This window comes from Falco rusticolus, chromosome 13 (genome assembly GCF_015220075.1).
Source record: "Falco rusticolus isolate bFalRus1 chromosome 13, bFalRus1.pri, whole genome shotgun sequence".
Lineage (NCBI taxonomy): Eukaryota > Metazoa > Chordata > Aves > Falconiformes > Falconidae > Falco > Falco rusticolus.
In genome coordinates this window covers 16,051,318-16,193,203 of record NC_051199.1, presented here as the reverse complement: position 1 = coordinate 16,193,203, position 141,886 = coordinate 16,051,318, and the positions used below count along the sequence as shown (strand labels likewise).

The 141,886-nt window shown below is 48.2% G+C and overlaps 5 protein-coding genes and 1 long non-coding RNA gene across 12 annotated transcripts; 2 read left to right on the top strand and 4 right to left on the bottom strand.

Moving 5' to 3' along the window:
- The first annotated feature begins 11,037 nt into the window (after positions 1–11,037).
- On the top strand, positions 11,038–13,109 carry HES1 (hes family bHLH transcription factor 1). Its single transcript, XM_037407598.1, has 4 exons — positions 11,038–11,255; positions 11,335–11,430; positions 11,513–11,600; positions 12,354–13,109. The coding sequence occupies exons 1-4, from the start codon at positions 11,148–11,150 to the stop codon at positions 12,836–12,838; spliced, it is 777 nt and encodes a 258-aa protein (XP_037263495.1). The 5' UTR covers positions 11,038–11,147; the 3' UTR covers positions 12,839–13,109.
- Positions 13,110–38,455: 25,346 nt separating this feature from the next.
- On the bottom strand, positions 38,456–52,646 carry LOC119156873. Its single transcript, XM_037407278.1, has 5 exons — positions 52,550–52,646; positions 49,957–51,602; positions 48,527–48,577; positions 47,630–47,725; positions 38,456–46,080 (listed from the first exon to the last, which is right to left on the bottom strand). Exons 1-5 carry the CDS (start codon positions 52,559–52,561, stop codon positions 43,242–43,244), a joined length of 4,644 nt encoding a protein of 1,547 aa, XP_037263175.1. The 5' UTR covers positions 52,562–52,646; the 3' UTR covers positions 38,456–43,241.
- Positions 52,647–53,719: 1,073 nt separating this feature from the next.
- On the bottom strand, positions 53,720–58,809 carry LOC119157066 (leucine-rich repeat-containing protein 15-like). Its single transcript, XM_037407599.1, has 2 exons — positions 58,677–58,809; positions 53,720–57,039 (listed from the first exon to the last, which is right to left on the bottom strand). The coding sequence occupies exon 2, from the start codon at positions 57,032–57,034 to the stop codon at positions 55,301–55,303; it is 1,734 nt and encodes a 577-aa protein (XP_037263496.1). The 5' UTR covers positions 57,035–57,039; positions 58,677–58,809; the 3' UTR covers positions 53,720–55,300.
- Positions 58,810–66,081: 7,272 nt separating this feature from the next.
- Positions 66,082–73,416, bottom strand: LOC119156535 (platelet glycoprotein V-like). Of its 2 annotated transcripts, none has more exons than XM_037406353.1 (2): positions 70,492–73,416; positions 66,082–69,561 (listed from the first exon to the last, which is right to left on the bottom strand). In XM_037406353.1, exon 2 carries the CDS (start codon positions 69,533–69,535, stop codon positions 67,643–67,645), a length of 1,893 nt encoding a protein of 630 aa, XP_037262250.1. In that variant the 5' UTR covers positions 69,536–69,561; positions 70,492–73,416; the 3' UTR covers positions 66,082–67,642. The 2 variants fall into 2 exon arrangements, with proteins under 2 accessions (XP_037262250.1, XP_037262249.1); XM_037406352.1 differs by having other exon boundaries at positions 70,507–73,416.
- Positions 73,417–73,517: 101 nt separating this feature from the next.
- ATP13A3 (ATPase 13A3) lies at positions 73,518–134,783 on the bottom strand. 5 transcript variants are annotated; one of them, XR_005107180.1, is made up of 35 exons: positions 134,624–134,783; positions 133,297–133,350; positions 112,612–112,705; positions 110,442–110,615; positions 109,486–109,656; positions 109,095–109,165; positions 105,344–105,424; positions 103,633–103,702; positions 102,640–102,774; positions 101,799–101,871; positions 100,937–101,068; positions 99,726–99,905; positions 96,621–96,778; positions 95,775–95,963; positions 94,792–94,853; positions 94,095–94,245; positions 93,525–93,641; positions 92,483–92,500; positions 92,242–92,395; positions 92,035–92,155; positions 90,704–90,828; positions 89,596–89,774; positions 89,011–89,133; positions 88,848–88,927; positions 88,130–88,172; positions 87,919–88,028; positions 86,972–87,068; positions 86,035–86,107; positions 85,049–85,226; positions 84,211–84,398; positions 83,673–83,761; positions 83,419–83,499; positions 79,471–79,560; positions 75,477–77,947; positions 73,518–74,325 (listed from the first exon to the last, which is right to left on the bottom strand). XR_005107180.1 is itself a non-coding variant. In XM_037406348.1 (34 exons), exons 2-34 carry the CDS (start codon positions 133,332–133,334, stop codon positions 77,750–77,752), a joined length of 3,843 nt encoding a protein of 1,280 aa, XP_037262245.1. In that variant the 5' UTR covers positions 133,335–133,350; positions 134,624–134,783; the 3' UTR covers positions 73,518–77,749. The 5 variants fall into 5 exon arrangements, 4 of the variants coding, with proteins under 4 accessions (XP_037262245.1, XP_037262246.1, XP_037262247.1 ...); XM_037406348.1 differs by having other exon boundaries at positions 73,518–77,947; XM_037406349.1 differs by lacking the exon at positions 134,624–134,783 and adding an exon at positions 126,490–126,557 and having other exon boundaries at positions 73,518–77,947.
- Positions 134,784–135,067: 284 nt separating this feature from the next.
- Positions 135,068–137,356, top strand: LOC119156759. 2 transcript variants are annotated; one of them, XR_005107275.1, is made up of 2 exons: positions 135,068–135,636; positions 135,766–137,356. It is a non-coding gene; the product is annotated as an uncharacterized LOC119156759 (long non-coding RNA). The 2 variants fall into 2 exon arrangements; XR_005107274.1 differs by having other exon boundaries at positions 135,763–137,356.
- The last annotated feature ends 4,530 nt before the right edge of the window (positions 137,357–141,886 follow it).

Here is a 141,886-nt window from a genome sequence, read left to right as displayed (position 1 = left end):
CCACCAGGGAAAGGCTGTCGTGCACCAAGGGTGCTGAGCCAGTCCTCTGCTGTGACCCCAGGACAGATCTGCTCCCCTTGTCCTCCAGAGGCCCTTTGCTTTACGATCTGTGAACAGCAGGAAGAAATGAAATAGCAGTGGAGAATTCCCTTCAGCAAAGCTTTGATGGTGAAAAATGTGCTGTTGGGTTGTCTGTTCCACAGAATTCAGGGGAAAAAAAATGAGGAAAAGGAGAAGGAAGGAAAGAGAGAAACCATCTGCTTTTTTCAGAGGTTCTTCACCCACACACTCCATCGCCGCTGCTCAGAAAGGCCTTTTCTCCTCTCCCCTCCACTCCTGTGCAACCAGATAGTCCCCAAACTGCCCCTGGGTTAATTGAAACCAGAAGCCGCTGTCACTTCCAAGTGTTATGAGCACAGGGACCACGAGGAGCTCAGGTGTTTTGGAAAGGATGATGTCAGTAGGATCTGGGATGAAAGGCTCGCTGACAGCTTGTGAGGCGATGCCGCCAGGAACGGCCACAGGTCGGGGCTCAGCCCCTCCGTGGGTACCGCCAGCTCTGCTCCACCGGCCCCGCAATGCCACGTGTAGCCAGGGCCACCCCACAACAGCTGTGGCAAAGCTGGACACGAGCTCAGGGACTTTACCCTGTCTGCTCCCCGTGCTCACCCCCATAGTGTTATTCGTAGGGCAAAAATAGTTAGGATTTTGTAAAGAAAAAAAGCCCAGAGTGAAAAAAGGCTGTGGAGCCCTTCCTGGCAGGGGACAGCCGGTGACAGTGTGTGCCCAGCCTTCCTTCACAGTGCAAGTGGCTAATCTTGTCTCAATAAAACCAGCATCGTGTCAGGGTAATCAGTGGACGTCAACACTTCAATGGCACTGGCAAAGCACCAGTGAGGTCCGGGGGTTATCCTGGCTGCCAGCATCGTATTCCCACGGGAAAGGTAGGTTGCAAGCTCCTTCCTTCAGGTACACATCTGACAGCTGTCAGGTGCCGTGGGGCACACGTAGCACTGCCAGTGCCTCTGCTGCAGCTCCGTCGGGGTTATTCATGGGCTCTCTGCTGCCTGCAGCCATCCCTCCATCCCTCCCAGGCATCCCGCCTGCCTGTGCCAGGAGGGGTTGGGATGGACACCTTGCTGGCCAGCAGGCAGCGTAAATCTCAGCTTCCCAGACAGGGCAGCTCTGTAAACCACAGCAGCTTCAGTGTCGGGTTTATACGCTTACATTTACAACAGGCAAATTAACAGATTATGCTGTGTACACAGATTGTGTAAACTGCTGTCGGGTGCTGCCCCGTGCCCCTTGGCGGGTGCCCGAGCCTCTCTGCAGAGACCAGGGGGAGACAGGGGGGACCTGCTGGCAGCACAGCCCACGGCAAGCCCAGCACACTCCCGTGTACCCATCCCCTTGGCCCCAAGGGCAAGCCCAGAGGAGAGTGGGGCAGGGAGGGCCACATTGATTTAAGACGTGAGAAGGTCAAAAGTTTTCTCTAGCAGAGTTGCTATCATGACACTGAACACTTCATCCCCTTTTTTATCTGCCCCAGTATTTATTGTCCATGAGCAAATACTTGTGTTTTTATAAATTCCTTTAGAGTGAATCACCCTTCTCCTGTTCAAACCAGCAACGACCACATCAAACAGTATCACTCCATCTAGAATTAATCATTAATTTGAAGTATTTTACAATATTTTGCCAGCATTATTTCTTCCTCTCCCCAATTAATAAAGGTTAAGCCTCGGTGCTGGCACTTTTGCAGGACACTCAGTGCACAGTGGTGTTGCTGGGAGCTCGCTGGCCCCAACCCCCCCCGGGGAAGAACAGGGACAGAGGTGTGGGTCCAGACCCAGCTTTCAGGCAGGTGGGAGCAGCCTCGCTGCTGCCTGTGCGTGGTGTGGAGCCGGCAGCTGGGTTGCCACGCTGCCCAGTGCAGCCCCAGGACCCTCCATCCTGCAGCTGGGGAGCTAATGCACACAGGGGCTGGCGTCAGGAGCCTTGGAGAAGTGCAGAAATGGCCTGGTCTGGTCTAGAGGATCATAAAAGGAGATGGAGCCTTCCTCTGCCTGCTCCCGCTGCAGACTCCGCAAGCACAGTTTCAAAGCAGGCCAAAATCTGATCTCAGATGCATGCATGTGGCTTCTATTCACTTGAGACAGAATTCAGCCTTTAAATGCCACATTTCGTACTTTGGTTTTGTTTTATGTCTCAGGCATGTGTTTTCTTAGGACACTGCATTTCATTTAAAAATTATTTTTGACAAGGCCTTATGGTTCATGAATTCTTGCACGCCAGGTCCTGCACCACTCATCCCAGATCTGCTGGCCTCTTCAGAGGCACCAAATTGGGGTGGGTTTGCTTCCCACTCACAAACAAGCCATGAAATGACCTTGGTTTTTTCAGTGTCTTTGTGTCAGGGCATTTTCCTGACACTTTTCTGCCATTCAGATGGTTTGAAATCTAGCTTGCTTGGATGCTTTGCTATTTAGAGAGCGTGGCTGGTTGCTTAAGTCATGTGGCATTGCTTCTTGCTTTCAAACAGATGGGTAAAATGTATAAACACAGAACAGCACATGATGAAGACAGAATATAGCCTGCTGTCCACAAATAACACACAGGAGAAGGAAAGATCAGGCATGGTAAGCTGGCCATGCCAACACCACCCAGGCAGGCTGAATGAGCTGGGGCATTTCACGAGTAGATTTGGCTATTAATCTGGTACTTATGGGAGTTAAGTAGGGGCAAGCCTGGGACGTTTCAGCACAGTTTCCACATTGCAACACTCTGCGAGGTCCCTTCCAGCTCCCCTTGCTGAAACAAGCTGTTCTCCAGGTGCCTACCGCAGACATGCTCCAAATCCACAGGTGCCTTTGGCTCCAAGGAGAAAGCAGGGACAAGCTCCTGGGTGTGCAGCACAAGCAGCCTCTTCTAGCTCTTTCTTTGTCCTCTCCTGCCTGTGGCGTCCAAGGTGCTTATGTCACAGGGAACAGGGACGCCACCACCGCGTGCTGCACTCCTGGTTGCAGCTTGTGCTGCTCGAGAGCACAATGAAGACAGTGCCAGGCGTTCCTTTCTTGCCTCTCTCCAGCAGCGGGATTGCAAAGGCTGGCTCCCCTGTTGTAAAGCCAGTGGCAAGGGCTGCTGCTTGCCTTGGAGGAAATCACCCGCCAGACTCTCCCCAGATTTACATCAGAAGCAGCCCAATTTATTGCGAGGCAGCAGCAGAGAGAGCAGGACAAAACACTCCGTAACAACAGGCTGGGCCACTGTAACATCCCTGCGGTGAGTGTGTGGGCCCACTCTGGCTGCTGGCATTTCTCCACCAGGTTTATCACTCTATCAGCCCTATGAATACACCTTTTTTATGGCATGAGCCTTTCAGTGGACTTTCTGAAAGACAATGATGGGCCTTTGAAGATTTGGCTGATCCTGTTTCCTGCGTGCTCCTGAGCCTTGTATACATTTAAATTTAACTTGTTAACTTTATAAGGATACTTCAGACTTGTATTGTACTGAAATTGGCTGGGATCTCAGTATCTCCCTTATTCCCACGTACTTTTTTCTTAGAAATGCTTTGTAGTCACGTTATTGCTGTTGGGAGGTTTGGTTTTAACAGCCTCCAATAAAGATATGAGCCTGCGAAAGGGCACCAGTAGCCCAAGATCATTCAATAGCAGCAACCGAAGTGCAGGTGCCTGCTGTTTGCAGGGCTTCTTGCTTGGGGCAGCAGCAGCCAGCCCCAGCTGCAGCAGCAGGCAGCAGGCAGGGCTCATCATGCACCAGCAAGTGAGATCTGCCCACCATGGATACAAAGTCCTGCAGCCTCCTGCGGCACGAGCAGCAGCCACCGGACATGGACGGACAGCAGTGGGCTGCAGAAACCCCCTTTGCTGGGTTCATTCCTGCTGTTCTGTTTGTGTCCTCGCACAGGGCTGAGGCCTCACCAGCGCTCAGGCAGCAGCACTAACACCTTTACATCACCAGAAGAACTCCCCGCTCACCTCCTCAGGTCCTGCCTGTTTTTCACAGCCCCGCAGTCATCCTGCTGTCAGCTAATCCTGGCGTGAAGCCTTCCAGCCCACCACAGACACCTGGATTTTTGTGTCTATAGTCTTTCTTTGCATTTTGTAGCATTACAAAATTGCACCCGCACAAACCCAGGTTTGCTACTCAGCTCTCTGTGCCGCTCCTGGAGGATTCCTGCCTTCCCCTGTACTCCCAGGTAGCCTGAACGCATTTCTAAAGCAGCTGATGAAAACACTGCCCTTCATTGCAGGGAAGGAAGGACAAGGCCCTTGAAATCTCATTTCAGGACATTTCATCACTTGGATTACACGTGAAAATAAATGTCATTTCATAGGACATTCCAGATTACTTATCAAATAATGATCTGCCTCTTAATGCCTAGACTACTGGAATCTGTGCAAATTAAATGTTGTACTTGCAAATGTATTTATTCATTATGCTTAGCAATTAACTCATGATTTAAGTAACTGAGCTGTAAATTATCCCCTTGTTTATAAAATAACAACATCCTCTTAGGGATAATATTTTCTATTACAGCAATTAGTAACACATCAGTTCTTGACTAGCATGTAAAAGATCCTCACCTCTTCTCCTCTTGTATTAGCTCATATGGGAAAAATTATTCTCCAGCCCGATCTCCAGCACCAGAGCATGCACACAGCTCTGGACTAGCACACGTACGGCCATGCGTAACCAAAGCAAATGGAGAATGCACAGGAGTTTTCCCAAAATTCCATGCCTTGCTAACACATGTCAGTGGCCAAGGGGCTAATGGAGGGGCTTGGCTTCAAATCAGGAAGAAAAGGAAGGAAAAGAAGGCAGAAAACCACTCCATCCCAGCACACACCCTGCTCTGCTGTCAAAATGTGTTAATTGAGGATTTCAAATCACCATGTCTCTGACCGCCCTGGGCAGAAATACAAACAAAAAGCCACTGTCCCTGCATCCCCCTGGCATCTGGCCCCAGATCACCTCACCTGCCACTGCGGCTTCCCTCTGGCGTAATTCAGGTGGCTCAGCAGGCAGGAGGCAGGGCAGGATCCGGCTCCCTGGAGAGGCGGCGGGGGTGATGCCGAGGGTGCGCTGCCACACCGCTCAGCGCCGTGCCCTGCTGTCCTACCCACAGGTATGAAGACATGTGTCTTCATGAGGCCACTAATGGTAATAACATATGCACATGCTGATACTCTTGATATAGCTAAAGGACTAATTTTAGCTTTGCTATCACCTTGAATAATGAATATTGATTTTTTTAGGAATGCAACATTCAAATTACATATACATTAAAATATTAGTGAGATAGGCTAATTCTCTCCATAACACTGCCAAGCTAAAACAAAACTGAAGACACTGGGGAGATCAGGCGCCAAGTGTAAATGATTCATCGTACCCTGGATCTATCAAAGTCCATCTACTTACCACTTCAAGAAAGACGCTGGCTGTGCAAAGGCTCTGTTCTGCAGTAGCAAAGCACTGCACCCTGAAGTATCCTGTGTTTTCTTGAATAAATGGATATGAGAATATGGAAGGGCTGGCAAGCTGTGACTGATCCCATCTGCCAAGGGGAAATGCCTGGTGCCCCAATGGCTCTGGGACACCACCCTGCCCTCAGCTGAGCTTCCTAGCACCAGACAGGGCAGCCTGTCACAACAACTCCAGAAGGTCCTAAATGTTTTTCTGCTGCATTACTGTGGTTGCCAGGGTTTTGAGGCTAATGTGCAGTTTACACCCACTCTCCCTGCTGCCAATTCATGGCATCAGGAGTAAGAGATGATGATCGGCTGATGAATTTAGCAGAAAGCTCTGGAGCAGCTATCAGTCCAGGCTGCTTTCTTGGACTGATTAATGCCGAGGAGAAGGAATTGTGTTGGAAATTATGATTGATCACTCTGCAGAGGAGCACAGATGCTGCGGTCAGGGGCCAGCCCCATGGGATTTATGAGCCTGCAGTCAGCGAAGGTTGAGTCCCCGGGGAGCTGCATGCCATGGCTCCCACCTGCCCTTAGCTGCGGGTGCCAGCGAGGCCGGGGGACGAGGGCAGAGAGAGCACAGACAAGGGCTCATGTTCCAGGACTTTGAGGGCATGCTGACGCACCCGGGCACAGTTTCCCTGCACAGAGGACAGCTGGCGAGGCTCCCACCCCGCCACACTCCCGCCTGCGTCTTCCCAACCCCCAGCCACGCCGATCCAGCTGTGCACAGCTGGGCTGCAAACCACACTGCTGGTCTGATCTGACTTAAAAGTCATGTTCTGGAAAAGCCTGCAGGGCTTCCTACAGTCACGGCATGCCGGGGTTCACATACGGCTCAGCACATGAGCGCTGCAGCAATGCAGCTGGGGTCTGGACTCTGTGGATGTGGAGCTACCTTCACCTGGAGGCTCTCGAGAGGGTGCCTTCTGCTTGGTGTTTGGGACAGGGACATTTTCGAGGCCAATGAGCCCTGCATTCCTCCTCTGGCCCCACCACTGCCAAACTCATGGTACTTTCATATAAGTACCCAGGCGCCATGGCTTGCATGATCTCCCTGTGCCCTGTAAGCACGCAAGCACCATGGCTCCAGCAGACACCAGCCTCAGGCAGCAACACAAGTGGCATCCTAATAAATAAATAACTCGGCTCTCACTGCCAACACCTCCTACCACACAGGGAGAGGATGACAGCAGAGAGACGCTCCTTCTTCTCACTGTAGTGCAGCAGTGACTGCGCATTTATTTGTGATTCTCAGAGGGGTGCAGCCTCAGCTATATGTCCTCTGCCTGGAGCTGCCGTATCTTGCCAAAGATCCTGGCTGTTGTGCTGGAGTGGGACTGCCCTGCCATGGCCAGCAGACTGCAAATTCATGGTCCACTGAACTCTGGTCATGTCGCACGGAAAGAGCATCTCTAAGAGAAGGGCATAAGGCAGCTCCCAGCCTCTGGCTGGCAACGACAACAGCAGATACAGATCCAAGCCCTGCAAACAATTTGAGGACATTCCTAGTGCTTGTTCCCAGCTGCAGCGCCTGCCAGCCCCTACCCCTCACTGCCAGAGGAGGACCAGGCTGGAGCCAGAGCTCTGCAAGGGTGCAAACGGGAAAGCTGGGGCTGCACCACTTTGTGCCCGTTAGCACATGCAGCCGCTCCAGCCCAGTCGGCAATCTCTGAAATAACGCCATGGGTATCAGGGCAGGAAGGGAATTCCCATCCACATGGGTGGCATTTCACAGCTGCCAAAATGCCCTCCTCGCCAGCTCCCCGGCGGCGTTTCCTTGGTTCAGCAGGATAGGAGCCTGCCAAGAGGAATCAGCTTAGCAAGAGATCCAGGTACCCTGGCTTTTGTCCCAGAGCCCTCCTCAGTGCAGAGCTGTGCTCCAGTCTGGGATGGGATGGGATGGGGAGATGAAAATGGTTCTTCTGTGCCTGTCCTTAGTGATGCCTGAGCTTCTTGGAGTGGTACTTTGCTACTTCAGCAAAGCCTCAGTCACTCCATTCCACAGCTTCCTGCAGCATTCCCGGGGATGCTGGCGTGGTTGTGTGGGCAATAGAAGGGCATCAGTTCCTGGAGCCCACAGATGTCCCCCCAACACAGAGGGTGTCACCAGAGAATGGCCAGAGCTCCCCCCACACCCAGCCTGACTCACACAGCAAGGAGTAAAACGAACAAACACTTTGGCCTCCCCTCTGCAGTGTCAGCCAGGGAACAGCTGAAAAAGCCACCACACAAGCCCGCCGAGGCTTGTCAGCCAGCACTGGGATCCTGGGTATCAGCAGGCCCTTGGGAAACGGGTCTCCAGTGGAGAGGGGAGGGCAGGATCTGCCATAAAACAGGGCTGCCAATCTATCCAGTGAGCTGCTCCTGCCACTGGGAGGGCCAGGCAGTGGCACTGCTGCACAAAAGCTGCCCTCTTTATCACGAGGACCTACTGTGTAGGGGAGCAACGTCCATGAAAGCTTTGCTTCATCTAGGGAGATTTGTCAGGAAGTTGGTTTGAAAGTCACCTTGTCCCAGAGATCTGGCAACCAGTTACAGAGGGGAAACCTGTGCCCGAAACCTGTGCCCAACGCTTCTGAGATCACACCTCCCAGGGGAGCCGGTTGGGTATGGATTGCACAACAGCTTCTGGGATAGGAACCACAAGCGGAGGCATGTGTGGCGGGGCTGCCCAGAGGAGACATCTGTGCCAGGGACATGTCCCTGAGACGCAGCACTTGTTTTCCAGCCTTCAGGGTGGTGACAGCTTTGAGCTGTGGCCAAGCTAGGTTTTCAGTCCATGACCCAGAAGAAAGGCTTGGTCTGCCATTCCTGGGCTCCCGCTTGTACCCCAGCTCTTACAAGCAACTTGGTTTCTATTTTCTGTATTACCTAGAATCTTGCAAGCTTTGAGTATTAAGGCTCTGGGATTTCTAGAAGCGTATTTCGCTCATCTTGGCTGCTTTCTGAACAGGAGAGCAGGCACAGCCAGCCCTGCCACCTCTTCACCTCCTGCGTGCCACACTAGCAGCATCATCCTATTTTATTCTGCCTTCTCACCCCTGGGTATGTGCCCAGGACTAGTCTAAATTTTCTTGCCAACACATTTTTCCTCCAAGATGTTCTGCCAGTCAGTAATGCCCTAATGCGCTGTATGAAGGTTCTTCCCAAATCTGTTTTGGACAATTCCCAATTTGTAACCCAAGATGACTGCCCGAGCAAAGAAAAAAACACTGTCAAAGGACTGTGGGACAAGGGACACTCCAGTCCCTGGGGCAGCCCCTTATCTCAGTACTTCATCTGCCCCTTGACACCTCTTTCACAAGCAAAGGCAGGGTTGGGGAAGCCTGCAGGATCTGTTCCAGGTCCCCCTCAGTGGTTGCAAACCCCTTCACCACCTCCTTCCAGCCTAAACTTGGCCTCTGCCACTTCATTTCCAGAGACATCCTTCCATGCAAATCCTTCCCTTCCTCTCCTGATCCCTGGGGAATTCACACGTACACACACTTCTGCCTGGGGATCGCAACCCTTGCATGTGTGAGGCATTTCACAGCAGCAGGAAGGCAGCGGCAGCGATGTGGAGCAGGGACACCAGTGTCACTGCCTCCCCGCTGCCCCGTGCCCACAGATCCCAGAAGCTTCCACAGAGGCAGATGCTGTTGCAGAGGCCCAGAGCCCCACAGCCTGGCTCCTCGCACACCCCCACCACAGAACCCTTGCTGCGGGCTCCGAGGCGGGCAGGGGCCCGGCTGCGGTGGGGTGGGAGCCCAGGCCCTCAGAGACACCGACCTGTTGCCGGCAATTAGGGGCGGTTAGCAGCAACCCGGCTGCCATAAACACGGGCATAATTGCAGCCTGTTCTCATTCCCGGCCGGGCTGTCCAGCTCCGCATTTCCTGAGCCCTTTGCAAATCCCCGCAGGAGGGAGAACAGCAGCTCAGTTATTGTGAGAACTTTCCTTCCCCCCGCCATCCCCCCCCCCCCCCCGCAAACATCTGCACTAGAAAAACTATTGATCCACTGGAGAACTTTTTATGTTCTTCAGAAATGTCCTGTGGTTTTCATGCTGGTCAGTTGTCTTGGATTTCCCCGTAAAGGTGACTGTGAAAAGGCTTTTCGGTAGTAACTTCCCAGCGCTGTCCTGATCTTTTCCTCGCTCGAGTTTGTCCGAATGTATAGCTAATTGAAGCTGACGTCAAATATTGCTCATCTGAAGTTAAATCTTACACGCTGAAGGGCTGCTCTTTGTTTTTCAATCAAAAGGCTTGTGGCTCCATCAAGGAGCTGAAAGAAAGACTGGATTTGTACTTTTCTGCAGTTTTAAACATGACACTCTCCCTTTTATTTATTTTCCTGTTTTTTAAAAAAAAAAAATCTGAAGGCTCAGCAGGCAAGCCTCTGCAGAGACGAGGGCTTTGCACCGGTGAGATTGGCAAACATCTCTCTTCTTTCTTGAACTTTATTTTTCTCACGGTCTCTGAAAAGGCGAGATCGGGTGATACATGTGGGATTGGCCCCGTACAGGTGCAGATCAGGTACTGGAGGAGGTGGAAAAACATCACTGTGTATACTCAAAAAAAAAAAAAAAAAAAAAAAAAGAAAGAAAGAAAAGAAAAGAGAGATCGAGAGAAAGGAAAAGCGAGCGAGCACATTTTTGAATAGGCCAGGTCTAGTTCTTGGCAGGATGACTCAGGCTTAGCTGGCAGACTATGGGAATAGGAGTGTGAGAAAGTCAGTCAAGCGGAGGGGAAAAAAAGATTCAAGTCCCCAGGCAAAATGCTGTTGGTTTGGTGGGGTTTTTTTCTTTTTTAAAGGAACCCCCAAACCGCCCGGGCCAGCGGGCGGTGGCAAAGGCGCGGGGGCCCGGCACCGCCCGGCGGTTTTGCACTTGCCCTACGGGGCGAGCGCAGCACCACCGCACCCGCCAGCCGGGCCCGCAGCAGCGGCCCCGCCGCCCCGCCGGTGCCGGCCTCGGTGACACCTGCGTGCGGGCAGGGGCAGGGCGCCGGGCCCGGGCTGCCGCGGCCGGGCGGAGAGCCCCGGGGGAGGCCGCGGCGGGCCCTGCAACACGGTAGCTCGGCGTCGGCCGGCGCAGCTGGGCCCAGGCAGCCGCGCGTCCGGCCGTCACCCCGGAGGGCCGCGGCCCCCCACGGCGCAGCCCGCCCCGGGGCCGGCAGCCGGCGCCCCCCGGGGGGAGCGGGCGGGGCCGCGCCTGCCACGGGCGCCAATTAACCCGGTAATTAGCGCGGCTCTCCCCGAGGGCCGGCCTCCCCCCCCGCGCTCCCCGCCCCGCCGCGGGCGGCGCCCAAGGGGTTAACCGCGGCCGCCCGCCCGCCCGCCCCGCGCCATTGGCCGCCGGCCGCCGCGCGGCTCCCAGCCAATGGGCGGGCGCCGTCCACGAGCGGGGCCGCGTGCGGGCGGCGCCCATTGGCTGGGCGCGAGTGTGGGAACGGCGGCGGGGGACGTTTCACACGAGCCGCGCGCGTGCGGCGCGCGCTATAAGTAGGGGCGGCCAAGGGCGCGCGGCACCCGCGCCCCGCCGCCGCCCGCCGGCCCGGAGCGCGCGCCCGCCCGCCCGCCCGCCCCGCCGTCCCCGGCCCCCCCTCCCCCCCCGCCGCTGCTGCCGCGCCTCCTCCTCCGCGGCGGCGGGCGCTGCCGGCGCGGGCGCAGGATGCCGGCCGACCTGATGGAGAAGAGCAGCGCCTCGCCGGTGGCCGCCACCCCCGCCAGCGTCAACGCGACGCCCGACAAGCCGAAGACGGCGGCGGAGCACCGGAAGGTAAGGGCGGCCGGGACGGGTGGCGCCGGGCAGTGCGGTGCGGAGCGGCGCCGGACGCTGACCGCCGCCTCTCTTGCAGTCCTCCAAGCCCATCATGGAGAAGCGGCGGCGGGCGCGCATCAACGAGAGCCTGGGGCAGCTGAAGACTCTCATCCTGGACGCGCTGAAGAAGGATGTAAGCGCGGGGGGGGCCGGGGCGGGGGGTGCGGGGGGGGCCGGCGCCGCCGGGCCGGTCTGAGCCCCGCCTGTGCCCGCAGAGCTCGCGGCATTCCAAGCTGGAGAAGGCCGACATCCTGGAGATGACCGTCAAGCACCTGCGGAGTCTCCAGCGAGCCCAGATGACCGGTGAGTCCCGGGGGCTGCCCGGGCGGGGGGGGGGGCGGGGACTGGAGCGGCTCTGCCTGTGCCCCGGGGCTTTGTGTGCCATGCCTGTCCTCGGTAGGGTGGGCAGGGGGGGCACCTGTCTCCCCAGTAGTGGGGGTGATGGCAGGCACAGTGTGCCGTACCTGTACCCTGGGTACAGGGGGGCACAGTGCTCCCCACTGCATCCCGGGTACTGGGGGGTCCTTGGGGGCACAGTGCTCCCCACCTGCATCCCTGGGACTGGGGGGCGGTGAGGGGCGATGTGCTCTGGGCTTGCATCTCTAGTACAGAGGGGCTGTGGGGGGCACTGTGCTGTCTGTCCTGATGCATCCCTGGGACTGGAAGGCGCTGGGGGGTGCAGTCCCAGCTTGCGTTGCTTCTATCAGCAGAACTGTGTTCCCCACCTGGGTCTGTTCTGGGGAAGTGGGAGGCACAAAAGCCACAGGGGGGACTCTGCTCCCAACCTGGGTCCTGGGTACTTGAGGATACAGGAGGACGCTTGGGGGTTGTCTGTTTCCTGCCTGGGTCCCTGATGCTGGTGGATTTGGTAACGGGGGGGCATGCTCTCCATCCGGATCCACGGCACCTGAGAGGGCAAGACATGCTGCCAGAGGGGCTGCACTCCCTGCCTGGATTCCTGGCACAGAGGGGCTGCAGGATATGGTTGCTGGTGGGCTGCACATCCCCACTCCCTGCGCAGCCTGCTGACCACTGTGCGCCTCTTTCCCCCCACAGCTGCACTGAGCACAGACCCCACGGTGCTGGGCAAGTACCGCGCCGGCTTCAGTGAGTGCATGAACGAGGTGACTCGGTTCCTCTCCACCTGCGAGGGTGTCAACACTGAGGTGCGCACCCGGCTCCTGGGCCACCTAGCCAGCTGCATGACCCAGATCAACGCCATGAACTACCCTGCACCACCCCCGCCACCCCCGCTGCCACCAGCCGCAGCCTTTGGGCCACCCCTGGTGCCACCGGGCAGCGGTGCGGGGCCGCTCCCAGGCATGCCCTGCAAGCCAGGCGCTGACACAGCCAAGGTGTATGGTGGCTTCCAGCTGCTGCCAGCCTCTGATGGGCAATTCGCCTTCCTCATCCCCAGCACCGCCTTTGCTCCGGGCGGTGCTGTGCTGCCCCTGTATGGCGGCCCACCCACGGCTGCCACTGCCGCCTCACCGCCTGGCCCGCCACCCAGCACAGCCGACTCGGTCTGGAGACCCTGGTGAGGGTGGTGGGCACTGGACTGGACTGAGCGCTGCACCCCGTGCTGCTGGCACGGCTGTACATAGGTTATATGTTCATATTGGATTGTGCCTTTGTACCATAGCACTCCCTTGACAGTGTTTCGTGTTTTACACGAGATCTTTTTTTCTCCCTTCCCTCCCCTTCCTTATGTGACACCAAAGATCGGGGCTTCTTTTTTTTTTTTTTTTGAATGCTCTTAAAATAAAAGTGTCTCTTCCATTTTGGAAGGCCTTTGGAGATAAGTTGGAGTGCTGGCATGTGTGCATAGGAGGCAGCCAAGCTCTTGGCTTGCTCTTGAGCTGCTCCAGGGCTGCCTTGTCCTGCTCTCCAGGCTGGAGCTGTCGCTCAGACCCTCTGTCCCCTCTGTCGTCTTCTGAAGTCACCTGGCCCCTCTTCCTTCCCCCAGGGCAGATGTAATTACTGCTTCCTTGGGGGCAGCTCAACTGATCAGACTTGTTAAAAAGAGCTTGTGTTTGCAGAGCTGGTGAATGTGCTGAGGGAGGCACCTCTGCTCTGTTTCTGGCTCCTCGGGCTGACCAAGTGGAGTAGCCCCGGTAAAGTGAGACAGATTTGGCTCCTAGTCTAGGCTGCCTGGGTGAGCCTCCTGCCCTGGACCAGGAGGGGCCGGCTCCCAGGCTGTGGTGTAAATCGCGAATGACTTCAGTCAGTTGATTTAGAGCGGTGCCTGCCAGCTTCTCCTGTTACAAAAACCAGCGGCTCTCCGCAGGACAAGCCTGACACGAGTGCTCCTGTCTCCTGGCTGACAGGCTGCAGCAGGCGCTGAGCACCACCTCCACCTGGACTTAAAAGCACAGAGTTGTTCCTGGCCCTGAGCACCAGCCAGGCTGTGCTTGATGATTAATGCTCTGCATGTGTTTTTGATAGAGCTGGGCATTTCCTCTGCTGTTCTATGGAAAACATGTGTCTGGGGGAGTGATGTGGGGCTGTGTGGACTCTCTCTCTCTCTCTCTCTCTCTAACCATGAGTGGCAACTGACCGCTTTGATGGGGGATGCCCCATTTCCAGGCAAGATACAAGCCCTAGATAGAGGTGAGCAGCAGTCTCAGGTTACAACGTGCATTGCCCTTCTTAACAAGTCCTAACTCAGAGCGGACAGCTTTAAAACATGCCAGGATCCACTGGGGATTCCTTCCAAATCCTGCTGCAAAAGCTTGTTGGATTTTGTCTGGCTCAGCCAGGTGCTTGGCTGTATCCAGGTGCTGGGGAGAGTGCGAGACTAGGCAGATCAAACCTGCTGGTGTTTGAATCCCTCCCCTTCTCCTTGTATGCAAACACAGCCTCTTGATCTGAAAATGGTTGAGATAATTTTTTTTTTTTTGGAGGGGGGGTAGCGGGGGATTTATCTCTGCAGGGTGTACTGATGAGGTTGGGGCCAGGGGCAGCTCTCTTTTCAAAGGGACTGCAGCAGAGGCTGATCTCCCCAAGTGATGCAGAAGAGCTTCCCCATCTCTGTCTCGCAGCACTTTGCTGGCCTGCCTGTGTTGCCGCCCTCACAGCATCTCACAGCCAGGTTTTGTGTGCCGGGCTTGGGAATACTGGATCTGCTTCCCTAGGCAGGTGTGTAGCTGTATGGGCTGAGCCTGCCTTCCCTTCTACCAGCTGTAGTCACCTCTCTGCACTGGAGGTACGGAGGGTGGGACAGAGCCCACCCTGTGTTCAGAGAAGCACTTGCAAGACCTGTCTGTCTGGGAACCCCGTCAGGCCAGCTCCTGCTGCTGGATGGCCTGTGTGGACCTGATGCAGACAAGTAATGCATCACCTGTAAGAGCTGAGGCTGTTCCAGCTTAGCAGTCTTCTGCTGAAGCATTTGGTTTGGAAAGTGCATGGGGGGGGTGGGGGTGCGCAGGGAAGATTTTGCTGTAGCCTAATGGAGAACACATAGCAGAACCATGAGTGAAAGACAAGATGAACCTATTTGCTAATGGAGTTTAAATAGCCTAGTATAAAGCAGATCTGCCATGCCTGGACTGGCTTCTCTGAAGCTTTCTGTGTTTACTCTATCCCACAGCCTGTTGACATGAGAGATCTGCTCGAGTTTGTGAGCTTTGAGGGGATCAGAGCAATTCCCAGGAGCTGTGCTCTTGATGCCAATTCACTGAGCCTGTGACAAATTGGGATGACAAATGCAGGCTGTGGGTCGGTGGATCATTATGTGCAGGGGTTGCCCTTCAGGTGCAGCAAGTGCCTCCAAAGTGGTACTGTGGGATGGGCAGGCGCGGGTAAGGGAGGGGAGGGATGAGGAGTGCCAAGGAAGGGACAGGACTGAGCTACTGGATGGTGGCCTCTTTGGCCGTGAACCTGCACGGGGCTGTGCAGGACAGGCAGGAAAAGGGACTGGACTCAGCGCTGCCGGATGGGATGCAGCTCCTGTTGGCTTCCCTGGACACCCTGGTGAGCCCTGCCTGCCAGCAGAGAGGACCTCGTGCAGGGCTGGAGCCAGATCACTCTTGGGCTTTTAAGCAGCTTGCCACAGTCCGGCGCGTGCATTTGCAGCCCGGAGGACGCTGAGCCGGAGGGAGCAGCGCTCCATCCCTGCCTGCAGCGCACCTGCACGGGGTCTGCGGGCAGGGGGCTGTGCCTGCCTCCCCTAGTGCTTTGCCATGCCCCCACCCACCATGGGACTTGCATCCCCGGCTGCCCCTCGCATCCCTACTGCTCCCTTCCATCGGCCGCTGCTGCCATCCCGGGAAACCTGTCATTAAAGTCAATTAACTTTTCCCACACTCCTCGCAAGCAGCGCAAAAACCCCTCCTCGCTTCCTCCTTGGCTCTTAAGTGCTACCATATGGCACGGGCCCCCGCGCCCCCCCGCCCCACGCCCGCCCTGCCTTTGATTCCAGCCAGACAGCCGGAGCTTTATGATTTAAGCCGGGAGAGCCCTCGTACCAAGCCCTGGGCCGCTCTGCGGCCAAGGTGGTTTTTTTAGCAGGCAAGGCTGTTTTCTGGCAGGAAATGAATAGCTCCCAGATGAGCTCAGGAACCTGAGAGGTCGTGAGAAAGGAGCGAACCCCCGGCGCGGTGGCAGGCTGCCAGGCGGCGCGGGGAGCGCGGGAGGGAGCGCGCTGCCGCCGGCACACGAGCCTGCTCCGGCTCCCGCTGGCAGGCGGTGGGGCCGAACGCCGGCCGCCCGCTGCCGCACGCCGCCCGCATGCCTCGGACCAGGCCCGGCCCTGCGGCCCCCCAGCCGGCTGTCCCAAACCTCGTCCTCACTCGTGCCAAGGGCCCGCGGCCGACGGCCGACCTTGGGCTGGGATCCAGGCATCCGGCCTGCAGGGAGCGTGGGGACGGGTAAAAAGCAGCCTGGCAGGCAGGCTGGGATTTGGGGGGAGCGAGGCAGGTGGGCTGGGGGTGCCGGGGCAAGAGCCCCCCGGGACCAGCACTGCAAACCTCCCTGGGGGCTGCGTGCCACCGGTGTGTGAGCAGGTTAGGGATGGGCTGCCTGGTGCGGGGACCGGGATGCTCCAGCCCCGTGGCTGCTGGCCAGGGCGCGCAGCCCAACGGTGGGACTAGATCCTGCCCAGGCTTGCACCGGCGCCTGGAGGGCAGCGCCCACCTTTCCTCTGCCGCTGCCCCCGCGGCCGGGCAGGGCAGGGGACCTGTGATTTACAGGGGTGACATGTGTTTTGCTTAAACAAAAGCCCGGTTTGTTTTGCGGAGCACAGGCTTCCTGGGGGGAGTCAGCCCGGACAAATAACTCCACTCCCGTTCATTAAACATCCGTGGCCAGGCCATCAGCTGGTGCTGGGGACAAATTTCTCCCCTTCCCAGCCTCTGCAGCAGGAGCGATTTCCAATATCCCCTGCCCGGCACAGCCATGCTAGAGCCGTGCCTCAGGGCTACCAGCTCCCTGTGACGGTGCCTTGCAAGTGTCCGAGGGCACGGATTTGACCCTCGCAGGCTGTAGTCTGCTCTTCTTGTGCACAGCTGTGGCTCAGCACCGGGCCAGCACCCATGGTGAGTGCTGGGAGCAGGCTGGGGCACACATCCTTTGTGCCAGCACCGCGGTGAGGGCGGCATGGGGGCTGCACGGCACTGGAGGGGTGCAGGGCTGGAGGGGGGCTGCCCCCAGGGTGTTTGCCGAGGGGGTGCAGGGGCAGAGGTGCTGTTGCTGAAGGACAGCTGTGGAGGTAGGGCTACCTGCAATCTGTAATGATTAGGAAGCTGTTTCCAGCCTGGGTTTATTGCCAATAAAGCCAGCTCAGCACAACTGCTGGGGCATTAACTCTTATCTACCCGGCACGATAAGAGCCCTGGGCTTTGCCTTCCGGCCTGAGGAGAGCAAACACCCGCAGCAGGGCATGGCACAGCCTGCGCTGTGCCCTGTGGCCCTGGGGACACAGCCGGCATCCTGCACGGGGGGCACATGCGCCCTGACACGTGCTGCCAAACCCCTGGCCCCAGCTCCCCTCGCCCACTGCCTGCCACACAGGGGGAAGCAGCAGGAGCCCGGCTGCAGGGGTGAAGGCTCTGTACCCAAACTCCTGAGGGGTTCAGCTGTACAAAAGCAGCGTCCGGCTTAATTAAAAGCAGACCTGCTGTAATGAGCCTGCCAGCACACCAGCGTGGCTCAGGCAGCTCTGCTAGAGCAGAGGCTGGGGCTCAGCCTCACCACAGGATGGGGACGTGTGGCTGCCCAGGGCTGGGAGCCAGGGCTGGGTCGCCCTGTGACTCCCCACAAAGCCACGACTCCCTTCGTGTCCTCCCAGCCCCCTGGGGAAACAGCCTGCCTCCAGTCCAGCCTGCTGCTGCTCAGCACCTTGCCAAAAGTCATCCCTAAAATGGATCCTCTGGATGTGGGTGCACGGAGGTGCCTCACAAGAGTCTTTCCAAGGGCGCCTTGCCTTTTGTCGGCTGCCGAGGGGGTCAGGGGGGCTGTCAGCAATGACTGGAGGCTGCCACGGCTCTTCCCACTGCAGAAGATGGGCTGCAGCTCTGTTCTCTGGAAAGCATTATGAGTTCTTGAAACCATAAAACAATCTGGCTGGTGTCTCTCCCTCTGACGTTGGAAATCTGGACAGTGTTTGTACCAAGAGAGGGAGCAGGATGTAGAGACACATGCTGAACCTCGCAGTTACGTATCTTGCCTGGCTCTTGCTTCCACAGCCCTGCTGCTGCCCAGGCACAGATAAACCCCCTTCTCTTTTGGCAGCACTGACACACATAAGGCCTCTGCCAGACAGGGGAGACAGTTCCGGGCCTGAGCCCACCATGGCCAGCAGCATCTCCACTGAGGCTAACAACTAGTATAAAGCAGGACTAACACAAGCTAATCCTGTCAGGCTCAGGAAACATTCGTCTTTGTTCTCAACTCCAGCATCAGGCTGAGCCCCATCCCTGCCTCCATCAGCAACAGGCTCAGCTCTGGACCTGGAAGACAACCTGCCTTTGTCCCAGCGGTGTAGTGATCCGGTTTATGGCAGGGGAGAGCAAATGGCCTGTTGCATTCACAGGTTCGACTACAACATGTAAATGCAGAGCAATAGCGGAGCCCTTCCTGGCTACAGAGGAGAGACCAGGACATCCATCAGGGCTGTGTTGTAATGGTACTGGAAGGGGACGGGGGAGCTTTGGGATGTCGATGCATCAGGACAAACCCTTCCATTAGGCAGTGTTCCCAACCAAACCAGTCCCACATATGGGGAATGGACAGGTAAACTGGAGCCCTCATGGCCAGCTATGCATCTAGGGGGGCTCTGGCTGGTCAGCAGCCACACCAGGTCTCACGGTGAGGATGCTGGTGGGCCCGATGGATGCTTCCTTTCTCCTTGCAGCCAAGCCTCGCTTCTCACCGTGGGGTCAGTGCTGGTTTGTCCTGCAGCATAGAGCTCTGCACTTCCCTTCCCACGGGGCGGCTTGCTTTCACCCATCCTTTGGCTTGCATTGTGCTCTGAAACAGAGGGGCTGGCAGCTGGACAGCCCGGGCTGGTGTTTCTGAGCGGGCTCCAAGCAGCTGTTTGTGCTCACAGCCGATGCTGGCGCTCGCTGCCTTCCCTGCTGGTCTCAGCTGCATGTGGGCAGGCTGCAGGCAGAGGCTGTGGGCAGCCCACTGCCTGTGGTGCTGTCTGTTTGGGTCAGCTCTTCACCAAGGTCTGAGAGCAGACCTGGTTCTGGTCACCGGGTGAGCGGGGTCATGTCTCCCCAAAGGGACAAGGGACTGGGCCACTGTGGCCACCCGCTGCTGGACAAACAGACGAGAGCAGTGGATGGGAGCAGGCAAACAGGCAAAGGGGAGAGGGGCATGGCTGTGAGCTGCATTGTGCTTGCTCAGCTAGCATCATGGTGAGTGTGAGAGTTGCAAGGCATCCCTTGGAGAGCTCCTCTTGAGCCAAGGCAGCCCACGGCAGCCACCATGCCCCCCTCCTGCCCTTGCCCTCTGTGGCAGACCTTGCACCGGGCGAGCGCTCCCTTATCACCCGGTGTTTGCCTGTCTGGAGGAGCATGCTGCAGACGGGTCTGGTTAACCATCACCCATGGGAAACAGCACAGGAAAAAGTCTGACTTGATGGGCTGTCCATGGCCCCCATCCTTCACGGGGGAGGCTCAGACCCCAGCTGGCCCCATGCACTTGCTGGTGGCTGCAGGCTGCTGCAGCAATGGCTCCGGTGTCAGCCGCATTTCACGGTCCAGAGCTGTCCCTGACGTTAAGGCCCACTGAGACCCCCCCTCCCAAAGTAAACAGGAGCCAGTTTATTGCTCACTGGAGTCGTTTCCTGGGGAGGTCAGGAGGCCTCTCCTTGGGGCTTGTGACAGCCTGCTAAGCTCCGCTGAGCCAAGGTGTTACGAGATCACTGTGTGCTGGGAAGAACAGCATTTAGCACTGGAGATGCCTGCAGCCTGCTCTAAACCTTGGGACAAAGTCCTGTTTGTCTTCCCTTGCTCTTCAGGGTGCTGTGCTCTGGGCTCCCTTGCCCACTTGTTTATGGCACTGATGCAGAAAATTGTGATGGGTGTAATTGCCAGTGGTTTGCTGATTGAGTGCCTGCTTGGTTTGCCAGGCCAGAGACAAAAGCCCTAAATCCCCTTCCAAGGTTTGAAACCGTGTCATCCCAATGGGAAAGAAGGGGAAGGGATTTAATTATGCATTTGCTTAAAGAGTGCCTGGATGTAAAAGAAGACTGGTGCACCCCAGGGCAGGAGCAGCGCCAGCATCCCTGGGCACTGCCCCCTAACCCTGGCTTGCTGACCCCGCATGCCTCCCTGTGCTGGGGAGGCAGCTGGGCACCCCCACACCCCCTCTGGGCTTCGTGTGTGGGAGGCCAGCCCCTGCACAGGCTGCCTCCTGGCACCGAGCCCTCTGCAGCTCGGGCAAATTGGCAGAAAGCTTTCCCTGGGGGGCGAGGCACCATGGACTCAGGCTATGTGTGCCTAAGTCAGCCCTGCATCCTGAGGGACCACTCCTGGCAGGCTCCCTGCTTCCAGCTGGATGCTGCTGGGAGGGTCCAAGGCTTTTGAGGGGGAAACACCACCCACGTGTGTGAGACCCCGGCAGGAGCTCAGCTGCAGCGGGACTGAGCAGAACGATGCAAGATGTCTGGAGACGGCCAGCTACAGGCAGGAGCATGTGGGAGAGGAGCTGCCCACCACAGGGCTCTGCCTGTGTGCGGGAGGGAACACACAGATGCTTCGCCCTTCACAGCCTCAGGATGCCTGGAAAGAGCAGCACAGATTTTCCATCCACACCCAAGCTGGGTTCCCCCTCCAGGGCTGCTCCATCACCCCCAAAAAGATGGCAGGGGAGAGCAGTGCAGCCCCTGGGAGGTGGCTGGGGAGCTGTGCTTGTGCTGCTGGGTGCTCAGGGTGGGTCAAGCATTGGTCTCGGGCCTGAGGAGGGTCACTTTGGCAGAGGGAGCTTTGCACAGGACCCTGGGGAGGAGGGAATGAGGATTTGGCTGGGCAGAGCCCCTGAGGGCAGCTTGGGGAGAAGGGCAGCTGAGGCTGGTGCGAACACAGCACAGTGACGGGCACAAGGACACCCTGTTGTGTTGTGCCGCTGCAGCCTTGCACCAGGCAAGCTGGGGAGTACCAGCAGCTTGGCTATAGCCCTGCCAAGCCCACAGGGAACGATGCTGCGCGCAGCCACACTGGAGCACATCCGCACAGAAACAGTAAAACTTCAGATGCCGGGCGTTGTTTCAACCCTGGAGCCTCCTTAATAGTGAGCTGCCCTCCAGAGACCTCCCCTCCAGCCGCAGAATGGAAGTAGCAGCCTCAGCACTTTGGCAGGAGCAGCAAGCTTTCTGCCTCCCGGCCCCACTGAATAGCAGCAGAATTCATTATAGCCCTGTTTCACTTCTCCCTCCAATTATCCCCTGGGACAATGGGCCGGGGCTGGGCGGAAGGTCCCTTTCAGGAGGTGCCGGTGGCAGGACATGCTGCTGGGGCTCGGCCGAGAGCCCCTTTGCCGGAGAGCAGTGACCTGAGTCCAGCAAATGCCACTTCTCGTCTAGGGTGGTGAGCGTGCACAGGGTGGCAGGGCCAGCCCAGCACCAGGGACCGGGGGATGCTCCCTGCAGGGCAGGAGGCACTTGTTAATGAGAGCTAGCCCCAACCTGCAAAACACCTGCAATATGGGGTATTTTGGTCAAAAGTAAGATATCAATGATTAATTAAGTACCAGAGTGTCGTTTTATCTTTACAAACACAGTGGTGATTTGGACCATCTGGCACTTCTCTCTGCGCAGTAGCTTTGGAGCCAGCAAAGACCACAGGCGCTACTTGCATCGTGGTTCTGACTCAAGGGACTGGGCTCCTGCAGATGACACTTGGCATCCAGGACCCAGATCACCACTCTCCAGCCAGTCATGTGTAGGCCATCAGCTTCTAAGGTGGAGAAAATGCCAGCAACTGGTGCCAGAGCCCCTTGGGTTCTCTGAGACCCTGGAGCCAGGCTTGGGGTCAGAAGATGGAAATGACACCCAGGTAAGGGCTGGTCTTCACCAGTCCCTCTCTGGCTGCTTGGAGAGTCCTCTCTCCTCTAGAGATGCTCTGCCCCAGCCACACTCACTGCTGCACAGCTCCCCAGAGTGTTGCAGCTGCCCTGTGGCACAGAACGCGCCTGACCCAGCCCGAGGGAGAACTGAGAGTGGTTGGTGCTTGGAGCAAACTCTGATGTGGTGAAGGGTGGAAGGGGCAGCGCCCCAAACCTGCAGGCTTCATGGGGCGGTAGGGCCGGTTTGTAGCCATGCAGGCAGGGAGAGCCTGGAGGTTTGTGCAGCTACCCCATCCCTTCCACCACTGGCTTTGCAAGATGTACGAGCTGCTTTGGAGGAGCTGGCACAGGGGAGTGATTTTGCACCAGCAGGTCCAACCCTGTCACGCTCGAGGCCATGCGCCTTGCCAAAGCAGGCTGTGCCTCGAGCTGGAGAGCCTGCAGAGAAACCCCAGGAGAGAATGAGAAGGGCTGAGGACGTTTCCGATGGAGGCAAACAGGACACTCAGCCTACTTAGTTTATCAGGAAGAAGATCAAGAGGCAGCTTGATTACAGTCACAAGGACCTTGGTGGTAAGTACCTTGGCAGAAATAACAAGCCAGGTACTTAAGAGCTCTTTAATCTAGGGAAAAAGCAAAACAAGGGCCAATTGCTCCACATTTCTAGCAGTCCGGGTGATTAACTCCAGAAGGAGAGGCAGGAACCCCGGCTGCCTTCCCTAGCGTGCTGCAGGGCTGGCTGGGGGCTCACAATCCAGCATCACCTGAAGCAGCATATTTTACCTTAACATAAGGTACAAGAAACTTCTGGGGGCGGCAGAGGGGCTGGGGCAGCACGGAGTGACCCATTAAACACTTTGGCTGCACAGGGCACACCTCTTCTTGGCAGGCGAGGTGGGCACCACTGGTCCTTGGGACAAGGCAGGGTACAGGTGGCATTGTCCAGGAGCAGTGGGTGGTGTGGCACGGAGTGGGTGGCTCTGGCCAGAGAATCTGCAAAGTGGCATTTATGTTGAGATCACAGTTGACAGTTCTTTGTGCTGGAGGGATGTCCAGCTGCTGGGGTTTGAGCTCCTGAGCACAGGGACAACTGATACCCTCTCTGCAAGCTCCAAACCTGACCAAAAGCTCCTGAGGCCACAGGGGAGATGGATCACCTAGCAGCACCCAGGGCTGATCCCAGTAACGTGCCCCTGGCATCTCCTGCAGGACACAGTCAACAGGTATCGGGCAGCTGTGTCTCCCTCGTGACAAAAGCATGGTGAAGCAGGAGAAGGAACCTCATACCACTTACCTCATGGAGCCATTCGTGCTTCTGTTTAAATCCTATTTCCCCCCCTCCTTGTTTTTATAGTTTTCTGGTTAAAAACCAACAGCCTGGCCAGGGCCCTTTTGCAAAGCATCGGGAAGAGCCCTGGTCCGGGGTGGGTGGCGTGGGGCTCTGCATGCAGCCCTGATGCCCGGCGTGCCGCCAGTGGGGCTAACAAAAGGCCAGCAGCAGGGCCAGCCCATGCTGGGAGCGCAGCAATGCCACCGCTGAATAGCTCTTCCCGCACAGAGGAAGGCATGAAGAGGCATAATCAAATAAGGGTATCAGCATGGTGCTCCGTGAACGGCGGTCCCAGCGTGAGCCAGCGGCAGGGCCGGGCGGAGGTGACAGGTATCTTTATCCCGCCACGCAGGAGAGCTCCAACGTCCCGCTGGCAGGAATTTGTCTGCAAATTTTCCCCCATTGAAAGGAGCAAGGGGGCTGGCGAGGCGCAGGCTGAGATGATCACTTGATTAAGGCTGGGGCAGGCGAGGTGGAGAGACAGGGCAGCTCCCAGGGAGCCGTGCTCCCAGCCCTTAACCTCTCCTCGGGAGACCGCAAATTATATCTGTTAATGTATCAGCCCCCTGGTATCCTACAAATAAGTCATCTGGCTAAGTGCGTGTCAGACGTTCACAGGAGGAATTGTTACCTTTTCACCACTTAATCATTTTCATCATCATCATCACTATCATCTTTTAATTTATCTTACAATAAACTTTAACCCGATGAGTCCCGGGGAAGGCAGGTAAAGGGGCTTACAAGCCCAGCTGGGCTGTAAACTCGAGCAGTAGGCACCGGCTGCAAAAAGGGGTTGAAGAGCCGAGGAAAACAGTCTTCCCTGCTACGCTGTGGAAACGGGAAACCCTCTGCCATGGGAACAGGAGTATTCCCAGCCCTGCTTCCCATCCTGCTCTCCTGCCAGCTCGGGACGAATGGGTGCACAGAGCTGGGGTCCCACTCTGCTGGGGACCGGGAGCAGCCGGATGTAGGATGCTCCCGCGGTGTACCGGGGCTGGGGAGCGGGGGCACGTCACGCACTCCCCCTGGGTGCCAGAAGTGATTTACACAGTGCACCCGAGAGCAGAGTCAATTAAGGTCACATTTCTGTGTTGCTAAACAACAGGCGGCTCTGGGTTCAGGGCCGCTGCAAAGAAAACAAAAGCCACCCCTTGAAACGGGGGCTTTGAGAGGGTTCAAAGGAGCACGAAACAAAAGGCGAGCTTTGTGGGCTGCCCTCGCCCGCGCCTTCCCGGGCCCTTCCGCCACCAGAGACACCGTTAATGTGGCAAGGGGGAGTTTTTAATTGTCCGGCACAAACAATGCTGGCATATTTAGGCCGGCCTCATTACAGAGCCATCCGAAATGCTTGAGAAGCATTCCCACCGCTTAGCATAAATAGCAGAAACGCTCTTTCACGAGCAGAGCAGGTCCCATCTGCTCCCAGCCCATCCTCACCTTGACTTGCAATGGCAAGCCCATGGGGTCAGTCCCTCCGCCCCGCTGCTCCCAAAGCCCAGCGCGGGAACCTGCCTCCCTGCTCTTGGCTCGCCCCACCACAGGATGCTCCCTGCACCCCACGGGAGCGGAGGACAGGAGCCCTGGGGATTTGCAGCAAGGGGTGCTCAACAGAACTGGCCTGCATGGAAGCCCTGACTGGGATTTGCTCTGCCCACCCGGCTGCGGTGGCTCAGCCGTGGTTGCCGGGGGTCTGGAGGGGCATCATGCACAGCTCCGGAATGGATGAGGCAGTTTGCACGTGGCTGATGTCCTTCATGGGGAATGCAACAGAGAAGGGCTTGGAGACCTTCCACAGCTGAGCTAAGTCTCGATTATTCCCAATAACACTAACACTAACATTTCCCAGAGAGACCCAAACCCGACTGGGAAGCAGGCTCTGGGCTCTTCATGGCTGTGGCTGTTGTGGGTTTACACCCCGCTGCACTTATCAGAGCTCCCTGCCAGCTTCCCCGCTGGTGCGTGGGTGCCCTTGACCCCAGCAGAGTGTCACACCAGCTCCTTGCAGTGAGCCATGCTGGCAGGCCACCTCCAGGCCGGACACAGGAGCACATGGCTGGGAGGGGGCTGCCATGGCAGGGACACAGTCTGCCGGGGCAGGGGAATGGTGTGGCTACAGCACTGCTGGGTTGGCAGCCGCCGCCAAGCCCAGCCGTGCGCCTGGCATTTCCCAGGCAAGCGGTGCTGACAGGTTGCAGCCTGGCAGCCAAGGCGAGGGCAGAGCTGTGCCAAGCCGGGCGGCGAGGCTGCCGGCACCATGGGGCGGGAGATCCAGCACTGGGGCACAGGGACAAGCCCTCCCCAGTCCCCCTGCCAAGGGGACCCTGCAGGGGCTGAGCTCCCCTCCCTGCACCAGGGTGGCTGGGAGTAGTAAAGTCACTGTGGCCACCCACCCTGCATGTCCCACGTGTTCGGGGAGCACAGGGACCCCTTTCCAGCCCAGGCAGTTTCCATGCACCCCCACCCTGCCTGGCTCCCCACTTTCCCCCAGGACTTGCAGCTCCTGCTCCTGGACCGAGCCGCCCCAGCAGCCATGGGCAGCCTGGTGCAGGGCAGCCAGGGTGGTGAGCCTGTTTTCACCGCGTGGGTCCTGGCAAAGAGCCTCGTCAGCCCACAGGGATCAAAGCAAGCGGCGTTTCCCGACCGATACCTGATCCTGGAGCTGGAAGGGAGCCGGGAGGCTGCCGAGTGCCTCCTGCACCGCTCCCACCGCCACGCAGTGCTGAGCGTGCCGAGGGCCCCGCGCTGCCGGGCTGTGTTTTATGGCACTGTGGTTTCTGCCAGCTCCCTCTTCCCCAGCTTTGCCTCCCCTTTCTTGGAGGCAACCGGCTCCCCACGCCCCTCAGTTTATTAAAAATCCCGGGTACCTTGGAAGAGACAACACAATAGTGTACTTGTTACAGCTGCCTCTTATTAATGGACTGCCCCTTTTGATTTTAGAGTGGAACTTTTGGCAGAAAACCAGCAACCAAAAGGGAAAATGGCTGTAAAACTCGGTAAAAAGGGGGGGGGGGGGGGGGGGGGAAACAACATCCCCCAGCTTTGATCGGAAAGGCTTGAAGATGAATCATGGTGATGCCCAGGCAGATATGCTAGAGGTGAAGTTCAGCTGCAAAGAGGGGACCTGGGGGGAGGCACGGAGGAGGCTGGCCCAGGCAGCGATGGGGCTGGGGTGGAAGGGAGCCACAGCAGCCAGAGGTTCAAAGGCCTCTGCACCGAGGAGCAGAATTGGAGGATTATTCACTTTCTATATTTTCACTCCTGCAGCACACATGGGAATCTAATTGGCCAGGATGAGAAATACAGCCAGACAGCTTACAAGTGGGCTCAAGAAGACAGAAAAATATTTGCAGCTGCAAGCCATTAAAGGCAAACCCAGCCTCGCTCTTACACTTTAATTACCCTGCTGTACTCTCTCCTCCATGTACCAGAGCTTTCAAAAACCTTTCTGATCTTAAAAGGCCAAGCACAACGCCTGGCTGCACTGGGGCTGCAGCGCGGCATGGTGAGGGCTGCACAGCTCCCAGGGCATCCAGCCGTCGGCTCTCCCCTCGCCGCCCCAACACAGACATCGACACAGCTCCTGCAAGGCTGACAGCAGCTCTGAGCTCCCACGAAGGGGTTAGCTTGGCTTTTTATGGAGGGAGGGGGCCCAGGCTTGCGGGGTCAGGGCTTCCTGTGCAGCCCATGCTCTGCAGGATCTGGCCAGACTTATTCCAGCACCTCCCTGCAGTGGTGGCGTGTGGCAATGGGGTGATGCTTGCAGGTGTGTCCTCCCACAGCTTCCTCAGCTGCCATCGCTGCTTCTGCGTTTCAGCTCAGCCACTTATTCCCCAGGATCCACACGCACTCGCTGGGGAGATTTTTGCCTTCTCAGTGTCTGGACCCAGCCCAATGGCTGGAGGCAAAGGGTGATGGAGGGACCCCATCTCCCCTTCTCCACCACGGCAGCCACATGTCCAGGTCACTTTTCCCCATGCTAGAGGCACTGCAGGCTGCCTGGGGGATCACGCTGCCAACAGCCACAGTACAGCCACCCTGGGGTGCTGGTGGCACAGCACTGCCCACCATGGGGGCTCTGGATTCAGTGAGGGGTGGCAGGGCAGCGACCAGCCCACCCGGCTGCCACCGTGCTGCTCCCAGCTCCTTGACTGCTCATTTCCTTTTCCGCTCCTGCAGTAACACCAAAGATGTTATTGCAGGTGCTGGCCCTGGCCCCGCTCACTCCCCCGCATGGTTCACCCTGCTCCTCCTGAAACCTGAGAAGAACTGAACTTGGTTTATGCCATTTTATTTTGATGCTCTGAAGGTTAACCTTGTGCCAGGCATTTTTAATCCGGCTATAAACACAGGAGAGGAGAGGCTTTGCAACTTTGCATAATAGGGCAATTTGTTATAGATTATGTTGATGTTTTGATGCAATCTCCTTCCAGACGCATGAGCTGAGAGGGAGAAGGTGTTTTGAGTCTGGACTCCTTTTAAATTGAGCTTAAAGCTGCTTGGCGGCACCGAAGGGGCATTGCAGGATGTAGGCAAAGACCCCAAAAGGTGGGGGAAGACCCTCAGGTAGGAGCTTTGAAATGAATATATGGTGTTTGCCCTAGTTTAAGATGTAAAACCCAGGTGTGTGCATGGGACAAAGGGAAGAACTAACTGCCTGGAAGTGCTGGTGCTGGGACTGTGTGCCAGGGTGTAGGCAGGGAGCCCTTTGGTCCTGAGTCCCACAGTGCTGGTCCTGGGGGGCTGAGAGAGCTGCCTTGCTTCTGGGGGAGATGCTTCTGGGGAAGAAGCAAAGTCCAGCAAGGAACTGCAGGGGCAGGTGGGCTCAGGAGCCTGGCACTGCCTGGGGACCTCTCTGCTGGAGCCAGCAAGTGAGGGGGTGATGCAGTGTCACCAGCACTGCCCGGGCAGTGGTCACAGCACAGCAGAGCCCTGCAGGCAGGATGGTACAGAGGCAGCGATGGAGCGCTGCCAGCAGCCCCCGCAGGCCTTCGCACACAGCATGCGGCGAGCAGGGACTCCCGCCTGCCCCACACCCTGCCAAACTGGCAGGAGCTGGCAGGGAGGGTGCTGTGCGCCGGAGCCCACCTGCACCCGAGGGTGGGGAGGAGGCAGCCGCGGACCCAGCCGACAGCTGGGGAGGGCGAAGCGAAGGCTAAACAAGGCTGCTGGCCGCTGCTGGCTGCCAGCCCAGTGCCGCCCCTGCGAATCACCCAGTGGCAAATGTAAATCAAACCCCCATATGGGAAGATGATGCCTGGGGCTGGGCGAAGTGCCAAAGCAGTGAAGTTAGCCCCTCCACGGGGCACGGGCCAGCGGCAACCTTTCTGGGCATCATGTCCCCAGCAGGAATTTGCCGTGAGCCGGTCTCACCCCTTACAGGGCTGGAGGTTCCCTGTACCCTCCAGGAGAGGACTGGCCGGGGGACACATCTTGGGGGTCGGGGAGCCAGGCAGCTGCCGCGTGCCTGGGCCAGTGTCGGGGCTGCTCCCGGCTCTGCCCCGCTCGGCTGCTCCTGGCCCCTGCCGAGCCCCTGGGGGGCAGCGCGGGGGGAGTGGGGGCTCCAGATTGGAACCACATGGAAGCACATTTGCAATGAATTAGGCCGGGAGCCAGCAGCTCTTGCTTGGCCGGGTGTGCAGCCAATCTTTGGGGATTGTCAGCTCCTCCCAGGTTTCCACAGCGGATGTTCCCCGGCCAGAGTGCAGCTGGGCTCTGCGAGAAGCTGTGGCCAAGGCAGCCCAGAAGGAGATGAGCACACGCGTGGGCAGGGACCCCCGCCCGCCCGCGCAGCCCTGCCAGGTTGAGCAGGGCCCCCATGCGCTCCCCGCCTTGGATGGGGGTGCTTTTAGGGGTGAGGATGCCCCAGGGGAGAGGAGGTGGTGCACAGGAGGGGTTATTAAGCCACTTCCCAGCCTGGCAGCCCTAGGGCAAGAGGGCAGCTGCAGTGGGCATCATGTCTCCCTGCCTGACCCCGCTCACCAGCCTCTCAAGCTGCACCCAAAATGTGGCAACTGGGGAGCCCTGGCTCAGACACTGGTGTGAAATCGCATCTTGGGGGTACCTGAGAATAAGGCTAACCTGAGAAGTGGGGAAGAAAAGCTCTGCCTGGCAGCCCTTGCAGGGGGCGGGAGGGTTAAATCAGTGGTACAGAAAGGCTTTGAGTGTGCATGTCAAAGAATGACACTAACAACTCATGTGACAACCTGCCAGGAAAACTTTTCAGATCATAATTCGCATAGCGTTTGTATCATGTTCCCTTCCTGTTTAAAAAGGCAATATGGAAACCGTGCAAGGGGTTATTTGCTGGTCAGGCTGGTTTGCTGGTTACGCTCCCTCTCATGCACGTCCCTTTAGGAAGTGATGCCACCATGACAGACATAATTTCTAAAAATAACACCATGGCATTTGTCTCCAGTGCCATTTGTTCTAATAATTCATTCCCAATTAAAGAATAATGGCTAATGATTAGCGGTGGGTGCATACTAAGCCCCTGGCAAAGTCAGAAATTTGGCTTCCTCCCCACAAAACACCTGAGCATCTTCCTCAGTGGTATGTCCCTACTGATGGCAGAGGACAGAGAGGGGACGCTGCCTTCCTCTGCCCAGCCCAGCCATTTCAGCCCTCACAAATCCATCAGCAGTATTTCACTGATCCTGCCCCATCTCTAAAGGACAAATCGCAGGGGCACCCAGAGGCCCTGCGCAGCCGCAGGGTCACGCAGGGGTGCTTGTCTAGATGTGTCGGGGGCCCCAGAGGCACTGCAGCTCCCCGATAAGGCCATGTCTGCTGTAAAACAGCCTCTTGTTTTGCGAGTAAGGATATTTATGAAATGATAGGCTGCAGTGTTAATCCCTGGTTGGCAAGTGAGTGTGCCAGCAGCACGGCAGCTGGGCACAGCCTGTGAGAGCCTTTTGCCACAGTCCGGGCAGGGAGGCGCTTGGGGACGTCCTGGAGAGCAGCCCGTCTGCTGGTGGGTTTCACCTCCAGCATTTTGCACGGCCCCTGCTCCCTGACGTCCACTCTGCCCGTGCCCAGCTCCTGGCACAGAGGGGCTGGGGCAGGAGCTGCCCGTGCGTGGGCATCCCCAGCTGCGGGAACTGACCTGCCAGCCCCCTGCATGCTAACGGCCCTGCAGCAGCGGCGGCCCAAAAACAACTCCCCATTGGATTTTTTATCACCCGCATAGTGCTGGCGAAGGAAGGGAGGCCACCGCCAGGGAACAGCTGGGCTCCATTGCTCATGGTCTGGCAATTAATGTCAGCGCTGAAGACAGAAGGGACGTCAGATATTAAATAAACACAACCGCACTCTGCAGACCAAAACAGTCCCCCTGGGGAAAGGCACACATGCACCCGCACCCGCGCCCCCCCCAGCATGGCCCCAGCCAGGGCGCAGGACACAGATGGCTCGCCGCACACACGTGTGAGCACAGCCACACACGCTCGCAGGCTCCCACACAGCTTGGGTTTCACGTCAGCTAAGGCAGAGCAGGGAAAAAAAAATAGACCTCCTTTTCCTTTTTTGTTTTCCAGCAGGCTGAATGCATCTGCAAGTGCAGAAACCGCCAAAAACTCTACACTGTGAAACAGGTTGATGCAGGGAAGGTGGTTGGAGCCCTCCAGGGTCTGGGCTGGCCAGAACCCCCACAGCCAAAGCTGCTGCTTGGGGTCTCAGCCCAGGGCTGGACACATGCCCCTGTCCAGGAGCAGCCACATGCGGGTCCCTGCGGGTGTGCACGCTCCACACACGGGGCTGTGCCCTGCCCCTGCCGTCACACCCAGCCCTTCTGCTGCCCCCACAGCCCCTCACACTGCGGGGCTGACGGCAGATTAGCACAAGCCCTGCCCTATGGGTTTCTGTGCACCCTGCCAGTCAAACAGTGCGGATGGACAGTCCCATCCTCCCTTCTACCAGGCCAGTTAAAGGCTGTGTTTCCCCCACGTCCACCTGGAGGACACTGAAAGCCTTTTCTCCTGCCCTTTCCCTGCCTGTGCTCAGAGGCAGAGCAAGTGTGAGAGCCACCAGGTCCCTGAGAGCAGGGAGGCTGCCCGGCCGCTGCACGATGGCAGACGCATGCCTCAGTGCAGCTCCCACAGGTGCCAGCCCTTGGGCTGAGCTTGCTGGCGCACTGTTTAGCTCACAGCTATTCCACATGGGCTGCCTTGTGCCAGGCAGACGATGCACAGTCGGACCACTGGCTCAGCCCCAGCTCCCAGCGCATGCTGACCAGGTCACGGCAGGGCTCAGCATTGCCCCTGGGTGTAGGGAGTGGCACTGGCCTGGGCTCGGCCTCATGCTGCCGCATGGATGCTGCTCTGGTGTGCACGTAAGAGCCACACCACAGCACCACAGCATGGCACAGACTGGCGTTTGCTGTGCAGGTGTGCGAGATGCTCCTGACCTCTGCCTGCTGCTGCTGCTGCATCACTGGAGCAAAGTTCCCTGCATCCTGGCATCTTCCATCAACCAGGAGGTGTTTCAGCCAGGTATGTGCACCCTGCACAAGTGTGGGTGCAAAAGCAAAACACAGCAGGCTGGTAGGTGCCCAGGCTCAGCCCGGGTGGTCATCCATCCCTTCTGGCCTTAAACTTGTGAGTCCTGTAAAGGGCAGGGAGGAAAGGCACAGGCAGCGAAACATGCCCCATTCACAGAGGAGAGTGCTGCACCAGCCGAGGGCAGCGCACAGGGTTTTCTGCTCCTGTGTGCGGCAGGGACTCATTAGCTCAGAGCTGGCTGTGCCTACTCTATTCTCTGGAAGCTTTTGTTCCCTTACAGAAATGTAGTCTCTCTCTCCCTCACCCTTAGCCCCTTTTAATATTAAGGTCAATAGGTTGACGATTAAGCAGGAAAAGGGCATGAAGAATCAACCAAATTAAATCTTGTGTGCAAACAGGTGGGTGTGAAATTTCAGTCAATGGCTGGTGTTATCAGGGACCCCTGGGATCCCAATTTCCCAGGGGAAGACTGGGCAGCCCCAGGGGGATTTGGGTACAAAAACTCCAGACATGGGAGAATAGAAAAAAGTCTTCTCAAAAACCAATATTGACAAGGTCCCTGTGTTTGCACCCTGGCTTTCCCCAGCAGCACAAAGGGAGATGATTATCCCGGGTCCGGTGGGGAGGGGATGACGGGAGCTCAAAGGTGAGCCGCCCCCTCCCCAGGTCCCCTGGCCCCAGCCCCTCTGCTTAATCCCCCTTGCGCCCAAGCTTTGAAGTCGCCAGAGGTCGAATATGGGATGTAAATCACGTTAGCTGCAGTGTGTGATCACAACGCCGCTGCGACACAATGCTGTGCTTCCCCCAGCGCCCGGGCATCCCACCGAGCCGCAGCCAGCACCGGGCTATAAACAGCCCCAAGCTGTGGAGGAAAGCGGGGACCGAGGGTGGGCTGCAGCGGGGGTCACTCGTCACAGGTGGGAGGTCCACAGAGCCAGGAGTGGGAGCCATGGTGGGCACCAGCACCCGGCAGCCGCGGGGCTGCCGATAGCAGGAGACTCATCCCTGGGATTAATTAGCAAAGGCTGTGGCCACAGAGCAATGTAGAACATGAGCATTTGCCGGGGCGTTGGTTACCGGGGCTGTCCCGCAGCGTTGCACATCTTGTAAGCATTAGCATCACGTAAGAGGAGCCTGCACAGAAGGACGCAGGGTTTATTGGGTTGTAAACTGCGTTGTTCCCATTACAGTAATGACATTGCTGGTGAAGAAATGTGCCTTTCGCACACGAGGCTTGGGAACCAGGTGTGCCGGAAGGAAACAGGGGTTTGGAGGCTCTGTTGTCACCAATGGGATGGGATAACAGAAAGAGAAACAAAGCAGACAGGGGAGAAAGCAGGAGGAGGCACCAAGGAGATGCTACTGCTACCCACGGGGCTGCTGTGTCCTTCAGCCCTTTGCATTTATCTGCCCCAGTTCCAGCTCCACCAATGCTCAGCCCCCCGGCTCCCTGACATGGGGCTGCACACCCTGCCCACCACCTGGAAAGTTCAGAGCCGGGGTGTGAGGGTTGACAGGGAGACAGCAAGTATGTGCCGGCTCCTCGGCTATGTTCTGATGCCCTTCACTCTGCCTTGCTCCAGCACTTGCCATGCCTCCCGCAGCACCTGGCAAGACGTGACACACGGAGTTCACTGCCCAGCACAGAACAAGGGCACTGCTGCCCAAGCGAGCACCCCCGAGCACCAAGACCATCCCTGCCCTGCTGAAAAATCTCCTGTGCTTAATTTTCCCTTAGCCAAGGAAGCAGCCTTCAAAAGAAGTGATGGTGGATCCAAATAATTAACCCATTTCCTTTTTTCCCACTACCTAAAATACATCCATTCTTTGCAGGCAGCAAGTTGACTGTTTTAAGGGTTTTTTTCACCATTTCACACCCAAACCAACACTGGTTGTCCAAGATCAGCACCAGAACTTATCAGTCATCACTGTCTGGCTGCACAGATCTGGATGAACTGTGTTACAGGCCTGTCCCCACCAGCCTGGCTCCAGATGCCCCGGTTTCTCCTTGGAGCTGCCACCCGCCTCAGTGGCCCTGGCGGACCTTCCCAAGCAGGTGCCTGGTGGGAAACACAGGACCTGTCATCCTCCCCACTTGGTGACAAGTGACAGAGAGAAGCTGAGTGATGCTGGGGATCTGAACCACATGGCATCAGTGCCTTCACACATACCTGCTAACAGGAGCCAGGCACGGGTACCAGCCCAGCTCACCCCCCCGGGCTCCCCTTCACCCCTTGGCAGCTGGAGGAGCTGCTCCATCCCTGCCCACTGCTGCAGCACTCGAGCAAGGACCCTGGCAGTTAGAAAATATCCAATTTCAAAGCTTTTTTTTTTCCTTTCTTCTTAATTGGGAGACCAGATGATTATTTTTTTTTAAAACAAAATATGTTGTTACTGTGGAAAATATCTGCTCTCCACAGAAAATGCCTTGCGTTCGCTGTACACATTGTGAGCCATACCAGAAAACATCTGATGTGTTTCCAAAACCACTGGGGCATTTCTTTTCCTATTAGAATGGAAATTTTCTTCAGGAAATAAGTTTTACCTAGTTCACACTGACATTTGCCACAGCAGAGAGCAAGAAGCCCTGTGCCCATGCCACCCCTCCATCTCCCAAAGGTGGCATCATACGGTCACTCTGGCATGACCAGGCACCCAAACCTGCAGCACAGACACCTGGCTTTGACCCAAGCTTGGACACAAGTCATGTGGGTTTCCAATCACCAGCCACCAGCACCCATCCAGGCTGGTCCAAGGGGCAACCGTGGCCTTACTAGGGCAAAACTATATCTGTTTGAGAAACACAGAGGAAAATACATTATTTTAGTCCTATCAGCATCTCCCTGGTGCAGCGTGGGAGCTGAGAGGAGCACAGTGTGCCCACCAGGCTCCCCTGGTCATGCTGGCCTGAGGGCAGTTACGGAGATGCCCTTTTCTGCCCCACCGTGAGAGCCGTCCAACCCTGCAGCACTGCTCTTTGTCTCAGGTCAGAAGGAAGGTCTGACATTTACTGTGAAATAGCAATGTTTGAGTATTAGATCTGGAAAAGTGTCCTGATTTTATCACCATTATCTTCTGCCCATATTGCTGGTATTTCACAATGTGAAGTACCAACAATGCCCAAGACAAACATCTAATTTATTTAGCATTAGCCAGTACAGTTGTACACCATCAACACTAACTGAAAATTTAGAAAACCAAACACTGCCATTTCAATTTAGCATTTTCCCATGATTATTCTATAGGAAGGAAAATAAAAATAAAGAACAAAAATTAAATTAAAAAACCTAAAAAGCCTGAAAAATTTCACTTGTGTCTACAAAATTCATCTGTGGTTAGCATAGATGTCGGGATGGTGATTACAGCAGCTCTACTCATCAGTTTTCCTGCTGTGTCCATAGCACAAGGTAGGATGCACCCAGGGATGACTGCTATGGTCTGTCCACAACAGCTCTGTCTGGATCTGAATCTGACAGCCCAGGACTTAAACTCTGCCCAGCTCGGGAGGAGCTGCCACCTTTCCAGCTGGGGGACTGTGCCTTAACGCTGTTCCCCCAGCAGATCCCCTGGGGACAGCAAAGAAAATTGCCCATGCCTCCCCACCTGAAACACATCTTGTTTACTGACGGCTCCTCTTCAAGTGTTTATATGTTCAAACCCACGGAGGCTCGCCTCGCACACTGGGGAGCCCGGGGGCTCGGCAGGCGAGGGCTGGCATCGCCAGCAATGAGCTCGGTGCAGATGCGGCAGTGCTGCACGGCACAGCCAGCCAGGACACAGCCATATTCTGAATTTCTTTCTTTTTTTTCAAGCAGACTTCTGAGAAAACATCTGCTGTGCCCCAAGCCCGCACCAGAGCTGAAGATCAAAATAAAGGACTTTTGTCTTTTTATTAAGCATTTTAGCAAACGTGACTATTACATTCATATTATATTTCCCTGTTTTGTACAAACACGTTTAAGTCAGCACTAAGAGGATTACATTTATGGCACACCAATCTCTGCTCAAATGGGCTGACTAAAGAAACTCTTGTTAAACAGTATTTTCTCTAATGCCTGTTGCTTTTCTTCCTTGCTTTAGTGCTCAGACATCTATCCAGGCTCCCTAAATCCACCCTCCTCATAAGCTTTCAGATCAAGACTCTTCCCCCCTCCACCCCCCTCCGCACCCTTTAATACAGCTGAAGATGAACATTAGCGCTTGGTTCAACTGCACTGGAAAGGGAAAGGGCAGATTCATCAAAATCTTTATACCTCCATAGAAAAATGTAGCCTTTTGCCTTTCCTCGAGTGAATGCCTTTTCTAGAGGGTATTCATTAGGGGTTCGGTCTGTTTTTGCAGACAGCTCCACAGATGTTGACATTTTTTTTCTTTGCTGGGTTAAGACGCCTTCTATAGGCTTTCAGTCTTTATTTGTTACTTCTTTATTATCCAAGAGGGGTTTTTCTTTCTTTTTTTTTTCCTCCTTCTTTTTTTTTTTTTTTTTCTTTCTTCCCAAGGAGTTGACTCGGTTCTCTGAAGAGAGCAGTGGTAGTCAGGCTCATTATTATCTCGGGTCCTTTTTCATCGCCCCGGCAGGCCGTCCGGGGCCACGGGGCCATTGTGGTGGAGCAGCAGGTATCTGTGGCACGGCGGGGTCAGCGCTCTGGCCGGCGCAGTGCCTTTGTGCGCCTGCCTCGTGCTGCTGGCTCTGTTTGTCCGGTGGTGGGAAAGGTCAGGAGCACGCCATCACTCCATACCTGAGGTTTTGTCTTTGGCCACTGCCTAGAGCTTATGGAAATAATTTGTTGGAAAGCAATCGCTGGACCTGGTGGGGAAGCAGAGTGAAGGGGTGGAGGTGTGCCGGCAGGGATGGGGGTGATGCCAAAGCTGCCTGGTCCAGCAGACAGGCTGTGTCTCTTGCGTGCTGCTTGGGAAGCCGTGGGCTTGCCATGGTCCACAAAGCTCACCTTTATCATCACCTTTACACATTGAGATAGCTGGTTTCCCATGGTGAACTTTGCAAAAACAGCAATTTGGCTCGGTGTAGAGGCTTAAAGCATGATGCAGGCAGCACCCTAACACCTATGTCCCGATCTCCGCGACCAAACGCACCACACCTTGCCCAGGACCCATCACCCTTGCCTGCAGACATACATCAGCCAAATACTCCATCCCAGTGCCAGCAGATGTTCAAATACCTCTGCCCCAGCTCCCAGAGAAGATTTACTGTGTATCTAATTTTACCAAAAAATGTTTGCTGGGACAGACAGAGGGACTGGCAAAGGCATCATAATTCAAGTGGCGCTTCAGGACCTGCCATAACAGAAGCTGGAGGAAAGGGCTCCAGCTTATTCACGGCTGGGCTCATTGTGTCACCCTGCTGCTGGTGACTGCATGTCCAGGCCATGCATTATCTCTGGGAAAAGGAAAGCCCTCCCACTCCTCCCAGGAGCCCTCCCAGCCTGTTCCCACACTGTCCAGAGTCACCAGCCCCACAGCCATCACGGAGCTTCCCAGCCAGACTCCCAGCGTGAGCCAGTGGCAGGGACAGGTGGAGGCGACAGGTACCTTTATCCCACCACCAAGAAAAGCTCCAACATCCCATTGGCAAATTCTCCCCCACTGAGAGAAGGGTCTGAGATGATTCCTTATTTACAGCAGGAGCAGGCAAGGTGGAGGGATGGAGCAGCTCCTGGAGAACTGTGCTCCCAGCCCTTAACCTCTCCTCCCCTGATGAATTTATGCTTTAGTGGGCCACATCAGCTCCAGTCATGGGGCAGCTGGTGGGCATTAAGGGTGACGTGATCCCCATTAGTGCTCGCCGTCTAAATAACACCAGCCGTGGACAGGCAGGAAGGTGCGTGGCCAGCAGGCACAGCACTGCAGGGTTGCACTGCTGCTGGGTGCCTGCACCAGGTGCCTGTCCCCAGCCACCCTCACCCAGCCGAAGGTGGAGCAGGAGGGGAGCAGCTCCCTGCTGCCAGCTGCAGCCCTATGTCCCAGCCTGGGACACTGAGCTCATCAGACAGGGAACGGATGGGAATGTTGATGGGGACACCGAGAAGTGTCACATTTAGTTGCCACTACCAGTACACTGAAAACTCTTGCCGTTTTCTCCTTTTTTATCATGGCTTTAACAGGAGAGCTGCCATTAGCTTTACACATCACCCTTGGGGAAACAGTGCTGATAAATGCCTGAGATCAGGTAGGTGGATTTTTTTTTTCATTACTTATTATTCTGGAGAATCCTTCCACTGCTAAAAGCAAGAGGAGAATAAGCCAGCTCTTGCAGCCCGATAGTGATCCACCCAAAGGGTCATGGCTGGATTTCGCATGCCTTGCTCTGTGCAGGTGCCTGGGGGACCCTGGCAGGCAGGGCAGGATCTGGCCCAGAACAGCGCTGTCTCAAAAGATCTTTCCTTGGGGCTGAGCTCGCCATTTCCCCCTGCAGAGGGATCCGTCCCCTTCCAGCGCAGCATTTCACCCCAGCAAACTCCCAGCACAACCTTGGGCCAAAGCAGCTTTTCTATAAAAGCAGACCGATGGCGTTCCTCGCTGTGCCTGCCCTTCCCCACTCCGGTGTGTTTGTGTCAGCTGTTGCTCCCCACAAGCATGCCGCCATCGGTGGTGCTGCCCGGCTGGCACTCACGTGCACTGGCTGGCATCAGGGATGTGACGGAGCCCCGGGTGCAGGACCTGCAGCAGCCTTTGCATGAACATTGCAGGCACTGAGGTTTATAACCCAGAAAATCTGGGCTCTGAAGGGCTCTATCTGGTGGGGCAGGAGGCGTGCCGCCCTGCCCAGAGCCACTTTTATGCCATTGTGCCTTTTCAGCATTGCATTAAGGCAGCCAAAGAAGGGGGATTTTTAATGGTTCCAGGGGAACAAAGCGTGAACATTCTGCCCAACTTCATTACAGAATCATCTGAAACGCTTGAGGAACGTTTCCCACTAATTATCATAAATAGCCGAAAAAAATCTTTCCCTCCCAAAGCAGGTTCCAGCTGCCCCTCTGTGTTTTCTCACCTCCACTTCCAATAGCCTGACCCTGCCCCCGCACAAAGGGGAGACCCCATCTCCGCTCACCCCCCTGCGCCTGGGGGCTCTAAAGAAATACAAACAGGCAGCAGATTAACAGCACTTGTTTGCACCTTAAACAAACAGGCAGCTTCCGCCCCTCCAAGCTCTCCTGCTCCCCAGGGGAGGAGGCACCGGCTGGTTTTCCTTGCCCTTGCACTCATGCCCTGCCCAAATCCTGGGTAAAAGCATGTGCAGCACAAGGCGTGATGCAGGCAGACCAAGGAAGGGAACGCTGGGGGTGCCAGCCCTGCGCCCCCTCGAACCTCAACACCGATGCCTGGGTGTCCTCCGCTGCCCCAGCTGCCCTGGGGGAGGTTGGGCCCCTGCCCTGGTGAGATGTGGCTGCAGCCCTTTTGCAGGAGGATTGGGAGATGCCAAGGCCGAAGCAGATGAATGAATGTCCCAGTTCAGGTCCTGCCCCATGCATCTCACAGGGCTTCTTGGTAAGGCACAACCTGACGTGGATGCTGTGGGTGAAGGATGGGGAGGGACAGACAGACTGTGCAGAGAACACATGGAGGAGCGGTGCTGGTGTTCAAAACCACCAGCAGCATAGAGGGGGCACAGCAGCAACACTGAGCAATGACTGCCAGCCACCATCACCTCCGCTGAGCCCAGCGGGTGCCAGACATGCTGGCCCAGCCAGTCCTTTGGCTAATCCCAGGAGACACAGGCGCCTCTGCCAGGGAGCTGCCCCAGCTCAGCTGCTCACTCTGCAGGTCCCATGTTGCCCATCCCACCTGTCCAGGCAGCACTACCAGCACCTCCTTGCTCCTAGGGACACAATGCCAGCCAGCCCCTTCTCGCCCTGCCCGCAGCGCATGGAGCAGCCAGCGCCCAGCCCCTCAGCCTGCTGGGGCAGGCAGTCTTGAGAGACATGGGGGCTCAACCCACACCAGCGGTCAGCATGATGCTGCTCCTGGCACAGCAATGGCACGTGTTTGGGGCCAGCACACGAGGCAGGTGCCCAGGGAGGAATCCACAACAGCACAGCCATGGGCTGGGGCAGGTTCCCAGCAGTGAGCCAGCAGTGGAACTCGTCCTCCAGGTTTGCTCCCTACCCAGGTTATTGTGCAAATCCCCCCATGCAGGTGTTGCCCCCCTTCCCACCAGTCACAAGAGAGGGCTGTTGCTCACAAGCCCCATTCTTGCCCACAGGGCACCCCAGGGACAGGCAGGGGACCAGGGGCAGGTGGCAGGGACAGGCCACTGCACCTGCAGCGCAGGGAGCTCCCGGTGGGGCTGATGGGCAAAGGGGTTACAAGTCAGTACCACAGCACCAGCGAGAGGGCTATGGGAACCATGGCTCACCTGCACAGGGCAGGAAGAGAGCCAGTGGCAGCTGTGGGACTCACAGGCCATCCTGGAGACCCTCCTGGTCCCAGCACCACTCAAGGACATGCATGCATAGTATCCTGTCTCTGCTGCTAACTGGTTGTCACCTGAGGCTAACTATGAGGACCTCATATTGGGAAGAGATCTATGGTGTCACACGCAGCCTGGAGATGCCACATAGGGACACTCACCTTTTTTTTCCAATGCAAGACCAAGAGCATCCTGTGTAAGGAGTGAGCAGGGGGAGAGCAAAGGGAGGTGCTGCCTCATTAAGTGCATGGGCAATCCTGGGCACTCCTCACCGCAGGGTGCTGTGGATGCTAAAATCTTGCCTGAGTTCAGAGAAACCAGAGAAATCCAAGGATTAAAAAAATCATCAGGTGCTACTCAGTACAATGGCTGTCCTGCAAAGGGCTGCCCAGGCCGCCCACAGCAGAGTGAGGAGGGTGTACTGGGGGCTGTGCGTTCCCTGGACACCTGCACCTCCCCGCTGGGAGGAAGGTCTCTCCTTGGCGTTGCGGCAAGGTGAAGCTCCAAAGCAGCAAACCTGTGCACTGGTCTCCCCGGTGCAGATCCCCCATGCCCTGCCCCATCCCCAGGTGCTCTCTGGCTGCTCTTGCTCGGCAATCGGCAAACCCAGGCATGTTCCCCACAGACTGCCCAGGCACATCACCCCCAGGACGCCCAGCATCCCACCCACCTCTCAGCCCCTTCCTTCCTGGGGGGACAGCAGAGCGAGCCGGGCCAAACAGGAACAGCTGCTAATTCCTCCCAGCCCAGCACAGCTGTAGCCCTCCAGGGATCAGCCCCACAGGGATCGAGGGAGCTGATTCCTGCCTGTGAGCCAGCTGCACCAGCCTGGCTCTGGGAACACGAGCGGCTGCATTTTCGTTGCAAATTAGAAATCAATCATAGCAGGAAATTCCCATGCTGAGAACACCCTGGCTATTATTATTTTACAGCACTCAAAGGTGTTCTGGGCACTTAGAAAGATGTGGCCTTTTCGGGGTATTATGGGGCAAATTATTTTTAAAGGCAGCTTTAGGAATGTTGGCCGTTTGGTTTCCAGAGCGGGACGGGCACAGGTGGAGGCTGTGGGGCTTTGTGCTGCTTTCAGATCCACCACCACTCTGCAGAAGGGGAAGCAGCACACTCCAGAGCGAACACCTCTAGCCTGACCCCAGCTTTATTAATAACGAGTAATTAATATGAGAGCGGACGTGCCTTGTGTCTCTGAAGACCTTTTAAGATGTGATTATGTTGTGCTAATCTCACCCCGAAGTACTTCCCTGTTTAGACTGCACTGGGCCATTAAATATCTGAAAAGCCAGCGGAGACCCCCCCTCTCCCCGCCCCGGGAAATGCTCGGGGTCTGTTCCCCAGCAGCCAGGCCCCCATTTCAAACCCTCTAAATCAAGTATTAAGTCGAGCCCATCTGGACTGCCAGGAAAAACACTCCCTCCCCCTCATCTGTGTCTCATTACCCACCGTGCCAGCCTTGGCCCCGCTCGCTCCATCCCGCCCAGATGTGCTGCCCCGCGTTCGCCTCCCGTATTTCACAGCCGTCAGCAGGACTTCAAGGAGCAGCCGAAGAGCCAGTAACACTGCACAGGCTCTTAGCAAAGACATATATCCAGGTCCCTAACGCATAGCTGCAGGCACACACTCAAACACAAAGCCCCTTTCCCCCTCCCTTAGTCTTGCACCAGGCAGGGGAGCTGGGGCACTTGGGGCTCTCCGGCCGGGAGGCTTCTAAGCCGCTTCCCCGCAGCTCTTTGCCCAGCACGTCCTGACTGTTGATTTTCAGGGGTTTTCCCACCGAGATGCCCCCAAAGCCAGGCAGTCCCTATGCCCCATGCCTGGGGAAGGGCACCCAAAAGCAGGGCAGGACACAGAGCAGGTGCCGTCGGCAAAGGCGGTGAGTTGAAGACAGACACCTGCAACACTGTAGTAACCAGGGTCATTAAATTTGGGAGCAGCTTGCCTGGCACAGGGCAAGGTCAATGCTGAGCTCAGAGCAAAATAAAGTACCCAGACACCAAAAGCAAGGAACAATCTCATTCATTAGCTCAGAAATCTTCTGGGCTAAAGCTTTCCAGTGAAACTTTCAGCACTTTCTGCTATGGTAGAAAACACGCAGAAACGCCCACTTTTGCTTAAGTTTGGCACTCTCCTGGCTCTGGCGATAGCCCGGGACTGCAGACGTGAAGTCAACACATCAGCCCTTCAGTTACCAGGAGAGTTAGCCCCTTCCTCCTGAGCTTCCAAAGAGCTGGTGCCCAGCCTGCAGTTGGAGCTCAGCATCAGGTGAGGTTATGGCACAAGAACTACCATGGCCAGCCATGCCCAAACATCACTCTTCCAAAGAGGCCAGGTGGCATCGCAAAGAGGTTTTTAGGGACATGAGATGCAAGAGGGGAAAGAAAAATATGTCTCTTGTCTCACTCTGCCTCTGTCTGCAAGAGGGTGTGCAACCCTGGTCTTGCACCCTGATGGTTGGCGCTGGTTGGGGACGCCACAGTCCAGCAAGCAACAAGCATCCCCTGCAGCAGGTCACGGCAAGAACAGCCCTGGGATGCAAGTACTCCTCTCGCCAGCCCTTCAGTGCACAGCAGAGATGCAGGGGGGGCTTTAATACCAGTGAGAAGAAAATGGAGAAAGAGAGGCGATGAGGTCAGTGTCATGATGGACGTACAGGCACTGACACCTCCCATAATGTGGCACAGGGAAGAAGCCTGGGCGCAGGACAGGATGCCTTGGGATGTCCTTCCCCAAGGACTGCTGGCGCTCTGTTGGGCACCTGCCCGGGATGGGGAGGAGGTGCAGGCAGGGACCCCGACCAGACCCTGCAGCAAGAGCTGGCCGTGCCCGAGGTCCAGCAAGGTCCCACCTGGCCGGCTGCGGGGTCTCCAGCATTTCGGTGCGGTGCTTCCAGCGCCACTGCTCCCGCTGGCCCTGGGCAGGCGGTGGCAGCCACTGCCTGTGTCGGGATGCCATCTAGTGTCGCTTGGCAGAAGGGCCCGTCAGGCTGTGACACCACGCACAGGCTCCCCATCGCAGCATCTCCAGGGGCCAGCTGGGAGGCGGCCCCGAACAGCCTGGGTGCTGGGACACCCACCCCTGGGGACAGTCCGCGCCCCAGGAGATACGCACCCCAGCAGGGCTCCAGGCTCCAAAGGAGGATGACGGCCATTGCCCAGGAGCAGCAAAGCTCAAAGCGGCGCCCGGGGTTGTTCAGCAGGTCCCGGGGCATCCAGGGCTTGGAGACTCAGCAGCCTCACCGGTGGCACAGGGTGGCCCCGGCAGCAGGTGGCTCGGTGGAGGAGAAGGGCGAGCATCCCCCATAGCAGGGTGCAGCCCACCTGCAGCACCAGCGTGGCCAGGCTCAGGGCCAGGGAGGCCCAGCAGTACCGGGGGCTGGACTGCAGGGCAAAGCCCCAGGTGTGATGCCGGCTGGGGACCAGGGGTGGGGAGGCTGGCCAGGGGCTGCTGCGGTCTGGTGTGGGGGGAGTGGGAGATGCTGGGATCCGGATGGTGCCTGCAGGAGTTGGAGTATGTCGGGGGGCAGTGGGAGTGGGCTGGGTGCCAACCATGGATGAGCCCCACGTGGTGGCATGGTCTCTGTCTGGTGCAGGAGCTTGGTGGGATGGGCAGTGTGAGGTCAGCAGGACCACACCTGGCACAGCAGCCCTGGGAGGTGGCCAGAGTGCCGTAGCGGGGGCTGAGACAAGGGAGATGCTGGGTGTCCCCAGTGGGATGGTGGCTGGCCTCTCCGTGGGCAGCAGAAGAGCAGGAGACACTTGTCTAGTGGTGGCTGCCAGTGGACTGCTTGGCAGCAGTGTGGTAGCAGAAACTAGAGTGGACAGTGCAGGCTCTGGGCTGGTGGCCCCAGGAGGCTCTAGGCTTGTGATGGCTGGAGTTAGACACAGGCTGAAGGCCTCCTGTGCCACAGCTGGCAATGGGGAGGTGATGGAAACCCTGGGCAGCATGGTTGATGATGGGGTGGCAATGGAGGCCTTTGGCAGCACAGTTGGTGATCCGGTGTTGATGGAGGTCTCTGGCAGCACAGTCGGTGATGGTGTGGTGATGGAAACCTTAGGCAGCACAGCTGGTGATGGAGTTGTGATGGAGGCCATGGGCAGTGCAGTTGATGATGGGGTGGTGATGGAAGTCTTGAGCAACACAGCTGATGAGGGTGTGGTGACGGAAGTGTTGGGCACATTTGTTGATAATGGGGTGGCGATAGAGGCCTTCAGCAGCATAGTTGATGATGGGGTGTTGACAGAGATCTCAGGCAGCACGGCAGATGATGGGGTAGTGATGGAGGCCTTTGGCAGCATGATTGATGATAGTGTGGTGATGGAGGTCTTGGGCACATTTGTTGGTGATGGAGTGGTGATAGAAGCCTTCGGCAGCAGAGATGATGATGGAGTGGTAACAAAGGCCTTAGATGGCATGGTTGGTGATGGAGTGGTGAAGGAGGCCTCTGATGGGGTGGGTGGCAACGTGGCAGAGGTGGCCACAGGTGACAGCACAGTTGGTAGTGCCATGATGGGAAAGGCTGCCAGTGACAGTATGGTTGGCGCTGCAGTGGGCAAGGCTCCAAGTGACACCAAGGTTGACATTCCTTGTGATGATGTGGAGGTGAATGGCAGAGATGGGGTAAAAGAATCTGAAAGAGGCAGAGTAGCTGGGCAAATTAACTGGTCATCACTCAGTGATATCACCGCTTGCCCTGCCAGGTGGGGTGGACTCTTGCATGACACCTGGGTGGACAATCTGACCTTCTCACTGTTGCCCAGGATCCAGCTGTGCAGGTAGCAGAGGTTGCAGTCACATGTCCATGGGTTCCCACTCAGATACACTGAGCTGAGCTTCTTCAGGGGGTCCAGGAGCCCTCGAGGGACATTCTTCAGTTGGTTCTTCTGAAGGTTGAGGGTTTTCAGATTTGGGAGGGAAGAAAAGACCTCATCATCCAGAGCACAGAGCTGATTTCTGTCCAGCTGGAGTTCCGTGAGCTTGCTGAGCCCAGTGAAGGCTCCTCTTGGCAGGGCTGTTAGCTGGTTGTGGGACAAGATAAGTTTGCCAAGAGACGTGAGGTTGACAAAGATGCTGTCTGGAAGCGTGGCCAAACTGTTCCTGCCCAAGTCCAGGTCCTGCAGGTGTGGCATGGTGTCAAAAAGGCCACAGGGGAGTTCTGTAATGTGGTTTGAACCCAGAGTCAGCAGCTTTAATTTGTTTAAAGCAAAAAAGCCCTGAGGTGGGAGAGCCTTGATGAGGTTGTTGTCCAAGAGGAGTTTCTCTAGGTGAGGCAGGCTCTTCAGGACCATGGGTGGCAGAGCCCTGAGCCTGTTCCTCTGGAGGCTGAGCTCCAGCAGCCCTGTCTGACTGTCTAGCAGCCCCTCTGGGAGGTCCTGCAACTCATTCTCATACAGCCGGAGGACTTGCAGCCGTGAAAGTTTGCTAAAGGCATCCCCAGGAAGAGTCGTGATCCTGTTTCTAGCCAAGTCCAAAAATGTTAGATTGATGAGAGAATCAAAGACACCTTCAGGAAGAGAAGGGATTGCATTGATGTGCAGGGAGAGCTCTTCCAAATTTTCCAGCCCATCAAACAGGCCTTTGGGGATATATTTGAGGTGGCTGTCTCTCAGCTCCAGCCTCCGCAAGCTTGGGAGGTGTTGGAAAGTACCCACAGCTAGTTCTTCTAACGAGGCACCAGAGATGTCCAAGTCTCTCAGTTTGTCCAAATTATCAAAGGCTCCAGGTTCCACTGTCTTGATCTTGTTGCCAATAAACAAAATCTTGATCAGGTTGGGCATGTACCTGAAGGCACCTTTCCTTATAGCAGTGATGCTGGTTTGCATAAAGATCATCTCAGAAATGAAGGATTTTGCAGTCTTTGGGATCTCTTTGACATCATTTTTTGTCCCTCTGTAGACCTCCTGGTAGTCTTTGGGCATTTCATATGGATCTTCACCTAGGATTTCATTTTGGCATTTATGGGGATGGAATGAGAGGAAGAAAAGGAAAAGGAAATGCTGGTACATTGTCCTGAAAAAAAGTTTTCACAAATCAGTTATGAAGAACAAAAACATCTCTGTCCAAAGCTCATGAACTGTGGCACCACGCTGTTGTTCAGCTCTCAGGACTCTTCTATTCACATATCATAACTCATTTTATGAGGGAGAGACTGTACCAGCCAATGTACACGGCATTTACAAGAGTTCCCTGTCATTGGTACCAAGGGATGGAGAGGGAGAGCGAGCCAGGTCATGGTTCAGCACTGGGAGGCATCCAGGAGGGACAAGGGCTGGACAGTCTGTTCTCTGGCCCTCCTTCTCCCACATTTGGACTGTAGGCTCAGCATCTGTCTGGGTGAAGAAGGCAAAGTGCTGCTGCCCATTAGCACTGCCCCAGCGAGTCCAGTTACTCAGCAGGGCAACAGCCCATTCATGCAACAACAGAAGCAGCCAGCCCTGTGCTTGCTAATGAGGGATCAGCAAGGGTCCCAGGAGCCAGCCAAGACCAGATGACCTTGTTTACTCAGAATTTCCACACTGTGCTGGATGGACTTGCTATTTCATTGGTGCTTCCCTCATTTCAGGGGGGGGACATTTAAAACACGGCTTCTAAGCATCTCCTTCTCGGGATTCTTGCTAATTGCATCATATTTTGGCCTTGGTTATGCAGCTCTGTCAGATAGAGACAGTTAACCTGTGAGCAGCAACCAAGCTTTAGAGCAAGGCTCATTAAAACACTATGAAATGCCCACAGATGAACTCTTTAATACGTAACATTTAGGGCTCTGACCTGCAGTTAGGAAGTGAAGTCACTGATGGACACCCACCAGTAGCCACGTAAAGCCCACCACTTCCATTGAGTCGTTTGGAAACATTCAGCTAACACATTAGCTGGGGTTTAGTGGTCATGAGCATTGTACTGGAAACATAGCTTTCAGCTTGTGATTCACAGCCCTGGGTGGGAGCCATGGAAAAGGCTTTGAGTTCCTTCTTGGGTGTCCATTAAAGCTGACCACGAAAAAAAATCTCATGCTGGGAGGGTAAACGTGCTATGAAAAGGGGTGGAGGTGTTTGAAAAATGGTGAGAGGTCAGCAAATACGGGAGGTGAAAAGCTGCTGGGTTTGAAGGGAAACCGATGGGTGGTGAGGTATGTGCCAGTTGTCTGTGGGGTTCCCCAGAGGAGGAGCTGCTGCTGGTCCCTGTCCATCCTGTCCTCAGGGAGACTGGGGTACAGGAGCCAGGGGTGCGGGTGGAAAAGTGCCTGCTCACTTCAGCTGCACCACAATGGGTTAAATGCACAGGTGGGAATGGCTGGACTGAGTGCGTGGGGATGAAAATAAACATTTTTGAACTGCAAAGCTCTTTTTGTATCACTCCCTCACCCCATCTGGCTGCAGTGGACCTCGGCGTGGTCCCTTTCTCGTCCCACCCTCCAACAGCACAGGGACACAGAGGAACAGCCCCAGCTCACAGCACTGCAGCCTCTCCTGCTCCTTGCTGCACGGAAACGATCAACAGCCCACAGAGCCACCCCTCCCAGCACATTTTAAGAGCAAAAAAAGAGTTTTGTATCACTTACTTGGCCAAGCGCTTGTGAACTAGTTCAGCTGCCAGAGCGAGCCGTTCCGTGCGAGGAGTGAGGCCACCAGACAGGGGTCCCACCACCTGGCCATCCCTTTATCCACAGCTCAGGCACAGGGCTTGGCTTCACACAAGGTCAGGGCACAGGTCTGCGTGGGGAGATAAGGGGCAGGCGGGGAGCAGGCAGCAGAGCTGTGCCCCCGGCATGGGAGGCCATTGCAGAAACCCCTCGGAGAGGACACAGGCATGTACTCCCTTGGTGTTATCTGCTGGTGTCACTTGACTAGTCACATCCAGGGAAATGTGAAGATCTCCAGGCCAGCCTGTTTTGTAGCTGATGGTCTCTGCAAACCCATATCTCTGCCAGCTTCAAAAGCACCACCCCCACCAACACAACAGAAAGTAGTTTTCCTATTTAAAGCTTTTCCTATTAAAAAATCCAGCTGTTTCCTTCCTCAGGAATTGACTTATGTAGCTAAAGGTTCTGCTCTAAAGCCATTTGTTTAAGCTTATAAGAGGGATAACGTCTGTGCCCAGGCAGATACGCTGACAGCCGGGCTCTGGGCTCAGCCCCACACCTCTCCTGCTGCAGGGCTGGGGCTGCGAGCTGTGCTCCTCTCCACCCCAGCACAAGCCAAAGAGCCTCCCGTGGTGACACCCAGGGCTCCTGGCCAGCACAGGGTGTCTTGTGGGAAGAAAGACCCTGCTTGTTGCAAAGACTTAAAATTAGAAGGCATCCATTGCTTCCCAATGGGTAATCACACTAATTGCATTTAAAGAGTTCTTCAGTTTTCACCTGCCTTAATTAGGACTCAGCTTGTACTTGCTGGGCCTCCTTATACCTTCCCTGGCAACCTAAAAACACTCGAACTACCTCAGCTTTTCAACAGCCTACCCCCCTCCAGTGCCGATGCCATACTTGTCCAGGTCCCCACTTGGTGCCAGGCTACAGGGTGGCGGAGCCAGGCTGTGTGAGGGGACAGAGCTCGCAGCGGGAGTGACACCAGCCTCACCAGGCTGTGGTGCAGCAGCTGTGCCACCGTCTGGGGAGCCGCAGCCAGCCGCCGCATCCCTGCTCCAGGCTTGGAGATGGCCCAGCCAGCATCACCTGCGAGGTGGCAGTGGCGCGGTGGCGGTCCCCTGTGCGGCAGGGGTGGCAGCGTGGCTGTGCAGGACCGCGTCTGGGGTGCAGCACTGCCCACCTGCCCACCGGGGGGCATGGGGCCAGCACTCCGGAGCACGGCTGGGATCGCAGCCCACCGCCAGGGCAGGAGGGGTGGACACGGCACGGAGCCTCCACGCTGCTCCCGGCCCCCGGTGGGGCAGCAGCGGGGAAGGGGCTGGCAGAGACTCACAACCCAGCAGCAAAAGCAGCGCAGCGCCGCGCACAGCCCCCCGCTCCCGGGGAGGCTGGCTCAGAGGGTGGGTGGCCAGGCGCAGGCCGGGCCCAGGAGAGCCGTGTCCCAGCAGCCGCAAGGTGGTGCAGCAGCACCGCCCCGCACCGCCCCGCACCGCCCCGCACCGCCCCGCACCGCCCCGCACCGCCCCGCACCGCCCCGCACCGCCCCGGCGCGGCACGGCACGGCCGGGAGAACGGCGCTGCGGGCGGGCCGGGCACGCACTGCGCACACCCGCGCACACGCACCCACGGACACGCATCCACGAACACGCACCCACACTTGCTCTCTCAGCGGAGCACCCACCCAGCCTGCCACCCCCGGGCGGGCAGCGCCGCTGGGACTTTGCGCCCCGCGTCCCCACGGGTCCCCGAGCTTGTCCGTGGGGGTGGGAGCCCACCCCGCAGTCAGGCAGCCCGTGCCCCTGGTGGGCGGTGGGCAGCGCTCGCCCACCTCTCCCGTGGGCACCCCCGGGGGTTAGTGCCCGGCTGCAGCCCAGGGCAGCGGGCAGGAGCCGAGGCCAGAGAGCCATGACGGGCAGAGGTGAGCGTGCCAGAGCATGGCACCTTCCCACCCACGGGCACCTGCACCCATGCCACCGCGCGTGGCCCCAGCTGAGTCCCACCCAGCCACAGCGGCATGCACCACGTCCCCAGAGGTGCAGGCAGAGGTGGGGGAACAGCGTTTCCTCGCTCCACCATGGGCACTGGTTGCACACAAGTAATAGATACATTTTAATTATATTTAAAATACACAGGAAACGCATAGCTGGGAGAATGAATGCCGCCAGTCCAGCTCTTGCGGAGAGCTCGGTGGCAGCTAGTGCCTCTGGTAAGGGTAGCGCAACATGACCAGGGTGCTGCTCCCCAGGCCGCTTCAGGGGTTGCCGATGCAAGAGCAGAGCAGAAGCAGGCGCCTGCCAGAGCTCTAGGGTGCAGAGGGGACACCTGGTGACGTGGCCTCATCCCCATTCTGCGCTGTGACAAGGACACTGACCTGCAGCGTGCCACAGCGGGAGCGCAGCACCCAGGCACCCTGGTACACCAGCCCCGGCCCTGCTGCCTGCCTGGGAGGAGGAGGAGGAGGAAGCTGAAGGCTGATCTGGTGGCAGCTGGTAGCATCACAGGCCATGCTTACTGTGCCCTCGGGGTTGCTGTAGGTGCATTGCCCTGAAGCATCCTCCCCTGGCTCCCCGTGCCAGCCCTCCTTCAGGGGGACACCAGGGGCTCCCGGGCACCCCAGCTGCCCCTGGGGGACGTCTAGCAGGGACCGTCCCTGGAGAGCGGCCGGGCTGGCGCAGGAGGGTTGCACATGGATGGGGGGCTTGGAAAAGTCCTGGAGCCAGCCCAGGAGGTAGGTGAGGCGGCAGTCACAGGCCCAGGGGTTGCTGGCCAGCCCCACTCGTTCCAGCTCCTCGTTGGCATCGAAGAGCCCTGGGGGCAGGTGGGCCAGGCGGTTGTGGTCCAGCGCCAGGGCGGTGAGGAGGGGCAGCCCAGCCAGCAGCCCCGCCGGCAGGCTGGAGAGGTTGTTGTGGCTCAGCTGCAGCACCTCCAGTCCCACCAGCCCCTGGAAAAGCCCGGCAGGGAGGTGGACCATGGCATTGTGTGAGAGCACCAGAGTCTGCAGCGCCGACAGGTTGGCGAAGAGCCCCTGGGGCAGCGTCTCCAGCCGGTTGTGAGCCAGCGAGAGGTGGAGGAGGTGAGGGGTGCCAGTGAAGAGGGCGGCAGGCAGGGCGGCCAGGCGGTTGCCCTCCAGGCTGAGGGTGGTAAGGTTGGGGAGACCAGCGAAGATGTCAGGGGCCAGGCTGCCCAGGGCATTGTGCTGCAGCTGCAGCCGCCGCAGGCCCCCCAGCCCGGCAAAGACACGGGCCGGCAGCTCCTCCAGCCGGTTGCCATCCAGGTGGAGCTCGGCCAGCAGGCCCAGCGCCCCAAAAGCACCGGGGGGCACCTGCACCAGCAGGTTATCGCTGAGCTTGAGGAGGCGGAGGGTGGCGAGGGGGGCCAGCAGCCCAGCGGGCAGCTCAGCCAGGATGTTCTGTGAGAGGTCCAGGGTCTGGAGGTGCCGGAGGGGGCGGAAGATGCCGGGGGGCAATGCCTCGATCTTGTTTGCCGGCAAGTGCAGCTCCCGCAGGCGGCAGGCGGAGGCGAAGAGCCCGGGCTGCAGGGAGCGGATGGCGTTGGCACCTAGAGAGAGCTTGCTGAGGCTGGGCAGCCCCACCAGCACTCCCGGGCTGACCGCTGGCAAGGGATTACCCGACACCTCCAGCTCAGCGAGGCTGGGCAGCCCCCGAAAGGCACCTGCCTCCAGCTCCTGGATGTCATTGTTGAGGAAGACCAGCTTGGTGAGGGCGGTGCTGGAGCCCAGGGCCCCGCTGCGGATGCTGCTCAGGGCTGTCTCCACGAAGAAGAGCTGGGTGGCATTCCCTGGCAGGCCTGCCGGAATCTCCTGCATCCTCTCCTCTGAGCAGAAGACTTTAGAGGTGTCGTAGCACTGGCAGGTGGGGGGGCAGGGTGGCGGCAGCCCCCCCACCAGCAGGGACCCCAGCCCCAGCAGTGTGTGGACCACCAGCCTGCACTAGAGAAGGAGCCAGACCTTATCCCCTGCCTCGGCAAGGCAGAAATTTGCACCCGCAGGTGGGTGCTGATGGGGAAGCAGCTTCTGCAGCCAGAAATGCAGCAGGAGCAACCTCTGGAGCACTGCCAGTATGGGCAGCTGCCCCGGCCATGGGCATCCCTCTGGGCCCAGCTACCCACACCACCCCAGCACTCCCCTTGCAGGAACGAGGAGCATGTCCCTCCCAGATCTCTCCCCACCTGTCCCATGTAGTGGGTTGGGGCTCTTCCCCTGCACCCCAGTCCCACTCCAGCCCACCCTGTAACAACCGGGGCGGTGCCACCCTCACCAAAGGTCCCCACATCTCGCAGAGCAGCGGCCAAGGTGAGACCCGTGTTGTCCTATGGGGGTCTTGGGGGGAACCTGTGGCCTCATGAGATGTCTTATGCGCACGAAGCTGAGCTGTGGGGTAGGGGAGCATGTGAAACAGGGGGATGTGCTGCACACACTGGGTGGTGGGGACAATGCTGCAGGGCAGCTCTGCACTCAGTGACAAAAGGAGTGGACTCCACTGGTTGTATTTCTAACGGCCCATCAAGTACTTCTTTCTCTGCAAGCAACCAAAGAAGCATCAAAATGCCTGAGGGATACTCAGCTTGGCCAAATACCTGTTCCCAGCCCACTGGAGGCATTTTATGAGACAGCAGCCTCCAGACCTTTGCCAGTCCCTCCCTACTTGGGATGCATGCCAGTGCTGCTGCGTGATGGGGATGCTGCCCACCCTACAGCAATGCCCACCTGCAGACCCCAGCACAAGTGGGGGTATCCAAGGCTTATGCCAGCACTTGAGAGCAGTGTGGGGCTTGGCTTTTCCTTTCCACCATTTCATGTGTTTTCACCAGAGCCAACAGTGGCTCCCACCCATCCCAGGCCCCCCAAACTACCCGAGCCCTGTGGCCACCACTTACCAAATGTGGCATCGTGGAGACTGCCACCAAGCCTGGGGCAGGTTTGCAGGGACGTTGCTCGCCGAGATGGGACAGTGTTTTCTGGGGCGGATGGGAAGCTGGCTGACAAGCTGTTCCTGCTGGGGCGGAGCTGCCCCTCGCTGCTTATCGACAACAACAACCCGTGTCCTTGGAGTGCTTCAGAAAATAACCCAGCCCCAGAGGGACTGGAGGTGAGGCCAGAGGCAGCCGCCAGTGAGCGTCCCAGCAGGAAAGTGGGGTCCCAGCAGGGAAGTGGGGTCCCTGCCCCGGACGTCCACTGGCCCAGGGACAGTAGCAGGGCACTGCTGTCATGGGTGGCACCAGTCCCATATGGAGGTCAGCACACTTGCTTCCAGCAGCCCCACCAAGAGACCCCCTGAAGTTTATTAAATCTCACTGGGAAATGGTGGTAGCAACGTTCCTTCCACAAGGGAGGGGACCAGGCACAGCTTAACAAGGCAAAGTGTTGCCGTGGGGAGGGGACCACCCTGGGACCATCACGTTGAGATGCACCAGGTGTTCTTCAGCCCATGAGCGCACCCAGCCAGCGGTGGAGTGGCCAGAGGGACCTGTGGACCAGATTGACTCCCTGGGAGCTTGCAACCTGCTCACGGGAGCAGCTTACACCACCTTAATGGTGAACAGGCTGGGGTGGCAGTGGTCATGGAAGAACCCCCAGGGGTAGGAGAGGGGACACTTACATACATTCAGCCAGACTGATGGAGCCGACAGTGACACATGGAGAAACTCAGCTGACACAAACCACCAGCAGCCAAGCGAGCTCCCCACCACCCTGAGCTGGCATTGAGTAAAACCTCAGCACTCTGCCCCGGGGAGTAAGACTGCGCAGGAGGCAGGCAGTGTCTCCGTTGAGAAACTTGCTGAGGTCTCAGCTCATTCTCCAAAAGCCATCCTGCTGCTGTGGGGTGGCTGAGCCCTCCTTGGCCCCTCAGCTCAGATTGGAGCCCAGGGACGGGCAGAGGCTCTGCAGCCACAGCCCACTACCCCCGTCCCAGGCCCACCAGCCTGTATGGGCTTTTCCTCAACATAAACATCTTACGAATGGAAATCAAACAGTTCCTGTCCCTGCTGGGTCATTCCCCAGTTGCACACTGCAGCGGAGTGAATAAAGAGCTCTATGGCACTGGGGGTGGACAACTGCACTTTAATGGAGAGGTCACAGAGCAGCACCCAACAGCCCCACAGCACAGTCCTGTGTCTCCTGTCGCTGTGCAGGTCCCAGCCCAGAAGAGCATCCCATCATGTGCACGAGCATGGGGCTGCTTGTGCCGGCGCTCCTGGAGCACTGTGAGTATCCAGCACTATGGGGTGCACTCCAAACGTGACCCTCATCCCATGGTAGCAATCCCCAGACAGCCTGGTGCTGCTGTACTGCACACAGAGGTGAGCTGGACCCCTCCATGGCCGTGCTGCAGCTGGAGGAGGCAGGGTGGCTGCTGGGTGTAGATGCTGCGAGGGGATGGCGCAGCACGCATCTACAGATTCCAGAGTTACCGGCGCTTGCTGACCCCCCGACCCTCTGACCCCTGTGCACTGCCAGCATCCCCGTTGCCTGTGGGCTGCGAGCAGGCAGCAGGGCTGCACACATACAGGAGGACACTTAAGGGAGGAAGAGGAAGAAGCTTTGCCAAGCAGAGCAGGGCCAGGCTGCTCACTAGCTGATGGAGGAGGCAGGAGGATATCGAGGCAGCAAGGACCAGGGATGGAGTGCAGCAGGAGCAGCCCCGGCATGCTCCAGGAGCCCTGGGCACAAGCACAGGAGCCTTTCCCAGCCCCTGGCAGACACTTCACACCCACTGCCCCACCCCTGTAATTCCCCCACAGCAGGGGCTAGTGCAAGCCCCCTGGCCACCCATGGGGTTGGGGCAGGGTGCTGGAGGCAGGGGCATGGCCCGAGGAGAGTTAGCACCAGGTTGCAGTGAGGCCTTGCGGGGGCTGCTGCTGCACCCAGACACCAGCACGCTGCCCCGCGGCACTCCTGGCAGGAGATGCACAAGGCGGGGTGGGCAGGAGGCTGCTCAGAAGGAGAAGATGCTGGCGGTGCTCTGGCCCGTCCTGCCTGCAAGGCAGGGAGGGCAGCTTGGATGCAGCCGAGTCACTTGGGGTGTGCCAGCCCAGCCCCGCCGGGATCCCCACCTGGATGCAGGCGAGCTACAAAGCGGCACAAGGACATGCAGCTGTGCTGGGGGCGATGGTGCCAGCTCAGCTTCTGGCCCTGCGTGACCGCTAGCACCCACCTGCACGGGCAGAGGCAGAGCCTGAAGGCATTGCGGGCAGATTGGGGGTGGGAAGAGGGGCTGGGGTGGGCAGCAGGCAGTGCAAGGTAAGCAGTGCTAGAGGGGGTGATGCAAGGTGAAGGATGGGGAAGTCCTGTTGTTTGGGGTAAGCACCATCGTAGCCAGGGTGTGGCTCCCTGCTGGAGGGGTCCCTCTCAGCACCCCGCTGCCCCTGGGCAGGGAATGAGCACAGAGGCTGCACTGGAGGCAGGAGTGGCTGGGGACAGAGGGCAGCCATGGGAGGTCACCCGGGGGAAACCCTGCTGCAGAGCAGGAGCAGGGCAAAGCAGAGGACAGAGGGACGCGCAGCAGAGTGATGCTGGCCCATCCCAATCAGCCAGGGCAGCTGATGCAGAGCCACTGTCATGTCCCTTGACCCCATAGGGAGGGGATGCCCTGCCAGCATCGCTCCCCCCCCGGGTTTACCGGGTGCTCAGGCTTCGTTGGGCGCCTTCATCCTCATCAGCACGACGTGGCTCTTCTTCCTACAGCCATAGACCACCAGTGCCACCAAAGCAGTGAGCAGGGCCACACACACCAGCACGATGACCGCCACCACCACCCCGCTCTGCATGCGTGTCAGCCCCCATTGCCCCCTCTCCTCTTCTTCCTCCTCCTCCTCCTTCTGCTCCTGCCGTGGGGAGACTGGCAGCCCAATGGGGGGCTCCGTCCGGGCACCCTCCAGCAATGCCACCTCAGAGGGGTGAGGGGGGAGCGAGCTGCTGGGATGGGGGGAGGCAGTGGGGGGCCGGGAGGTGAGGACCTGGTCCTGCAGCAGCCCGGCAATAGGGATTCCCCGCAGGGCAGGAGGCTGGGCACAGAGCGGGGGTATCTCGCCCACCTTGTGGGGGTTGTCTTTCAGCCAGCCCCGCAGAGGCAGGATGCCCTCGTCACAGCGCCAGGAGTTGTTGTGCAGCTTCACCTCTCGCAGGGCAGCCAGTGGGGAGAAGATGCCGGCGGGCAGGTACTCCAGGGCGTTGGAGTGCAGCTGCAAGTGCCGCAGCCCCAGAGTGGCCCCGAAGAGGCCCCGTGGCAGCATCTGCAGCTGATTGTGGTGCAGGGAGATGTTCTGCAGCTTGGGCAGCCCCTCCAGTGCCTGGGCATCCAAACGGCGCAGGGCGTTGGAGTGCAGTGACAGCTCCAGCAGCTCCCCCAGGCCTCGGAAAGCCCCTGGCACCACTGACTGCAGCCGGTTCTTGCTGAGGACCAGTAGCTGCAGCTGGGTGAGGTTGCTGAAGACGGCAGCAGGGAGGGTGGAAAGCTCGTTCTCATAGAGCCACAGCTCCCGCAGGTCAGGCATGGGCCCAAAGGCGCTGGGGGAGATGTCCCGCAGGCGATTGACGTGCAGGGTGATCTTGGCCAGGGCGTGCAGGGGCAAGAAGATGCCACTTGGCAGGGCGGTGAGAAGGTTGTTGGACAAGTAGAGCTTCTGCAGGTTCCCGTTGTGCACAAACAGCTCCGGGGACAGTGTCTCCAGCTGGTTCTGGTGTAGCCCCAGCTCCTGCAGCTCCGGCAGCCCATCAAAGGCACCTGCCGGGATCTGCCGGAGCCGGTTCTCATAGAGCCGCAGCACTTGCAGCCGCGCCAGCCGCTCGAAGGCCCGGCGCGGCAGGCGGTCGATGTTGTTCCTGGCCAGGTTGAGCTTGGTGAGGCTGGTGAGCTGGTCGAACACCCCCTCCTTCAGCTGCTGCAAGTTGTTCCCATGCAGCTGCAGCTCCTTGAGGTTGCTCAGGTGGGCAAAGTGGGAAGGCTCAACCTGGAGGATCTGGTTACTGGAAAGAAGCAGAGACTCCAGCTTGCCCAGGGACTCGAAGACTTGCACAGGGAGCTCCTGCAGCTTGTTGCTGGCCAGGCTGAGGTAGCGCAGGTCAGGCAGGTGCTGGAAGGCCCCAGGGCTGATGCGAGACAGGTTGTTCTTCTCAATGCGCAGCCCGATCAGCAGGGAGGCGTTGCCAAAGGATGCATCACCCAGCTCGGCAATGCGCGTGTTGATGATCTGGAGGGTCATGGCGTTTGCAGGGATGGGGCTGGGAACTGCGGTGATGCCAGCACCGGAGCACTCCACCTGAGCGGTGCGGATGCACTGGCACTGCTCTGGGCACTGGCCACCAGCCAGCTGGCTGCCCACCAGCAGCAGCAGCCACCACTGCCAGCCTCTGTGCTCCATTGGGCCTGCAGCAAAAACAAAGGAGGGGAGTTCAGCCCCTGCGATTTCCCAGCTCCCAGGGCCACTGCCAGGAGTGGGTGCTACTTTCTCCCTGGAAAAGGTCACCGAGGTGGTGGCCATTCTGCCCCCAGCATGGCAACAAGGCAGAGGAGGGTGGGCGAGGAAGCCTGGGGGCAGGCAGGGCTGGGCACAGCCCAGGCAGGAGTGCAGAGCAGGACAGATCCAGGGGCCGTGGTTCCTGGCTGCCATACCACAGCTATTAGTGGCATCCCTGGCGTCCCCTGGCTCCCCCTCGCCAGGAGTGTGGTTTCCTGTTTTGCAGCGAGCGTGGTGAGCTGCTATCAGCGGTGCTGGTCTCCTGGCACCACAGGCCAGCCTGTGGCACCCACAGCCAAGAGGGTCCCAGAGATGCTGGGTGTGGGCAGGAAGAAAGGTGCTCCCCCCCAGCACCCTCCTGGCTCTGCCTGGTGGTAAGCAGCTCTGAGCTCTTGTTGTGGAGCCAAGAGCAGCATGGGCACCCCCTGCCTGGGTGTGCTTTAGCTTCAGTCCTGGAGGAGCCTGGGTCAATGGGACGCTCTGCCAGCTCCCCAGCACAGACTGGGTATGGGGGTGGCCCTGTCTGCACCCCATCCCGAGCAGATCTCAGCCCTGGCTGATTTTGGCCATGACAGAGGGGTGTCTGGTGTGGCTGGTCCCAAGGGTAGTGCCCAGGGGAGCCTGGGGAGAGTGAGGGCTTTACAGTGAGGTCCTCCATCACCCCACAAGCATGGCCACCATAGACACAATCTCCTCCCTCCTCTGGCCTGGGAGCGTCCTCCCTCCCTAGATTAAAGCAGTAACCTTGTGCCAGGCTGGCGTGGAGCAGCACCCTGTTAGCAGCTTCAAGTGGCATGAGGGAGGGAGAAAACCTGTAGCTCTCCTGGCCCCGAGCACCGCTCAGCCAGATGGGCAAACCTGGCAGCACAGCGGTCTGGGCACGGTGCCCTGGTTGGCACGGCACCCCGGGGGTGCGGGGGCACAGCCCCTGCCCTCCACCCTGGGCTTCCTCCAGGGAACATGCTTGCTCTCCGGCAGGGAGGGAGGAACCCTCCACAAGCCAGGACGGTTTATGTTTCCCATATGGAAACAATCTGCATCCAAGAACGGCTTTGTTTATAGCAAGCCATTTATAAACTTCCCCAAACACTCTGCACATCAAAAGCCCTGCTCATGTCACTGCCTGGTAAGGCTGCTCAGTGAGCATCCACGCTGGAGCACCCTTCAGGAAAGGCAGCTGAAAACAATTAATCTCTTTTCTTCTAGGGACAAAAAGATTACAGACCAAGGGGTTGAATACTCCCTACTGCTCAGACCCTCAGCATCCCACTGCCCTAACTTCAGACCTGCTAAATGTTACTTTGCCCCCCTTAATTTTCTCTATTGGTTATTATTTAAGATATGTCGCCTATGTAACTATTTCAGCTCCCACGATGCCTAAGCGGTCTCGCTTTTTTGGAGAACCCTTGCAAGACAAACATCTCCATCAAATCAGAAGATGCTGAACGTGCAGATCCTGCCACCACCCCACCACCCCTTGGAGCTGCTCTGGGAGTCCCCTGAGCCCGGGTTTGCTCACACGGGTGGTAGCGGAGAGGAGACTTACCCGAGTGTCCTGCAGCTGCGAGCGCCGAGTGAGCACAGCTCCGTGCTGGCAAGAGAGCCGAGTGTGGTTCATGCTTCCCCTCCCAGTATATAACCCGTCCAAATCAATGAATCAGCACAGGGGCAGCGTCCGGGTTAGGGAAAGCGCTGGAGCAGAGCTGCTTACAACTCCTATTTCCTCAGCAAACAGAGCAAGCGTCTCAGGGATGGAGTTTTGGGTTTCCCTCTCCTGAACCCCAGTGCTCTTGTTTGAAGACAAGCGGACGGCCCCGTGAACATGCTTAGCCAGCACCCAGGTAGCAGCTCGGCCCCAAGATCCCCCCTGGTCCCCAGTGGGACACGGCTGGGTGCTCTGACCTGTGGGGGCAGGTGAGGCAAAACCAGGCCCCTGGGCATGATCCTGCCTTTGCTGGCACGTGTTCGTACCGTACATCGCCTCAGTGCACACGCACAGTGCTTGCCCCTGGCTGTGGCTCCTGCAAGTGTCAGGACGTCTGACCCTGCCCCAGCGCAGTGCAGGCAGCACACCAACCCTACCCAGGGTCACAGCTCTCGTTCGCTCCCCCCGGACCCAGACACAAATGGAGCAGGACCCCACAATCACCCACTCTGGGGCTCTGCCCCACAGGTACCTCGCCCAGCCCAGCCGGGGAGCAGGCACCAGGCAGGGGCCAGCGCTGTTGCTGGTGCCAGCCAGAGGCCAGGCTGCTTCAGAGAGCCCTTGGCAAGCCAGCATGCCTCCCACCAGCACTGCCGTGCCTGCAGGCACCGAGAAGCCCCCTCAGCACCAATTGCAGGCAGCTTTGCCACCCCAAAGTGACGCACCCTGACACACGGGTGATGGAGCCCAGCACCAAGGGGTGTTTGGAAAACAAGGTGTGAGCCCGTCCCACTCACTTGCTCAGGGCCGTTTGCTGCCACCCCTCCCCTGCCCCCTCCAGCCCCACATGGGTGCACAGGACTGCCCTTGGTCCCCGCCACCCAGCCTAGGTCCCCCCCTTGCCTACCTCTCCTAGGAGCTCCAGTCCAGCAGTCACTGGGAACAGATATTGGGGAGGAAGCAGCCAAGGACAGCCACCGTGCGTGGCCCCTTTGGGCTTCCCTGAGCCAGATCAACCCCGTGCTAACCACGGGGCAGCTGGAATTTCCCTAACCATGTCTAATCCTGTCTCAGCCCACCCATGTTTCCACCAGCCACAGCAGCCCCTGCTCAGGTCCCACAGCCAGTGCTAACGAGCTGCTCAAGATGGGAACAGCATGGGGCTGCTGCCGGCGAGGGGGAGGAAGGCTGCCTCCATCCCCACGTGCCGCATGCCATGCTGTGAGGGGTGGGAGGGCACAGCGTGCTGCGGGGGTCCGGGACCCTGTTCAAAGAGGGTCCCAAACCAGCATAAACAGCAGACTGCAGGGATGGAGGGAAGAGTTTCCAGCCAGACTCGGAGAAAGGCAACAGGGACCGTGGGAAGAGGGTAGGGAGTGGGACCTCAGCTGGAGGAAACCACCACTGATATGTCAGATTGCGTGAGGAGCCCGGCTGCCATGGGACATGTCGGATGGCCGTGGACCCCTGCCTGGCCTTGGAGCGAGCACCAAGGCTGGGGCTACCCCCTCCCCCCCCGGCCCCATTCCCTGGCTGCTCCTGGGGCAAAGCCCAGGCATGTGGGCACAGAGAAGGGGCATTTTGAAAACACCACCCGCAAGTGCTTCAGCTCACACTGTTGACACAGCAGATTTTCCCAGCACTGTGGTTCCCTAAATAAACTCCCTGCTTCCTTGACAGCAATGCAGCTGGAGGTCAGGACACGGGCTTGGGAGCTGCCCGCTCCCTGCAGCCCTGGCATGAGGGTAGGGTGCTTGTGGCCTTATCGCACCCTTATCGCCGGCTCTGTCTGCCTGCTGCCAGCGCCAGCGCTGCTGGGCTCCTGCCTGCTCTGACTCATCCCAGAAGCACACAGCTTTTCAGCAAGGCAACACAGAAATTAAACCCCAGCACTTCCGAAAAACCACTACCCGAAGCCCAGTCTGACAGAGGAATGTCGCACTCAGCTTCCTCCAAGCAGTGCTGCTCTGGGGAGTCGGGGGAACAGGGAGGCAATGGTGGGTACCCTCAGACACCCGGCCCCCAGGACCATCAGGTTATGGTCCCTACAGCCATTCAGAGTGCCCAACGTTTCAGAGGAGCCCAAGAAACAGTCCTGCCAAAGACCCAACTGCCTCTACCCAGGCGTGGGGAACCTGGGTCTGACTCCTGGCTGGGAAGGATGAGTCTGTTTTCAAGACATCCCTAAAGATAAAGCAAGGCTGAGTAACGGCACAAGCCCGTGCACCACTTTTGCAGCGGGGAGAGGAAGGAGACACTCCCGAGGTGAGCACAGAGGCACTTGCCCCAGGCTACACCCAAGGGAGAGAAGCAGAGGGTGTGAGAGCTCAGCACAGCAGCGCGGACACGCTCTGCACATCTGGAGCAGAGGCAGCTCCCTGAGACAGCATGTGGATGTGATTGAGGGTGAGATAAGTGTTTCACAGAGGGAGGCTGCTCCCTGTAGCTGTAAGCTTGCACAGTTCTGGATGGAGTGGAGCAAGCCTTGCACCACAGGAAAGCCTCAGGGTCCAGCAGTGCCCTGAGGACCTTCTCCACCTCCAGCCATGCCAGCCAGAGAAACACTGAACCCCAAGACCAAGCTCAGGATGGTGTGGAGTCACTGCCGTGTCCCTGTACCTCTAAGGGGATGATAGAGCCCAAGGGTGGGCACCTGCGAGATGCTGTGCTCCTGTGAGATGGGGCTGGCAGCGAAACCTGCAGTCACGGCTGGGCAGGTGGCTCCTTCCCCCAGAGCCCCAGCACTCCTCGCCTGCACAAACACAGCTTTCCGATTCCTCACCAAAAACAGCGGCAAAATCGCTGCTGTGCAGGGAAAAGCAAGAGCACATGGTGCTGCCGGCAGTCACAGCCCAAGCTGCAGATGCCCTCGTACCCAAGAGCCCCCAGCATCTCCTGCAGCCATTTCTCTGCACACTGCTGAGCACCCAGGAGAGCTAGAGATCTTATGGCAAGTGGCCCCAAGCAGCATTACCCCTTGCGCTTTGACATAACCCTGCCTGGGGCTCCCAGAGGCCGGCCGAGCCAGAAGCAGGCAACCCTGGGCCACCATCTCTGAGCCGCTTCTGTTTAACACAGCCTGGGTTGTCACCCCCCCCCCCAGGGCTCCAGTCTGCCCTGCAACCCCTTGCATAAGCCCTGCTGCTCCCCCACGCCAAGCTCAGCCCCAAAATGCCACCAGCCGGGGAGGTTCCAGGAGCCCCAGTGCAGCAGCGTCATTTATTTCTGGGGAGGTCTGCCTCGCTCCCAGATGGCAGGACAGTTCTGGGTCGGTCCATGCTGCACACCTCCAGCACATCCCCACGGCCGGGGTGGCAGGCGTAGCACAGCCGAGTGGCTCTGAATCACCAAGGGATTTGAGACTGCTTGGAAAATTCATGTAATCGCTAAAATTAGCAGCTTGTGGGCTTGGCCGGGAGAGTGCATTGCTCATCTGCCAAACAGCTGAGCACGCTCACCCACGCCACAAGGCTGCACAGCCAGCAGCCCCAGCTCCCCCCAGCCCCTGCTCCCCGACACCTCCAGCCCCTGGCTGAACCGACATCCCTGGCAGGGATGGGACGCCCCCAGGCCCCGCTGCCCCCCGCAGCACAGGGCTAGGACCCCCCAGTTACTTTGCACTGCTGCCAAGCACCCGCTGCGCTATGAGGGAGCCCCACAGCGGCCCCAGAGCTCACAGAGACCGGCTGGCCCAGGGCATCGGGCCAAACTCTGCTCTGCTGGAGGGGAGGCGGCCGGCGGTGGGCTGGGCTGGGGGCCAGGGTCCCCTCTGTCCTCCAGCCTGGGGGACACCTCCAGGCCTGAGCCCTGCAGCAGGACACAGGCTCAAGTCACAGCTGAGGGGGTGAAGGAAGGTGTGTTGGTCCCCACCACCCATGACAGAGGGACCAGCAGCCCCCTTCCCCACCACAAGCTTACCCTAATCCTTTGAGGAGCCCACAGAGCTCCTCCGTCAGACGAGGGATCCAGGCCCCACGGTGTTTTCAGCTCCCTGCTTGAGGAATGCAGGGCCAGGGCTGCCTTGCTACTCACAGCTACTGGATGCCCCATCTGCATCTGCCCCAAGGGATGGGGATATGCCCTGCCTTCCCTGGGGAACCACATGTGCAGAGTGTGAGCTTTGGGAGGGAACAGCAGCCCTGCTCCCTCGAGGATGGACAGCAGGGATGTCCATCAGGCTAACCTCCGTCCAAGCACCAGCATCCTGGAGCTCAAGGAAAACAGCAGTTAGGATCTTCAGCATGAGTGGGGCTCACCCAGCCAGCAGAGCCCCGAGCGACAGCAGAAGCACGCAGGGCTTGGCATGGACTCAGGACAGCGCTAGGCTGGAAGGAATGTGGGGCTCGCAGCCAAGTCCGCCTGGAGAGATAATCCAAAGCGGAAAGAGCTTGTCCGATGGGCGCTGCAAGACGGGGAAAAGCCTGGCTGGGGCAGGAGGCGATGGCAGGGGCTGTCCCTGCGCATGCACCGTGGTGTTTGCTGGATCAGCTTTGCCCCAGTCTCCATCTCTGTAAAGCCATCCCCAGCACCAGGGAGTGCCCCAGGGACCTCTTCCCAGCACTCCAGAGGGGAAGAGGCCCCATGTCTCCCCAGCACCCAGAGGAAGCCGGCAGAGGAGCACACAGCAGGCTGTGGAGCTGCTGCCAGCCATGGCTGGCTCCCTGCTCTGGGCTTTTTTTCCACGAGAGGCACGAAGGCACAGCTAGAAGCCTGGCACATCACAGAGAAACAAGGCAGTCCTACAGCAGCGACTGCACGAGGCGGGCTGAGCCCCGCAGCAGGATGTCTCTGAGCCCCTCTCCCTGTGATGAAGTGGGACTCACGCACCATGACCCAAGCAAGAGGCTTTGCCAGGGCTTATCCACACATAAACAGAGATGCAAACCCAGATTTTGGCTAGGAAAATGGAGGCATAAGACCTCCACAGCTTGCCCATCCCTGGATGAAGCAGCAGCAAAGCAGGAGCTTCAGGCCTCCTGATCGCTGCGGGAGTCTGCGAACACTCGCAGCCCCAGCCTTGTCCTGCGGGTACGTGCCTTTGGCTGCACCTCCTCCCAGCTATTCTGTCATCCCTGGGAAATGCTGTGCTCTGATATCACGGCTGCTGAATCAGCATCCCTAGGCGAGATGTGCTGGTCGGAGGCCTGGAAGAGACACGGCCAATGCTCCATAACGTCAGGCAGAGGCTCCCAGAGCTCCTGCCTCACAGCCAGCAGTCGCACGCACTCCTGAGCCATGGAGCACCGCTGCATGTCTTCTCCAAGCACATCTGCCATCACCCAGCTTCTCTTTGCCACGGGGAGAGGGAGGTTCCAAGGTGCAGGCTCCAACCTTGCTGCTGTGTGCTGGAGGGCTGAGCTCTGCAAGCAGCAACGATGGCTCTCCAGCAGCTACTGGCTTCACGTGGCAGAGGTGAGACAGAAAGGACAGAGACACGAGGGACAGACGCAGAGGACATGGGTGCTGGTGGCTTGGAAGGGTCCTGCAGCAGCCGGGAAACAGGCAGAGAGCTGCTGGCACTTACCGCAGCAGTTAATTCCCTCCTTACGGCCCGGCTCTTGCGGGACTCTGTGCATTCAAGCTCTGACAAACAAAGGAGGATGGCACTGCAGTGACATCAGGCTGGAAACGTACTGCATACTCCCGTGGCCCAGCACAGGGGTCAGAGCTCCCGCTGCTCCGGGATTTCCTAAAGCAGAGAGAGCAGGAGCAACCACCACATAAAAAGTGTTTGAGGGAACCGAGCCAGTTCCAGAAGACCCTTGGCGAGGCTGTGCTGCTGACGTACCCCAAGCGCTCCCGACTCGGATGTGGCCCCAGAGGCAGCTCCTGGGCTCGGTGGTCTGGTTAACATGCAGGGCTGTTAACCACGAGGCTGCATCCTGTACGGGAGCCAGGAGTGCGGAGTCAATCCCCTTAGGCGCTGAGTGCAGGTGTGCTTTGCATCCACCCTTTCCCCAGTGGCAGGGACCCCTGGACCAGCGATTGATTAGACACCTCCAACCTTTTCCAACCCACTGCCCCCCAGGTGCAGCCTGGTGGCGAAGGCTGGGCAGTAGATCAGAAGCTTGGGCTGCAGGGGCTGGGCAAAACCTTGCCAATACAGTGGTGATGGCAAAGCCATGGGTGCCCTGCGATGGCAGGAAGGCAATGCTGCCCAGAGAGGGTCTGAGATGCAGCTGCGCTTCAGAGCCCTCCCTGCTGCCTCCCTGCCTGCCACAGCCACCATCATGCTGACCTAGAAGACCATTCCTTTTCCAGGCAAACCGGAGATGGGATATAAATAAGCATATCCTTGGATTTCCCAGGCCAGGGAGTTTTGGAGGAAGGGCTGAGCTCTGCTGGGGAACAAGCAATGAATCAGAGGCAGTTCAAATCGAGACACCTCAGAGGAAGAGTTAGTAAAACACCCCAGGCCATTATTGCTCCAGCCTTTTGTTGTCTGCTGACTTCACTTCCCCGTCTGGCGCAAGCATGGGGAAAGCCCGATGACAGCATGTAAAGACAAATCATCCTCCTCTCAGTCCTCTTAGCACTTGACTCTTCGCAGCCGGGTGCCAAAGCCCCCACGTGCCAGAGCTCGGTGACTGCAGAACGGGAGCCAAAGGAGCGGCGCAGAGACCCAGCTGGTCCCACTGCAGGGCTGGGGCGGCCAAAGGAGGGTTCAGGAAGGTGGCAGCTACTGCCAACCCACTGCTCCTCCAGAGGTCAGGCACCAGGCTGTCCTACACCCAAACAGCAACTGAACTTGCTTTTTCTTCAAAATCAGACAGTGCTCATACAAGTGCCCATAGCCATGAGCGCACTTCACTGCCTCACCAAGGAAAACAACAACCAGCACGGTTTGTACAATTTCCTCATTAGTCCAGATCATGCTCCTCTCCTGCCTGCTGGGAGCAGATGCTTGCGTGGCACCAGTACGAGAGCGCTGGAACTGGCACAGCACTAAGTGGTCATTACAGATGTCCAACCAAGAACCTAAATTTGTACCAACTGCCTCCTTTTAAGCACTACCATGCAGCCGCCCAGAACTACCATCACAAAAGCTTTGTGTTGGTTTTGTGCTTCTCTCTCAAACATATTGCAATAACCATTCTGGAGCTTCTGTTTATGAATCCAGTCCCAGTTCGCTTTGTACTCGTATTTCTCCTTTAGAGATGGCTCTAACTACTAATTAGCCAGGCTTGCTAGATTTGGTTAAACCTCACCAGCAAGGCAATGGTTATTTAACACCAGAGAAGCACTTTGTCTCTTTTCACAGCCTAGAAGAAGAATTCAAGTCCAGCAGCAGAGCACCCTGCAACAAAGTAGACTACAGTTTATTCTCATTGCCCAGACTAACAGACAGCAGGGAACAAGCCACAAACCCGCAGTAAATGCAAGCTCTCTTCACCTCAGCCTTATAATGTGCCATTTTTCAAGGCCGTCCAGGAAAGACCTCAATAGTTAGAAAGTCAGTAAGGCTGCGAAAGGACTCCCGGAGTATCGGGTCTCCTGCCCAGGGAGCTGGGGAAGCACACCCAGAGACTTTTGAGCACAATGTCAGAGCTTTTAAGAACAAGCTAAGTCACACAATTAAGATAAAAGCTAATAGTTACATACAAGAGTTACCAAAGCACATGCAGTCTGACAGATTAATATCTTTCAAATTATTAACAAACATTTCAAACCCCATATTCTTGCCTCCTAGTTGCCTTTGCATATCAACACTTGAAAGGGCTGGAAGTCAGGGAGTAATACTACGTAGTAAGAAAAAATAAAACCACCCAGGCTGAATACGCTACTGCATGCTGCAGCTTGATGGCAATGCATACCTTCCTCAGCCAACTTCAAAGGTGGCGGTGACACTTCAAGGGCCCTCAGCTCAGGCAGGCTCCCTGCCACTTTGCTACACACCTATGTTTTGCTAGCCAAGCCCAGGAGAGACCATCCCTTTCTTTCCCAGCTCAGTCAAGACCAGTTCTCAAACCAGCTATGCTCCTGTGGAGCCAAGGCTCAGTCCTGGGCATCTGCCCCGTGCTCTGGTTTCAAGACTCACTGCATCTTGCAGCGAGTAACACCTTGCTTTTCAGACCACTGGTCGAAGTTTAAGGATGAAAGCGTTCACATAAAATTCAGAGTTGTACTAACTTTACAAAGTTTCCCCGAAAAAAACCCAAACAACAAAATACATAGAGATTACATTTCCCAGCCCAGCATCTTAACGATCTTCCTCTGGTTAAGCTAGAGGAAAGCACTGTTAGCTTGAAATGGTACCCCTTTCTCCTGATATGCCCTGCAAAGGGGCTGAGGACAGACAGCAAAAAAAGACACCACCTGTGCCATACCATTCTGCGCCCCCACCCCCACCCCCTTTTCAAAGCATCTCCTCCCCAAAACACCATTTATTTTCTCAATAAGGAGACAAAACACTGCAGGCAGCATAAGGCATAATAGCATTTGAAGTACTATGGGCAACCTTCCAAGCGTGGTTAAAGCCGTGTTCCTATGTAGGCTTCCCTGCGCTGATGCCACCTCCACCTGAGCGGCGCGAGCACGGCAGCAGTGGGGTCTGGCAGGGACAGGGCTGCAGTCCAAAGCAGGACACCAGTAGTACACGTGCAGAGGTGACCACAGATTTTCTTTCAGCTCGTTCTCCAGGTTCATGCACCAATGCTGTAGGAATATACAGTGATTACAGTGTCTGCCAAAAGTGGTTGTAAGGTGCATAAAAGCACATTTTCATTATGCCTTTAGCCATAAAGACGAGGTCTTTATGGTTCTTGCTATGAAGGTTTGTAATCCATGTCTGAATCAAGTGTCAACTGCCCAAACCCCCCAAATGCATCCAAAACAACGCTTTTAATCCTCCCTTTGGCTGGTATTCTCTATCTTCTTAAAAATTTTATCAGAACTACAGGCCGAGCAGGAGCATTTCTGGAGCGCAAGAGTTGCCTGGTTTTACCCATCACATACACACCGAGCACAATGGTTACCGTCTGGAGTGCTAAAATCAAACCGTGAAGGTACAAGAATAGCTGACAATAAGAAACTCTGGCATTAAAATAGGGTTTAGCACTCCTGTGGGCTGAAAACTCTTCCCACCAGGCCAGAGTAGTTAAATCCGTTCCCCTGACACTGCTGGTTTGTACGACGATGCTGGGATAGGTTTGGGTTGGAACTTCTGAGAAACGAAATGTAGGCTGTGCAGCATCTTTGACATAAGAATAGGTAACACCTGGAGGAATTGATGTGGGTGTGCTGGTATCTGTGTCCCAAGACGACATTAAATGCTCCATCACAAGGGAAGTCGACGTCCGGGAGTAAGCCGAGCTGAATGCCGGGTACGTACCAGCAGTGGCTGGCAGGCACTTCAGGTGATCAGCTGTCAGAGCCACCACAGAAACACTCTGCAGTGCCAGTGGGCTGTGACATGTCAGAGAGGGCACATTTTTAACTATCTGCAAGCTCCTTTGGAGCCAGTCTCGGAAACCAAGAATTTGGCAATCACATTTCCAAGGGTTGTCATCAAGGCAGACTTCTTGCAGCTCAGGTGAAGCGGTGAAGAAGTCTCCAGGGAGAGACTGCAGCTTAGTACTGTTCAGGTAAACTTTCTGAAGATGCTTGAGATTGTGAAAGAGGTTTCTAGGAAGAACCTCGAGGCTGTTATCAAAAAGGGAAATGTTCTGCAGTTTCTGAAGGCTCAGGAAGATGTCCTCTGGCAAACTGGAAATATTGTTTGTATGCAGAGAAAGGCCCCGCAGTTCGTTCAGACCACTGAACACATTCTTAGGAAGAACACTAAGCTCTGGATTAAAACTCAGCACAAGAAGCTCTAAATTTGTCAAGTTACTGAACACAAAATTTGGTATTGTTGAGAGCTTTGTGTGATACAGCCACAGGCTACCAAGATGCCTCATCTCCCCAAACAATACTTCTGGAAGAGACTTCAGTGGGTTCCTGTACAAGGTCAATTTAGACAGATCATGTAAGTGCAGAAAGAGCCCAGGAGGCAAAACTTCAAGCTTGTTTCTGGAGAGCGTTAGGATTCTCAGTTTCTCAAGACAATGAAACGCACCAGGGGCGATGGACTGGATGTTATTGGAGTGCAGGAAGAGTTCCAGCAGCCCCTTCAGGCTGTCAAACATACCAGACTCTATTGAAGACAGCCTGTTAAAATACAGCATCAGCTTCTCAAGCCTGGTTAATGCACTGAATATATTTCGAGGCAGTGCTGCCAAATAATTTCTCGACAAGTTCAGTACTTTGAGTTTGGCGAGTTTCTTCAGCATGCCACTAGGAAGTGCTCTTAGTTGGTTTTTGTTCAAGAAAAGCTCCTCCAAACCAGCTAGTTTGTCAAACAGGTTTTCTGTGATGGATTTCAACCTGTTATTTTCAATGATCAGCTGCTGAAGCTGCACCATGTCATCGAACACTTCTGGGGGAAGTTCAACCAGCTTATTATCTAGCAGCTTGAGGGCTTTTAGCCTTCTCAAGCCTTTAAAAGCCATTGGTGAAATCACAGAGATGTTGTTCGAAGACAAGATGAGATGCTGCAGTTCCACCATTCTAGAAAACTCATCCTGCAAGTATGCTACATTTGTGTCCATTATGTAAATTTCTGTCATGTTGCAAGGCAGATTTAATGATTCCAGGTCTTTTATGTGAGGACCAGAGCAATGAATTGCATTTTTTGAAGAGCAGTTGCACTTCTCGGGACAAACAGATGCATCCAGCTGGAAGAAAAGCTTGATCACCACTAACAAACGAAACACCAACATCCTTGCCGAAGTGCCAGACACATTAGCTGTTACAAGAGATAGGAGAGAGTCAGGATATGATCACAGCTAGTTAATAACTTAGCAGCTGTCAAAGTTGCGTGAATAACCTGAAAACATGTGCAAAATTTCTCTTGGCTTGAAAGCAAACCCCAAGATCTCCATTACTGTTGACTGCAAATATTTCTACAGTGTACAATGAGAAGTACACATAAAACTCTTTCACAAATCAAATATTCTTTGTTTATATTTGTACTAGTCAAGTATAATAAAAGTGTATGAATACCATGATGAAACTCTCGAGCAATCATAAGGCACATATTTATTTGAACAGAAGAGCATTTTACCAAGTTACACACAGAAAATATTTTAAAAAAATATCAAAAGGTCCTGCAACCACAATATTTTTTAATTTTGGGTTATCTGAGTTTTTAAAATAAAGTTTAGCCTGCAAAAATAGATAATGGAGGTAAAAAGAGTGTCCTATATTTTAAGTGGCCAAAAGCAAAACAGCACACAGTTCTGTTAAATCATCTCTCAGCATTTGCAAGCGATCACTTCTTGGAACAGCCAAAGAACACACAAGAAGCAACAGGCTATTTTTGACATAGCCTGAAATAACACACAAGAGCTCATGCAGCACAGGACAATAGTGAGTCTGTGATAACAAACAAGTCTCATTTCAACAGCTTAACCCAATACTAAGTTACCAGCGGTATTAAAAACACAATGAAATGAGAGGAAAGAGGTGCCATGAAGTTAGCTGGAAAGCTGTAACAATAAAGGTAGATCTGCATGAAACATACCACAAAGTTGTATAGATTTCCAAACAAAAAGAGGGACAGGAAAGCAATCATTGTAGCTATAAATGATAATATTTAAATGAGCAAGTAAAACAGAAATCCACAGTTTAGAAATACTTCCTTAGTGAAATCAACAAGTCCAAGTGTATCAGAAACCTGGAAGTCAGGCACCTGGCTGGTCGTAGGAGAAGTGGGACTGCTGCAATAGCTGGACAAGTTCTGCAGGCACAGCTGGAACAGCTGATAGTGTCAGCCTTCAGCACCCAGAAGGCTGGGGCAGAGGAGGGCTCCATCCCAGCATACCCTTTTCCAGGGGCAAGGATGAAGCTCTCCCATACCAACCCCACAGAGAGGGGTACAAAGCCCATCACTCAAAAAGAAGTCAGGTGGGAGAGCAGAGCATCTCACATGCCTGAACTGCCGCCAAGAACATACCATCATGGATCAAAAACAGCTGCTGCACCAGAAACAGCAAAAGGGAGTACTTAAAGTAAAAATTGAACCTAAGCCAGAAATCATTAGAGTACTGAAGACTGGTAAAATGTGCATCGCTTGCTCAGGAAGGGAAGGACACAGCACCTAGTGTTACCAACTACCAGCAACATGTTGCTGCAAAGTAAGCTCTTGCTGGCCCTTCTACAGCTCTTTGAATGAGACTGTAAGCCCCCCCCAAAAAAAAAAAAAAGGATCGTGTGATTTCACGTTTCTAAAGGACTTTTCTGTGTCAAGCAAGAATCTTTCAGTGAATCTCACCCTCCTAGTAATCCCCCCTCCCTCCAAACCTGACCATCTCTATAAGCCAGCGACAGCTTTACTTCAATAAACTCATAAGCCAGCCTGTCCCTGATCCTGCCTGTCCCCACCCCAGCATGGTGGTGACTGGGCACATCCCTGTGTCCCCAGGGCAAGCCCCTTGGTCGGTGAGCCCTGGTGAGCCGCTTCTGGACGGTGGGTGAGCACAACCCTCCACGCAGGGCAGGAACACACCCAGGAATTTGTTTCAAGCCCTGACTGGCACCTCAGCCTGCACCAACCCAACCCAAGACCACAGCTGAACTAAATAATAACTAGGAAAAAAACCCAACTAACTAACTAAATAATAATAAAGACCTAGAAAACCAAATGGGGGGGGGGGGGGGTCGGGGAAGACCCCAAATTGTTATGCTACAGACTGCAAATGCAGGTGCCTCAGGGGGCAAGACTGCAGGCCAGTAAGTAAAATAAGTCTGTAAAACAAGAAACAGGCTAATGCTAGACTGTAGACTGGGGTCTGTTTTCCAGGTCTCATAACAAAAGGTAAGACAGTACTCGGTGAGACAAGGTTAAGACACTCAGAAGTGCTAGAAGGCATACATTTTCACAAGCAATGAAATAATAGACATTCTTTGCAGGGGATTAGGGCCACAAGCGCATGACTGGCACAGGAACTAGATAATCTTATGGATCTCAAGCATCTAGACCTGCTAATGGTATTTTTTGAAGAAATATTTGATTTTCCGTAACTGAAGATTCTAATGGTAGAGAATACAGTAAGATCAACATAAGGGCCACAGTTATACGTTCCTGTGGATTAACATTTTCTCAAACCCTCACATGAGACACCTGGCATTCCAGAAAGGACACCAGCCTGGCTGGTCCTTTACCATGTTCTGGTCTACAGCCTCTTTCCCTTTATACCACCCGCTTTCATCTTTCTCAAGACTGTGAAAGGATGCCAAAGCAATACATTAATACTGTTACCATATTAAAAGTCACATATTGGTTTTGAAATCAGTTTCATAGAATACTGAGCAGAAGTATCATTTACTACGATGCTTAACTTTCTTTTTTGCAAGTTTCTAAACTCATATAAGCATGAAAAAGGAATTCTGAACTGTACCTTGGAAACTTATCTGCTTTTTAGAGGAACTTAGTAGGAGCATAGCAGGCAATCAGGCTTCACCATGATTCTGCACTTTAAATGGGAAGTAAAACAGCAAAACGCATCCTCTAGATAACACTTTCACCCATATTTGCGTAACTACTGTGAAAGGCCAAAGAATATTTTAAGCTTCGGAGCAGATTTCACCTACGTTTAGCTGTGTAAGCAACCAGCTTCCACAGGTTGTATACAATTTCAAAAGTAGAATTTGAGAGCACTCACAGAACAGGAGAAAGGCTGAAGTCACAAATGAGACTGCACAAAACCCACCTGTAGCTTCTTTGGCAGTGATATTGGAGTATGTGCTTCAAACAACCCAATGCAAATCTGGGTGAAGTCAGAAATATACTTTTCAGCACAAATTATGATCAGAGATTTCAAATTTGTTAGACACTTTCACCACAATCTGCTACCCAGGTGCATTAGGCTTTGAAGGAGTGGACACATCTACTTTAAACCACCAAGTGATTGCTATGTACCTTCGCAAGGCTGCTCTGACTTTTACTTTCTTGCAGGATTGAAGTCAAAGCAATACGAGTAAGAAATGAAGAGTTTTTTTGCTTAATGCTTTGGCTAAGCAACCCAGGGTTGACCTATCTGGCATCTGTTTTTCGTCCTAGTCTTCTGGAGTCACAGACCACCAAAACCTAATGCCTGAAAGATTCTGAAGAGAGAAAAGCTTTAAGTTATCAAAATATTAATATTTCAATTTCAAGCAAAGTTTTTGTAATTAAGTACCCAGGTATTTCAAGCATCTTCAAGTTTAAAATCATGTGCTCTGCCAATGTATGTTTAAATGGAAGGTGAGCCACAGGATGGAAAAAGATTTCTTCATTTCTGGGTGATTTTTCTGAAGACGAGTGCAACAATAGTGACAGCTCACAACTGGGAACATTTGCCCAAAAGTCTTTTCAAGATAATGCCTCCTATGCGCCAAAGAACAAAAGCAACATCTGGCTAACAGAAGGTGGAAACAAGTTGCTATTGCATGCACAAGGTCTGGCTTTCAAAGGGCTCTCATAAGCCACCAGGTAAAAGTCTGGTCAGTATTACCCCACTGCAGAACAGCAGAGCTAACTGTGCACTGCTAGCACACCGCATGCGTTCTTCTGCACCCCCATGTTCAAAAACACAGAGGCACTGAACAAGATACCCATGGCATCAGTGGGAATAGGTCTGTATTCTTCACCAAACCTTGGATCTAACTGCATAAAGAATAATTAAAAACAATGTCATGAAACTAATGAAAAGAGTTAAAATATCTGTTCATTTTAATTTTATTTTCAAAGAGCTTCAGTCACAAAAATGATTTACAAGTCTATTTACAATTCTATTGTACAGTTATTTATGTATGCCTCTTGACAACAGGGTACCATTCTAGAGCAGCAATACATATTTTAAGTACAAAGATGTAGTATCATTTCAGATCTAAAAATAAAAAGGAGGCTGAGCTTCTAGAGCGTGCTGTAATGACGAACCTTTTAATCTGTGTTAGGCTTGAGGAATTAATGACATACTGAGTAGTTTCTGGTTCACATAATTATCAAACAAGCTGCAGTTTGTTGAAAATAGCTTTAAAAACCTGAAGCTTTACTGTATAAAATCAACATATTCAAGACTCTAAAAATTGTCAAAAACCCACAGCTTTCCCTTAGACATACAAAAACCTTAAGTTTACAATTCAGAATTTCATGGGAGAAATCCTACAGAACTTTAGCTCTCTCATTTTGTGATGATCAACATAAGCATTAAAAATTCGCAGCATAAAAAGGACTCCACATCTGCTTAGTATTATACTGTATATACATATACAGTACAGGATTATTTACCCGATTTGGGATGACTGTTCAGCACAACCTTCATGAAGAAAGAAAAAAATAAATAGAATTAAAAATCCAACAACTTTTAAAAAGTGCAACAGTAAGAGTTTCCGATTTAAAGTTACGATGAACACGGACAGTCAGTTCTGTGGTGTTTTAGCCGCTTCTACTCAAGCATTATTTGCAGCATCTTCTTTTTACAGTAGATTTAGTTCTATAGTACATGAAATTAGTTACTGCTAATTGAATCTGAAGGGAAGAGAAAAAAAAAACCTTTAAAAATAACCCTGAGGGATATACAATTTAATGATCTTGCAATTTATTTCTAAAAAGTAACATTTATTATTTAGCAATTGCTTTTCTGGATAGACCAGTCCTTTAAGTATGTGCATAAATAATATTTAAAAATCAGTAATATTTACAAATCCTAATACATCAAAGTAATATACGTACAGATTAAAGTCTGCATACACAAATAATTTAATAATAAATCAAACTCCTCAACGTAAGGCCAAAATATACAGCAGGAAGAAAATGTCTACCGAGTATCTAGTGGAGCTCACTAAATTGGTCTGTTCACCTGAATTTAGACATCCAAGATGAACATCAGAAGAGATTCTTTCCACTACAAACTGAATTTTATCTTACTTCAAAGGAGAAACTGAATGCACTAGTGCAGATCTAGTTTGCTGCGTTTCTGACAACCAGAGAAACTGCTCAAAATGAGAAAAATGATAGGTGGCTGAACTCAGCTCTTGGGCAGGAAGGCATAAACCCCAATAATCGCAGAAGATTCAAAAGCTTATTTTGTGGCTGAACTTGCAACAACAAGAGGGATTCTCAGAAAAGCTGATTTATTATTCTTGACTAAGCGTCAGAAGCAAACAAGGTCAGAGCTCAAGCATGCAACCTCAACATTTACTAGCTCCAAGCGCATACCTTGAGGAAACAAGCTCCCATTTGCACAGTGTTCAAGTTTAACAGGCTTATGACCCATTAGTCAACACAATCAAATGGAGACACTTGGCAATTTCAGTTTTAATAAGAGTTCCCTAAAATGTTCTCTGAAGACAAGCCCACCTGAATAAGCTGTTTCCTCCTCACTTTCTAGGTAAGTCTAATAATAAACTAGCATAAGACTGAAAGACTAGCTTCAGAAACCAAACAAGCCAAGAGAAATTATCAGTTTAGAGAAAGTATTAAGCAAAAGCATATAAAAGGGAAAGACACAAATATCTTCTTTCGCTTCTGATGGAACAAGCAAGCTGAAATGGTCAAGGAAATGGAAAGTAAAAGCTTACGCATTTAAGGATAAGTCACAGCTCCCAGGTCCAAGATGCATAGCTTCACAACATTTTTTTCAACTGAAATATTTTTCTTCAAATTTGAATACTACTTACGCAGCTAAGAATTATTCTTCATCAATTATTCCATGCTACAAAGCTTCTGTAATATCAACATTGACAGAAGTTAGTCAACTGACTCAAGACTCATAAATTTAGCCAAGTCCACAATTGCAGACTCCTGAAAAGCTACTGATGTTGTTTGATGTTTATGACTTTAAGAAGCTAGGATAATAGGACTTGTACATTGCTCTGTTGAATGAATGCTGAAGAAACCACTTCCCCCTTCCTCCTGCTCAACCCCTCGAAAACAAAGAACAATAACAACAAAAAAAAATATCAGGAAAAGAGTTGACAGCTGGACGGGAGGATAGTACATCACATGCATACTATTTATGAGGAGCAAGTGTTAGTAACTTAAACCCCAAAGTTCTAGGAAAAAGTCTTCCAAACCACTTAGCACCAGTTTCAAACTCCCCATTGGCACAGTATGTTCAACACTGCAGAAACCATAACGTGAGCAGTGAGGACACTGTCCATACTGCCTTACAGAACACAGGGGAATTAGGCTCGACCTGAAAAGTTTCCCTTATTAAAACAATGCTGGAATGGAATTGTCTCCACAGGAATATTTTTTTTTTAAAAAAAAAAAAGAAACCAAAAACACCCAGCGACAACCAAAACCTCAAATTACATCATCAGAATACACACAATTCAAAATGAACCCAGCTGGCCAGGCAGTTTGGGGCCCTCCTTTCATGACTACTCTAAAGGACCCGACCTCCTTCTCCAAAGGATCTCTACAGAATCATAACTTCTTTAGATCCCAGATCCCTTCCCAAAGCTTGGAGGTGTCTGAACCAGTCAGTTACACCTGGTCAAAACATACTGATCAGGAGTCAATATCTTATCATCTTCTCAAAGACAACCAAAGGAGACTTTTCTGAACGTTTAGCAAGTTGAAGATGGTTTGGAGAGAAGTAATTTGTGGTTTAAAAAAGTTTTAACCTTTGCACAAAGACGATGCCTACCTCTACATCTCTGTAGACCTGTTCTTCTAGTGGTCCTGTGTTCTGACACCGCCTAATGGCAAAATGACGTATCGCCACCCCAAGTGCTTAAGCAGCATTATTGGTGATGCAAGCTTTTTTTTATTATTATTATTTTTTAATAAATAAAACCTACATAAGCCTTATAGTTTTGTAGCAAGACAGATTTTTAGCTCATCTATTTTCTCTTATTTTTGTTTCATACAGCTACATATAGTGCTTAAGACACTGGCAGACTCTTTGAAATGCGTATGGTCTTAACATGCACCAGTCCCAAGCATGGGCATGTGAAAATATTCCTCCCTCCCACCCCCATATTTCTCTTGCAGCAGTAACTGGCCTTACTACTTCAAGGTATATAGGAAAACTGTCTTGATATTTACAAATAAAACATGGTCCACAAAGGGATAATCCAACCCTTCTGCTGGAAAAAGCAAGGTCTGTGGAGAAATGCATAGCTAAATGTAATAAAACATGAGACAGAAGAAAGTGTTAAGATTCTCCAGCCTTCCTTCTCCAAAAACTTGAGTGTAGCCAAATGCCTCCCCCTCTGGAGGCCACCTAAGCCATTCCTTAGGGTTAGCTAGAAAAGATGCTAAGAACCCACTTGAAAGCAATGTGCTTTCTTCTTAAGGACAGAGCATATTGCTTCTGTCGCATTCCTAATTCCTGCTGTGGCCAACTAAAGAGTTAAACTTAAAACTCCAAACATTACATCTGGAAACACTCCTTACTAGTAGGGACAAACTTAGAGGTATACACACCAAAACTTTAGAACCGTTCTGAGGCACAAAGCTTTTCAACAGTGAATATATTAGGAGGAGAAAGAAAAAAAAAAAGAAAAAAAAAAAAAAAGAAAAAAAGGCATGACAAAGTTATTATGTGCCTCTAGTACTACCATGAAACCATTACATCATAGGGTTTACATGAACACGTGCCCAGGTAAGCGGGTTAGAACAATGATTAAGATACTCCAGGCAAATTAAGTGAACCTGTTTTAACTGCCCTGCAGTTTAAACCTTCAAATACATCTCATTTAGGAATAATGAAATCTGAAAGAAGGTGGAAGGAAACACTCATTTTTGTTCTGCCTAAGGTCACCTACATTTTTAAAATGTATAGCCATAAGATGTCTGGCTCTGAACTCCGTATTCAGAGACACAAAACAGTTGGAAACATCTGCATTAGAATTTGACATTTAGTATCCTGCAATTTCAAATAAAGCCTTAAAATTACATTCTTCTGAATACTTCTAGAGACACATGCCACCAAGATCCACTGTTACGTTACAGTGATGATTTGATATGAACCATTTTCTTGGGCTGGTACTTTCGCTTCTGTTGTTGTTCTGGGTTTCGGTGGCCATTCTGGATCAACCAGCAGTTCCTGAGCTAGATGCATATACTTGGCTTTTGGTGTCTTCTCTCTACAACCAAACAGGGAAGAAAGGAAACAGACTCCACAGCGATTCACAGCCTCCTGCAGAAGTGAACAGATTTGAAAACTGGATTACCATAAGAAAAAATTAATATAATTAACAATAGAAGAAAAACTATTGTTCTAGTTTCTAATTTACTATCTCATTGTCACATTGGACCTAGAAAGTGTAGTACAGAAACTCTTCTGCTGTGTCATCTCTTCTGTACTATGGCAGCAATGACATTTAAAAAACACTAAGAAAAAAAATAAGTATTTTGCATTATTGTAAGACCTAAGGTCACCAACAGCTTTCAGGCTGATTTTATAATAGCTTCAATAAGCACAGGTATAACAGACACCATTAAATAATGTTACTATTGAGGAATGAAAGTCTGGTCTAGAAAAAGCAGTCAAATTCCCAGAGGCTCAAAACACTTTTTAAGCAATAAATTGTTTAACTGCAGGCAACCAGCCAGCCAAAAGTGGCAGAATTTAACTTGCTGATACTGAGAAACCTAAGTCCTACAGGTATTAACAGTTATTAAAACAGACAAATTATTGAACTTAACTCTTCTTTCCTTCCTACTTTTCCCCTCCCAGTCCTAAATGCACGTAACAGCTACCTGGAGAAGAGAAACACCATTCCTCATTCTCAAGACTGGATCCCTCTCATGTCTCAGACAGCACCTAGCGTCTGCAGGGCTGACATTTTAATGGAGATATATTCTATGGTTTTCTTCACGCTCTGAAATTCTATCAGTTGATGAACTGAACCAAACAAGAGCCTTTAAGGACAATTTCCATTCTTTGGTGAATACAAACCAATTCGTTCTTCAACAGCCTCAAAAGGAAAAACGTAAATCTGAACTGAATACATTTAATAAAATTTAGTGCTGAGAAATAAACCATTGCAATTCTGGCAAGAACAAATTCACAACCAGCTAAATGCAATAAGCCCAGAGGCTTAAAGAAAAAGCTAGTTTTTATGGGATTGCACATAGACTTCCTTCACGTGTTAATGACAGAGGGGCAGACCAAACCAAGATTCATGGTCACCTGAAAAGCAGAAGCTAAATCTTTCAGCCTCCTAAACAATCTGAAGTAGTAATAACATACTTTCAATTGCTATTTTTTTTTTCATTTCATTTCTATGTGCTATAAAATTACTGCTCTCAGAAAGATCTAAAATTCTAAACCACATCAATTAAATAAAGAACTGGATTAGACCCAGCATCAGCAATTCAGCTTCCAAGCAAATCAAGACGCTCCCAGTCCTAGCATGCTAACTTGTGAAAACACAGAACTTGCTAATATACAAACTGAAGATAAAGTGACAAAAGTTCTAAAAGCAATCCTCTGGGTTTGCTTTGCAGTTCTTGTATACACAGCTAAATTCTTTAAGTATCAACAAGGAGAAAAATCTAAAAACCAGAAGCCTTTCCTTTTAACATTCCAGTTACAGACATCTAATTTAGGCAGTCTTAAGCTTAAGGTAAGCAACGGACACTTATCGATCATAAAGAGACACAACTGAATTAATCTGCATGCACTCAAATGATGACAGCAAAATACTAGTCTCCAACCTGAGGCGGCTGGGGTATGGTGAGGCGATATTCTCCTTGTTTGTCTCGATTGAACACAACCTTCCAAAGGATCATATCAAGGAGGACATTCTGTGAGACATTGCAGTGAGTGGGAAGAATTAAAGAAACTAATGATCATTTGTTGTTAGTGTGCACATCACAAATAAAACCTGAAATAGTGTGTTAGGCATAACTAATTCAGTGCCAGGCAAAACTGAGTTTACGTTACTTGTCAGTAATTAAGTGATAAATGTTTTCGTTCTTAAAGTGCTCACATGAGATTTAAGAATATGAACATGTACTTTAAATCAATAGCAGCAAGGACCAAAACTGCATCCTTTGATACAGGTAAGAATAATACACATTCTTAGCACATTTCAATTCTCAAAAAAAACCCTGTGAAGCACTGCAGACATGAGTGCTTAAAGGAGTTTCCCCTCAAACCATTTTTAACATTATAGTGTACTTCATGCTGGAGCCGTGCTTTGTTCATAGTTTGTTTTAAACCAGCGACATTCCCAGAAAAGCTTCAGTGGGGTAGCAAAGCTGAGCCACCAGCAGGAAGTCTGAAGGAATTCTGTAGGAGCTGTTCCAGATTTTGGAAAGGAGGGCAGAAATTGAACGGTATGTTCAGTACATCTGGTTATTCTCACATGGCTGTGCGGGCGGACTCAAGAGCCTTGAACAAATCTGGCAACACAGGTGTGAACCTGTATCTTCCATGGCCTTGAGCCTACAACTCATCTTCGGACAGATTCCATTTCTGACATCTCACTAACCTCTGCCACTAGATAGGGGAGCTGATTAGCCAGACATTTCTATAACAGACTTTATGATGCTTATTATTTAAAATATACCAGAATTTTACGGTGCTTTTATAAAGCATTTGCAACAAATGTTCAGCTTGTTAGATGTCTGCTTTTGAAGCCAGTCAGTTTAAGTATGTCTATACCGGGCACCAGGGGCAAGGAGGAACATCTGCTAGGATCTGCCTTTGTTATGCAGTGTTTTCTGTCATCTGGTAGAAAGAATATGCGTGCTTTGTGAACCTCGTCTGGCACCCACATGGAAGAAGCAGAAGCTTTACACAGCATTTCAGAAACCACGTCTGGGACAACCACAGCCAGAGACCATTCCTGCTGTAGAAGCAATGAAGAAACTACATATGATCGTAGTGTGACACAAGTGTCAAACTGGCAAGTGTGGCAGAAGAAGATCGATCCAATTCCTCAAGTATTTCATATTTATGAGATACTTCAAGAGGTGATTACTGAGGGATTAGTGCCAGCAGAACAAACGCTAGGTGATACACACACAGAGTTACCCTGTTAAAAGAAACGAGGAAATGCAACAGCAGGTTTTCCTAGATACTCAGAATATGACCTGTAGTACCCCGCTAACTCTGCAGTGAAAAGCGTAGTGAGCAGAAAATCCACCCAGGGACACAAGGACAGAAAGGCAATGAGCTATACTGGAAGTGAAAGAGTAAAAATACCCTGACATTTCCACACAGCACATCGGACCCAGTGAGTTGGCATCACGTGAAAAAACTTCAGAGAGCCTAAAGTAATACTGCCGGAGTTGGACAAATACAGTTCAAAAGCTGGGACAAAAGCAGGCTGAAGTTATGAAAGGTGAAGTGTGTATTCTAAAACAAGGTTTGGGATGCGAGGCTCACTAGACAATGCTTCTGTTGGACACCTGCTGTGCAGTAAGACAACTTACCTGTCTAAAAGCATTCATTTAATGGGGAAAGCGGAAGAAATAGGTTTTAAGTCAAAGCAGAACATTCCAAAAATTTAATGTCAAGAAAACTAAATTCTATAGGTACTTCTATTCCACTACTGAAGTATGGGCAACAAGATAAATAGGAAAGTCTGTTTAAATGGAACGTGACAAGTCATCCTACCAGTCTTGGTCACGACAGTTAAGTGACTAAAGTGTTGAAAGATGCTAACTCAAACCTGCACTGGAGAAAGAGTGGGGTGGGATTTGAAATGCTGGATGAAAGCAAACGCTCCGGAGTAATTACATGCCTTATGTTATACTTAGTAGAAATTCAGAAGTTTACAGATTGACGTGGCAACCAACAAGGCCCAGGAGTGGAACCTTACGAACATTTCAACCGAAGGAGAACCATTTGTCCTCGAGAGGCACGTGCTGATACATGGATTAACACACTGTACAGACTTGCTACTGGAGCCCTTACACTTCCAGAACAGAAACATCACCAGATTGTATAAAAGTTAGAAAGATCACCTGCAGAACAAAGTGATTTCTCAGCAGAAGGTAAGTTTATTTCCTTCAGTAATATTTATCACTGGACTGGAAATTGCAACGACCACCTATTTACACTCCATGTATCAACATGAAGCTCAATTCCAAGGACTAATCTCAGTACTTCAAAAAAGCTGATTTCTCACAGATGGCAATAAGAACATTAAACGGAAAAAAAAATTCTATCTAGAAGGTTTGTTTTAAATTTACTGGAAGACAAAAAAGCCACAATTCTGCAGTATCGGAATAACTATTGTTTCAGTAGCAAGGACAGCAGTATAAATAAAATTTAACTTTTAACAAATAAAAAAGGTGGGAAAAAAGAAATATTTCATATTTTTTTTACTACTAAACTCTTAAAGAGTTAAAGAGCATAAAAAAGAAAATATCACAAGCACAGTTAAGAGTAAATACAGGACAATGTAAGAAAGTCACAGGATCTTTCGGAGAGGATAAGTCTGTTAACAAGGCAAAGGTCCAAAAAAATTAGCATCCACTGCCATGTTCTGGAAAAGACAAGTTACCACCTATCAGGTCAAAACACTGAAAAACATGTTCCAATAAGCAGCAACATAATAGCATATATTGCAAATTCTATTTGGAACATTTTTAGCACAAAGTCTTGACAATTTTGATTAAAGCATCTAAAAAACCTTTGGCTGATTTTATTTTTACTAAGTCACAAATAAAAGGGAAAAAACTAATCAACCAGGAAGAATATTAACGCTGTAGTAACCTTCAAAGGCCAAAATGGTATGATCCAAGTAAACATTATGATGGTTACCTTGATAGAAATCCCTTCCATGGTAATGGAAATACTGACTAGAAGCTGGAGAAAACATTATACAGTAAAAGCAGATAATTATAAGGTGCAAGTGCTAGATAATGTTGAAAGGCTTTTCATCTTGCAGGAAAAGAGAGTGACTAATGGCTGCAACCAAAACCCAAACGTATCCACGTTGGAAATAAGGCATTACTATCACAGGGAGAAGAACTAACCACAGGAATAAATGACTGACACTGAATCCAGACTCCTTCTGGAGGATGTACCTGTCAAACTTTGATTCTCGGAAACAACATATGGGTACCTGGATGAAAAGCAGGGCATGTTTCTGCCCACATTAACTCTGGCATTACAGCAGAAGAGGTCAATATCTAGAGTGACTGACTTTGGATAAGCTCAGGGCTGGAAAAAGCAGATCTCTGCAAGAACATCTCTACTTCTGGACTTGGATCAGATTAGATGAACAAGTTATACAGACCTGCATTATCCTGAACAATAAGCTATTCATATGATGCAACTGAATGAAGATAGGCTCCCCTAAAATTTTATATAGTTCTTTACTATGCTATGTTATTCTGAACTGAATTAACACAAATCAAGCAAATAAATATGGAGAGTACTGTCCTATGAAATAGTTGAAATAATGTATGTCTTTCAAGTTTTCCTCCTTTTTTAATTAATGAAAAAGGTTTTAAAATTCTGCTTTTAACACAGAAAACCTTGACACCTTAAATCTAGCTTACAAGGACATTTTTAGGAATACAAACTTATGAAAACAGCGACCACTTACACCGGCATGCTGTGAAGAGATACCTTCTAAACAAAAGACAAACATGTACCCTGAAAAATTTAACAGACAAGCATTTTTTTCCACTTTAATTTCTTACCTCCATCAGCACAGACACAATTGCATTGAGAATAACAATGAAGAGAATTCTTAGGCGCCACTCATATGGCACACACACGAGCTGTGAGAAAAAGTTGCCAGAGATTAGCAACACACAAATTAAGTAACACACATCCAACAGTTAAAAATTCTCCCTCCCCCCCGCAAAGCTCTAAAGGGAGTCAAGCTTCCCCAAAAGGCAGCCCATCGGTTATCCTAGGAAGTACAGACACCTGCATATCAGCTGAATCTTACCTCAAGAAATGTGTCAATAGATTCAACGGGATGCAACAAGATGAAAAATATGAAGACATAAAGAACTATCACAGATACAACAAACAGAACTGTAAAAGAATAAAAAAATATTTTAATTGGACCATCTCACAATCAGTTTTAGACAGTTTTTCCATGTATCACGGGTTCGTTACCCCTTGCAATAACCTCTTTTCTCCCTCTAAAACCCTTCTAGGCAGATTTTGACGATACAAGGTGTGCTGATCGCCATACAGAGACAGACTGCCAGACTTAGCTTCTCACTGGCTCACTTGCAGAGCTGAAATGTATATATACATATACTTCTACAAACAAAGCAACTATTAGCACAAATATCTCCATACAGTTCAACACTTCCATATTTCTATCTCCGATTACCAGAGAATAACTATACTACATTCTCCTAGTAACACTACTACTGCTGAAGTGGGACAAAGGAGTTGTAAGCGAGCCATGGATAAACAAAGGCTCAGTTACTAAGAGTCTAATTTCGACCCGTATATAGTAAGAAAAGACTCACAGTTTTTGTAGCATGGTTGTCTAAAGGGCTTTCCTTTAGAAAAGACAATTGCCACTATGAGGTACTGAAAGCTGGATATAAAAAACAAAGTTGTGTTTTCATAATTTTTAATGTAATGTTCATCATGAAGAGTCTCATTCCCATGGCGCGCAGAGCTGGTGTTTGTGGCATCCAATACATTACATGCACTACAACATAAAATAACATTTAACACTGCGTTAAGGAGAAGAAGCAAACAAGGCCTACTTACTAAGAAAAGTAGCGACAGAACAAATTACTACAGTAGCAAAAAATCCTATCTTTGAAAACAGGTAGTAAGAAATGAAACTGTGTCAGGGAGGTAGCAATTTTCGTGATTTCTGAACTTTAACTTTTTATGCTTTCTGCTTATAAGTTCACTACATCAATTGTTTAGAAACTATCACTGCAGACACACATGTAAAAAAACATTGCTATCTAAAAAAAGGATTAAAACACCTCTTCTTTTTCAGAAATATGAATTTGACTTACTGGAACTCTAACAGGAAAAAACCTTTACAATATAGAAGAGTTAAAATAGATCTTAACCATTAATTAGAAATTTTGATCTCAACTGTCCCAAAGTTATGGAGTCTTCAGACCTTGCGGTGTGGCTCTGACCCAGTTTTGTATTTCAGCCATTGGGTAACTCCTATGTATTTAGTAAGCTTTTCACAAAAAAACCCAGTAGACTAACAAGCCGCCACACAGAAGCTTTATTTACAAAGTCCCCAAAGCGGGTCAGTAAAGAAGAGAGCAGTTACTGTCTGTAGCTTCCCAGTCATTACTGGGTCCTGCATGGAGCCACTGAAACACTTACTCAGATTCCATTGTCCAAGGCTCATACCAGGACTGCTGTTTCACCCAAAAAAACCCAAAGGTTTGGAAAGCAAGGCAGATGACGATCTGAGACAAAACGGAACACAGAAGTGGACCTGAGATAAGACCTGATGGAGGCCTTCGCGCAACAAGCTCCTTCCAAGCAGGGTTCAGACTCACTGGAAAGAGAAAGAAAAACAAATGACACATTACATCATTATGGTTTTCGAGAGTTACCCTGTTCACATTCTGCAGAATTAGAATGGCTTGCTCATGACAACACTTTAAAAATTAGTCCAGAATTGCAAGTGTGAAACCACCTTGAAAAGATTATACTGCACTAGAAGAATGCCACAGTGCCTTCCACAGGCTGGTCACCCCCAGCAGCAGCACAGGACAGCAGGGGACAATAATAGAAGCCATGAGACTTGAGGAATTAGTAGTGTCTGGCCAAATTCCCTTTGTCTGGCACAAGGGCTTACAGCTCGTCTCCTCAGTTTTGGTCTGCCACTGCTCCAAAGCAGCAGCTTCTACTAAACTTGAAAATGGAATTCTGTGGAATCAAGTACTTCACTAGGTAATAGTTTCAGAGTATAACATTTTCTGGACAGAAATTCAACTAAAAATGCAAGAAATCAAAACACTTGAGAAAGATGATACTGGAACAACTCCCGTTTTGATTCCAAAAACAGTTTCCTTGTGTCAGTACAGATTTACCACTTCCTGTACCGTGAAGAACTAGTTTTCTATGATCACGCCCACAACCTGCTTTTTGTATGAGGGCATTTCACAGGCTTCAGATGAATCTATCTCGGTACACAGTGTTTGGTTTTTTTAATGCATATACTGTAGTAGGTGTAACATCCCAACTGTATGTCACAGTGCTTAGCTTACTCCAAAGAGCACCTAATAAGGTGTTAAACAAAAACTGACCAAACAAAAACTGCTTCATAGAAGCCAGCAGTAGTAATTCAACACAATACTTACTAGTGAAGACAACCACCAAAATGATTGCCAAATCAATGAAGAGAAACTGGAAATCTCCCAAATTGCTCAGGATCTAGACAAAAAACACACTTGAAACATTGGTAATCTCTTCATACCAAGAAACGTCTTACAGTGACACTCCTATGGCATTAATTCTTTAATTATCACCCTGTAAACAAGACAGTCTCTTGGCAAACTGTGTTCCTTTATCTGCAGGGGTCTTGACTACTCTACAATTCACAGGTCCAATTCCTGAAGTATCAAGGTATGAAACCACTTCAGTTTCAAGATGCATAAGCTATTTGTAATTGAAATTTGTTTGTAATCAAACTTACATTACTGAATCTTACAAACCAATGAAATAATAGCTTAGGCCCACAGTTCTCTAAACACCATAGCTTTACTATGTAGTCATACAGAAATGCCAAGGTCCTTTAGTACTTTCCATGATTAACTCTGAATGCAAATTAAAAAAGACAGGATTTCTACCACATGCCATATTGCAAATCCAATCATATTAATAGGAAACACCTCACTTGGCTTTCTTTTTTTTTCTCCCTCCTAACTCAGTACTTGCAAGCTGCTCTCTTTCAATCCTTACATAAAAGGAATGCATTGCCCTTTAAATACAGTTAGGCTATTTTTAAATGCTGATGTTTTTTAAACAATTGAAAACTGTATTTCTGTTCCATTGATATGCTTTTTTGGACTTCACACTGTAGAGACTTTCTATCCATAGGCATTAGTTATTGCCTCTTTAAAAATCGATACTCCCATGTTTTTCATACAGTTAATATTAAAAAAAAAAAATTGAAAGAATACTCACAATACTTTTAGTCCAAAGACACTTTTTAGAATGCAGGTGTTGCATACCCAAAAAAGACTTGGAACAATTTATATTCAATATCTATCCATTTTCAAATCTCAGGATACTTACAGAATATAGCAGAGTAACACTGATGTACTGGATAATGCTGTATAATGCCATGAACTTAAATACACAGAAGGAAGTTATTAAAGCAGCACGGCCTTCCCTGTTAAAACAAATGCAAGCATGTAACTGGAAAGCTTCCTGTGCAAGCAGTTAAATTCTGCTTAGCAAAATGTTAGCTGCAATTAAACACATCACCAAAGCCTTCGAGGGACATTAGGCTGAAGAAATACAGAGAGAAAGGGGTTGCAACGGTACACTGTCAAGTACATCAGAGTCGTGAGCATGCCTTCTGAACTGAGCTGCCACCAGACTTCAGTGTTCTTTGGACTTTATGTGGTTTTCCAAGGAAGGTTTTAAAATGCAGGTCTGCTTGAAAAAGCATCGATGAAGCACTAGTTTACTACACAGATTGAACAAACATGCAGTCAGCCACAGAGCTGCTGACTTCAGAAATGTTTCCAATTACGCATTACCTCATTAGTTCCACACAGACTTAACTAGATTCTTCTCTGGCTGACCTTTATCCAAAATTACTACCCAACTTCCAATTCTATAAGCAAAAATTGGTCAAACCCTATTTAGAAAATTTGTTTTCTACTCTGTACGCTGCTGAGCAGTTATCTGGAGAGTTTTACTGCTTCCAATTACACACAGCCTTTATGGAAACTAGTAGAGTCACAAAGACATCAAATTAAATATGAACATGTAGAAGCTTGCTCACACTCTAAAAAAATTAACTTTACATGGACAAAAGGGTTTGTAACAAAATACTACATCATTCTATGGCAAGACTTTGCTCAAAGTACCTTCATTAAAGAAGCAGAACTACTAAAAATGTACGGCTTGTTCTTTAGTTCAAACTGGCCTCCTACAGCATCAAACATATACTAGTATAGGGTAGGCAAAAGGAGTTACACAGATGCAGTTAAGTTCACAGTGAGTGGCATTACCTGATCAGCTTTGGCACACAGGAAATACTAGGTGTCCTGGAAGTGAACGGTGATGCCACAGAAGCCTCAAGTTCAGACAAAGATATACCACCATGTGCCCTCTTCAGTGCCTGCCAGTTAATGTTGAAATAGAAAGAGCGCATTTTAAAACCTGCTTTCAGCTGTAAAACATAACTGAACAGTTTTGTATGGAAAATAAAAATATACTTACGCCACAGTCATTTGCTCCATCTCCACACATGCCCACATAGTAACTATAAAAACCAAACAGATGTCAGCATTCTGAACCATTCCCTAACCATAGTCTGTTTAGCTTATTTCATTAAATACTTCTACATTATTTGACTTATTCAGGGTTTGCATAGTAATGAGTGACTGTTAATGCTAAAAGCAATTACTGTTGCCACTATACATACAAGGAAGTGGACAGAAAAGTAACATGACTTGGCCAGGTCAGCCAAACCAATCATGTTTATCAGCCCTCTATCATTCCAAGATGGTCTAAAGCGTCTTTGCTTTAGGCAGACAGACTTTTGTCTGTCTTGCATAGCTACAAGGCCTGACACCATACAGTAGTATACTGACCATGTATGAACAGAAGTCACCCAGTTAATAGTACTTCTGTAATATACAAAAGACATTTGGTGCATTTGTTTATTAAGCCAAGCAACCAGATTTATAAAACATGTTAGTCAGTTTAGTTATTCATTATTTATAACTTCATGAAAAGTCTGAAACTTTTACAACTAGCCAGCAGATGGTACTACTCTCATTCCTGCTCAGCTAACAGGCTGATTTACCAACTCGGGGATGTTACATTAGCCCAGCCTTTTCATCTGGTAAAACAGCTAACAGCATACACAATTTTTTCTTCCTATTGCACCACTCAGTCAACCCTCCCGGCTTTCTATGCTTAAGCAAATACTTACTCTACATTTTGTAAAGCTTCCACCAACTGAGTTTTCTGATCAGGCGCCATGCGAGCAAACACAGTGCCATGTAACACAAGCTGGAAGACAGAAGATCTCTTAATGCTCACAGGGCAAAGTCTGTTCACCATCAAAAGTGCCCATACTCAAGTAAAATGCTCACCTTGGGTACCAGGTCCTGAAAATGCTCCAGAATCACTGCAAATGACTTTCCATTCATTGCAAAATGGTATTTGGTCATCTGGAGATCCTCAAGGCTTTCATGGACCAATTTAACTGGAATATCCTATCAAAAGCAGTTTAACACTCTAGCTGTAATGTATTTACACAGATACCTTGTAATTTCAAGCTAATACTCAGAGGAGTAATCCCACAGATCTCACAGTAGAGGAGGTTTCTAAGAATGTTACTTGAAAAAAACCTCATACAATGAAAACACTATTAAGAAAATACAGTTTAATGTTTCAACTGCAAGCAGCTAGAGCAGTCTTAAGAGATTGAAATGTGGGGGAAAAAACCCTGCCTCCTGCACCACTAACATGTCAAATGTTGTATCACAGTTGAAAGACTATCTCCCCCAGCTGTTTTACTACTCTGGTGTTTTAAGATCTGAAAGTTAACAAGTACATCAATTCTGATTTGACATTTAACAGCAGATTTTCTATTTAATGGAATAAGATAAAAAGAAAGAAACTCAACAGTAAAACTAACTGCTTACACTTTAAGAACATAATAATGTTTGTATTACCTCTGAGTTTATGGCTGGTGATGAACTAGTGCATTTTGCAAGGGTATCTGCATAATGCCAGTTGATCCTGGCAGCCTGTCCATCCTTTGGAGGTAGTGCTTCAGCAATAATGACCTTATCCTGAGGTAGAATCATTCCACAGTCTCTGGCCACAGAGATAGCAGTTAACATGTTATCCCCTGTTAAACAATTGCATTTAAAAAGGTTTCAGTTAGAAAAGGATCAATAGTGTATACTGATACTCCATGTAAGACAAAACCAACAAAGCCAGTTTGAAACTAGGACTGCCTAACATACCAGTAACAACCTTGGGGCAAGCCAAGCCTACAGACAAAATTCAAAGCCTAGCCCATTAAACACCTCCTCGGCACTAACATCACTAGAAACTCCATATGCTTCTTCCAGCCATAAAGATCTAGATTCTTATTGACCAGATCTTAGTATATATTGAAAATCAGGCAGAAAACATGCAGCCATTTATAATACCGCTTTTTAAACATGGTCACAGAACATGCAAACACTAAGTTGTATTGCAAACCTATCAAAACATTATTCCAAAGTTGCAATAACTGATTTAAAAAGCAAGCACACATATTGCATGGAAAACACTGAGCATAGATACGTCCCTGTAAGCAGGCTAGCTAAGCCATTCTTACCACCCTCCCCTAAAAAAAAAAAAATAAAAAATTACTTATAATTCAAAATGGTAGGGACCCTCAGGAGGTCACCTAGTCCAATCTCCTGCTCAAAGCAGGATCAGGCATAATATTAGACCAGGACCTTGATCTAGTTTGACCTGGAAGACCTCTTAGGTTTTTCAGCCTTCAATTCAGTATAAAGTAACCTGTGCATGGAATCGGGGAGAGGAAGCTATGAAGTAGAGTTAAGCCCTATACTGGTTTCTGATCTCTGACTTACCAAACCAACTTTTATCCAAGAAAGAGATTGGTGTCTGCATATTCTCACAATAGTTTCTAAACTTCCCTCTCGCTATAAATACAGTGTAATCCCAGCCTACTGACACTAAAAATTGACTTCATACACTGTAATTAAAGACCAAAAAGAGATGGATTTTTATTTTTTTGAGTATGAATGTTTAGATGCCAACCTGTAACCATGACGGTGCGAATGTTGGCTTTATGCAAATCTTCAAGTACAGCAGGGGTTTCTTGCTTCAGCTTGTTTTGCATTATAATTAACCCCATAAAATCCATGTTGCTTTCAATAGCATCTCTGTAGAAAAGGAGGCAAGGAAGAGAACACTGGAAGAATTAGAATTATTAGATGTAGCTTAAAAAGCCTGATTTTCTGTTTATCAAAGGGAGATGTTTATTTTTAACCACAAAAAGTAAAGGATTTGCTTTATAAAAAAGGACCCAAGATTATATATAATAATTTATACTTATTTCCCTTCTTTTAATTGAACACCAGTATAACAAAATGTTTCCGCTCAAGCACAATTTTTAGTTTTTTCCACAAGAACGCTTTCTAAAAGAAATCACATTCTCAAAAAGCTTACAGCTAGGAAAATATGCTCTAAAGCTAACTGCATTCACAGCCAAATTTTAAGATTTGTTCAGAATGCACATCTTCAGTTTCCAAATTAGCTAATACTTAACATACAAGTACCAAGTTGTGTTAACCAAGGCTAGCAAGATTAACAGACATTAGCCAATTAAATAAAGCAACTAATTAATTTTGGTTTACATGAAAGTCAGCGTATTTACAGGTCTTGAGTATTTTACTGCTACTGTAGATTTTTACACTTGAAATTGGAAAACCCATTACTCTTTGTACTGCTTTGCAAAAAGTTCATCTTGTACACAGAGCTGATACAAAAGAAGAGTCAAAACTGGCATTTTCATAGCGATGCTACACTTTCAAACACAATGGAAAAGATAGCATTATCTATAAAACTAGGACCAGCTGAAAAACAATTAACAGGAAATACTACTCTTTAAAGGAAGAAACCTTTCTGCCTTCCAAACCTTTCTGACAAGCTTTGCAATGAGAAAATGGACATGCTATCTATAGCAGATGAAGAAACTATATCAAACATGCACAGGAGACTTTCCACTGTGGGCTAATATCTTTAATAGACACAGATGATAGAAGTATGTTCAAATACCAAAGAAATCAAATGAGGTTTCCTGCCACATTAGCATAAAATAAACACCATAAGAAATTAATATTGTAGTTCATTTCAAGCTTAAAGATGTTCCTCATAATTCACATTATTGCAGAAAAACTTATGTATCTTACATTTCTTTGTATTGTCCAGGGTACAAATAAAGAATGCACAGAACTACATATGTCAAGAGAGAAGAAAGCTAAAGAAGAGTAGTAACTGATTAAAACAAAAATAAACATTGCATAATTAATTGAAAGCATGCTCCTTTTAAAGCTTGTTACTCATTAAAAAAGTGAAGTCACTCTTACCTATTAATAGTCTGGACTTTGTGCCATGTAAGCTTAGACTCCAGTTTTCTGTGAGCAAGAGCGATAACTCGGAAGCCCTGCTTAGTGTATTCTTCCAGGACACACTCAAAGTCAACAGGAACTTTAAAGAGGTCAAGTTTAGAGTTATTAAAATTATTCAGATTACAGGTGAGCTACACAATAAATAAGAATAGTTTGTTCCTTTACCTGTTTCCTGCTTACACAAGCTGGCAATCACTTCAGGGGCACCTTTCATATAAGCATCCATTCTCTTCTCCCCTAGAACTCTCGCTATTACACACATACGTTGCAGAACTGAAGAAAATGGAAACTGGCGCACAATTCCAATTTCATAACTGGTCTGTGTCATACAGGAAGGAAGAAAAGGGTTACACCTATATACATTCTAAGAAAACAGGTACATGCTTAATTGAAAAAGCATACATACCGGAAGCTCAAACAGCTCCTAAAAAAAAGAAAAAAAAAATAATACATTTACTGTAAATATTCATTTTTAAGTATTTTTCAGCTACAAACTATTTAAACATAAATCAGTAAATTAATCTACACAGCACTCAATATAAATTCACATTGTATTTGCAATGGATTTCATAAAAGCTGAATACAAATATACTGCATCTGTTTAGTATCCTTTACTTTCAGTGAGAGACAGTAGAACTTCAGAGCTTGATTCCTCGATTAGAATTTGCAAGACCTTTCAGTCCAACCTGTGTCTGTTTAGCTATGTAAATGATTAAAGTGCTATGGTATTTGAGAATAAGGCCATGATTATTAAGTACGTATTTTTTAAAAAGTCATGTAATAAGTTTCGAGAATGTTCACGTGTCAAGCTAACTACACAGTAATTACTGCTGTGCATTACATGGAGTTCTGAACAAAAAAAGACACTTCTATCTACTACAGAATAAGAGACATACAGAGGAACAAGCTTGCTATACCCTCCCACTACACTGATCTGGATAGTCTGGTTTTACAGTCACATGCTTAAATATTCCCTCCTGAAGTATTAAAAAATGCTTCAAAATGCAGACAGAAGAAAATGTTAAATCTGCCAAGTACATTTTGGTTTTAACTTGGCACTTAAAGCACACATCTCTAAGGTACAATGGTGGCAAGAATTCCATGCCATGCAGTGACATTAGCACACCTAAGCACTTCATTACCACAGTAAGAATTGGGTAATGACAATTGGGTAATATTAAAATGTGTAAGCTCAAAAAGCATTACAGCACTTCATAACCAGTCCATAAGGGTAAAGCTGACAATCAGTCTGCTCACCTTTAAAGTGGCATATACTGAATCACTACCTTCAACAACAGTTTAAACATGTTTTCCCTCTTTGCCATCACAAACCACACAGGTTTGATCCTGTTTGAATTATATCAGCTAGAACCACAGCATACGGCAAAATGTGTGTGTTTAATACGAAGGACTACTTTAACTCAAATAATTGGTTTGAATTTTTATACCATTTCTTGATTTGTTGCTTGCTTAGATTCTGGGAGAAGTTGTTTTGAAGGTCGAACCACTGTCGGCATAATTCGATTATGAAGGGCTGTTTCTTCTTCAGTTGCTTCTTCTAAAATCTGTATTAAAAATAAGCAACTAATTTATACTTTCATTAACTTTGATCTTCTCATAATGTAATTTTCAGAAAATAAACAGGCTTGGAAGTCAGCCCAAAGTGCAATGATCTTTCTGAACAGGATTTCCTGTGAGAATTAAATGTCTTAATTTAGCAATTAACTTAAGATCCACTTCACTATTTTACACATTTATTCTATGCATTGACACTTTGCAACACGCATCAGAAAGACGTAAATTAGCTCTTCAGATCCCTTCAGTTCTATAAACTGTTGCACTGAACACATTTTAGGAACATTTTCATATTAAGACTTCCTTTGACACACAGGCGTTATCAAAAGCCCACCGTTTTACAGTTACAGCGTATAATAGCTTATCTTGCACGTAACAGTGTAGGAAATCTCAAATTACCGACCTTAAAAACGTTGCACCTCTTGAAACAAGCACACACTTACCCATCCTATCGCTTCAAACATCTTCAAATCAAGCGGATCCCCCGAAAGTACCCCTTCAATTTTTGTAAGGGAATGACAAGTTGCCATGCAAGCAACAAACTCAGACTTCAGCAAGCTCTCACTGCAAGCCCTCTCTTCCGGCAAAAGGAAACTAAAACAATGAAGTAATAATATACTTAGCACTATAATTATTTATTATGAGCCAATTCAAAAGGTTTGTTTAGATTAGCAGAAGAAAATTGACTGCACAAGTCTCTTCACTTGTATTTTCACACATCACAGCAAATAGACTAAGACTCTGGGCTGGAATCTTCAGAAACAGTCACAACTTCCGTCTCCTTCAAAAACTGTGTTAATTCACTATATAAGGAATCAAACTAGACAGAGTCCTCTTGTCACTTTGTACTTTAGCAGCCCCAAAAGTCATCACTTAGGATTAAGGAAACATGCTGTACTTCAGCATTTCTGCAGTGTGAACCTAATGAGGTCTCAGGCTTTACAAATTAAATTCCACCTCAGCTGTGTAAGAGTTATGACTTTCATTACACCTAAACCATATTTTCAGTTGCATTCTTACAGCTCATTACAGAAATGCAAACATACATGAGCTCACATTGAATTTTCTACTCTATTCTGCTGAAGCTGTTAAAGCATAACTAAGTATTATATTTTCTATCAGCCCTGAGCTTTTCCTTACCGAGCATTTTCCACCCGTTGAATTCCCCAAAGATCCAAGCCATCCTCAGTAAGTGTGCCAGTCTGCAAAATAAACCAAGGGGCATGGCAAGAAGAAAAAGCTTTCAGAAACTAGTTATCCTGAGACACAGCAAAAATTAACAGTTAATTAACCAAATTACACCTGAACAATACACTTTTTTTTGTTTTCATCTAAAAATCAAGACTTCAGGACAGGAAATAGAGTATCTACCTTGCTTTTTGCTAGTAATAAGTTCCAACTCTGTTAAATAACTTAAACCATTCAAAGCAGTCATGCCTCTCCTTGGAGACAGGAGAAATGAAACAGACCCTTAAATTCCAAGGATGACAGCTCAACATCTCTATGTTCAGGAGTTGGGAGCAACAGAAAAGAGGTACCAAACCCTTAGTACTACTTTCTTACATAGCTAAAACTGAAATATATTTATAAGGATAGCCACAAATTTTGTGGAGGTACTTAAGATTTCAGATAGAAATCTAAGGAGGAAAATAAATTTTATTTAAGAATTAGATACAAGCAAACGATTCTGGCTAGTGGCATTACTGTCTTCCACTAATGTCCCTGTTAAGGAATAACAACAAAATATGCTGGTTTGGCTTTTCATTGAAATAAATGAAAATGAGAAACAAGTCTGACCTCACACTTCAATCTTCCACAAGCCTGGGTACTAAATAAAACTCTTAACAGACCCCAATTCTCACCTTCAGGGGTGCCAATAGTAAGTTAGTACTTTAGAGTCTTGAGACGATAAAACAGCTCTGTATTTTAACAACTTTTTAGAACAGACAGAATTAAGTGCATTACAGGTAGTAAACACTGAATACTTGGAAGCTAACCGGACATAAATTATCTAATTTATACAAAAGCAATGAATTTTCCTGTAGCTGCCAGTCTGTGTGAATTCCCACATATAATGCAACACCACTCCATGTGGCAACACAAAGTTTCAAAATTCACCTAACCTTATCAAAACACACAAGATTGAGCTGGCCACAAATATTTATCCTTTGTGGGCTGATGCAGAAGATACCAATTTTTTTCAACCTTCTTTGTGCATAAACGATGCCAGCAGTCATGGCAGCAGGGAGCGCTGGAGGCACTGTGATAGTGATAATGTCAAGAGACTCAATGATGATGGTATGAGCCGGAACCTGCAATAAAGATCAGAGCTAATGAACAAGAACTCACTACTTAAGGATTCACTATCCCACTCAAACGTGTAACCATAAGCAAAATCCACACATTGCTTTCTCCAGTACAGCATGTTCTGGATTGCCCAGAAACCTAGCATAATCTTCACCCACCATCAGCAACCACAATAATCCAGTCCTAAATTATCCACCACCCATAACTTCAAGTTTTCACTATTTCCCCTGCAAATGCATTACTTCAACACAGTTACTGAATAACGCAAAATTTTTTGAGAGAAAAAAAACTACCATTAATCAGTTATCAATTTCTTGGTAAGGATTTTTTTGCCTGCAGCATGCTTTAGATGTGCTGTTATCCTATTTCTTCCAACTAGGTATCAGTCAGATGGTAATCTTAGATATAATAAAGATAAAAGTCTAATAACTGGGTCAGTAGAAATTGAGATAAACTCAAATTTCACCGTAGTATATTCAAATTCCACTCCTCTGCTGAATTTTGTTCTCGGCAAGTTTGCCTTTCTCATTCCGTTGACATAAAATAAAGCAAAGACATTTTCACTTAAATACGAATTGTTTCTTATCATCTGAAGTGTGTTGGAAATTGCGACCAACAGTTTTCTAAAATATGGCAGTTGTGGACCAGAAATGAAAACATACCTCATTTAAGATGCTATTGACAACCGTGTAAAGAAACCCAATGCCTGCCACCACCACCAGAGACAGGAGAAACAAATAGGCATCTCTGTAGAGTTTAAAATCAGTTGGCTTGGGATATAGTATGGAACGAACAAGCTGTCCTTTAGCAGTACTAAAGCCTAGAAATCAAAAGGAGTAAGTTATTAAAAGTATAAACAAGAGCAAAGCTATCCAAATATATTTAAAACCTCAATGAAACCCTTAAGCTACTCATTTCATTAAGACTCTCAATACACAGTAACAGATGTTTTGCAATACTGTAATTAAGGTGCTTCAAAAATGTATATGCACATCAGACTAAGCACTTCTCTCCCACGGCAAGGACATGCAGCTGATGCAAACGAACCTTTCTTCTACAGCAGCACTAAATCCTCAAATGATTTGGCCTGGAAGAGTTTGTTGTATTACATTTTGTCCCTCAAAGTGCAGAGCGAGTGGGTATGTTCATTAGTTGTCTAGTTAAGCCAGTCCTTGCAAAAAGCAAATGAATTATTCAGAGTCCAACCATAAGTACTCAAACAGCAAGCCTCTGTAAACTCCCTTGACAGCCAGAAAGGAAAAGGCAGGAAAAAACTGCAGTGCACAGTCACGTTTTGGAGAAACCTACCTCTTGATTGCATTTTGACACCTAAACTAGGAGACTAGACTTTATATAGAGTCTTAAGAGTCAAACAACCCTGAGATCCTCCTTGAACCTTTGCCTCAGTATGTGAAGACGCCAACACAAATTTTGTGTGTCCAAAACATTTGGTATCTGCTTAGACTTCAGCGTCTATTACTACAACCTCAATATCAGTGTCAGGTCTGCTGGCATTAGTCACAGCTCCTTAACAGCTTCTCCGTCTGCAAGCCATCACAGCAAAGGTTAAGCTTTCCACACCGATATCTGGCATTCAGGATTCTACCAGAATGAAGAAGCTATTGCATCAGCCTTCAAGAGGCTAAGTTCGTCACAAGTGGAACAAGGCGTGAAGCCTCCAGGCTTTGATTTTGCTACTGCAGAATACAAACCATGAGCCTGTTCAGAGAAGCTCAGCGTGTCAGTATGTACTCAAGTATTTAGCCATGAATCCTTTGTAATTCTACACAGCAGTCAAAAAAAAAAATATATCAGAACTAATTTAGTTTTGTTTTCGTTTTTAATGGTTTTGCAGAATGTTCTGTGCCACATAGGCTAGAACACAGCAGGGTAAAACAATAAATTAAAACCTCATGTGGTGTCTTGAGAGAACACACTGGACAGATAGCTCTAGTGCACGCTTCTGTTTGCTAAAAAAAAAAAAAAATAAATTACCAGTTTGGAATTCTTTAGAATTACAATAGGAGCCACAATGACAGACACATTAACATATCTATGAACTGAGTTTCAGGAGGAGAAAAAAAACAACCAACAAAAAACCAACAAAAAATAATTTAGTTCATCAGTATTTTATGTGTGTTTCAGCTGTAACATCAAACATTTCATGTTAAAGGCTTGTTACACTGTCACGTTAAACTGTCAATACAGTCCCAGCAGATCAATCTCATATCATGATATATAACAAGATTAAGACTACATGTCTTTGCACACAACCATATGGAGTTCTGCTCTCTTAGAATTCTTTTAAGGACTAAATTCTCTAGTACCTTCAATTTTGTGGTATCCCCCTCCCTTAGACGGAGGGATTTTTACTTATCTCACTAGAAACAAATTAATTCTTGCTATCAAACACCTTAGGAGCAGGAAGCTACAAGTGCTGTGACATCTAACCAGCTCTGTGGAGTGGGAAATTCCCTACTTGTCTAAAAGATGTCCCTGTAAACCAAACAGGAGAACACAGAGGATTTTGTATCCTTTTGCTCCTCTCTCTACATATAGTCATAGCAGACAAGAGTACTTGCCCATACATAAAATCTGAACAAAGTCCACAAAGCCAAATTCATCCTGTTTACAACATAGGAGCTAACTGCCCTGTCATGGGCAAAGAGCAAATTAGAAAAGTACTTCAGATGGCAGGGCAGTAAGGCTCAGTGTGTTGGAAGCAATTACAATTCTCCTTGTCAAATTTCAAGACCATGGTTTCAGATTTTTAAAAAAGCATTATTCTTCCCACAGAGCAGAAGTAGCAAGTCTTCAGCAGTTCATTTCTGTTGCTGTTCTGAACCATCTATCTGTATATACACATCAGGCTGGGCACAAACTTTCTTATTTAAGAAACAGAAGTTGAGATGGATATTATTAAAGGGGAGATCTGTTCAAGGGAAGAGAAATATTTTTCTTTGGGGAAAAAAAAAAACAACTAGAAAGACATTTAATGAATTTAACAAAAAAACCCCAGAACGTTACTGCTAAAACAGACTAATAGAAGGTGATGACATTAGAGAAAGAGGCTGCTGATTAGGATGAAGTTACTTGCTGGAAAGCTTGCTTTAAGCAGTATTCTAGTCAATGTAGTCAAATTTATTCTAACAAATTTTATTACAGCCTGGATTATAGCTTACATTCACCTATTTTGTGGTGGTTTTCTTAAGATCATTTTTGTAAAGCAGTATCCCGCAACTACACTCGTCTGTTTTTAATAAAACATCTGTATTATCTAAAACCACACCTTTAACACGTAAGTAAGGACTGCTGTAGAAAGGGCTACATCAAACACATTTTTTAAGCAAATGTTATGTGCTTTGACAAAACTATGGGCAAGAGAAAAGACATTGCCAATGACTCCACTAAAATAACCCACTCCCCACTACTCCCCTACAATCCAACGGTATGCCAAACCTTTCAGAGAGGCATATATAGATTAACCAACACACAGCAGAAGACATCTAAAGGATCTGAAAATGCATTCAGATTAAGTTTTAAATTGATGCTAAAGACTGACCCATTTTCTTGCTTGCCAATTGATACTCTCCAGGCCACTATCTAGTCCTATTACTGGTTTAAAGACATTTATCAAATTCTTTGGGTTGTACTCATTTATCCAAGTTTAGCAACACTCAACACAATACTCCAAAGTATCAGTTGACATACACCTACAGAAGCGAGCAGCATGTTAACAAGCAACACACTTAACAGTTGTATGATACCTGTTCTTACTACTAGAGCTTTGACCAATTCTCCAGTATAAAAACGGGTTTGAATGACATTGGTTCCACAGAACAAAGTATGTCGTTTATGCACTTCTGGGCTGTATATTTCATCTCCCATTGCTTTCGGATATTCTGAAGGATTTGGTAGATTAATCTTTGTGACAGGAACACTTTCACCTTAAATGGAAAAAGAGTATCTAAACAAGATCAAATAAGAACAGACATTTTCTCCTTCACAGCTTCAAACAGAACAATATAAACTCACTTGATCAGCACAAAGGCAGACTTATGGAAGAAGTCATCTTCCTTTCAGTACGTTATTAGGTAGACGCACCTAATTAGCCTCAGCTCACCAGATTTCTTATCCAAATCTTATTTAACTCTATTCTTTATTCACCAATACAGCTTTTGTGCCTCTTACTTCAAATCACATTGATGTAAAATAGAGTTCATTAAAGAAAACAGGACAAGCTTCCTTCTGCTGCAAGGCATCACCATCACCTGATCCTTACTCAGAAAAACTAGAAGCTGAAGAATATTATTCTCAGCTCCTTTGGTGGCTGAGTACACTCAAGCTAGGGCTGCAATCGATCTTTATCAGTTGCTAACAGCAGCAAGAAGCTCAAGCACATTCAAAGAATTGAACATGATAAAACACACATTCTTTGAACTACAATTTTCTAAATGCTGCCAGTTTGGACAGATTGTCCTAGGAATAACAAAAACTCCATCCTGTTCAGTGAAGCTGTCCTTCAAATACATCAGGTCCCTAGTTTCAGAGTATGCAGGCACAACTTGAGATAATTTCTGTTTTTAAATACAGCAGAACACTCCACTCACTACCTTCATTCTTGGAAACAGCTAAAAAGCTTAGGGAAAAGCTTTCTGAAGAAACACACTGCAGAACTCAATTTGCACTGAGAACACCAAGTCAAGAGGCAGGAAGACAAACTGTCAAGAAGAAAGCTTTTCAGCAAGAAACCATCACTCATTTTTGGAGTTGCCTAAGCAGTACCAGGTAGCTGTTGCAGATAAATAAAACACAAGTACTTAAGTATGTACTTAGAAGTATCTGTAATTGCAAGAACATCCACATTTCAAGCAAAATAAGCATATCCACTTCTGCTAGAATGTACTGCAAGTCAAGCATGCACACAGCTACAAACCGGTATGTTTAGCCACGCAATACTGTATCAAGTTTACTTTACCTGTTAACATACTTTCATTTACAATGCAAGTACCACTAAGAAGTACTGCATCACAGGGCATAATTGTCCCATTAGATGGAATCAACATGGTATCTCCAGGCACAAGGTCAGTGGAAAGGATTTCTTCTGTTTCTGAGTGTTAAAACACAAACAAGTTTACCTGCAAATAGCCACCATCTACAAAACCTGATAAAAATCCTCATGAGCAAAGACCCAGGTGGTGACAATTACAATTATACTCCATTTTATTAATGGCATTATGAAAAGTTTTCTAAAAGATACAGAAAAAGTCATTGATAAGCCCAATTCCATCACAGATTAAACTCTAGAGCACATGGCTATAGTTCATAATAATAAATTGATCAGGCTTGTACAAAAGATAATAACAATTAACTACAGTATGACTTCGGCATAAAGACACGAGTCCAATACAAACGCATGTCTTACAAAACAGTATCACACACCATAACCTAACCATCTTCAACTACTGCAGTATCCAAACGAGCAAAAGTCCAGAAATCAATTTGCAGCCCCTCCTGGGTAATAAATTGCAATGGAAACCAAACGCATGCACATCTTTAAGCTAAGAGAGAAACTACAATAACAGTTATGTATCTAGATTGGTAGATAATGAGAAACAGGAGCAGGCCAAGCACCTAACCTAGAACAAACCTTGAAACTAGAAGGATAATCCTGAACAGATGACTATCCTAAGTTCCACTTTGCAACTTCTCCATTTCCCATGCAATTTTGCTAAATAATGCAAGCATTTCAAGCTGGTCAAAGAAAACCCAGATGCACAATGACTTTACACTCACACTTAATGAACAATTTAAACTTCCAGACTGCCTGTGAGATTTACCTTGATTTCCTCTGCAGACAGAAACCCTTACAATGCTGTGAGCTGCTACCATGTCATGTAACATAACATATTGCTGCAAAGGGGAGAAAACAGTTCATTATTAGAAGCACAGCCTGTTGTTTTCTAAACGCACCTTCAGTCTCTTCAGGTAGAGGTCATGAAATTCTTTACTAATGTTCTTTTACAACAAAATGTTACTCGAAACATTCTCTTGAACATAGTTTAAGAAACTTATGGGCAAATAAAAGTTTGAGTGCATCAACCTGTACAGGTTCCTACTTTTTTTTTTTTTACTGGAAGCAACTATACACTGACACATAAAATGTTACAGATACATTTGGTCATTAACATACATAAGTAAAAAGTGCAGTAGTTGCATGAATCTGGGTAAGTAAGGGGTTTTTTTGTCTCTGGTCTGGATTCAGAGATTGCCATTTAAGAGTAATTGCTATGACTTCCATCAGCTACAGCAAAGTCTACAGAGAAAGAAGCACCACCAATTTAACAATCCACACACTTGGCTGGCACTCAGTTCTGTTGTACTTTTTCAAACAGAAGAAAATAACGTAAGATGGAATCACTACTGTCAATACAACTTTGTACATAAACTTGTGTCCAGATCTTATTGAAGTATTTTCCATACTGATCAACAGTATGGAAAATCAGCAGAGAAGGGTCTCAAAGAGAACTGTAAATTCAAATTCTTTCAGCTCAGAGGGAAACCGTAACGATATTCTATCTGTATACCTCTGAAATTCTGAAAGATTTGCAGGCAATTTCACATCAAAATAAACCCATCAGTAAAAAGCTGAATAGATTCATCTGTTTTCTTTGAACTTACCTTTCTAATGGTGTAGAGTGAGCTAACAATGGATATTACAGACATGATCACAATTGCTAATGCATAGTAGTGATATTCATCAGTGATCCACAATATCACACTGAACAACTGAAAAATGTAAAAAGGGTTGAGAACCTAGAAGAATGACAGAACATTAAAGTTACACCAAAAGGTCGCATGTATTCTCCGTCAGAAAAGAGTCAGTCATCCTCCTCCCTCCATGGAGGAGATAAAGCTTTCAATTCTTTATACATTTTGTTTGTTTTGCTAAACTGATCCCTCTTCTTCACTACTTCCTCAACCCCTCAAAAGCACAGTTCTCACTAAAATAATACAAGAATACATACTTCTAAGACTGCGTGCATTTTCCTATATATCTCAAAGCAAAATGATAGGAACATCTGATACACGTAAGTTCCAATTCTTAAATTAATTTGGATGTTATATCTACTTCTTATTAATAAATGCACTGACACCTCAAGTTCTCACTCCATTAGTTTAGGCTGGAGAGTTTCTTTGTTCACGTTCCTATCATGCGTTATTACAGCACACAGGTAACAAGTTAATTATTCAAATCCACCTGACACAAGGAAAATTAAACAAATCCAACAGAAGTATATGCAAGAACAGACTTGATTTGATGCATAATGCTGTAATGTATAATCCCTGGGCTGATCATGGAGAACACAGTCATTTTACGTTTGAAATTAACAACAAAAAATAAGATGCATACCCTCTCAAAGAATTCTGACACATTTTCTAACATCCTCGCTAAGGCACCAGGTTATGAGCTCTGAAAACCTTACAGCTAAGGCCTCTGAAGTTTGGAGAGCTCAAAAATAAAGGTCCATACCATTTTGCTTTATAGTGCTGGGCTCTGGGGGAAGGTTTCTGGTTTATGTTACTATCTGAAGATCAGTCCAATAGCCATTGTACTTAAAGTAACTTTTAATTATATACTCTTTTTTTAATTTGTTAAAGTAAAGATCTTACCTCCTTAATCAGAAGCTTAAAAATGGAAGGCACTTTCACAGCAATTTCATTTACTCCATAGAATGCTTTTCTGAATCAAAAAAAAGAAAAATATGAAGACAGTTAAAATTTTTATTAGAAATCTTACTGACTTCAAATTCCATTAGTATGAGAAAGTATAATATAATAGTTAATCAGTGGCCCCTTTTATTTATCATATTGTTTCAAAAGGTGTTTATTAGAAAACATTTACCTAGGGAGATATTCCAATACAAAGATAATTACTTTATACTTCAATTTATAACTTAATGTTAGGTTCTTTCATAGTAAGATTTCCCTGTAAACTCTGTATAGGTCCAATGTTATTAAACATGTCATTCTGAAAGCCAGCATGGGGTTCTCATTAACTTAAGCTCAAACAAGTATTAACTCTTACCCTGCAGTAAGACACTATTTTAATGGTCATGTATCTTAGTTTTATTCTTAGCATGAAGAAAGGCAAATCATGAAAGGGGGGACAAGAAACTAATCTCTGATGGGATCCGAGCTGGTTAAATGACATTGACATGAAGAGACCCTTAACAGATGTTCTTAAGGAAAAGCTTCTACTGCAGGAAAAGACACAAAATGACAGAAAATGGAATGATAAGCAAGCAGATGCTTCTGTATTTTAAACTCTAAGTCTCATTTGCAAAAAGCCAGCCAGGAATGCAAGTTTGGGTAGTGTATCAACAAATCAGAACACCCGTAATTAAGTACATATCTACAATTTCACAATAAATATTCCAGCTTGCTGTTCACATTTGAGAATAAAGCCCTGAACTATGTTCCATTCCAGTTACATTTTAAAGGTTTTTTTCTAGACTAAGTTCCTCTCTAACTATGCACTTCAGCTGTGTCCCTCGAGAGGCATATCTACACTATTAGTCTAAAATAGTATGTTACAAAATTAATATATTTTCCCCCAGTTATTTCTTGCCAACCAAAATTAAAAGAAAAAGTGGGGAATGCATTTAGCCCCAACCAGCCAGAGACAGACCCAAGCAAGTTACGGGACACACCAGTGATACTAACTAAGCTTTTAGAATTAAAGCCAAAGTCCTGAGACCTGGGAAGTTTCAGCCTGATCTTCCTAAAAGAAGAAATCAGTTACAGTTTAGGCTAGGTGTGCTGCTCTCTGGCATCCAATATTCCTTATTATCCATCTAGCACACTATCCCCTCTCTCACAATGACCATTAACCAAGGATGTGAAAGAAAACAAGCAGCAGAGTGATCTCCCTCAGCGTTCCCTTCAAGCCTTCAACAATCTGCAGCTTGAGACAAATGACCAGCTTTCCAGCTAAAGAACCCTTGATGGACTTTTCCACTGAAAATCGGTTTATTTGCCTCTGAACCCATACACACCCTTCAATAATGACAATATGTTATGGTAACATTTATGTCATTTAAAAGCGAGTTATATGGAAGGAATAATATTCAGAGATACATTCTGAATTACTTTAAGCAACAGTTCCACTTCCCATGGTCAGTGTAGTTTGAGAAAAGTCAGTCAACACAATATCAAGAATCTAGTTCCTACTCAAGTACAGTTAACAAGAACTTCATACGTTAACAGCCTTCTTCGGAGGAAGTGTAAGAGCCTGTCTGTAAACACTAACCACTCAACTGTCTTCTAGTTTGCACCAGTATTGGAACAAAAACCATTCTTCCCTCAAATACTGTAGTGTTACCTGTATTCATGCATTCCCTTTGTCAGTCCTCTGCTGTGTTCGTTATGAATTGAAGAACAGAATGTAGATTCATCTAGGCCTCTAAGTAAAGGAAAAAAGTCAATGAGTTATTTAAGAAACCTGATATTTAAAATTAAGTATTCAGTAACTCAGAAGAGCTAGGTCTTTGCCAAGAGCTACACTGAATTATAAAAGAGCAAAGTCTACGGATTACTGTTTTTCTAGCTATTTTTGTCACAACTGCAGATACCAATGAGATGTTAAAAGCAGTTCCCTCCTTGACACATCTTACTCAGGACAGTCATAACTATTTCAGTCAAAATGGAGCTATACTTAAAAATTAAGTTAAATACTAGCATAACGCGTATTCAAAGGCCTCTAAAAAGTAAGTTTATAAAGCATTATATGAACATTATATGAAATCAATATGGATTAATATTTCTTCAAATTATCATCATTTGTCTCTAGCAATGGAAGCATTTTGGAAACAATTATTAATCAATTTACCAAATCTATACTGAAGCTATTTTGCAGCATCTTGGTATCAAATTTTATCCATGACTAAGTAAAGTACAGTCTACATTTTAAGTACTTCCTTATCACTGGAAGACTCATCTTCACAGGACTTTTCCAACTGCTGTGAAAGCAAATGCTCTGATTTAGAAGATCTGCAGATTAGCAAGCACACCTGTAACATCACTATGTCTACAGCTACAGGATCATTTCAACTATCAGACTCAGTAAATCAGACCTACCATGCCCAATATCCAGGCGTTTTCTAGCGGACAGACTTTGGATGCACAGGCAAACAAACATCACTACCTTCCAAAAGGCTTTCACAGATGACATGACAAAGCCAGCACTATTCAACACAAGTCTTTTTTCACATCGGGTATCTATTAAGTTATCTACCAAAAATGATTCCGTTGACCCAGTGAAAAAAACCTCCTTGTGCATACATGAAAATCTCTAGAATGCAGGGAAAGCTTTAAACATCTCCACTATTGCCAATGCTAGGCTCATGTTTCCACCAGCATCTCATAAAAGAACAGAAGGTGAAATTGCTAATGTATTAATCTGGCCACAGGTTTAGGCTGCTCTAAAATTTTTCTAGTTCAAGGATTTTAAAATTATGATATTTAGATGAATAAATATACAATTCTCTGTTAATAACTGTGCCTTTCATCCCACTCTATCCCAAATTACCCGATTTTTCTTTTCCTGCATGAAAAGGAATGTAACAGTGGGCTTAAGAAGGGTCCCTAACACTAAGTACTTCGTATGTAAACATGAATACCTATGTGTGTAATGTCCACGCAAGACAAAGCTTCTCGCAGGATGTTATCTGCCTTTTACAGTACTGTTACAGTAGTGAATTCCCAGGGCATTTAAAAAAATCCCTGCATGCACACAGTTTATTACATAAAGCACTCATCAACTCACTCAGAGGTTCAGTTGACACTAGCTAAAACAAACAGACATAGAAGGTCAAAGTTGCATCCTCTTTGGCTGTGCGACCAAGTCTGATTTAGTTTAAGAACAATTACACTTGCATTTCCTGTGTTTAAAACAGTGACCTTAGTATTACATTATTATAAAAAGAACAATGATATGAAACTCAAGTTCTCATAACCGAATTAGTGGTCCAAGAAAACTTTATTTGCCTTCCTTCTGTATTATTCTAAGTCTTTAATTATGTGATCAACCTGTTCTGTCTCTGGATACCTGCATAATGAACTGCACTGAGTGAATCTATCTTCATGATGCAGTATTGTGCTTATATCACAACTATAGCTGTGTTGCTTGCCTTACGGATTATACTATAATAAAAGAAAAAAAGCAGGAAACAAAGTAAGCCTTCAGTCTCGTATACCACCTCTTTACAAATACTAACTTGATTCTCAACCATGTTACTACCTAATACCAATTTCTGTTTTTTACATAAACTGAAGAGCAGATTAAGAAGTATCTCTGTTAAGGACAAATTTTTAAGACACTTTTTCAAAATATTCATCATTCCTTAGTTCAGCTGTTACCTTGCAGGTGGTACCTAGTACTTCACTACATGATCATACACAATTTTCACTTTTTTAGGCAACAGTTATAGCAAACTCATTCTTATCTGACCTTGTGCAAAAGTGACTTAGTACTCTGCCAGTATTGGATATGTCTCAATCCAGCTGTTTCTCCTGTTTATTATCCAATTGCTAAATAATGGCGTGCAGCCCAGCTACAGTACCTGACTGAACAAGTGGTCAGGCTCAGTCATTGCTAATACATCAAACAAATGAAAGTTTGGCATATCAGCAAGAATGCAATTGAATAAATGCTCACATAACTTCACAGGCATATCTGAGATTTTTCCAGGGCTTATAAATTGGCTGAGTTATCTCAAGAACATCAAAAGGCACAGTCAAACAGCCAACAAATGCCAATTTTCAAGTCACTGCTTTAATGCTAAGGAACAACATTTTTTCTAAACACATGGAGTCATATGATTTTTTTTCCCATACCTGTTCTTAGCATGAAAATTTAGGTTTGTGTCTTTTTTTTAATCTCATCTATGGGAAATATTCCCCCTGAACAGTTTAAATTAGCAACACTACAAGCATGGAAACAAGACCCTGTAATGCAAAATGACAAGCGTCACTACCTGTAAGACTGTGATTCAAGGGAGGCTTAACATAAAAAATGCTTATGTTTTTAATTACTGATGTATGAACTGACAGATTTACACCCTTCCAGAGGAGTGCTCAGGTTTGTAACTGCTTGTATTATGATCATTTCTTTAAATTGTTGTCATTGCTGATAACTTGCCATACTGTTTTCACACACTTTTTTCAAAAACGTTAAGAAATGTCTGCAGAGTACGTTTCTTCTTACAGAAATTTTGGCTTTTTTTCTCCTTCAGTCACTGGTCATTAATTTTGTCTATATGTAGTGCTTGGACTTTTCCACATGATGATTCAATGCAGTGAACTTTGATTTAGGTTAAAAAGAGGTTATATTTCTGATCTGAAGTTCTCATTTTAACAAGTAGTTTTCAGAGAAGTCTGTATTCATTTGACTTGTTAGCACTATGATAAGGCCATATCAGTGGCATCAGAAAAAAGAACTTTCTTCTCAAGCCTAACATCCAGCAGCACTGTTGCATGACAACAGAAAATATGGTGTATCATATTCACTGAGCGCAGCTAGTACTGTCTACTAAAACCCATTTTCTATCAATGGTAGAGATCTGGTTTTGTTACTAAAAAGTAACAGGAATCAAATCCAGCTCAACTGGACTAAAATGTAGCAACAGACCTACACAAAGATGAGCAACAAGGTATTCAGTGAATTCCCCTATTCCTAGATACTCCTTCTGGGTCTAGCTCAGCAGCAATGCAGAAAATACAAGTTATTCCATCAGAAGGAAAGTTTTTAAGAGTTTATAGAAGGAGAACTACTGTCTATAAACAGGTGCTCTGATTCTCAAATAACACTCCAAGAGCAGGCAAAAAGCCTGCAGAGGCATGCAGCCTGTCACCCTATACAAATCATGCTTGATAAAGGTAGATTAAACAAATACCTTCCTTCCAAAGTCACACAGAGTTAAAATTTCCCTGCTCTCACTGTGGTTCAAACAAAGACTCAATGAAATAAAACAGCTGGTCAGAATATGCTACCAATTTTCACTACGTTCTTAGGCATGCTATTGCATTAAAAAAAAAAAAAGTTTGAAGCACAACACAAAAGAAAATATTCTTACCGTACAACATCAAAACTTTGAACTGAATCATTCCAGAAATACTTCACGCTGTGATGTGTGAAATAACGAATCTGCAAGGGCAACAGACACACATATTAAACTAGCACTGCTTAACACCTCTCTTCTGACTGGCTTTATTCTGAACAGCAACAGAATGAATTTAGAAAAACTTCACTGAAAAATGAATACTTCTCTTTCAAAATAACCTTCCAAGTATTCCACAATTTCCAGTAACAGCTTATTGAGGAAAAGATTTGTGCTCCACCCAAAGAATGAGTTAGCCTTTTAGACAAAAGTGGCAGTTCACATGTGCTGTGTTCTGTGTGTTTACTCTAGATACTACTTCAGATACTTTGAAAATTAGCAAGTGTAGTACTGCAGGTTTACTTACAGGCAAATATTTTTTCAAATCATTTTTATTCTCTTCTGCAGCAGAATCACAAAAATGAACAGCATGGCCATTTGAAACCTTGTGTACAGTGGCGTTAGGATTCTGTAAAGGATTGGCTACCAAAGAAGGCATATTGCGAACCTTTGCACAAAACCATATCTTGAATTCATCCTTAAAAAGAAGGAAAACACCAAGCTGGTTGAAACAGCATTTAAGCAGCATTTATTGCAACAGTTGTAGCAAAATGTGTCATCAACAGATCGGAGATTAGCAGAGCCCACACACAACCACAGAAGATAGCCCCAAGTTAACAGCAGCTACCTTAAGAATACATTTTCTTCCCACAATTCTAAAAGCATATATTTTGCACTGCAAGATTTTTGGTTTTGTTTTAAGCAATGAGTCTTGGTACTTGAATTTTGACACCTTCAGCCCTTCACAATTTAATATAGTTGTTCTATAGTTGGAGGAACTGTGGGATTCCTATGCATTCAGCTGCACTCACCCTGCAACTTCAAGTAACACAGATCATAACCAGGGATTGTACACAGCAATTGTGCAGGAAGAAAATCACCTGAAATCAAGCCGCACTTGGGTCCATAGTTACACCTTAATTCAACAAATGTATATTTGCTGAACAGGGGAAGGAAAACCTGAAAACCATGTTATTGGGTTACATGAGCGAGGCACCTGTTCTGTAACTTTTGATGACAACCACATTCATGTACTTAATTCTTAAAATCCAAAAGCAAAGACTTTCTTTTTGCTATGTCCTCCACAAACAGCTGTCAGGCGTCTCATATGAGCAGCAAATTTATCTGCATTACCAAGGAGCACAGTTCTGCAGTGCTGTAAAACAAAATCATCGCAGGCAAGGATTTGCTTATTTTAGCAAGCAGTGTGAGGGATGCCAAACAACTGCAAACTGGGAGAAGCGCACCCTCCTATAGACTTACAGTTGTTCTCAGCAGAACCACTTCACAGTCTTTAAGCGTAGTCCTTTTGCACGTTGCTTTCACACGCCACTGAGGCATCCAGTAGAGGAGGAGGAGAAGAAAGCCACCAGAAAAGATCACTCCTACAGTAACTAGCACCAACTTCCAGCGACACAGATCATAGCCATAGATCTCCTGCATGGAAACAGGGAAACAAATAACAAAACAATGACCCTCTTAACTACTCTGACTCGGGAAGCCAACGTTAATTCTTCACATAGTGCGGTATTTAAAGCAAATCAAATTTCAAAGCTATTTTCTCCTTTTGCTTTTCTAGGGGAAGGAAAGTTCTAAAAGACTTAATACATCATGGAATGGCAACAAAAAGGAACACTGTTTCGCTCTGTCAGAAATACAAATATTAGTAATAGCCTGACAAAGGCAGAACATCCACATTGTTTAAAACGTTTCCTTGCAGGACCTGTCTCCTCTCTGCACTGCTCCCTAAGGCCTGAGGGTGCAGCGCAACCTGCCTTAACTGAGTGAACAGCAGAGTTTTTGACCATAAAACAGCACAAGTCAGCTAAGCACTTAAGAGCAAAAGTCTATGTGGTTTTGTCAAATGCTGATTTTACAATAGCATTTGACCAGCTAGCACGCGTAGTTTTGAATTGCTGGTACTAGCTGTATTTCATACTTTCTAAACAAGCCTGTAAATATATTTATCAAATACTGCTTTTTAGTAGAGAAAGTGGCTTATTTTGCCTTCCATTTAACAAGAAATGCTACTGTGAAACATTAGAAACAGCAAGCCACGCTGTCAAAGGCTCTGTAACTTGCACCAGCTGGAAAGATCCTCTTCTCCCATTTTAAAAAAAAAAAAAAAAAACCACAAAAAAAACCCCAAAAAAACCAACAACCCACAAAGTATTAAGTGTGCCTTGGTCAAAGGCAAGTACCAACTTAACCTAATGACAGCCAGGAACAGAAAATAGTTCAGTGACTTTCTGCATGCTGTGTTACATTCCCGAGTTTCACATTACATCATTAGATTATATTTCCTGCTGTAAAAGGGCAGTGAAGTTTCCCATTGAGTCCCACCCACACTGTTCATATTGACACCAACTTTTTGCAAATTTTTTGTGCTTTTCATTAAACAGTATTAGAAATTGTTCAAATTCCTTTCCTAAGAAAAGGCTTTTCAAAAAGTTTGTTTTGCAGCCTTCTCAGCTGACAAAAAGCATAGACAAAACCCATTCTCTGTTACCCCCAAAACATTGGAGCTAGTATTCACTCTTTACCAATAAAAACAGGTGGGTGAAAGATAGTGTGAGAGGTTAATGCTTCTTTTAAGGCAAAACAAAGTTATTTCCTCCAAAAAGCATTTGGTTTAGTGATCAGACCATAAGCATCTCAGTTTCGTTTTTTGTTGTAAGGTGTATTTGCTTACTCTCCATATCAGAGCTAGTCTGGCGAAGAACAGCTTTTCCTAGCAGCATGCACAAAGACAGAACAAGGACTTCAATTCACATGAATCTACCATTTTTTAAAACAATTCCTGCATACCCCAATTACTTTCTGCTGTCTCTAGAAAGGGCTAGAAATTTAAAGATCAGCTGCCACTATTTTCCTGTCAAAGCTAACTGCTGCATCTTCCAGGACAAATGAAGAGAGATAATTGCTCTGGTAGGAAGGAAAGTTTATGTGCTACCAAATATCCATAAAACTGTTTGCCATGCTTTAAGGAATGGGTCTTATCAGCAAAAATACAAATATGCAAGGATATGCTCAGTACAGTCAGATTATGGAAAATTAACCTGTTTTAAACGACAAAAAAAAAAAAGCTCCAGGATTTGAAGCAAACAAAAACAACAACAAAAAAACCAACCACAAGCCACTTAGCTTCCATTTTCCTTAAAAAGAAAAAAAAAAAAAAAGTGCAGCACCAAAATCTGTTGGTGCTATCTGCTGGACTAATGACCTCAATGTAGGCAACCCAGCACTTTGCAAAGGCTTTCAACAAAAATGTACCCTATCCAAAGACAAGATTTCTTAATACAAAAAAATACTATTGAGGATAACCTTATAAAATTGCTAAAGTGATTTAAACTAAGACAGTCTACTTCCTGATGTAACATGCCCCATTTAGAGTGAAAACTATGAAAATGTGTAGACACACAGAATTCATTACCATCTCATCTTCCTCTGCTTTATTGACAAATTTCTTTTCTTCCTTCTCCATGTTTAGTATGATATGGAACTTCTCAACTTGAGATATGGAAGACCTTTAACAACAAAAGAATTAAAAACTGAAGCAACATTGCTGATTTTATATGTATTAGGTTGTTTTATTTTCTTTAAGTGCATACACATAAAACACACTGACGCATATTAACAATTGATCTCAAGCTTGCACTGTTACTAGTTTCCAGTAGTAACAACCCAAGGAGCTCTAGTAAAGCTCTGTGATTGAACACTGGATTGAATACAAGTGAAATACTTCAGAAACAGCAGGCTTTGAAGGACAGAAAAGAGCTTGTACCAATTTAACTTGGTTACATTCCACATGCAGCAAGCATTTTTTGGTACATTCTACACACTTCAGATGGAAACATAAATTAAACCTGTAAAAAAAGCTTACAAGTAGGTCAAGAATATACATTTCTATCATTCCATATGTAATAGCTCCAATCAGCTGCTTTCAGAAGCCAGGCTATTCTTCAAGAGATGTGCATCTCTCACCTGAGCAGAAAAATAAGTACATGCTAAATAAAGTTTAGTCCCTAGTTTAATATTTATAAATCAAGACATGCTTAATGGTCAGTTAGCCTTTTCCCTTCTTTCCAATTATTTTACTATTTAATTTGTATCAATGGGTTTATTTCTTGTTGTATATCTCTCATAGTTGCAAATCTCGAGGGGTACTCTGAGGACAGATTATGATCACAAGTTTCACAAATACAGAAAGGCATGAAAAAAATATGAAGCTGTATGAGATTAACATAGTGCACACAGATCCCTATAAGGAATACAAATAAAAAGCTACAACACAGTATAAGGCTCGTCAGAAGTTTCAGTATCACACACACAAAGAAAATCAAAGATACCAAGTCAAAAAGCTAAATTTTTGAAATCAAAACTGCACCTAACCTTCATTTGGGTGCTCTTGTACATGTTAATTGTATACAATTTATAATTAATGCACCCATCTCATATTTCCACAGGAACACCTGCCACAGGTAAAACCACTGAATAGCCAGTGCTCACCTGCCAAGACATGGATTAACTATCATTCTCTGCAGTGACATCGTACAGCCTTTAATTACTGCACATATATGTCTCTCAGAAGACAGTACTTATTACCACAGCACATAAGCTGTCTTCAAATATTAAGGATTCACTTTTTCAATTGCATTTTCCATCAATAAGTCATGCAGCCACAAAAAGTTTTATTTACAGAATTATATTTCTGTTAGAGTTCACAGCTCCATGAGAGAATTATTAGATTTATCATACTTGAACTAGCCTGCTCTTAAACAAGCATGCATTTCCCTGCTGTAGTGTACTGCAACATCAAAAACAGTGCCTGCAGGCAAAACTCCAATCTTGATGAACGTATCTAGCAACAACTGTACAGGAAAGCACCAGGTGGCAAAGTAAATGCAAACAGCTTCAAGATCAATAAATCTCAACTGAGATTTCCACATGGCCAACACGTCAGAACAGGCACCTTATGGGACGCCACGGCAGCATGAGAGAGAAGTGCAACTGCTTTCATTTAGGGCTGTTTCACAGCTAGGAAGGAGCGGCAAGTTGTCAGTCTGAAGAAGCAGAAAGGGAAATCTCAGCACTGAGAGCACCAGCAATAATTCCTGTGATTCAAAAAGTTCTTTGAACAGCTGTGTAGAATCACACAGGGAATATATGAGAAGCATTAGGAGGCTATTTTTGACTCACTTCATTAGCTCCATCTGCATTATTTTATACTCATTTATTGAACAACCTTAAACTAACACACATTCTCAGTATTTCATACAGTGCTTGTAAGTTTCTCTATTCAACTCAAATTCAAATCTCTAAACTTCGAAAACGTAAGAGATCTTTCCTTAGTTGATGGGTCATGAAAATCATTACTATTCAGCAACAAAGAACAGCACTCAGAGTCTACTCCCTGTCATCAGCCAAAGCTCATCATCAAAAGTTCAAATGCTAACAGCTTTGTGTTCGTTTCTCACTGCCTTGCTGAAAGTTGGGGTTGAACTCAACCACCAGGAGTTCCACAGAGGTGCCCTCTCTGGAGGTGACTTCAAGGCTGCTGGCTCAGGCTGAAGAAATAAATAGCAGCATCTCACCAATTCAGAAGAGACTTCAGCCATCTGATTGATCTATCTTTCTTCTATAATACAGTGGGAAATTAAACATCTTAATACTTTAAGGATATAATTAAATATAAGCCTTGCACTACAATGGAGTATGAGATTTTACTAGTACATGAACTGAAGGAAGGTTAAAATCCACTCACAAGCAGCAGTGTGGACTCAGGAATACTCAAACACCAAGTGCCTCCGATGCAAGGGCTGCCACTCAGCCTCTCCCCAGCACAAGTTCCCTGGAGTGAATAGCTGGAGGTGGTCTTTCCCCCTTTAACAAACTGAAAATAACAACCAAAAAGCACTATTTATTCCTTTTAAAGAAAGGGCCAAAACCAATGGAAATGGTGGAAGTTACTGTTATTCCACTTACATAATTTTTACTCACTGAGCTACCACTGCATAGCTAAGCATATTCTAGAGTCAGAAAAGCTGAAGTCTGTAAAAGAAATGCTGTTTGCCACCAAGAGCAAAAGAATGTAATCACTTCCATCATTTCAGAACATCGGTATAGATTTAACAAATGGTATAGCAATCAGCTGAGCAGTGTCTGAACCATAAGTACTTCTAAGAGCACACATTTGAAACACAAGCTTAAACAGTAAATCTGCAACTTTGTCAAAAAAAAAAGCCTATCAAAATTAAGTTAAACTGCATTTGCTATTTGTCTCTGTCCTGAAGAGTATGTACCTATCAGTAGGACAGCACCTGCAGTTCCAGATTTCAGTCAATATTATTTTGGAGTTAAAGTAGATCACAAATTGGATCACTGGAGAAATTAAAACAGTAAGGTACAAACCTTAAAACCACATACATCCCCCCCAGTGAAGAAAATGTTGCACCTTTTCTGGATTACAACACCAGTATCTATTTGTTGATCTATCCTGAGTAAACAATCAGGATACCAAGTATTCTACCAAAATATTTATAGGCAATAAACATTTGTAGCAACTGTATAAAAGTTGCAAGTGAACTCATGGCATATTTATTAAGGAAAATGTTGCAAAAGAACTACAGTAAGTTTCAATCAGTATGCCTGAAGAGTTCCACAAGCCACACTTTCAATAAGGACTATTTAGCTTATCTGAAGTCAGTTTTCTAATAGCTGGCATAATAAACTACTTCAGTGCAAATTTTACCCTTCAACTTTCATTTGGGGGGTGGTAGGAAGCAAAAAGATCTTCCTTCTGTTCTCCTCAATATTTGTCCCAAGCCCATAATCCTTAAAAACTAATTCTGCTTTAGCATACATATATTGTTGCCATCAGTTTATTCTTCCAGTTTTCCATTTTAACTGCAAGTTTCATTTCAAGAGAAAAAAAATCCAAGGTCTGGAAAGACCACAGCTATAAAAGAAGAAACTTCTAATATCTCCTGCAGTCACTGGGTAATTAAAATACCGACCTTCTCAGACAAAAATATAATTTTGACTCCTCAAGTCTTTAAATCCATGTATGGATATGCATTAAAAAATTATCAAGTTGTTGCCATATGCTTACACTCTGTTATTTGTCTGCTTAAAATATGCAAGTAAATAAACCTACAAACTTGTGTCTTAAACATTCCTTATTTAATCCTTTTCAGCTCTTTGTTAAAATCCTGAGATAACTAAGAGTTTCTCTTACCAACAAGCAGTCCAGCAGCTGTCCTCTGCACTTGCTTTTGTTATCATGAGTTACCGAGGCAGTTCTTAATAACTGAGACCCTATCTACAAGGGAAGTCCTGACAAATGAACTATTTTGTCTAAAATCTAAAAAAAGTCTCCAAGGGCTTTTCAAACTGTTATCAAAAGATTAACATATCAAAGAAAATTTGGCACTGCTTGGAATGCCTTTTTTTTTTTTTTTCCTTCTTCCCTCCAGTGTGGCTGAACAATTGCAAGACTGTGGCGGGCTGGCGCGGAGGCTGCGCTTCCAGGCATCAGCCGCCCGGTCCAGCTCCTATTCAAACCACAAATGCCTCACCAGGAGCCTGCAGACAATTTCAGGTCTATGCACGAGCCCTGATACTATCTGCCCAGCTAAAAGCATATATGCTTCTGACCAAGCCCTTCCTTCTATTTACAGCTGTCGTGAGTGAAGACAACAACATTAATTTTGAGGAGCTGGCAGATGACAAAGGCACCAGTTAAGAAATACATTTCTTACTCTCTGCATTTTACAGTTTATCACAAAGCATAATGAAGAAATCGCATACACCAAATTAGACAGTCTTTAGAGATCAAGTGCTACAAAGCTAAAAAAGGGAACTTTGCCACTATCCGAACGTCACAGCAACAAGTTCCTTTTCTGTACAAGACAAGGATCAACCAGCATGGCTTTAGCAAGAACACAAAGGGCAAATTAAAAGATCTAGCAAGGCAGACAGGAAAAACAAGAGACATGCATGAAAAAGACCAAATTAAAAACCACCTATATGCAATGATTAATACAAGTCAATCTTCCCCAGCTCCCCATGTAATCACTGTCATTAAATGAACCAAGCACCATAAACTTCTACAGGAAGAGAATTAAGACCAAAACAAAACCTGACCTGTCTAGAAAAAGATCATGGTACAGATCAAACAGGAATCATATTCCCAAAACCTGATCTAGTGTCTTACTAAGTGACCCATGGCTCTACTGGGTCCAAAAGAATCCATTACGGTATCTTTAAGGGCTACTGAAAAGACTAAAAATCCCTTTCCAGAATTTATTTCCAAGAAATATTTCCTCCATTAAGACACTTGACAGCTCCGGAGTCGAAAATTAAGTTTATAAATAGCTTGATGTCATTACAAGTCTTTCAGATTTCTGAAAAAATATCTTGGTCATTCTTAACTGCAACTAGCGCCTGTTGCATAGCAGATAGGCATCACCCTCAACTGTATCCTGACTAGCTGTCAGAACATAGAAAAACCCCGTTTTGTTTTGAAACTAGAAAGCCAAACATTATTTCAGGCACTCAAACATTTCTGCACTTTAGACCCATACTTCCAACCCTTTCCCACATGACGGAACGAACCCCGCAAGGTAACGGACCTTAGGAAGGTGATGTTTACCACCAGGGCACATTCCTGCTCCAGGAACACGCAACTCCCACACACTGAGAGCAGTTACCAAACAGGCCATTTTTCTCCAGACATTACAGTAAAGGTTTTCAGCATTCATGCAACAGACCTACAGGAGGTAAGCAATTGCTTTACGTATACAAAACACCAATAACGCCCAATCTCTGCCAAACTGGCAGTCATGAAACTAAAAAATGAAGAGGCGCTAGAGCTGAAGAACAGTAACAGACCAGGAAAAAGCATGGATGTATCTTCTGAGAATACACTGTTTCAGAACACATCTGATGTCTTAGGAAAGATGAAAACACAGCCTGGGATACAGCTGACCCTTAGCAGAAGAGGATGGCAATTCATTTTACAGAGCAACCGACAGAGGAAAAATGTATTCTTTGCCTCAGAATGCAGCTTCCCACAGTACCCTACAGGGGCTGTGTCCCAGGTGCTGCACCGGAGCACTCGGCACATCCAAGGAGTCGGTGCTCTGGAAGACAGTTCTGCACTCACACCTCAGGCCAAATACCAAAAGATGCTCTGAATATTAATTGATATGTCCACATGCATATAAAACAAAGTACCCCTTATCTAACCAGCAGAAAAAAAACAATGAAAATGCTTCTTCAAAGTTATTCCAGAAAGATTAAGAACTTTTTTCCTCTGCACCACAGAAGCCTTTCTCAACAGGCAAAAAAAAAAAAAGTTTTTTAAAAAATCTGTTTGTGACTCAAGATCTCCTTTGCCATTCTGCTAATAAGACCTCTTGGTCTACACAAGACTTGACAGCACTGATGATGCAAAGCTGCAGCTGCATTCAATACATCACTTTTAACGCATGTGCAATATTTAACCTGATACTAGAATTGCCAGCAGCCAAGGAAAGAAGTTCTAGGTATAGCTTAAGAGACAATGATCTAGAAAAAGCACACTTTTAAATAGAGCTATAAAAATAGAAGGAAAACTCTTATCAGTTATTATTACTTGGGCTTGCAGCTCCTGCCCATGCCAACTGCCAATGAGTTCCACATACAATACCTGAAAAGCTGGATCTAAAATGCTGACTTAAAATGTGCTGTACCAATAAATGAATGGACAAGGAACAAAGCTAAGATGTAAGGATCAGAAAAAATAAAGATAAAAAAAGATTTAGGAGCACATTCTTCTCAAACCGTATCACGTAACATGCTGCGTATGTTAAAAATCAGCGACCAAAAAAACCTCCAGCAAACTTCAACAGAACATTTTAAGCTTTCAAGAACTGAAACTAAAGCTTTTGCTCAGTGTTTTGGATGTAAGTCCCATATTTGCTTTCCAGTCTTTCTCCTTTATGTAAGGGATCCTATTTCAGTACCTATAAAAATAAAGTACTATTCCCTAAAATTTATCCACTGGCTGCTTTCAAAACAGATTGACAGAACCTACAGCCACTCAAAATGGAAAAAATGACCATTTTTAACTAGACTTGCAACTAAAAAAGCTGGGAGTCTATTTTAAAGGCTATAAGAATGCCCTGCTAAAATCCACATTATGACATCTTGTCTTCAAGGTACTCCTAAGTCTCAGTACCTCCTCAAAAGGAAAGAATCTCCAAAGTTCCTTTTTAGGGAATATCAGAATCTTCAAGGAGCTTCTGTATACAGGTATGCCTGCACTTGGCATTTTTCCTTCCCTGATGTGTGCTACTGTTGCAGTGACAACTTCCACTTAGTATCTAGGACCACAGCCATGATATGTGGCAGATGGGATTACGTTACACCCAGGACTTGGAGGGATCCATACATCTGAGCTGCAGCACAACGCTGCAGACTTCTCACACCACCTGGCAAGCCTGACACCATGTGAGAGCGCCTGTCTTCACCTACCCCCAAAACAGAAAAGCCATGTCACTCAAAGACCACTTCAAAACTGACACAGATTGCTTCATACCCAATATACAACTTAGCAAAGTCTGGAGGTATCACTTTTGTGACCATAAAAAAACCCAAAGGTTATCATATTTTACTTTAACATACACTATGATAAGCTTACATGCGTAGTTTAAATTTGTAAGGCTTTCGGAATTATTTTAACATATCAATATTTTTACAAGGTTGTTGCCCATGTTACAAACACAAAAGATACTCTCCTTGAGAGGCACCCTCAGCCTGAGAAATGCACCTTACACGGATGGAAGCCAATGCAATTTACACTTCTCCAGTAGCTTGCAGCTGAACCCTTAAATACAAAATTTCCACATAACGTACAATAAATGTTTGCGTAAGACATACAAGCTAAAAAGAACTATGGAAGATCAAAAATCCTCCAGCTATATTTTGAAAGGGTTTAAGGTTATAATTTGTACTGCAAACAAAGCTTAACACTTTAGTCAACTAACCAAGCTCTAACAATAAGAATGACATAATAGTTTAATGAATACATGGAAATTTTACAAGTACACGAGCTAAATTTTAACAAAGCCCTCCACTCAATACCTATTTTATCACTTCCCATCTCGGGCTTTCTGTTATAATACAAGCTTTTGTTTCTGTGTTTAGGCTTAAGGAAGACCATTGTATCCAACAATCACCAAACCAAAATTGTATTTACATTTGTAGAGTGTATTCTTTGTAAAGTATACTTTTTGCAGGCTGTAATAGCAATTGCAATGTTTATAGTAGACTACATGCTACATTATGGAAAGATAATTCTAAATCTAACAATAAACTCAGTACCACAATTGCTCATGATAAAGTACTACAGCCAATACTATACTCAAAACTTATTTTTGAACTGATCTTCAGATCATTATTTTCAGACCACTTACAAGTTATTTATTAACGCAACAGCACAAGCACAAGTTGAAGACATGTTAGAAGAGAATATAGGAAAGCACTTGGTCCTATCAAGGACAACTAGTCAAGCACTCCACTGCCCAGCCTTCCTGGCATCTCATTTATCATCCTTCAAGCAGCAGCTATTAAATGAAAATTTTCAACTGATAAATCAAGCACCAAAAGTCAAAATTGCCCAGAGCTTGTTCCCACTCTCAGGCACACAGAAACACAGTCTTTCCTTGTTTCCTTTTTAGATTTGTGGATCTCCTACCTGGCTACCATGAGGGAAGTAGACCTGTCCCACAGTCAGGGAATCCAATAAAGTAAACGCTTATCTCGGATGCTTATTGTTTCTTTCGTCTCTTGGAAGAGTATACAACATTTGGGTTAGAATTCACAGACTTTGACAACAGACACAATGAAATGTTTTATTTATTCTTGGAAGAGAACGTTAAACTGTTTCGAATACCTTGGGTAAGGCACGGCGCCATTACACCCAGCTGAGCGCTGAAGCCTTTTCCAAAAAGACGTTCCTTTCTTGCATGGGGTGTGAACTTTACTCAGTCCTTCTATTTGATTAAATAACCAAGACTATTATGGTTAGATAATGGAGACGGCAAAGATGTCCCATCCCAGCACCTAGAGAACCACAAGTATTCTAGTGGAGAAATGGGAGTCTGAAGATCCAAATCCAGCAACAATGGGTCCTTTCAAGGAAGCATTTCCCCTCAGGGGCTGTGCCAAGAGCCCAACCTTTCCTGTGTGGCTGCCGCCTTATTGTGCAATGTAGAGTATCTGCTTCCTGGGATATATTTGCTTTTGTAGTATGGATGCTCAGTAACAGGAGGCAATGACTTTTTTTTCCTCTTCCTCTAAATTCTTGGAAAATATTTTTGAGGTTAACATAAGAACATTTTAATCAAATTTCTCTTTGGAAATCAGAGATTTCCTACAAGGAGATCATCAAGCACAACCAGACTAATCACAAGGGATGAACTTTCCTCTGAAGTTTAGGCATTCAACTTCTGTTTCCTCAAAAGCACATATAGTTGACATACAGCTAAGACTACAGCATAGTCTGAGAACCATACTCATCACAAGCAAGCAATCTGCTTTAGCGTCTTTCTTTGCTTTCCCATTGTAAGCATGAGTTAGGACCTTTCATTGCTTTCAGCCGAGGATTCTGAGACAAAGCAGCAGTATTTCTTCATGTTTTCCTGAAGTCATTATATAAGACTTCAAGAATCTTAACATTCAACTACGTGACTGCTAAATGCACTCACAGAGTACCTTCAGATTAACAGAAATAGCAACAAATTGCACTCACTTCTAAAAATGTGTTCAGTAAGATGTATACATGCAGATATGTTACAACTTCAGCACTTAAACCTGGGTTTTCTAATGTTTATTGAAAGTACAATTTTTTTAAACAGTCACAATAAATCGATACAGAGCCTTAAGTATGCGGCACATTCACTTTACTTAGATCGGAAACACTTTAAGGGAAGAGCTCTTCTTGTGTGCAACCAACCCACAAATCAATTGAAATACACATGACAAACTGCTAAAACTTTAATTATTAGTGTTGTTATATGATATTTAAAATTAAAAGGTTGCATCAAAATTTAACACAATTTAAGATGTCAGGCAGGACAATTTATTCACCTTGATCAAATTCTAACAACTGAAGCGAGAGAAAAATCTGCAAACCAGTTCCATTCAGAGATCAGACTACTGCTGAAGACTATTTTCTCATGCACAGGAATTTATACAACCTGACAGCTTACCTCCTGGAAATGATTAATTTACTCTCAGAACTACCATATGAGGTAAGATGAGAAAACCAAGGGCAGAAGTTCCACTCTCTATGTCCATGAGCAGAGCTTTGACAAAGACAAAAGAGAACAGGACTGTAACATTTAACACAATGCCTCCACACCTGTAATGTAAACTTTGGCTGAGGTTCATCTATCTGCGATGTCCTAGTCATTCAGAACAGTCCTACAAACCCAGAAGAGCTTTAGCTATTTAGTAAACAGTTACCCCTCAGAAAAGGACTTCTACAATTCATGAAATTAGATGACCCCACAGCAGCCTACTACAGTAAGTTTCATCACTGCCTCAAATAGCTCGACCTAAATGATACTTCACAGCACTTGTATACCTCTTGGGAATTATTCCCACAGCATCAGGAATGGGAGACGTCTTCCATATAACGGAAACAGACTCTGCAAAAATCTGACACGTCCCCTCAGCTGCTGCAATCTTCTCAGCACTGATGACAGCCAGAAAAGGTGTTCAGGCTTGCTTTTCCCAGTAAGCAACAGCTTTTGGTTATCACTCCGTTTATAGGTAACTTTCATTCTGCACACTTACCTAAAAGGAGAAATTCTCCTTTAACATATCATGTCTAGAGCAGTATTTATGTCCACATTTGAGCTACCTTTTTAATATTTTTTTTCTTTCCTAGACTATAAACTTTTTTATAACAGCACTAAGAGATGTAACTATCAGTCTTCTCTGCTACAAGAAGTTGGGGTTTTTTAAAAGCAAGACTGAAATCTTGTAAGTACGTACATTAGTTGTATCACAGGGCACTCTTCCCTCAAGCATTGATCTCACTAACTGAAATATCACCAAGGTCTAGCCAAATATTCACAAGCAGGCTCTTCTCAAATACCTCTGGTCCAGATACTCTACTCAGATTTCACCCATCAGCCTTCTTTTTTCATAAATGTTAGGTGAAAACAGAGGTTAGCTTTCTAAAGCACCGTTAAGGACTGCCACAATCTTCCACATACATTAAATGCATAAGCAGCTTTTACTTTATACCTTCTGAATGGAAGTAAACAAATAGGAAGACTCCTGAAGGCTAACAGAGCAACAAAGTAACAGTCCCTAAAAGGTCAGATTGAATGTGCCCTTAGCCTAGCATCCTGAAGAGCAACAGTCAAGGAGGCATCACAGGTAGAGTCATACAATGATACTTCCCAGTAGACTCTCTCCAATCCCAGTGACTTGTGGTTCAAGAGCTTCACAAGCCAAATACCATATCATCTTATTTAATACTAAATGGATTTTTCTTAATTTTTTATTACTACTACTACTACTACTTCGGGGCACATTTTAAGCTTGCCAACATCCTGCAAAGAACCCCCAAGTTCATGAGGAAGGGGGTTTTTTCCTTATTTTGATGCTTCGTGTACTAGTGTCAGCTGAAGTCTCCTACTTCTTGTGTTTGAAAGGGCAGTGAAGTTATGCCTTAATCATAGGTGGTAGGGAGGGTGTGATTCTTTTATAAACTGTTTTATCCCACACCCTGCAGTCCTCTCCACTCCACACAGAAATTACTATCTGCTTCCCTTACAGAGGATATTCCATACTTCCGATCACGCTCATCAGCATCTTTCACAATTCTATGTATCTTTCATACAATGCCTCATCCTCTGTAAGAATGTGCATGTGGCAAACAACATATTAATACCACAAATAAATTAGAAAATAGTACACTACACAAATCGCTAATTAAGATTAGTTTAAAACCATTTTACAAGAGCAGAAGTATCCATTTTCCCTCATACATCAGTCTTTACGGGTAAGCAGAAGAGAAGTCACACACTCCTAGAAGCACCTGCTGGTTACATTAAATGCTGATGCTTAAAAAATAATCTACAGAATAGAAGCATTAAATATCATTATGTACATCACAAAAACACATATTCCAGGTGGGCCTGGTTCTGGGCAACTGGCTCTAGGTGGCCCTGCTTGAGCAGGGGACTGGAAAAAGTAACCTTGAGAGGGCCCTTCCAACATCAACCATCCCGTGAGTCTGCCATTCCATTTATCATACCCAGAACATTTTCACAAAAGAACATTCAAACAATGGTGGCTCTCAAGATGAAAGATTCATAACAAACATTTTAATGATTTTTCATAAGGCATCATGGAATTAAACCGGCAATTACCTAAGTACCAAATTCCTCATCATCTAATCCCAGATCCCTGAAATACCTCTAGAACTTAAGAAGTTCCCACCAGGACTATTCCCACATGCATTTCTGATGATCACATGTCTTTCTGGATTTCTGGTTTATGGGATGAAGCTAACACTTCTATTCCAGATGGTGCCACAGCATCCAAATCCCCACCCTCACCTTGCGCTTCAAACCCCGTAGTAAAGGGATCAAGGGCAGAGCACAGAATATATCTAAAAGCACTTCAAGCACAAAGTAAGCAATTTTTCTTTTAGCCTGGCTTTCTACACAACGGAAGGGGGTGGACATTCACAGTTTACGTAGAAGTGATCACGGGGCAGGTCTGTCAAAGCTGACACCTCGCCCTGAAGCTTCAACTGGATCATAAGACTTAAGCATAAACTGAATGCCTTGTAGAGGCTCTGCAGTCCTCAAATTCCTACGCTCCTTAGAGAAACCACAGCAAAGTAGCCTGATTTAGATGCAGTAGGGTTTATCCAAGATAGCTAGCAAACTACTAGGATTAATACAGTTAAGAAATCCACTCATGCAACTTTCTGGCGAACATTAACTCAACTCCCGTCTTACCTGCAAGCGTACCAACCATCTCATAGAGTTTTTTTAAAATGCCTTCATTATCAAGGTAGAACAAAAGAACTTAGGAAAGCATTCTAGTGGCTATATCACAACTGCTGTATGAATATTCACTTTGGTTTCTCCTTGACCACAGCACTCAAAGGAAATCCACAAGCAACTACTTCACATGAATGAAAGTAAAACAATCAAAAAGGTTTTGAGAAAGACCGAAGCTCTGAAAATTACCTTATTTCTATGGAACATTAAGAAGGGAGTCAGCTACAAGTTACTGTATTTTTGCTATCTTTCAAATGGATGTTACAGATACCAAGACCATTTTCATAGCTGTATTCAACAGATTCACTACGACACTTTGAAAATTATGACTTATTAACTTAGCTAAAACAAAATTTAAGATCCAAGGAATAAGGATGTTCCCTGACAGAGGAAAGCATAGATGACACACACACTCCAGGAACCCAGCAAAGATAAAACAGGAGGATAGAGTGAAACACTAAGCAGATGATTCACCACAAAATACTGCCCCATGAACTTAGCAAACTCAAATACCTAGGTATGACTCAATGTCCACAATATAAAAAATACAGTCTCCAAGGAAAATGAGCTTTACAAAAAGGTAAACTACTTCAGTTTAGCAGTAAGTCAATAAAAAGCATTTCCTCAGAGTGCACACCAAAACATTCCCCACCTGATAGAGCTTCTGTTGACAGTAGCTAATGAGCCAGCACAATTACTATCTGACTATAGTACGTGTAAGTTCTCCTACCACATCCACCAATACTATATATAACAAGCGTTACCCAACTTCAGCTGGACAAACAATTATGGCATTTAATATCCTATTGCTTCCCAGACATTTATGCCATGGGAGGGTAACAGCAAGCAGAAGAAACTGAGGCACTCTACATTTGTTCCACATGCATGATGCAAGCTAACACAAATTCAAAATACTTTGCAGTGAAACCTGAGCAAAACACTCCTATGATCTATTCTACCAATGGAGTTAGGTGAACCAGCTATCTTCAACAAAGACACAGCAGCAATTTAGCACACCAGATAATCACTACCACAATGATCACAGGCTGAGAAATGGTGTTATAAATGCTACTAGCTTACCAGTGCCAGCTTGACGCACCAAAATCCTTCATAACGCAGGCTCAGAATACAATTATGCCAGCAGTCTTGCTACTGACAAAAGCTGTCTCTTGGGAAGGGATGCTGCCAGATAAAGGAAAGGGTGGCGCAGGGAAGAGCACTATGAGGATACTTACATTTACATGCCATAGAGTAAGGACACAAGCTGACAAGACCTTAAATTATTTCTCCTTGTGCTCTCCCCCTATAAAAGACATACAATTTGTGTGGTGAAACATTATGTGTGTTCCTACATTTTTCCCTATTTATTACTATAGTTAAGCTATTTCTGCTGGAAAAGACATGGTCATAAGAAAATGCCATTTATATTGCAGACAAAAATTAGAATCTGTAGATGTACTAATGAAACTTCAGAAGTCAGGACCCCGAGTACACTTCCAACCAATGAAGACTACATGATGGTGGCTTTCCAAGTGCTTCTGTTCACTCAGACACATTACATCTACCTCTGCTCCAAACACATGCCCTTCACTATGGGTTGCTCTCACCCAAGCACTGGTAACTGTCACTGCAGTACAATTGTACAGAACACAAATAGAAGCTGTGTTTCAGCCGTACACTGTTGACATTTAAAACCTGCCTGTCCAAACTGGCGCCAACACCATTACTCCTTTTCACACAACAGGTCTTCAATATTGCCAGTATTAAGGCTCAGTAGATTGCCTCTAGCCATAACACATGGCTATGATGCAGGAACGTAATGTCAAAACCCTCTCTTGAAACACTAAACTTTTTTTGTGGTCCTTGCCAAACGGACCAAATGAAGATAGGTTTAATCCAAAGAATGCACTCTGCAAGACTGCACATTTGAAAGCCCTTTTATGTTCCTGTTTGAATTAGCAGTTGGTCTGAAAAGAACTTTTGCTGGCTTGTCAGATCTGGAGTACTGCTATAGTGACAGAAGCACCAGTTTTAGACAGCAGCACCCTCAGCCAAAGACTGCTCAAGCCAATGGAACAATCCTTTGAATTCACTGGGCTTCAGATCAAGCCTTCACAACTTAGTGACAATGGCATATATGTAAGATTCCTCCACTCCTCTTAAGACAAAAACAGATCCCTTGTTTGAAAAACAGAGGTAAGAAAAACTATCCTGCTGAGAGAAAAAAATTCTCTAGCAATCCAACAGTAAGAGGACTTTTTGGGATATTCATATGTACCCAAAAGTTACACAGTTCAGTAACTACTATTACAATGTGACACTAAAGTCAGGCAGGTAATGCAACATAACTGCCAACACATGGTACAATCTCCACATTAGAAGCCAACCCTTACCTACGTCACTGAACTTTCAGCTCCTGCTATCTACTGCTGCATTGAACACATCCTCCAGAAGATAAGCTCTTGCTACTGACGTTAAACACTGTGGCAGATCTAAAGGCCAGGGTTCACAAGGGTAACTGTATTTTTCTTCCCTGAGTTGGAGACATGGTTTGACAGCAAAATGCACTGGATTAATTTAAAAGTTTCTGCACATTCCAGTTATCTTACAAATCTATCGCTGAAATAGAAGGAATCGTTGGATCCTTTGTTTTGTCATGCAGTCTACTGCAGACAATCAAAAGCAATTACAAACGTGCACAAAAATCATGACATATAGAATAACAGCATGTCTATACTCACGGCTGGACTTTCCCACTTTGAAATCTGTCCATCCTCACTTAGACACCCTGTACTGGTGAATATACCAAAGCATATGTCCTTCAAAAAGGATCTTCAAAGTCAAAAACAGGCTTTTTGTAAGTATGAAGCAGAAGCATTAGGACTACCACCTGAGCCTAAAGCAGTAATCTGAAGCTACTATGGGTACTAAAATGATTGAAAGTTCCTCAGCATTCTGCTACGCTGAAGTTACGCAGACACACACATTGCTGTCCTGTGGGTTTACATGGAGGTTTAAACCAACATGACAGTGCAAGAAAACTTGCTCCATTTGCAAGAGGCAGCATCCTTGAGAAGACAGCAACATCCAGAACACCGTATGTTTCCAAACCAATACAAACAGCACGGTCTGGCCATTTGAACCTGTGCAAGGTCTAAACTCATATTATATGACCAAGCAATGGACAAAGAACCCTGTGTATGTCTTCTTCAGCCCCAACTTCACACAAACTAAAACTAGAATCCTATAAAATGAGATGAAGGGGACATCAATTACCCATCCTAAACCAACTATACCAGTCTTTCTCAACAAACGAACTTGTTATTCATGGCCACCAATAAAAGACTTTTTAAAGTACCATTTTTACTGTGCAAAAGTTAAAAGCCTAATTGGTGTTTTCCTTGATGAAACTTAATCCCATTTCAAGCTGCCATCACGGTCATTGAAAATAGCATTTCCTTCTACGAATCTTTTAAATATTTGAAATGTCTTACATTCCCCTTAACCTCCTCATCTCTTGCCAAATAACTCAGATTTTCTTCCATCTTTATGAAGTTGTTTCCTCGAACTCTGATCATTTGCATTTCTCTCCTCTGACACTCTTTCCAAGTGGTCCAAATTCTTCTTGAATTTTGGCACCCAAACTGATGCTGTCTGCACATTGAGAGTATACCAACAGCAAATAAAGCCAACGGATTTAAACTTGACATCTCACAGACAATACTGCCATTTAAACATCCCAGTAAGATATTTGCCTCTTCTGCAAACAGCATGACACTGACTCACGTTCAACTTGTGATCCAGTACACCCCCAGGTCCTTTTTGTAGTACCTAACCTCACCCTGCATTTGCACAGCTGATAATTCCTGCTGAAGTGCAGTACTCTGCATTTGTCCCATCCTGTTTTTCAGGTCATTTTGAACTCTCATAATATCCTCCAACACATAGTCCCTGGGAATTTAATAAGCACATTTAATCTGCCAGTTGACTGATGCTTTCATTAAAGGCAACCGTACCCAGGACAGAACCCTTCAACACAACCTCTCATTTCAACACTAAATCATTAATTACTGTTATCCAAATAGGATCATCTACCCAATTTTGCATGTCTCCTAGACTGCTTTCCCCAGATCATGTCTCCATTTACTTACAAGGCCATTAAAATGTGGAAAACCTTATTACATTAATCAATCAGGAGACAAGACCTCCACTGCTTGTGCCATAGCCACAAAGCCTCTGCTCTTCAGTAAAGATATATTAGACTTTGGACACAATTAGTTTTCCCACAAATCAGCTTCATGCTGTTACTCTTCTCATAGTTATCTTCCAAACACTTGAAAATAGAGCGTTTGCTTATTAATGTCAACTGACAGAAAAACTGAGATGAAGTGAACTACCAGACTTCAACTCCTCTTCCTCAGCTCTCTTCCATTATAATTCTCTGAAGACTCATTTCTTTCCCAGTCTTCTAGTACTTCTGAGTATTTCCAGATAATATTTTTGCATTTTTTGAGCTGCTTTGACAACTGTACAGTGAAGCTTATCAGGGCAGCTGATGCAGAACATCTAATGGAAGCACACTCTAGTGTAAAATATTACCTTATCACAAGTATCAATAAGATTAAGCACCTGCATGACACTGTCTTAGAGAACACAAGCAAAACAGGCACTGAGCGCTTTAAATGTTCTGCATCTTTCGTAGATACTATGTTCTCCACTGAATCAAGAAAGACATTCCCATCTTCCTCCTGCTATTAACATACCTCTACAGGAACCTTGCTAGCTTTTATGCCTCTTGCTAGTTGCCAATTCCATTGCACTTGGCCTTTCCAATATCTACCACTACTATTCGTTTATACATGTTCTTCGTAACATGACTTATTTTCATGCTCTACATATATTTTTTTCCTTGCATCCAAGTCAGTAAAAGTCATAAGTTGGTCTTACAACTTTATTTATCAAACTCCTTCCCATTCTTGTGTTCTGTCTCCTACCATTTATAAGGATCATGAGCTCTGATATCACAGCCATTGCCATTTATCTACCTTTCATTTTTGGCATCCTCTAGCCAGAATAAAATCTCAAGGAGTGGCCATTTTTGTTGCTATATGTACTTTCTAAACTGAAAATGTCACCATCACATAAATTTGTAAAAGGTCAAAAAATGAAGAGGTAAGTATTTTGATTTTGAAGGATGGTCTTTTGGTTTTAAATACCACATGAAAACTCAATCCAACTAAGTAGTCATGAACTTGCGAACACTTCCAGTACCTGGTCCTCTTCCAAAGGGCTGCTTTAAGATGAACAATGCAAAGCCAACATTCTAAGAAACCAGAACACAAAAAGGGCTAAATCCTTTCAAATGAAATTACACCATGAAAAATGAAATACAGAATGAATGCAAACACAGCTAATTCTGGTAGGACTGATAGGATTATGAACACAACTGACACTGCACCACTTCAGAGCAAGCAACTAGACTTCACAGCCATGGAGATCCCATCCCAATCCCAGTCCATGCACAGTGCTCTGTGTAGATGGTGCTGAAGTTATGTATTTCAGAAAAGGAGCAGCAAGATACAGCACTGAGGATTTTTTGCAGATCACATCCATAACTCCTGAACAGTAACTGTGAATCATGCATCCTTTTTTATTTGTCTGCTTTTCAGCTACTGAAGATTAAAGTTTACAATCTTATTTCAAACAGGAATAAAGGTGTCAGATTTGAGGCTATAATGCAACTACAGTTTACTACAAACTGAACTTTTGTTCTCTGCTGAGCAGATTATTTAACAAAGGAAGTAGCTTTTTTATGAATGAAAACTATTTTTAGCTTATTGTGTAATGGTGACAGGGAAACACTTTAGCATTACTGTTATTTAAAATATTTTTTTTAATGTCAAATTGAGAAATCAGGATTTTCAAACTAGGATTATTTTTGTACAAACTCTCACATGCTAAACGTAACCAGATCCAAACACTAGTCAGAATCTTGGGGGTTTTTTCACCACTAAAAAAAACACAGAACCTACTAATTGGCATAATACCGTGACTACAGACCCAAAGTAGGTTGGGCCACAGTAGATTTCATGCTGCAGAGTCCAGTAAGCCCTGCCCAAAGCAGCATGCACTTAAATACACACTCAGTTCTCCAATGGATGTCTTTAAGCCATTCAAAAGGCGAGTCTAAACATACACTGCAGAAGCACAGATTTTTACATTACACCAATACTGTTTGGGCATTCAGAAAATGAAAACTAAGGAAGCCCTTTTTTCTAATTTCTAAAACTCAGTTTTAGAAGAATTAACTAAAGGATTTTGTTTCACAAGGTATTAAAGGAATGAAACCTCTTCCCTCCGTGCCAGCTACCATCAGATTCATACCAGACAGACATTTAATAAGCAAAGTGTCAGAACAGTTGTCCCTGGCCTGCTGTTAAAGATGCTTAAGCATATCACTCAACTCGGACATTTTTCACACGAGAAGTACCAATCCCTGCAGCAGACCTTGGACAAGCTAAAAGAAAGTTGGTACCTTACAGATACAAAGCAAACAGTATCTTAAGGTTTCCAGAAAAAGGAACAAGGGTGCAGTGGTTAAGATGCTTGACAAAAACCTGGTCTTTCCATGTCAGTTCCCAGTTCTAGTACAGATTTCCCCTATGATTTGGGCAACCCACTTGGACCTGGCTTTAACAATAAAAAGGTATTTTACTCCCACAGAATAAATGGAATTTGTCTGCATACCACTGAAATTGTCTGTCTTGTTGACTGTTTTATACTCCACACAGAACACAGCGAGGATACTACGTCCTCGAGGCAAGTGAGAAAAATTAATCTGAGGGCTCCATGTCAACATATTTTTTTAATTTCTTTTTTAAAATAATTTATTAGGTCCGCAGCAAAACAGCTTGTCTGATGTACCATGCCTGTCACATGGCACACCAGCAGAAGAGAACTGAATCATAAAGTTTCTCAATCATACTCAGCTAACATGATGCAACTTCCCTCCTTGCTAGGCAGCCCCCACACTCCCTTGCCAGGCACTGCAAGCTGTCTGAGCAAGTAGCTAGGACCTTTCATCCCTTGACCTCCAAGTTAGGGATGAATTACTGCCTGCCCAAGTTATCAAGCCCTCCCTAGAGGAGAAAGGGATGATTCAAAAAGAAATACAGGAATAGCCACCTGATTCTAGAAGACAACAAAAAATTTAAGGGATGAGAGCACAATGAGCTCAACGTCTAGAGAGCACTACTGGAAGATACCAAGTGGAGCACCTAGAACAGCACTGCTGCTCCTGGGAGGTAGTCAGGAAGGCAGTAGCTGCTGTCCAGCAGCTCTGCTGGAGACAAGTCTGTAGAATTGCTCAGATCACTTTCACTGCTTTCTCCTCCTTCTGGCATGGACAGTCAGCTTTGGCCAAAACCAAGGTTTACAAGATCTCTCTTAGCCATTTTCTGAAGCACTACGTTTCTCCTAGCTCACCTAGGCGCTCACACTGGAACACTCCATGCTGCCAGAAGCCAGTGTTCTCCCCCACAGGTGACTACACCAACAATGCATGACATTTTTCTTTTACCAAGCCACCTTAATGATACGCTTCTTAGAAGTCAGGAGAGTTAAGCTAGTACCAATAAATTTCCAAGTCAACTATACAGTTCGAAGTTTACATAGTACATCTTCTTTAAACTTTGTAAAACTGCATTTGTGATTAGCCAACAAGAAAGAGCTGCTTACAAAACCAGCAGTATGTAGCCCTTACTGTCACGCTGCACACGCATTTCCTCAGTGTACATGCAGTAAAGATCCACTGCTGTCACCCGTGACACTGCCGCATGGACACTAAGTTTATGAGGGCCTGACTCACACCATAGAGTATATTTAAATAATGCCAAAAAAAGACGTTTCTCCACAGGCTCAAGAAAATCAGTATTCTACAGGAGACACCAGTGTTGTACAAAAGTCAGCTTTAGTTTAATAAAAGGTAAAACTAGCACCTCTTTCAGGTATGATAGAGCTGATGGCAGAAAAATATAGCTAACCTGTCTGAAGAGCCAGTGTGTGGACAAATCTCATACATGCAACGGCTGAGTCACCTACAATAAAATAAAAAAAAAAAAATACAGTCAGAGGAATGAATAGGCTAAATGGAACTTAAGAAAGTACCGTACAGATCCAGTGAGTGCCTACAGCAAAGAAAACACGTTAACAAATGCTAAAACTGGACAAAATTCTGAGCAAGCTCAGATGGAGAGGAAGCAGTCAGTCAGTGTGGCCAGACTACTGTCAGCGCTCATGTCAAGAACGGTTTAGTTAACCATCCTCACTGCTGAAGGCTGCACTACCTCAGCTGAGGGAGACAACGGCTTCTTGAAGGGCTCCAAAAGCATCCTCCAAGCACAGCACCTGCAGGGATACACAGATCCTGGCAGGCAAGCCACAGCACTGGTGGCAGCAGCAAGCTTTTAGAGCCAACACTGCAGACAGTCAAATTGTTCTCATTCACCTTAGGTATCAATGCAGTTTTAAAAACTGCCTTGTCAATTCCACTGCAGCTCTCGGCGTTTAATTCACCTAACGGTTGTTTATCCCTGAACAAACGTAAACGGGCCTCCCCTCGGGGATGACGCAGTGGCTGTCAGCGGTGCTTGCGGTGCGAGGTCACCATCTGCACAGCTCGGCTGACAGAGGAGTGCCGTGCAGCCCGGCAGCAGCAGCACCGCGCACCGACTCCTCTGCTGAGCGATGAGCGAGACGCACCGCGCCCGCGTCCCGCACTGCGCGGGGAAACTTTTTCCGTGGCCCGGGATCGCCAGCGCGTCCCACCGACCTGCACTACAGCGCACGCCGCAGCCAGAGCCCGCCGGCAGCGCGGAGCGCCGGGCAGCGCAGGCGGAAGCAGCGCGGCCGCCCCCCTGCCCCAGCGCTGGCGGTGCCGCCGGGACCGCGGGGCAGCCCCGGGGGCAGCCGGGCGCTGCTGGCGCGAAGCCGAGGGGCGGCAACGGGGCCGGGGGGGGGGAAACCGCCGGGCCGCTGGGCGGGCGCCGCACGTGTGCGCAGACCGGCGGCCGGGAGACCTCGGGCGGCCGCGCACACGGCCGCAGCCGCACGCCCACCCCTCCCCCGGCCGCGGGAGCAGCGCGGGGGCCGCTACTGGCGGCGGCGGCCCCGCCACGACCTCCGAGCCGGGCCGCCCCGCGGGGGGCTGCCGCGGGCTTAGGGGCGCCCGGCGCGGCTGAAGGGCGCTGCGGGCGGGCGGCCGCGCCGAGCCCGAGGGGGCTGCGGGCGCCGCTGTGGCCCGGCCCGGCCCGGCCCGCGGACCCTCCCTCACCTGCCGGGCCGGGCCCGCCGCCCCGCGGCCCCACTCACCGGCGGCGCCCTCAGCTGAGCCCCATGCCGGCGGGGCGGGCGCGGGACCGGAGCGGGACCGGCTCTCCCCCGCCCCACCCCGCCCGCCCGGCGGCGCGCCCGCGGCTGCCTCGTGAGGCACGACCCGATCCGCCGCCAACCGGCTCCACGCGCCGGCCGACTGGGCGGGGGCAGGGAGGGGCGCGGAAGTGACGCTACGGGGACACGCCCCCGCCCCGCCCCGCCCCGCGCGTCACGCGCCGGAAGAGCGGGGTGCCGCGCGGCTCCGGGGCGGGGAGGGGCCGGTGGAGGGGCGGGGCCTCACCGGGAGGGGCGGGGCCTGGGCAGGGGCGCGGGCCCTTGGGGGCGCGGTGGGGCAGGACAAGGGGCTGCCGGGGGCGGCGGGGCCCGGGGAGGCGCTTTTGGGCGGGACGGGGGGCAGCGCCGCGGGGGGCACCGGGCCGAGTTCGCACCGTGGTGGGCTGACAGGCCGCCCCGGCACCGGAGGAGCAGGCGGCTGTGTAACCGCGTGTGACCCTGCAGGTGTTCCGCGGTGGTGAGAGAGGGCGGGGGTCGGCTCACGGGCACCCCCGTGAGAGCTCCCTCACAGCCCCCAGCTCCACTGCGGGACACAACCCAGTCCCCCCAGTTTAAGAAAGCCAGTGGGTCACTGGGCTCCTATTCCCTCAGCCCAACAGGAGGGCCAAGGGCTCTTCCCATGCCCCTCCGCCCAATATACACCTGCTTTTAATAACCCACCTCTGCTTCCGTGTGCGGCCTTTGCCACCCGCCCGCGATGACGGCGTCCAGGGAACGCGCATCGTGCCCAGCTGCCCGTTTGCCTCCTGGGCAGCCCCCTCCCGTGCCACTGCTGTCCATGCTGCGCTCACCTGGGACCTGACGTCCCAATTTGCACATCTCTCCAGACACCACATCAGGAATTACTTTTACTACTTCCAGGTAACATATAAAGATCATCAATATTGTCAGGGCAAGAAGGGACACCCGCGTGACTTCACTAAACATACCCTCAGGTGGGTGACGGGTTGTTTTCAGATGCACCAGTTAAAGATTTTGAAGAGCACTGTAAACTGTTCAGGGGATCTGTAAACCACAATAGGGTCTATATTTATTTTGACATAGCCGTGTTTTTTTCCCAGCAGTTCTCCATTGCCGATTAAGGGAGCCGTTGACTGTTACGTCTCATTGCGTGCAACCCCAGCAGTGACCAAACAAGGGCCACATCCACCTGGCAGTGCATCCCATCACCCCAGCAGCACGCTCAACTTCCCTTGCCGGTTCCAGTGACCCCACAGCTCCAGGGTGAGTCAGCCCAGCACAGGGATCCAGCAGGAAACTCTGCCAATAATCAAAAGAAAAGGCATAGTTTTTTGTTAGCCCAGGGAGTTGAACTGATTCACTGGGCAGACATGTGACTACTATGCAAGGGAATGAGAGGAAAAGAAAAGGAGAAACAAAACTGCCCCTTTTTGGCAGCCACCCACAGATCAGGCATAATACTGAGCTGCTCTGACTCAAATCAGAACGGTTGCCTCCCTCTACTAAAAAAAAAAAATAAATTAAAACCATCTATTTTCTGTTAATGCATTAACTCTGGTACTGTCACAGTTCAATTCTGTGTTGATTGCATGCTTCATCGGCCTCCTTACTGCTTTTGCCAAAGCTTTGGTTCCCGCTTACCTAGGACACATCAGTTACTGGCACGTATGTAATGATTCAACAGTTACTTCCCCTGATTCTCTGGAAATTCAGTGATGCAGTATTTGCTAAGTCAGTACTATGGGTTTGGTGATGTCAGGCAGCTGTTAAGAAGACTTTCGCATGTAATTTTTAAAGATGAGCATTAACCAGTCATTTTCATTCACTCCGGCTACACATGGAAAACAGAAATACCTTCATGTCCTCTTCCAAATGAAGAACAGAAAAATTTACTGAATAATTTCAGCGTTTTTTTTCACTGAATTGTTGCTGTCTTTGTCTAACATCCAACCTAAATCACTGGTACAATTTTCTTTGTATCTCAAGGAAATAGCACTGCATGGTGATCAATGGTATTGGCCATATATGTATTTTCATTGAATTTCATTCATTACCCTTGTTTGCAAACTGTTGATCTACCCATTGCTAACAGCTTGCCGAATTTCCACCTGTATATGTCTTTATGTTGCCCATACCTCCTCTTCCAAGCAGGATGTTTTGTTTCATTTTAAAACCAGAAAAGCCTCCTTTGGTGACATTGAAATTAAGAGCATTTGAGTCACCTAGTAACACATTGGTGAAGAACTCCCCCAATTTCCATTTGGATCACACTGAAGTATTTCCTCAGACTGGCTTTTGCTCGTAACTGCTTTTAGCCTTGCAAACTTGGCGACAGTGTCCCCAGCAGAGTCAGGGGGATTCAAATGAGTACCATTCCACCTGGATATTGGTGGAAAGAGAACAGAGGCAAAACAAGCAGCAGACACCCATACAGACCTAGAAACATGATTATGAGAAGAAGCCAAGGAGGAGCTTTTTTTTTTTTTTGGACTAAGCATTGACTGGTAAAAAGAGCCTACCATATGACTCAAAGGAAAAATATTACTAAGTTATTAGCGCTATTAAACAGAAGCTTTTATTCTGTCATTCCCTATTATAAAAAGAGTAAAATTATTTGCTTTGATACATATATTTCTATGTTCTTCATCAAAATTCCTTTAGTCATTTTCAATTAAAGGTTAATTTCTCATCAGATTTTTCAACCCATTGCATATTCTGATGTATTATCTTTATCCCCATTAGAAGGTTTCCCTTAACACCTAATTGGTTTTCTTTTTCAGTTGCTGGCAAATTTGAACTCGTTTATGGCTTCACAAACCTCAAACCGTGCAGGCTTTTATAATTCAGAGATTAATTTTGTGGTTGGCACGTTCCCTCCACCCATCTCCTTAAGCTCTTTCTCAGCTGCTTTCCAGCTCTCTTGGCATCAGTCTGGTTTGTACGGCTGGAAGTGCCTGGCAACCTCCACTCTCCTGCAGCATCACTGGCTGCAGCTTCCCTAGGTAAAGGACGGGTCACAGGGAATCAGGAGTTATTTCTAAGTATATACCTAGAAATCATGGCATTCAGTGCTTTTAAAGCATCAGGTGTTGAACGTGGTAGAAACAAGAAGAGAATCAACAGCTTTTCTCTGTTCAGTTCACCTTAATGAGACTGGTTAACATGAGGAAATGAGCCAGAACACACAATCCAGCACTGTCACCACTTCTGGAAATGTAACAGCCATTCACAGCCAGTGTAATTCCTTGAGACTTTGCTCAATAATGTGGAGGCAGGCAAGCAGCTTGAGGACAGAAGGAGCACTAAGTCCTACAGCCTGTCTAAACAGGCTTCCCATGACTGTTTTGATTTCAGTTACATATATTCCACTTGAACCTGAGCTGGGTACAAGCACCACGATAAAACTTACCAGGTCCTTTACAATCTTCTGTGACTAGAACACATGACATTTCTCAGTTGCTTCCCTCCCACCACCTTTTCCTCAGTGTCGAGGGTGTACAGTGTTTTCCATGTCCAGCTTTGCCCCACCAAACCCTGCACTCTCCCAGGCCCTCACAGCACAGACGTGCTAAACGGTGCTCATTAGGAGTACAGCATTTAGTGAGTCTTAGGCTGACTAATCACATTTTATGTGCTTTCCCAGTCCAACTGTATGCACTGTTACATCCCATCTTGAACTGTAACTCCTCAGGGCAGAGGCCAGCTTTCTTACCTGTTGTATATTACCTAGCTGATGGGGGCCAAGGATTTTACATGCTTTGGCAGTAAACAGCATAAATATTTTGCTTTAAGAACATTTGCAAAGTTTTTCTCCTTTGCACATGATTTCTAAATCAGCCAGGACAAGAAACTATCTGGAGATCACATTTGTGTACAAGATCCATCATGTGCCAAAACTAAGATAACCAAGTAGTAGAGAAAATAAATCAAAACTACTGTTTATTTATTCAGTCTCTTTAATGTGTCTATATTAGCATGTTCCACCCTGCCTTTTCTGGTAGGGCTGTATAAATATGTGCATAGCTCAGAGGAGGTTATGGGACCTCACCTCCACAGTGCACAGGCACCCAGCTGGCCACATGTGATCCCAGATGCTGCAAGCATGCCTCTGCTAGCCCTGAGCCACCCAGCCCTCTCTGGGGACAGCGGTGGGGCTGGCCTCCTGTAGGATACCCCTGGCCCTGTTTGTTTGACTTTCCTGGAAAGAGATGCTTAGGGGGTGAATTCCCTCTGGACCATTCTATCTAATCCCCATACATCCTTAGCCAAATAAAAAAAAAGCCTCATAAGAAAAGGGGCTGAGAGTGGGTAAGGCTCCATGCTTTCCCTGAGTCACTGAGGGGAAGGAATTGGCTGTGGGTGCATGTGACATTCCTTCTCTCACCTTTATTTTTCCCTGACCTCAGTTGCTTGCAGGCTCTTCCAGCTGAGATTTTCAAGTTCAGCAGGTTGGCAACAGCAATGGCACCACTGCCGCGCTGGGCCCTGGGACGTGGGCATGGGATCTGCCCGAGAACATCTGACCTGAACTGACTGCCAGGGCTTGTGGATGCACAGACAGGTATACGGCGCCCCGTGAAATGGTGGTTAGCAATCTGCAGTTACAGTTTCACTCTTCAAGAAGATGATTCACATGCAGTTGAAAGCCACAAGACTTTAAAAGTCTCCTTTGAAAGCTTCTTAAACTACTTTGGCAAGCCTGAGTTGTTAAACAATTTATTATCACTTCTCTGCCAGAAGAGCTTGTGAAACAGCTTAAAGAGCAAATTGTACAAAGCGCCCAAGATTGTCACAGATGAAGCCTCTCTTTTCTCTTGTGCCACCCAATCCTTTTCCCCCCCCTTTCCCCAGACACCCAGTTCTTTTTGGTTTAAAATAGCCTGGCTAGTTATTTCCATTACCACAGCAGCATATCTAATAAATCACATGCCTTCAGCAGCAGGCAGAGTGAAAGGGGAATTCATTGCTCCATTTACTCAAACAAGATCTTAAATAGTCACTTCTTATAGTAGATAGAATAAATAATACTGTGCTTTCCCATTCCTCTCGCTAGCCCCATGACTGCCATGAGAAGCAGTAAAGGAGGTCACGCCTGTCTCCAGGTTACTTCTCAGGCCCTTTGAAGACTATTCCCTCCCCAGAAGTTACCATCCCCTCTCCTCTCCCAGCTCCCGGCTGCCACAAAGCCATAAATGAATCACTGTGCAGCTACTTGGCACGTCCTTTTCATTGGTATTTGTCCCTTTTCCACCTCCTCTCTTTATTTTAAGTAATGCAGAAATCTTTCAGTCAATAGGACTGTCAGACTTTGCCTAGCCAGTATCATACCTAAAGAAAAGTGGGATCTCAGTGCCTTTACATGCTTCCATGCCTCCACATATTATTTCTTAACACTGCCATGCAGCACACACCCAAAAGCTCAGTGATGAATCATCTCCACCAAGGACACCAGTGTTGTCACATCCAGCCCTTGGGCCAGGTTGAAATCCTTGGACACCACATCAGCACTGGTGACGGTAACAGCAGAGCAAAGGCTGCCACACTACCAAGGAGGGCTGGGTTTGGTAGCAGTTGTCCAAGCCAGAGGGAAAAATTGCCAAGGGGACTCAGCAGGTACCTGCAAAGCTACTGACTTCACTGGGAAGTGTTCCAGTAGCGGAGGGACCTCCACCCATACCAATGGACAGCACAAACACAATACTAGGTAACCTATTTACAGCTAAATTACCCCAGGACAGCTAAGAAAAATAAAGCAACTATTTAAACAAAGCTAAAAGAACAAACATGCAGGCAAACCTTAAATGCTAGACTCTTGAGAAACCATCACTTCTACTTAGCAGAGTACAACTGGCAAAGGGCAAGTGATTGTGCATGTATCATTTGGCTGCAAGTAAGGAGACTGTGAAACAAATCTGCCTCTCTCTGCCCACCCAGCACAGAGGACAGATTCAAGCTCTCTGGCAGCTTTCCTAGCTGGAGAAGGAGATGTCCTCTCCAGCTGAAGAATGCACACACACCGCTAACGGACCTCACCATCTAGCAGCACGATGTTTTGATTTCATATTAGAATTGCTTGAAAATAGGGCCTTTAATACCTCTATTGTTGTACGTTTCTCCCTCAAAGTATGTTTAAAGGACTTAATCAGACTCATTTCCTTAATATCAAGCATATCTCTGAAAACGTATTATCCCAGGCTGATGGCATCAAAGAGTGAATTAGGAATAAAGCCAAGTAAATTAAAACAAAGATATTTCCTTTCAGTTACCGTGCAGCCTTCACAGGCTGCAGAGCATTAGAGCTGCTGAAATACCACTGGCACATTCTTCAAGATCTGCAAATTAGTGCCTTGCTTTTATACCCTTGGCAGGAAGCGAGGATGCAATCTCCGTTACACTTAGCCCGACAAGGGCTGTGCTGTGATGAGCAGCTTTAGATTTGCAGCGCCGGAAAAATGTCTTTGAACTATTGCTGTTTGGGTTCCCAGTTTCCGAGACATATTTATCATAGCAAAGTTCCCCTATTGAACCAAGAAAAAAAAACATCACCAAAAAAACCCACCCTGGATTTGATTTTTATAGCATATGCAATGCTTGTTTTCACCTTCTGCCCTTCAACATCAATTGCAGAGAGGCAGCAGATCTTGCAGCCACCCTGGGCTAGGCTGAAGGTCCGAGCAGACCACCATCCTGGCCATCTCTGACGGGAGTTGGCCCAGATCAGGCGGGCATGCAGCAAGGAGCTGAGGTGCACTGAAACCCAGGGTGAGGGGACAGCTTGCGTACCCTCCCATCAGGGAATCAAACACTGATCTCCCTTTTACTGCCAGGACTGCGACATGGGCAGGATGGGGGGGTATTTGGCATCTATGGCCTCTCCAGGGGGTTCATGACAGATTTAAAACCAAGATACTCCTCTTCTGCCAGGTTAAGGAACAATTCCAAAACCCTGCTGGAGACAGGACACAATTTTATCAGCATGGTCCAGGGCAGAGCAAGTAGAGTTACTGCTGAAGTGACTTATGCAACCTTGTTCTCACAGCAGCTCCTGGGAAACCGCCTGGCAGACCAGCCGTCGGTGCTGTTACAACAAAGCGGAGGGCTGGGAAGCCTTTCTTCTGCTTTGTGCTCTCAGGAGCAAGGCTGGACCATGCCTGCTTTCAGATAGCACAGGGGCCAGGGCCTGCGTGCATCTCCTCCCCTTGGCACGGTGCCTTGGAGGAGGCT

Coding starts and splice junctions, on each gene's coding strand:
- HES1 (XM_037407598.1), top strand. CDS start 11,148: ATGCCGGCCGACCTGATGGAGAAGAGCAGCGCCTCGCCGGTGGCCGCC. Junction 11,256..11,334: donor CGGCGGCGGAGCACCGGAAG/GTAAGGGCGGCC, acceptor CCTCTCTTGCAG/TCCTCCAAGCCCATCATGGA. Junction 11,431..11,512: donor TGGACGCGCTGAAGAAGGAT/GTAAGCGCGGGG, acceptor CTGTGCCCGCAG/AGCTCGCGGCATTCCAAGCT.
- LOC119156873 (XM_037407278.1), bottom strand. Junction 48,578..49,956: donor GGTGTCCCCTCTGCACCCTA/GAGCTCTGGCAG, acceptor GCCACCCTGTAG/CCTGGCACCAAGTGGGGACC. Junction 46,081..47,629: donor GTTCACAAGCGCTTGGCCAA/GTAAGTGATACA, acceptor ACTTTTTTTCAG/GACAATGTACCAGCATTTCC.
- LOC119157066 (XM_037407599.1), bottom strand. CDS start 57,034: ATGGAGCACAGAGGCTGGCAGTGGTGGCTGCTGCTGCTGGTGGGCAGC.
- LOC119156535 (XM_037406353.1), bottom strand. CDS start 69,535: ATGTTGGTGTTTCGTTTGTTAGTGGTGATCAAGCTTTTCTTCCAGCTG.
- ATP13A3 (XM_037406348.1), bottom strand. CDS start 133,334: ATGTATGAGATTTGTCCACACACTGGCTCTTCAGACAG. Junction 112,706..133,296: donor CACACTGGCTCTTCAGACAG/GTTAGCTATATT, acceptor TTGTTGTTAAAG/GTCTTCCATATCTCAAGTTG. Junction 88,029..88,129: donor ATGGAGCAAATGACTGTGGC/GTAAGTATATTT, acceptor ATTAACTGGCAG/GCACTGAAGAGGGCACATGG.